This window comes from Perna viridis, chromosome 10, assembly GCF_037379345.1.
Source record: "Perna viridis isolate PV_CMFRI_1.1 ecotype Kerala chromosome 10, ASM3737934v1, whole genome shotgun sequence".
NCBI classification, from domain to species: Eukaryota; Metazoa; Mollusca; class Bivalvia; order Mytilida; family Mytilidae; genus Perna; species Perna viridis.
In genome coordinates, this window is record NC_142454.1 from 27,018,050 (window position 1) to 27,137,209 (window position 119,160).

Genomic DNA, 119,160 nt, shown 5'->3' on the forward strand with positions numbered 1-119,160 from the left:
TAGTCAATACGGATGCTTACCAGAATAAATTGCTTCCAGTTGGACAAAGTTCGATACCAGCCATTGTACCCAATGTCTGAAGTCCTTTTAATACATTTTAGGGTTGTTACACAAGCATGCTGATCTATAAATCTTCACTTTGCTTTAGTCAACTATTTAATTGACTTTGGTTTGTTATTTTTCTAGAGGCTCGACTAACTCTCATATGCTCGAAAGATTGACGATGTCCCGTTCCGCTGTGTATGCAATATGAATATCGTCATCTCCGTATTTTCCCCGGTATATACTAGTTACTGTACATTTTGAAAAATGAGCTAGAAACGGAATAAAAAAGTGGCGCTTATTGTCCAACTACCCAAAATACGTTAAAATATGTCAAAAACTGACCAAATGATACGAATTCAAACCGGGAATTATACGGGTCCAATATGAAAAAAGAGGGCTAATATAGATCAAACCAGGGCCAATACGGCAACATAATTTCCGGTCGTTTGACACCGCCATTTTGAGTTAGAATTGGTTTCGATGAACTTTGATCACCAGAACTAAAAGCTGCAGAAACACAAAAAATATTTATTTTATACAAAAAGGATATTTAAGACTGAATAATGCAAATAAACCTGCAGTACATGTTCTTGGTAAAACACGAAAAACACCTGTTCTACAAATCATCTAATAGTGTTGGTTAATAAAATTGTTTATCAACCAAATACCCCAAAATACGTTGAAATATGTCAAAAACTGACCAATTGATATTAATTCAAGCCGGGCATCTATACGGGCCCAATGAAAAAAGAGGACCAATATGTTTCAAACCAGGGCAAATATGGCATCTTAACTTCCGGTCGTTGGATACCGCCATTTTGAATTGGAATTGGATTTCATGAATTTTGATCACCAGGACTAGTAACTGCAGAAACGCAAAAAAATCTTCCATTTTATACAAAACGGATATCTAAGACTGAATAATGCAAATAAATCTACATGTACTTGGTAAAACACGAAAACAACAATTCTACAAATCATCTGGTTGAGTTGTTAAATAAAATTGTCAATAAAGATGTAATTTCATATTGGCCCTGTTATAGGTTTCCGTCAATCATATTGGCCTCGACAGCCGTATTGGCAGTCGGCGATGCCTCGGGACCAATACGACCGCCTCGACCAATATGACAGACCTCAAACCTATAACAGGGCCAATATGAAATTACATTAATTTCTCTATTTGGTCTTTTTTACCACAAATAGATTCAATACATCTAGAAAACAAATGTAAAGCTATTTAATTTTATCCTGAAACATCTGGTACGTAGATATTTTTTACTGCTTATATAAAGAAAACGTGCGGGAAAATGTTCCCGCCATTTTTTCTATAGTGCATTTCATCTGAATTTGACCTATCAATATTTTAAAATGGAAAATTTTACAAACAATTTGATGGTTAATTCTAGATGGTATAAATACTTGGTTAATTTAATGCAATAAGATATCAGTGTTTATTCCTTCATGTTCCACACCTTATACACATTTTGCCTGATTCTTAGACGGAAAATTCGTTCGAAGTACTTAAAGAGAGACTTGATCCTTTTGACCGCAACATATGCGTGTCAATGAAATAAAAATAAAATAAACAACTAAAATAATGTTCAGTGCTTTGTCTGAATGATCGGGTTGACATTGACACATGCAGAAATTCATTACTTAATTCATACATGTATATCCTCTTGTAAAACATCGTATAAGCGTCCATGTACACTTGGGATTTAAATAAATAGTTGATCAATATTTTTTTTCTTTTTTGTGAAAATAGAATTGAAGTTTCTTAATCGCTGTGCAAATCCTTAACACCCGGAAATTGGTTGAAAATTGATACATTGTATTTGTTTATTTAAACAATGAGCTTCCAAACAAACACGTCGAAATGTCATGCGTAATCACACAACAAAACATTCTAAAGACGTGACGGCTTTTGTAATACTCAGTATTTAAATTTTTGTTTGTTTCTAAATTACGAAATGGTTTGGATTCTATTGTAATTAAAACTTTGATTGTGTTAGAGTTTTTTTTCCATCGCTTTTTTACGTATATTATACTTTGAAAAAAAAAATATATACGCGATAACTACAAAGAACACAATTCAATACAACAATACAATGACAAAAAAAAAGGAAACAAATTAGACAGGCGTTTCAAAGACATGTTCAAAGTTTTTTTGACTGAGTCCTACGTAACGAGGAAACCAGCTTAAACAAATCATATACACAGTACATCTTGAACCTTAGTAACTTGAACTCCTGTTTTAAGCCAATACAATCGCCAGTTACATTGTATAGAGAGATTATTTCAGACAACTTCAATTTAAAGCTACCTAAGGAATAAAATGAAGGCAACATTGAGCGAGCTATACAGGACGTCCTTATTGCATATGAGTGTGTACCACAGTATCAGCTAATATCATACTTGAAAGAAGCCGCAACAAGGTTGACTGATTGAATGAACAGTACTAGTACACGTAATGATGAATATTTATTGTATTCCATCAATATATCATCGTACAAATATTTTTGCCTAATTGTCAAAACATCATGATAATGTATGTAGCATGCAATTACATAATATTAAGTTTCTGGTATATTGTCATCACAAATAAACTTGATGAAACAATCTCAACAAAGAAATAGGTCACTGTCTTCTTAAAGTGAAACCCGTATGTATGATAAAAATCTGCCTTAGTGACAACTTGTATTCAGAAAAAAATCTGCGTTAAAAGTATGAAGATATTCTTGATTAATATATCCATAAGTAGTGCGCAAAAAAAATCTACACAATTGTAGTACATGTATATAAAATACCATATGTCATTTTTTATCAAAATTCTGGTCTCCCTTAAAACGTTAATTTATCACTGATTTGTCTGTAAGACGGTAGGAATACATGTATTTCTCTCTTAAATGCGGTGTTCTTTTATCTCCTTTCGCTTCAAGTCATTGCTATTACCTAGATGATCAAATATTTACCGTTTCGATACATGTACGTGTAGTAGTCAACAGATAATTGTTCGATTTTGTTAATAGGTTATGGAACTTTCGTCACGTGACTCCGTGGTTTCGTAAGAATGGGTCCTAGTCTACCATTCAAATGCATGGAGATTCGTCATGTCATTGAACATAGCATTGAGTTAAATATTAAAAGCAAAGTATCTTTTTGTGTTATAATACCGATACAAAATGACAAATATCTAGTTCTAAGGAATAAAAAGAAAAGCATAAAATAGAAGATTTTGCATTGTTGTGCAGCGTTTGGATTTGAACTAAGGGTGTACTATAGTTACATTAAGGCGCACTGTTTCGCACATCAAGTTACCCCGGTCAAATCTTTGAAACTTAAAAGTTGAATTTTGGTGGATACATTGTTTAAATGTAGTTAAGCATTTATACATAGACAGATGTAATATATCTTATGGTAAACAGGTGTAATTTAAAGGAAGAATGGTATCTGGAACGTTTCAGTCCCATGCCATATTAGGTTCTCTCCTCAGCATCAGATGGTTGATTTTCAAAATACCTTATCTCGTAAGAACTTTTGGAACCAAAATTGTGAGAGAATGAATCGAAAATGGTCTTATTATTTTTACTTTTTTTCCACCTACTCCATGCATGCTTTCATCCTGTGGTAGTGTCTAAGTGCCTAATATTATATAAAACATAGTAATTGGCTGTTAGTTTTGGAAAGGCACCCCTGATTTGTACTTAAAATCAGTAATATTTTTTTCAGTATGTTACCATGGCTACTGGATTTTATAACAATAATCAATAAATTATCTATTATAAATGACTTGAACCTCCACACACCAAAGATATAACAAAAATATGCTATTTTTATGACAACACACTAGAAATTCCTTTGCGGACTGCTCAAAACAGCTTTATTTCAACAAAATAAGACCGACTTAACTGGGAAAACGGTAGTATTTATTTCCCATAGCCGTAAATACTAACCTTTTCAAGTTTTCAGTAATTTCTAATTAAAACTAGGACTCAAAAAACATTTTTTGTTGTAGTACTTTTATTTAGAGATCGAAAAATCACCATGGGAATAGAGGTTGACCATCTTTTTTTTTAACCATCATCAAAAGTTTGAAGGTACCGGAAGTTTTGCATTTTTTGGTTCCGCGCTCATTTGTAATATGCAGTCTTTTTTAAATTTCATAAACTATGCATTTTGAAGGATAAAAAATAAACTCATTGTTTTTTAAACTTTAATCCTTTAAGAATTTGAGAGACTCAGAGAAAAATCATCATTACAAACTTTGTCAGTACACCAATCTGTCCTTTCAAAGTTCTACTTCCTTTCATCTGAATAGGGTACATGGTTGGTCAACCTAATGCAGGGAATTAAATACTACTATTTACCCAACTGTATTGTACTACTTAAACGATAAAATGCAGATCGGTCTTCGGATTTCAAAACGTTCTACATCGGAAATTCCGGACGGGAAACTGAAAGTAGAACGAGACTTACTAACTCTATGTCAATGAAACGACAATTCATTCACAACAATCAAAGGACAATATCACATACACAAATGACGTGTATTATATGTATTTTTAGGTTTTAGATGCTCTGTTGCCTTGCATTAGTTTCTATGTGGAGAGGGCTTACATAAGTTTAGTCCTATCCTATCCAATTAGTGACTGAAATAGGTTTAAACCAGATACAAAATGGTACATTTTCATGACCAACATTTATGGTATTGGTGATCAGTCAAGATGATTATTTTAAGGTAGAACGGTACTATTTATTTTTCATAGGCGACAATTTATTATAGTTTAAAAAAACACACCCCTTTAAAACAATATAGGAGATATAAACAGACTTTTTCCAGTCATATCTTCATTTCCCTAATTAAAATTGTGAACAAAGTCATAGCATAACATCTCGTTTGTTTGGTATTTTTAAAAGATGATGCTTGGGGTCAAAGTTCCCCCTTTTTTTCTGCGAATGGCACATAAATTTAAAAAAATCATAAAATGGTTTATACATAAAAATATGCAATTTTTACAAAGTGTAATAATACTAGAGAGTTTAATCAAACATTTTGGGTATCAGCACAATTTGTCCAATCACAGCGTCCGGCAGTATTTACCTGAGTAGGGTACACATTGGAGGGGGGGGGGGGTGGTGCCAACCTAAAATAATGCGAAATAGTACCGTTCTGAAATGTACCTTAAATGGTCAACCAGACTTGCACCAAATCCGGGGCAGTTCAATTTCCGTACCGTTATATTCCTGTACTGATGACTAGAATTGATAAAAAAAGTTTAGAACCAATGCTTAAAAACAGTGTCTACTTAAACATGTACATGTAATTGTTTTACTTCTGAGAAAGCATGTTGAAAACGCAGCTTGCTCTGTATTTGGACATACCAGTAAAGACATTCATTCATTCAAATATCCAGTTAATATGTTTCTCGTTCTTCAAAGAAAATCTGTTTCTCATGTTCAAGTATAATACTAAATTGGGGTGGGGGGGAATTAACAATATTTAACCTCCCTTGGTTTCCATTGTAAATTTGTGCAGTCATATTTTATTCATTCACAAACTTAGAAAGAGAATCAGTCATGCATGTTTCATCAATGTCAAATACCCATTGCAATTATGTTGGTTAGGTAGAAAAAGGATTAACACTGTCTTAATCGTATTCGTTTGGAAATTCATAACAATACAGTATTGAAACTTTGACAGATTGTGTTATATTAGCTGTCGTCATTTCGAAAGTTAATGAATTAGATCTTGACATTATTGAAAAATATCTGTGAATTCTTTGTTTGGTGATTTACTCATATTCATTGATTTATGGAAAACGTACCTTATATACAGTTACTAAACATTTGATTTGAGATCTCATATACTTCAGTTTCTAAACATTTGATTTTAGATCTCATATACTTCATACGTTGCATTAGTGTAAGTGATTTAAAATTATGCTAGAAAAGAGTGTTTTCAAGATTTACAAGACATTTAGTGTTTAATGTCAAAATAAATATATCAGTTCAGATCTCTCTATTAGCGTAAACCTGTTTTGCTTTCCGTTATGCGTCATTTTACTTGAACCACACAACTATTGGTTCTGACCTAATGGTTGGAGACGGAAGAAGGTATGGAAACAGTTGGTTTGTATCGGTAAATGGAAGATACGGCAGATACTGTAATCAACATATTTTTGCTAATTTCGCGAGCAAGGCAAATACCAAAATAATAGAATACATTTTTGAGACAGTGTTAGACGCCGAATTAAGCAGCCGCCAGATTAGATTAGGATTTTCAATAGCCTCCCCTACTCTCTTTATTTCTACTTCGAACCGCTGTTTCATTCTATGTACATGTATATGGTCATTATACAACTGCAACGAAGTCGTCTTTTTTTAAAAGTTCTTGAAGCGTGTTTTCTTTTGAACATCAGTCATCCTTTTTTGAAGTTTTTGAAGCCTGTTTTCTTTTGAACATATTTAGTTCATCTTTTTAAAGCTGTTTATTTTAGACCAGTCCCAAATACAGGTGCAGTTACAGGGACGGACGTGCACGCACACTCCACCCCCCACCCCACTCCCCCCCAAAAAAAACAAAACAAAACAAAACAAAACAAAACAAAAAACAAAAACGAAAACAAAAAACAAAAACAAAAAAATTGGTAAAATTAACTTTTTTCATGAAATCTTAATTTTTCACAAATGTAAACTCCAATTTTATTTTGGTATTTAATTGTTTAACCCCCTTCCCCTCGCATAATCACTACCTTTTGTTTAAGTGTAGGAAATTTACATTGACAAAATTGTTAATGGCGATTTCAGTTGCAACTGCCGCGAGAATATCTCGATTGATTTATACTGCTTATGCTTTCTTGCTCGGGGCAAAATGTCGCCCAAATACAGTTTTATGTACTATGCGTATCAAATTACTTGTATTTCAACGTAAATTCCCCAAATTCAAAAAGTCCATGCTCCCAGTTTTACGGTTGAGACAGGGTTGATCGACACTTTTCATTTTGTTATATGAAATAAACTTGGATTGTCTCCCTTTCACCACATGCTGACCTACATTTATATTCCTTCACTCTTAAAGCTGATCTGAGCCGAAAGAAAGAATATCGTTTAGCTCAGTTTCCGCTATATATATGTAGATGACGTATTAACTTGAGACAAGCTCTAGTTTCGGGAATTCGGTACATCACTTCTTCCTAAACAAAAAGGAAACCACCCGTAGCGGATCCAGGCCCCCTCCCTTAGAAAACATTTTTTTGAAAAAAATTGTGTTAAATCATGAAAAGCACTCACTTCGACATCCTCACCGGTGATCCTGTCAATAATTGTTTTGCCCCTCCCCCTCCCTTACTTAAAACTCTGAATCCGCCAATGACTACAGACACTGTTAAGTCAGTCTAATACATTTGTATCTTGACCTACACTTATAGAGATCGATGGTAAAGGAAAACTATTGACTCAACATTTAATTACGAAAAACGTGATCACTTATCATTCAGAATTGTCAACTTTCCTTTCATCTGTGCCAAGATACCTTCTGCACCTGCGTATGGTATTTTGCCTTTCACAACTCATACGTAATGCCGTAACTACGCAAACTTTTTGTGTCGCGCTAGACTTCTTGCAATTATACAATCACCTTTGATATGTTTATTTTGTTTGCACTTCCCGTATGAACAAAAATATTTAAATGCAGTTGTTTATTTTTTTAAGCGAACTTTTGATATAAATGTGTTTTCTACTAATAATGTGCCCATTTCAGTGTTACGTGCACTATTTATTTTTCTTTTGGTAGTACGTGTACATGCAAATATGCAGATTGGTAATTGGCATGTATGTACATGTACAATGTAATATGTACAGATCAGTTTAAACTTTTAACCTCTCACGAAACTGTCCTACAAGTATCAGTAAAAAACAGTTCTTTGACAGATTTAGAACTGTTCTCGGACAGTTCCAGAGCCTGCACTTCTGATAGTTCTAGGAGAGCCGGCTCTGATAGTAAGTAGAGCTGTTCCCGTAAAGCTGGCTCTACCAGAACTGTTCTAGAGCCGGTTCTCCTGAGAGTTCCCAAGAGAGGTTAGAAATGATCTCAGCTGTAAAGTCGAATTGAACACGTTCACAAGACGAGTATAGATTCATAGTAATGAGAAAAACATAATTGAATATTTATATGAAAAATATAACAAAACTATTTTCATACTGATGTCTGATTTGCGACAATTATCTTCTGTGTTCCACCATGATACATAGCTCTATTGAAGTCAGGCTTCTGTGCATGCGGAACGGCCATTGATGTTTTGTTTCTACCAATCAAAACATGTCCATCAAAATTTGAAATGCGTGATCTTGGAGTTTGATTTACAGTTATCTCTCTTGTATTAGCATAGTTGTAACTATACGGACTTCTTTCTGGCGGAACTTGAGGCATTCTATCACTCAGAATCATTTGAGCTCTCTCGTTGTAGTATATAACGCCCTGTCGTTGGGGCACCCTTGCATTACCCGAACTCTTACTTGTTCTGTCAAGTTTTATAGACGTATGCTGCTTTTCTGGAATTCGGGAGGAATGTGCTCTTTGATCTTGATATCTATGAGACATGGAACCTCTTTCTGGTTTGTTTATGACCCTTATTTTATTCTCACCAATTGACGGCATCATGGTTGTAGTTTGACGCGGCGTAAATGATTGTACCGCTTGAATTGTTCCTTTCGCCAAAATTGGTCCATTTTTATGCAAAAGCAAAGCAGGCCAGACTACATATTCCGCCACACTTCCGGTTCTGTCGTATAAATTAAATATGCTGCGATCAATCGGTTTTCCTTCGAGATTTTCATACTCAAGAACAAGGGGAGGATCGCTTACGCACATGAACCAACACAGCTCAGCGCATTTCCCTGTGAATTTTATCACCTGGGGTAGGTGGATGCCCTTTTGTGACAACATATACACCAATTTCTGTAATGTAAAGACACTAAAAAATTGAATTTAGTAAACAAATACATACAATAAATTCGTGTTATGTAACAGAAAATATAGACATGTAGTTGGAAAATAATGGAACCATCTCCAGCCATTGTGGAGTGACAATATATATGCGATGTATAAATGTATCAGGATTCATGAACAAAGACCGAGCCTGTAAATGGTCGAGACATTATAGGATATAAAGTCTTAATACAACTTTGCCCCAAAAAAGCCCTCAAGCCTTAGACTTTTATCTGGTTTATGCGTAGTGGTTAATCACTATTTTTTTCTCTATACTTAAAAGAAACAAAACGTTCATGTGACATATAATATGTATGTACATGTATATACAATAATTATACATGCACATTTATTTTCTGTTTGGGTCCCTTTTACGTAATCATAACAGAATAATGTTTACGATCTATATCATAACTCCCCCCTTTTAAACTGTACGCAACGTGCATTGTAAACAAAGATTAATTTGATATGTGTGCGTTATTTTCGTGCCATTTTGAGCAAATCACAGGTTAGTAAATATTTCGTTTCATCTTCATATTGTTTTCATTGATTTCTTGATTTATATGAACGGTTTTCTGTGTGAAGTTGTAATTATATTTCTTTGTTTACCGATGTGCAGTAAATCAAGGCGTATATAAATCCTTGAGTAAATTAATAGGCCTGTATATAAAGCTACATGTACAGTACATGTATTTTTATCAGCGATAAGTGTTTATGCTTTATGTTTATGATTATAATGTTTTATGGTTAATTAAGCATAAAACATGCATTAAGGGATGACCTAGATACTGCTTAAGCTACAGTCAGTATCTAGGACATCCCTTAATGCATAGTTTTAAAAATACATTAAATTTAGCACTTAAACATTGCTAAACGCATCTTTATATGACTGTGTTTAAAACACAAGCACAAATCAAACTTAGGAAAAAAGTTTAATGACTTCCATATAATATTAACAACAAAAATTTAAACAACATATTTTAGAATAAATCAACAGCAGTCAGAAACTAGATTTGAAGTCTGAAATTCATATAGTCATGTTCCTAAATTATTATGCAGTGTGAGCTACAGTCAGTATCTACATGTAGGACATCCCTTAATGCATACATGTAGTTTTAATAATACATTAAATTTAGCACTAAAACATTGCTAAATGCATCTTTATATGACTGTGTTTAAAACACAAGCACAAATCAAACTTAGGAAATGTTAAATGACTTTTATATAATATTAACAACAAAAATTTAAACATATTTTAGAATAAATCAACAGCAGTCAGAAACTAGATTTGTAGTCTGAAATTCATATAGTCATGTTCGTAAATTATTATGCAGTATAAGCTAGCAGTAATTTTCTTGAAAAAAATGTCATTTCTTTAAATTTAGATAAGTTGAGGTATTCTGTGCTATGAAGCAGCTAAATACCAACACCAAGAAGCAGAATACATGTATATTAAAATGTTCATTCAAATATTATCTTGCAATCTGTCACAAATTATTGCTAGCTTGCACTGCATTAGACAAAAATATATTTAGGCTACTGCATAATTGCATTTCCGAACAAAAATCCGTTCATGTAAATCTGTACATTTATTTTATCATTTGATGTTTACACTTCTGTTGTTAGCAAAATATGGCCGTAACAGCATTTTTTTTGTTTGTGTTGTGAGTGAAGTAAACATTCCTGATACTTTGTGAATGTAGAATACAATATGAAGAAGCGGTAATAAATGTCCTAGCTTTTGACCTTAGCTGAACTATTGTTCGAAGAGTTAATCAGACGTGTAAATTACAATAAAACTCTTTTTCAGTTTTTCACTGTTGTATTCAAGTTCCGATTCCACTTCATTTTTGATACATATCGGGTTTATATGATCTTGTATCAATTCCATGGTTACATAAGGAAAATACGGAATTTGGTCTCGTCACAAGGATTTTCTTACATGTGTACTTGATAAAGCATTTTCTACATGTATGAAGGTGTACGCTTATGCATCCTTCCAAGACATGATATTAACTAATGTACTGACGGTTAAATGGTTGAGGGAAATACCAGGGGCGGATTCAGGCGGGGCGTAGCGGGCGTGCCCCCCCCCCCGCCCTAAAGTTTGCAAACATGGGTTGACATTTAGGCGGTTTTAGGTTAAAACTTTAATTTCTCTCTAATTTTACCACAAAAGATATCTACATTGCACTCACTCCTGAAGAATATTTCAAAGACTCAACCTAAAAAAATGTAACTGCGCCCCCTCCCCCCAAAAAAAATAAAACTACAATCCTCGATCTACCCCTGAATACTACTTTATGCAATACATTTACTTTTAATATTCTATGTCAGAAAGAATTTATCAAAGACCTGTAGTGTTACCCTTGTGACGGCCTGTATATCCATTCTGTGTCTTTTCGTACTTACCTTTGTGTCGATCTGTAATTCCAAAATGTGTCGTTTTGTACTCACCTTTGTGACGGTCTGTATATCCAATCTGTGTCGTTTCGTACTTACCTTTGTGACGGTCTGTATATCCAATCTGTGTCGTTTCGAACTCACCTTTGTGACGACCCGTATTCCTAATTTGTGTCGTTTGTACTCACCTTTGTGACGGCCTGTATATCCAAACTGTGTCGTTTCGTACTCATCATTGTGGCGGCCTGTATATACAATCTGTGTCGTTTCGTACTGTCTTACCTTTGTGACGGCCTGTATTCCCAATCTGTGTCGTTCTGTATATGTTTAAATTATGTTTTGATGGTGTCGCGGATGAATTTCACTATTAATTTTTTGTGTCAAGATCAAAATGTTATACTTTTGAGGGAAAAATATATTTCTTTTTACTACCAACGATTTCTCTCTCAATACAAAATAAAAGGTTTGCTCTCCCTTTGTCATACTGAACTTTTAATAATATTTCTCACTTTGTAAATAACGTATGCAAATTGTTTTAATTTTAATATCTGTATGTTTATACATGTATACTTTATCTAGTTAATGAATTTTATTCTTTGTTTATTCATGTGACTGAATTTAATGATTGTATATACATTGTATTATGTGCCATGTTGCACATTTATGTGTCTGATGACATATAAATAAATAATCGTATTCGTATTCGTACCTACCTTTGTGACGGCCTGTATAACCAATCTGTGTCGTTTCACACCTACCTTTGTGACGGCCTGTATAACCAATCTGTGTCGTTCCACACCTACCTTTGTGACGGCCTGTATAACCAATCTGTGTCGTTCCACACCTACCTTTGTGACGGCCTGTATAACCAATCTGTGTCGTTTCACACCTACCTTTGTGACGGCTTGTATAACCAATCTGTGTCGTTTCACACCTACCTTTGTGACGGCCTGTATCCAATCTGTGTCGTTTCACACCTACCTTTGTGACGGCCTGTATCCAATCTGTGTCGTTTCACACCTACCTTTGTGACGGCCTGTATCCAATCTGTGTCGTTTCACACCTACCTTTGTGACGGCTTGTATAACCAATCTGTGTCGTTTCACACCTACCTTTGTGACGGCCTGTATCCAATCTGTGTCGTTTCACACCTACCTTTGTGACGGCCTGTATCCAATCTGTGTCGTTTCACACCTACCTTTGTGACGGCCTGTATCCAATCTGTGTCGTGTTTCCTTCTAATTTTGTAATTATTGATTACTTCGTCTATAAACATTTCGCCTAATCGTGTCGGTCTCGTTGAAGTCGGCGATATCATTGTCTACAAAAGTGTAAACAAGGAAAAAGTAACAACTGTAGCATAATACTAAATAGAATATAAATATGTGCAAGTGCACGTAACTGAAATAATTCTCATACAATAAAAAGCAAAGTAAATACTGTTTATACAATAATTCAATTGAAAGAAAGAGTCAGATATCTATTCCATCGGATTCGTTAATCTGATTAAAACTAGTATTTTTGCATTTTTCTGGACCCCTTCATTTACATTATACATATTAGTGAAAAAGTCTCATGTACTACTAGTAGTACATGTTTTCTTCTATTGGAGGAAATATATAATTATGGTATACTTATTAAAGGGGGAAATAACTTAGTTTGACAGCATTTTGTAATGAATAGATTCAAATCAGGTCAACAAAGCATTACCAATACATTGCCTAGAGCTTACTTACATGTACTTTAAAAATGAAAATACCATTATGTGGCTATTTTTCGAAAGAAATTTGCATGATTCTTACAAAGACAGATACTTGCTTCTAATAGTCTAACCATTAAATATTGTTTGACAAGTGTTAAATGCACTGTCCACATGGATATTGTCTTAAATTTCCCAATTCTCTTGTGTAAAATGCAACATGTCTTCGGTAGCTTTTTACATGTACATGTTTTTTTGTAGCAGTGCACATGTAAGTGCATACATGAGAAATTGGTCCACCATTTTGTACCTTACAAGGTTCATTTTTTGAGTAAGCAACTAAACTTTACCCTATTTCTATCCGGTGAATCGTTAGTTATATAGTGTTCAAATCCATTGAGAGAAAATCTGGCCTTCTGGAGTTGATCTTCAGCAATCTCATGGCATTTCCTGTAGCACAGCTAAAACATAATATGATAATAACAATAATTTTGAAGTTCATGATCTAGACGATCGTAAGAGTTTGATAATTGTTTTATGTACAAAAGACAAGGCAAATCTTCAAATAGCTTTGAAACTATGATGACTGATTTTTTTTATATGTTTTGATAAATTGACTTAGTGCAGGCGGTGTTGCCAAAGATGTCATAGCAAAGAAGGAGTTCAAATCCCGCTGAGGTAGCGACCTAATTTACATCTTGTTCATTTTATCACCCATTTCATGTTCATCGTCTGAATATAGCTGTGATATTGCTGCTCGGACGTTAAACCCCAACAATCAATCAATGATCCTAGCTGTGCATGATATATGTCTATATATTAATGCACTGGCATGTTAGGTGGCAGAGTAATCAGTCATACATTTTGTATTTTGAGGAAAGGTTAAGTACCTACCACGAATGGAGATCAACACGCAGTTGCAAAGTGTACCTGTTTTTTTTTTTTTTTTTTCGCTTATTATATTATCGCAAATATTGTGTCTGACTATTACAGCTACATGTATATTACACTTACATTGACTATGTCTATAAGTTGTTTCTCTATGATCCTAGGTTGGTTTTTATGAGCGTCATTTCTAAGTTCTTCATAGGCATCGGCCCATTCGTCAGTATACAGGGAGGTCCATTTCTCTCCTAACTTTGTTGGTCTGTTCTCGTCACTCAGGTCGGCTATTACTGCATTGCCTCTAGTGAGTTGGTCACCAGCAGCTTTGCTCAACCTTTGAATACATTTTTGTAGTCCATGAGGTACAAATGTACATGCTAAGAGAGAACAGTTGTACTATAAAATAGTTTAAAAAGTTAAAAGTACATGTACGTGTACATGTACTTGTATCTCTGTGATTACAGGGGTTTCATGATTAAGTTATAATTTCTAGTCTTGACAAAAGTGTTCGCGCCAGTATATATTTTATCAGGTGTTGTGCGCGTGTAACGTATATGAATACATGATAATATATGGACCACTGTAGGTGCATGTACGTCTTACTCTCTGCATGTACATGTTTATGAACCTACATGTACCGCTGGACCGGTATGAAATGCATCATTGTATAATTTGATTACATCAGTGCTCATTTGATAATATTTTTTTCAAATCGTTTTAAAGCTGTAGTTTTCTTATTATGATGATGATTGGGGGTTTTTACGGTCTTGACTATACTTACAGATCTCGCACGACCGTCCCTTGCGGGGATTCTGTTAGTAAATGTATGTTAGTAGTTGGAGGTAGCGGAGCCCAGCCTTCGGGATACCCGACCGAAGAACTCAGTCTGAGTATGTCCTACTAGCGGCTGGGCTTCTCTGTTGACGCTCTGGCCTACTCCCAGATCCCCCACTCTAACTGTTTGGGAGTACGTCAACGTGAAGAGTGATGTTCTTATTCTGTTTCTATGCATCCCTTAAATAGGATATGTAAGTCTCGTCATGTGACCCCGTGATTTCACGAGAATGGGTCCTAGTCTACCATTCAAAAGCATTGAGATTTGTCATTTAGAGAGCGTTGAGTTCAGTGTTAAATGCAAAACATTTTTTTGTATAAAAAAATACCGATAAAAGATGACAAATATCTATTTCTGCATGATAAAGGTAGAAAGAAAAAATAGAATATTTTACATTGTAATACAGTGTTTCGAGTACCCGGAAGTAAACAATAAAATGCAGATCAGTTTTTGGTTTTCAGTACAGTCTACGTCGGAAATTCCGGTAAAGAAAATGAAACTAGAACGAGATTTACATACCCTAGTCGGACACAGTTATTAGTGATCAAGGTAGGGACCATTTGGTTTTATAAGGTGAATACTCTGTATATGTCAAACAATTTAGCCAGAAACTGGAATAAAAAATATTCTGGCCGACATTTGGCAATCCTATAGCCTCCTCACAAAATAAAAAGATCTATACCATATAAACATGGATGGATGCATGAATCATCGTTATGGTAAATGTTTGATCATGTAATTCATACATAAGTACATGTAAATGTAAATGATATACAGCATGCGCATGTTACTACAAAGGACGACAGTCGCCATTCTTTTTTATCAATTTTCCTTGACTGTGTATTTTCCCGTGCATACTGCGCATGTATATTTTTGTAATTACACGTGCACATGTATACAAATGTAACTGCATGTACATGTCACTACCGAGAAAAGCTAATATATGATATGTAAGCATCAGATGATACATGTTTATAGTACATAGTAACACTTATATACAATTATATAATGAAGTTACGAACCTTCGTAATAGTTCATCTTTTTCTCTTTTGAGGATTAAATTTTCCTCACATAGGTCCTTATTTTTTCTTTCCAGCCTTGTGTACCATTCTTCTTGTGTTAGCAGCTTCCGCTCTAATTCTTCTAGTCTTGCCTTTAGATTTTCTTTACTCCCGCTCCGTAGTCTCTTCAATAGTTTCGCCATATCTCAATATTTCATTGTGTCTAAAATAGAGTGAAAATCGACTTACCAAACACCGGAAATCCCAAACATTGTCGAAACATTTAGTAAAATACCGATTTATTTACAATATTTACTTTCAGTAATGTTTTATTTCCTTGCAAATACAACGTGTATATTAACATACGCCAGACTTCTTAGCCAATAAAAACGTACAGACCTCATCACCACGGAAACTATTTGGGAATAAAATTTCATCCATAAAAGGGTCATTTTAAGTTGTTAAACTAACAGACTCAGTGCATACACACTCAATCTCAAAATTCTCGCGTACGGAATTATATTCGTTGTACGTTTTGGGTTGCTGTGCTTGGTATTTTGTTTGTCAGTGAGTTTATTTGTTTGCGTTTCTCCAGAAATGCAAAACTTTAGTGGTATATACATGTAAAGAAACAAAAGTAAGTTTTTAACAAATCAACATACACGTACGACATTGTAGCATTTTTTACTTCCCCTTTTACATTACATAATCATATTTCATTAGTGTTTACTTTCGATTTTCAAAGTTCGCTTACCTGTCATGGCATTAAAACATTCATTTCAACAGAAATATATCACGTCAGCTAAATAAGGCTAAAAGCTTGTATCCATATCGTAATGTGTATTGTAAACAAAAATAATTATATCTGGGCCATAAACACAAAAGATTTAAAATAAAAACAATCCTATCTGATTTCACATGTCTTAATCTCTTTAAATATGTATAACTACCATTATTAAAGAATGTGTGTCAATAATTAGCCGTCATGTTATAGACATGTACTTTTTGATAATGGAACAAAAACATACTGTTACAACATAGTTGCAAGGTGTCATAAATTTAAACGAGTGTATCGGTAAACAGTTAGAAGATGGTCATTTACACCCGATAACCGGTAAGGTTTGATGATATTGGCCTAACAAAAAAGGGGGGTCAATGGGACAATACAATGTGCCTTAATTGCCGGTGGCAGTGACAAATAGTAAGAGGGATCTTATTTGAACATTAAATTTTGTTAATTTAATTAGATATTGCATGCTAGCCAGAATTAAGCTACAAAGAAAGATACGTCAAAGATTACCACGAAAAAGAGAGAATTTGGCTCGAGTACAAGAATATAAATAAAAATCCCGGTATGAGAAACTTGGCAAAACTCATATTGAAAAGCTTCTTGGGAAAATTCGGAGAGCGATCGAACATGTGTCAAACAAAATACGTAACAGAACCGGCTGAGTACTTCGACATGTTAACCAGCGATCAGATTGACGTAAGTGGGATCAACTTTGTGACTAATGAAATGGCGGAAATGCGATGGAAGTTTAAAGGAGAGTTTGTTGAAACATCCCATAGGACAAATGTGGTCATTGCTGCATATACCACATCTCAGGCTCGACTGAAATTCAGCTTCTTGGAAGAACTTTGTACTGTGATACCGACTCCATAATATTCAAAAGTAAAGAAGGAGAATGGAAACCGAGACTAGGAGATTAAAATTTCAAGATAAGCAAAAAAGAATATAACCAATGATGGATTATCACAAATTACGAATTTTGAATAGGTTCTATGCAAATGCCATATGTTCTGATTAAGATGCAAATAGACACCCTTAAATGCTATTTAAAATTCGTCTCAATTTTAATATTTCTTTAACCATTCAGTGAATACAAATATTGCCTGACATTAAATCCAAGCCGCCCCCTCCCGGATTTACGGGCATAAATTGTCGCTGTCTTAGTAAAACCAGAAATAATTTTTTAGCAGTTTTATTTTGAACTTAGAACTAACATTTTTTTTCTTACGCTACCTCTACATAGCACATGCCCTCGTTTCTATCAATAACTAGATTTCAATATGAACACATGTACATATATACCCAGAGGAGAATTTTCCTCGGGGTACATGTGGATACTGATAAAAAACAACTATGATTGGCAATTGAAAATATTTATTTCCAATTTCCAAATACTTTTTTTTCATTCACTGCAACAAGTATTATTTTTCGATTATAGCTTTCAGACTTACAAGTAATGATTTTTCCTATGTCTTCAGTGTTATATCTATAACCCTTATAAGTGGGTATACATGTATATAGTGATAGGGATGTCTGTCCGTCCGTCCGTCCTTCCTTCCTTTCACCCGTCCTTCCTCCCTTTCTAAAGGTAAAGATATATGCGAAAACTACTTTCTCACTCCTGTGTTTTATTTTCAGTAACGGCGGTCATGTCTTTCGACGGATAAAAATTACCACATTTGTTTTATGCAGGATACCCTATAAACATACATACCAAGTTTGGTTTAAATTGGTCAAGCAGTGTAAGCCAAGAAGAGTTTAAAAAACTGTTAAAGTGCTTGTGTTTCTTGATTATTAAAGAGGCTTGTTCAAAATCGGAAGATTTTTAACTTATTATTAATTTGCGGCCCAAGATGGCGACGTCCATCAAATTTTACCAGCTCAGATTATTTGAAGAAAAACCATTACTATTGACATAAAAGACACGGACTGATAAAAATAAGTAAATAAAAAGGTACTGATGCCCATAATATTTATTACTATTTTTACCGAATTGTAAACAAACACAAAACCATATGCAACGAGGAAGAAGACCAAGGCCGACCCCAGCAAAGTACGATGATTGCGTAACTGGGAAGACGCTCGAGGACATATTGAATAATAGTGACATTAGTAACAATAAACAATCCTAGAAAAGCCTATCCACACACATAGATTGGTGGAAAAACAAGCAATGTAACTTCTGCAACAAGAAACAAACGCTACAGTAATGGAAAAGAGAAAACTATGCCGATGAAAGAAAGATCAGTGATCAGAATTAACTGTGACATTTCAATAATTACCAAACTAAAACGCGTTGAATGTCGTGCTGCATATTTTAAGGATATTCAAAACATTGCCAACCGCCTACACGAGGTAGAGAATCGGAAAAAAACAGAACGTATTCGACCAAACCGGAGACCCAACTATCATTGAAAACAAAAGAGTATTCAAGGCAACCAAGGTTATAACAGTAATCAAAAGAATGTAATCTAGTGACAAAGACCAGACAAGGAAAACAGACATACACAAAAAAGAACATAGAGTAACTAAAATCATACAAACAAACAAAAGCAAATGAGCAACTCGGACTCCACTAAAAACTGGGAATATATACTAGGTGCACTGGTAGAATAAGCATCCTCTGTTTGTCTAGAAACACCCACCGAGTTGCTCATAAAAAGTCAAGTCCGTGGTAGACAAACGAGGAAAAGTGCAGATGGGTACACCATAACGATCCACGAGTTCATGATGACGACCACAAAACTTCTGTAGTGATGACTTCTATCTTGTAGCAACATAACCCTGTTCCAGAAGCCAATTTGTTCTAGCGCGACACAAAACGTCTGCGTAGTTTCGGCAAGCTCTGGCATAATGTATGAGTTGTGATATGAACACTCCATACGCAGGTGCTGAAAGGATGTTGCCACAGATGAAAGGAAAGTTGGCAATTCTGAATGAAATGTCATCACGTTTGGCGTAAAGTATGATCAATAGTTTTCCTTTTCCATCGACTTCTAAATGTAGGTCAAGATATGAGGCTGACTTTACAGTGTCTATAGTATCCTCTATTTCAAGTTCTTTTTGGGTAGAATCGATGTATCCAGACCCCAAAATTAGGATTTTTAAAAATAATCATCTATATAACGGTAACTGAGACTAAAGGATCTAGCCAAACGATTCTTTCTTTCGAATCAGATCAGCTATAAGTCAGCCTCATAAGAGTGAAGGAATAGGTCAGCAAGTAAAGGAGCACAATTTTTTCCAATTGGAATGCCGACCGTGTGTTGAAAAACACGTCCACCACATTGGACAAATATATTGTCGATTAAAAATTCGAACATTTTGTTAACATTTTCCTCTGTATTTTTGCGAGATGATTTGGAATTATTTCTTACAAAGTATGAGGAATCTCTACCAAGAACTATATATTTGTATTTAGGTGTAACATTTTAAATGGAAAAACAACGTTATATAAAATGTATAAGGTTTGTAAGTCGGGATTTTAACTGAGTATGGGGAATAGAAGTATACAGTGTGGTGAAAATCATAGGTTTAAATGCTATTATATTCAGATAATAGTCTTGAACTGATTGTCTCCAAAAGATCTTTCGGATTTTTCAGGATCCACATCGAGTTAATGGTGAACTGTATTATATGTCCTATGCCACACCAAACGTCATTACAAAATGTTTTTGTTTTTTGAAAATCTGATTTGTGTTTCAAAATCTCAGTGTTTGGTTATTTATAGATATAATACAATTTACATATAAATACATGTACCTGTGCATTTAACATTTATCATTTTTTGTTTCCGTAAGACTAATTAAGTCTTATCTTTTATCTACATTGTATTTCATTATCATGACATTATATATGTACATGTTATATCCATGATTAAGTTTCACTCTCTTTGTTTCCCCTTCAAACATATATTTTATTTAGATGACTCTATTCATGTACAAACTTAGCTAAGATTCATGTTTTTTCGACGCAGTCGGTATAGTTTCGCTTTTACCCTTTGACCTTAAAGACGCTCGTCCATAGAAACGCAAGTCACCTGATCAAAATTCTGTTTCCAAATTGGCCAAATACTGATAACTTAGTGGGGTTCGAAAAAGAAAATTGAAATTGCGTGCCATGCGTTATTTCCAGATGAAAATCGTAAGTAAACAAGAAAAAAACAAAACAAAAACAAAAACAAAACAAAACAAAACAAACAAAACAAACACAAACAAACACAAACACATTTTACTGCATCGGCTATCTTTTTTTTTTAAAGATAGTACTTGTTTTAGTCTTGTTTGAAATACCAACATAAGAGAAGTTTTGTTTTAATATCCGCTGCTTGTAATAAAGGAAGTATGATCCTCACTTTGTACAAAGTATTTCTAAGTTTCATATTGTAAGTTCGGTTGAAATATGGTCAAATAAATGACATTTATATACCAAACGTTCACAAAGCAGCTCGTAGTAGTAGAAACAAAACAAAAATTCTAGTGGCATTTGCATTTTTGTTAAACACCAAATTATATTTAGGGGGGGGTGTACATAAATACCCAATAGTCATCCTGATATCATTCGGATTAAATTAAACGCTTGTATAACTTAAGAAAATATATTTACTTAGCCACGGTGTACATTTCTCCAGAAAATTCTAGATACATATCAGTTTTTGACCACCATTCAAAAGATGTAACAAAATGAAATAAATTTTGACATTTAATGTTTTTAAGGGGACTTTAATGCATGATTTATATTAAAACCGAATTTAATTACAAATAATTACTCCAGTATCATTCCAATTGAAAATAATAACTATATAAAAGATCAAGTTATGACAAAGTAACTACAAAGACTCCAAAACACTTACCAAATGTGATAAATTATTAAGTAGTTTTTGCATAAAGCCAGGTCTACGTATTTTAAATGGACGTAAAATTGGTGACATGCAACTACAATTTACCTGCATGATTCAAATTGAAAGAGCTCCTTTTGGGTTCACTGTAAGGCATCAAATGTTGCATGTGAAGCAGAGCTTGCCAGATTAACATTGAAAATAATTTATGATATATGTATTCAAACACAAAGCGCAAATATTGATGATAACTCCAAACTAGCTTTTTTCCTCGAATATGCAATTTGGACGAAAGACCAACATATGTAGAAAAATCATGTAATATGATAGATTAATGCATGATTTACAAACTCAGAACATGTCCTCCCCACTTTATAATTGAAAGTTGAAGATATTTTCAAATCCCTAGCGCAGAAAGAATATGCCCAATTTGTAATAGCTGTGTCAAAGATGAGTTCCATTTCTAATTTAATTGTTCCTCTTAGAAGGCAAAGCGAGATATTTTTTAACAGAGAATAAGATCCATTTTTTTCAAAATTACAATACCATGAATAATATTTAAAAAATAAACATAATTTTTTTATAACAATCTTTCTTACATTCTGTAGATGTTCCTTAATTTTATATCTCAATGCCCTGAGAAAGAAAAAGCAAAATGTAAAATGTTCCACTTTCAATTTATATAGAAACCCGTAATATTAGATAATTTCATTTGATTGATAAAGTGATATTTTTTCATGTGTATGTATTATGTGTGTTCTCAATTTGAATAAAATAAACATATGATATCCTCCAGAAGTAACATGTCTTAGTACTATGTACCTTATTTTTTAAATTGTATTCTTCACTCTCATAAGTATATAACATGCTTATCCACAAAATTTAGGCTGCTTTCAGGGGCAAATGTGGGGGAGTGGCGTACTACTGTAAAATGTACATGGGGAATTCTGCAAATTGTCTGCGTGTTAAAATACAAAAGTGAAAGTGAAAGCAGAATCACTGGTAAAAATTCAAAAATCAATCTAGTTTCTCTATGAAACCGCGTAGTAGTTGCTAATCATTTGAAATTGTAATATATGAATGCAAACTGTTCTTGCCAATCAATTATCAGTTACTAATTAAAAATATTTTTAGTACAATTGAACTTTTTAATGGCACAAGGCTTCAATTATGTGTTCGGGTTCAGTATTTACAGAAACAGTAATACTGTGTTATATGATGATTTATACGTGTGTAATACATTTTTATAATGGCTTAATCTAATAATAGAATACAAGGGCAAACACGATAATATAACGTGGGCATATCCTCTTTAGCGAGTATTTTTTTCTTGCATATGAGAACGGAACAAGGAGTTGTTTTTTCCCTAGTAAGCAACTTATTAGATATTGATACAGTGAAAACTGTCTAAGCCAAACTCCTTTTGGATTGAGAGATTTGATCGGTAAATGCATTGTCTTTGATTTACAGAATTTTAAAAAAAGATATTGTTCATGTAATTAATGTGAAGGGACTAAGAAAAATGTTTCTTTTACACTGGTTACCCGTTTATCAAGTGTTTGATTTAGACAGGTTTTATTGTCCTTTAAGGGACGCACATGCTTTAAGTTTTAATTCAATCTTAATTATTTCAGACATTCGGCTTCTAAACATTTCTTCAATGTATCGTAACCTTAGTTTCAAGTGCAACTGTGAAAAAGACACGTTGTAAATGGACATGCTTCATCTGATGGCTGTCACTAGGTATTATCTTCATCGTTGCTGCTGACCTTACACAAGACAAGTATTGTACAGACGAAAATGAACAGACTCGAAGAATAGCCTGATTCCTCTTTGTCTCTCTCACTTTACCTTTGGGGAAAAGAAAAGACATTACCAGGAAAACACAGCCATTGGGAACTCCTTATAACTTATAAAATGTGCCTAGAGATATATGTAGCATTTACTATTCTGAAAATTACAAATCTACATACACGTAAGAAGAGATTAGTTGATTTCGATCAAGTCTATACGTTATACATGTACATGTTTTTCCAGTTGAGATTTAATTCAAACACTACCGATACTCAAAATGATAACTTGCTAAATTATAAGAATGCACAATATTATATCACAATTAGAAAATTAAGTAGCTGTCTGTATAAACGTCAGTCAGGTGGTGATACATATACACGCATATAAAAACCCACAAAATCGACTTTTAGTTTTAGTTTAGACCATTATTAACCAATCTTATTTTGCCATCCGGTCGTTGCACCTTTATGATATACCTGTTGAACAGATTGTATATGAAATTTGCACTTCAAATTTATTATGGATTGGTCCAGCATGATATGAAAAATCTCGTCTGTTTTAACTTGATTCTCATGGTGCAAATAGTCAAATTACAGGGACTGACACTTTATACTTTTAAGTTGTAAGCCCATTTTGATATCCCCAAAATATGGCTTTAAATTTCATACATGTATTAAGTTACATATCAAAGTATTGTCACAAATAATTTCGTATTCAAAGCGGTTTTGGGTCTCATGTTTTATGTGTGATCGGAAGAATGTTGTCTAATGCGGTTAGATACGTGCGAATTTAAAACTTCAGTCTTAAATCCGTACGTTGACTTACATGTACATTGTACCATATCTAGTAACATGTTCATAAATGATGCAAAACTGTTCCAACATTTTGTTTTATCACTTTAAGTTGTAAAGTAAGGTTATGCATATAGCCTAAACATTTGACGCCAATGCTCCAGAAAGAAGACCTCCTAAAAAGTAACAATAATAAATGCGCTAAATATAAAAAATCAAACAAAGAAGGGAGTTTTACTCCAAAACTTCCTCCTGGAAACTCCCAACTTTACTGCTACATGTATGTTTCATGTTTCAAATGTAATTTTTTTTATATTTTGCTAGACAAGTTTACAGTTCTATCTGCAAGATGTACAATAAAAGTTTGCACAATGGCATCTTTTTTGTACAAAATATTGTTTTAGAATTGATGTGCGTTTTTCTACTCATTTATATGCTTTTTTTTCTCGTGTTATTTTTCTCGATCTGAATTCATGATCAATGCATATTCATTCATATTTTTACAATGTTTTACTGTAATTATGGAAGATATTTGTACGTATACATGCATTAAGTTACAGTTACTATCGTACGATAACATAGATTTTGCTGACTCTACATTATATCTTATCCTACCAGTGCACATTGGCCAAACGAAATGGTTTTAATTGTACTCGAGGGGCTTGTTTAATGCGAGTTTTATTTTATTTTGTTTTATTTTATTTTATTTTTATTTTATGTTTCATTAACAGTTGTTGTTTGTTTGTTTGTTTTTTTGCTAAATTGTCGTTTCTTAGAATGTATTCCTTTCTTCTCATATTGAAGAAAGAAAGGAATGTATTTATTGCTTTTAAGTCTTGTCTAAATGTTTTCAGAAGGTAAAACTGACACATCTTAATGTTCTCTTCTATGACCAATGAAGTGGACTCTTATTAGAAGCTCTGGCGCATTGAAAACTAAAAATTTGTTTTATATTTCTTGTTTATGTCTTACATATAAGGGCAACAACCGGTGAAAGGGAGATAAAACGGAGGTCATAGTGATTTGTCCCTTTCACCGTTAGAGGCATGTACATTGCACCAGAGTTTCTGTTACTATTTTCTTAATTTAAATTAAGCATACAAATTCTCACTTCTTTCCAAAAAAGGGTCTTAATTCTGGCATGATCGTTGAGGTCTAACATCATAATTTATTTATGATATTTAGACATTGTTCTGCCCTATATACACATATTTTTTACTCGAATGCAGATCGGTGTTTGCTGGCAGACATATTAAGTAACCAAAGCTCTATTAAAATGAAACTTGTCTATACCAAACCCCAAATAAACTTGTCTACACCAAATCCCAAATGAAACTTGTCTATACCAAACCCCAAATAAACTTGTCTATACCAAACCCCGTATAAACTAAAAGCCAGTCTTAACCATAAATTCCATGAAGTCCCTTCGTTTGAGTTAATTTATACACAGTGACGGTATTTCGTTTCCGGATAACGCGAACAAATTCTACATTCCAGAAGGGGTTCTGTTTGACAGGTTTCACCGTATACTAAATTGCAGCCCAAAAACAGTGAGTACCAGACTATCTTGAGACGAAACGTGAACTACTATGGTAACATCTACTACATGTAGCAGCCATTCTGATATTTTGCATGTACATGTACTAATATATTTTACAAACTCTTCACCCTTGTTTTCATATTTATCCATCTTGATATCCATAAATATAATACATGCAGAGTTCCATACATGTATCCTTGTTCTGTTTTGCATAGAGGGCGCAACTGCAATTGACCACCCATCTTCAGTTTGAGGTTCAGGTGCTTAATTTAAATGCCTCCATAATCTAACACTTCGAAGGTGAACAAACTGTCAGTTCGTCTTCAGTAAAGCGTGCCTACATTGTCAAAATTGTGTGTTTTTTAGTGTTTATTAAGATTATTTTTTTAAATAAATTTTGCCTGATTCAATAGATTGGTGATAAGATATAATAATATCCAACCTTAAACTATTACACCAGCTCCCCCTTCAATTTGATAGCAAACTAGGTATGTTGTGAGTATGCGCACTACGCATTTCCGTTCTTATTATGATATGTCCTTTATCAAAGGTATGTTGCGTAGATTGTTTTTTTTCAAGTTATAACAGGTATTTTTTTATTTTGTGTTTGTGTTTCCAGATTATGCTTGAAGGCCTAAAACGGATGACTTGATTATATAAAAAAATGTTTACAAATTTGAATTTTATGATCCCTAGTTTACATGTATGTGTTACACTTCACGTTGACGTACTCCCAAACAGTTAGAATGGGGAAATGCTCTCGGATCCACGTGGGGTCTGGGAGTAGGCCAGAGTGTCAACAGAGCAGCCCAGCCGCTAGTAGGACATACTCTGACTGAGTTCTTCGGTCGGGTACCCTGAAGGCTGGGCTCCGCTACCTCCAACTATTAACAGATATTTACTAACAGAATATCCGTAAGGGGCGGTCGTGCGAGATCCGTTAGGATAGTCAAGACCGTAAAAACCCCCAATCATCATCATCACTGTACCTATTTTCAAATATGTGTTACTAGATTCGGTGTTTAAAACAGGAATAAAGTAACCATATGATATCGCCTTGAGGTAACATGTCCAAGTACAATGGGTTAATTTGAAATGGTACTCCTCACTCTCATGAGTATAATATGCTTATCCACAAAATTTAGGCTGCTTTCAGAGGCAAATTAATGCGGGAAGGGCCTTACTACTGTAAAATGTACATGTTTTGTATATGGAAACTTCTGCTATAATGCCAGTTATGCATACTTTTCTTGCAAAATGATTACAATAGTGAAAGTGAAAGCAGAATTAGTACTTTTCAAAAATCAATTTAGTCTATAAAACCAGCTACTATATACAAAAATTTTCAGTTCAAGTACACGTTTTAATTGCACAAAACTTTGATTAAGTGATCAATGATGAGGTTCAGTGTTTACAAAACCATTAATTACGAGTTTACATGTATAATACATTTTTATAACGACTTAATCAAGGACATACTAGACAGTATTTTGTTATATCAGGGGGGGCCGGGTGAGTGTGTTATGGGCGTACGCCCCCTCCCCCTTTTTCAAAGGAAAAACAAAACAATCGTAATCTACTAAGTATTGTATTGAATATGGCAATTTATTATATTCATTCATTAAACACGTCATATCCTGGTTTCCTTTTTAATACTGATTCTTGCAATTACGTTTCTTTTTCAGAAAACCCAGGACCCGCTCTGAATATAACCACATACAGTGAGTTCATTTGACTTCAAATGAGACCTAAACAAAGAGTTGCTTTTTTCCCTAGCTAGTGTATTTGAACTAAATTAGACCTATCAATATCTTAAAAAGGCAAATTTTACAACAACTTTGATGGTAATTTCTGGAGGTTATCAGGTATAAATACTCGATTAATATAATCATAATGTCTCTGCGTTTTTTCGTTGCAGGGTCACACCTTATGCACATTTTGCCTGGTTATTAGAATATAAGTACTTGATACAGTAAAAACTGTCTAAATCTTGCTTCGTTTGGATTGAGAGATTTGAACGATAAAGATGTGTTCGATTTTTAGAATTAAAAATAAATATTGTACATAATATGTAATTGATGTGAAGTGACTAAGGAAGACGTTCCATTTACACAGTTTACCCCTTTATCAAGGGTTTGGGTTAGACAGGTTTGGCTGCATATCCCATTTTAGTGACGTACGTTATAACTTTTAATTTCGTCGTAACTTTTTCAGATACTCGACGTATAAATATTTTCTTCCATGCCTCGTAACCAGAATTTCAAGTGCAACTGTGGACAGGACACGTGTAAATGGACATGCTTCATCTTATGGCTGTCACTAGGTATTATCTTCATCGTTGCTGCTGACCTTACACAAGACAAGTATTGTACAGACGAAAATGAACAGACTCGAAGAATAGCCTGATTCCTCTTTGTCTCTCTCACTTTACCTTTGGGGAAAAGAAAAGACATTACCAGGAAAACACAGCCATTGGGAACTCCTTATAACTTATAAAATGTGCCTAGAGATATATGTAGCATTTACTATTCTGAAAATTACAAATCTACATACACGTAAGAAGAGATTAGTTGATTTCGATCAAGTCTATACGTTATACATGTACATGTTTTTCCAGTTGAGATTTAATTCAAACACTACCGATACTCAAAATGATAACTTGCTAAATTATAAGAATGCACAATATTATATCACAATTAGAAAATTAAGTAGCTGTCTGTATAAACGTCAGTCAGGTGGTGATACATATACACGCATATAAAAACCCACAAAATCGACTTTTAGTTTTAGTTTAGACCATTATTAACCAATCTTATTTTGCCATCCGGTCGTTGCACCTTTATGATATACCTGTTGAACAGATTGTATATGAAATTTGCACTTCAAATTTATTATGGATTGGTCCAGCATGATATGAAAAATCTCGTCTGTTTTAACTTGATTCTCATGGTGCAAATAGTCAAATTACAGGGACTGACACTTTATACTTTTAAGTTGTAAGCCCATTTTGATATCCCCAAAATATGGCTTTAAATTTCATACATGTATTAAGTTACATATCAAAGTATTGTCACAAATAATTTCGTATTCAAAGCGGTTTTGGGTCTCATGTTTTATGTGTGATCGGAAGAATGTTGTCTAATGCGGTTAGATACGTGCGAATTTAAAACTTCAGTCTTAAATCCGTACGTTGACTTACATGTACATTGTACCATATCTAGTAACATGTTCATAAATGATGCAAAACTGTTCCAACATTTTGTTTTATCACTTTAAGTTGTAAAGTAAGGTTATGCATATAGCCTAAACATTTGACGCCAATGCTCCAGAAAGAAGACCTCCTAAAAAGTAACAATAATAAATGCGCTAAATATAAAAAATCAAACAAAGAAGGGAGTTTTACTCCAAAACTTCCTCCTGGAAACTCCCAACTTTACTGCTACATGTATGTTTCATGTTTCAAATGTAATTTTTTTTATATTTTGCTAGACAAGTTTACAGTTCTATCTGCAAGATGTACAATAAAAGTTTGCACAATGGCATCTTTTTTGTACAAAATATTGTTTTAGAATTGATGTGCGTTTTTCTACTCATTTATATGCTTTTTTTTCTCGTGTTATTTTTCTCGATCTGAATTCATGATCAATGCATATTCATTCATATTTTTACAATGTTTTACTGTAATTATGGAAGATATTTGTACGTATACATGCATTAAGTTACAGTTACTATCGTACGATAACATAGATTTTGCTGACTCTACATTATATCTTATCCTACCAGTGCACATTGGCCAAACGAAATGGTTTTAATTGTACTCGAGGGGCTTGTTTAATGCGAGTTTTATTTTATTTTGTTTTATTTTATTTTATTTTTATTTTATGTTTCATTAACAGTTGTTGTTTGTTTGTTTGTTTTTTTGCTAAATTGTCGTTTCTTAGAATGTATTCCTTTCTTCTCATATTGAAGAAAGAAAGGAATGTATTTATTGCTTTTAAGTCTTGTCTAAATGTTTTCAGAAGGTAAAACTGACACATCTTAATGTTCTCTTCTATGACCAATGAAGTGGACTCTTATTAGAAGCTCTGGCGCATTGAAAACTAAAAATTTGTTTTATATTTCTTGTTTATGTCTTACATATAAGGGCAACAACCGGTGAAAGGGAGATAAAACGGAGGTCATAGTGATTTGTCCCTTTCACCGTTAGAGGCATGTACATTGCACCAGAGTTTCTGTTACTATTTTCTTAATTTAAATTAAGCATACAAATTCTCACTTCTTTCCAAAAAAGGGTCTTAATTCTGGCATGATCGTTGAGGTCTAACATCATAATTTATTTATGATATTTAGACATTGTTCTGCCCTATATACACATATTTTTTACTCGAATGCAGATCGGTGTTTGCTGGCAGACATATTAAGTAACCAAAGCTCTATTAAAATGAAACTTGTCTATACCAAACCCCAAATAAACTTGTCTACACCAAATCCCAAATGAAACTTGTCTATACCAAACCCCAAATAAACTTGTCTATACCAAACCCCAAATAAACTAAAAGCCAGTCTTAACCATAAATTCCATGAAGTCCCTTCGTTTGAGTTAATTTATACACAGTGACGGTATTTCGTTTCCGGATAACGCGAACAAATTCTACATTCCAGAAGGGGTTCTGTTTGACAGGTTTCACCGTATACTAAATTGCAGCCCAAAAACAGTGAGTACCAGACTATCTTGAGACGAAACGTGAACTACTATGGTAACATCTACTACATGTAGCAGCCATTCTGATATTTTGCATGTACATGTACTAATATATTTTACAAACTCTTCACCCTTGTTTTCATATTTATCCATCTTGATATCCATAAATATAATACATGCAGAGTTCCATACATGTATCCTTGTTCTGTTTTGCATAGAGGGCGCAACTGCAATTGACCACCCATCTTCAGTTTGAGGTTCAGGTGCTTAATTTAAATGCCTCCATAATCTAACACTTCGAAGGTGAACAAACTGTCAGTTCGTCTTCAGTAAAGCGTGCCTACATTGTCAAAATTGTGTGTTTTTTAGTGTTTATTAAGATTATTTTTTTAAATAAATTTTGCCTGATTCAATAGATTGGTGATAAGATATAATAATATCCAACCTTAAACTATTACACCAGCTCCCCCTTCAATTTGATAGCAAACTAGGTATGTTGTGAGTATGCGCACTACGCATTTCCGTTCTTATTATGATATGTCCTTTATCAAAGGTATGTTGCGTAGATTGTTTTTTTTCAAGTTATAACAGGTATTTTTTTATTTTGTGTTTGTGTTTCCAGATTATGCTTGAAGGCCTAAAACGGATGACTTGATTATATAAAAAAATGTTTACAAATTTGAATTTTATGATCCCTAGTTTACATGTATGTGTTACACTTCACGTTGACGTACTCCCAAACAGTTAGAATGGGGAAATGCTCTCGGATCCACGTGGGGTCTGGGAGTAGGCCAGAGTGTCAACAGAGCAGCCCAGCCGCTAGTAGGACATACTCTGACTGAGTTCTTCGGTCGGGTACCCTGAAGGCTGGGCTCCGCTACCTCCAACTATTAACAGATATTTACTAACAGAATATCCGTAAGGGGCGGTCGTGCGAGATCCGTTAGGATAGTCAAGACCGTAAAAACCCCCAATCATCATCATCACTGTACCTATTTTCAAATATGTGTTACTAGATTCGGTGTTTAAAACAGGAATAAAGTAACCATATGATATCGCCTTGAGGTAACATGTCCAAGTACAATGGGTTAATTTGAAATGGTACTCCTCACTCTCATGAGTATAATATGCTTATCCACAAAATTTAGGCTGCTTTCAGAGGCAAATTAATGCGGGAAGGGCCTTACTACTGTAAAATGTACATGTTTTGTATATGGAAACTTCTGCTATAATGCCAGTTATGCATACTTTTCTTGCAAAATGATTACAATAGTGAAAGTGAAAGCAGAATTAGTACTTTTCAAAAATCAATTTAGTCTATAAAACCAGCTACTATATACAAAAATTTTCAGTTCAAGTACACGTTTTAATTGCACAAAACTTTGATTAAGTGATCAATGATGAGGTTCAGTGTTTACAAAACCATTAATTACGAGTTTACATGTATAATACATTTTTATAACGACTTAATCAAGGACATACTAGACAGTATTTTGTTATATCAGGGGGGGCCGGGTGAGTGTGTTATGGGCGTACGCCCCCTCCCCCTTTTTCAAAGGAAAAACAAAACAATCGTAATCTACTAAGTATTGTATTGAATATGGCAATTTATTATATTCATTCATTAAACACGTCATATCCTGGTTTCCTTTTTAATACTGATTCTTGCAATTACGTTTCTTTTTCAGAAAACCCAGGACCCGCTCTGAATATAACCACATACAGTGAGTTCATTTGACTTCAAATGAGACCTAAACAAAGAGTTGCTTTTTTCCCTAGCTAGTGTATTTGAACTAAATTAGACCTATCAATATCTTAAAAAGGCAAATTTTACAACAACTTTGATGGTAATTTCTGGAGGTTATCAGGTATAAATACTCGATTAATATAATCATAATGTCTCTGCGTTTTTTCGTTGCAGGGTCACACCTTATGCACATTTTGCCTGGTTATTAGAATATAAGTACTTGATACAGTAAAAACTGTCTAAATCTTGCTTCGTTTGGATTGAGAGATTTGAACGATAAAGATGTGTTCGATTTTTAGAATTAAAAATAAATATTGTACATAATATGTAATTGATGTGAAGTGACTAAGGAAGACGTTCCATTTACACAGTTTACCCCTTTATCAAGGGTTTGGGTTAGACAGGTTTGGCTGCATATCCCATTTTAGTGACGTACGTTATAACTTTTAATTTCGTCGTAACTTTTTCAGATACTCGACGTATAAATATTTTCTTCCATGCCTCGTAACCAGAATTTCAAGTGCAACTGTGGACAGGACACGTGTAAATGGACATGCTTCATCTTATGGCTGTCACTAGGTATTATTTTCATCTTTGCCGCTGAGCTGACACAAAGCAAGTATTGTACAGACGGCAATGAACATACTCGAATTGTAGCTTTTCCAATAGGAGCTGCCTTTGCCTTCCTATTAGTCGGACCATTCTTGTGCACCAATTGTGGAATACCGAGTCTCTGCAAAGCCATTTTCCTACTAATTTTTCTAGCAACAGCAGGCACTTGTACAGTTTTTTCTGTTTTATCCGTTATCAAAAGCTGTCATAAAGAAGAATTGTTATTAGCACTCTTCTCTATTGGATGGGTATGTTCGTTTATTGGAGGCTGTGTATTTGGAAGAAAAGTGGCCAATATGGTTGGATACGTAAGGATGTGAATTAATGCAAATAGCAGTAAAACACTAACTGGATGATATTTAAATGTCTTTTTTACACATATACATGCGCATTTCCCTTGTGTAATATTATTCTTACATGTACATGTAGAAGTGTCATTTTCCGTAACACCTGCAAGCTGTTCGCTGTGAGCGGAGTATTTAGTTATCGTGGCGTTTGTTCGTCCACAACTTCTCCATTACTGATTTGTTTTACATATCACTGCAAAATAATATTTTGACCGATGCTTAGTTCATGTACCAATATAAGTATGCCAAGAATGAGGAATTAATTTCAGATAGAAGCAACATGTTGTTTTTGCACTGACAAGTTGGGGAGAACCTTTTTAGAGCTTTCTTCATTTTATTGTTTTAATTTCCATTGAAATGCAAAGATTCGCGCTTTTAAAAACCCGGTTATTATTATGCTTAATTGGGCAATTTGAGGACTGTTATATAAAAAAACACTTTTCATCTCCAGGGTCGCTCCAATTTAAACATCATACATTATACTTGTATCAATCAATCAAAAAAATTTTTTTTCACCTTGTTACATGACTGCATAATTTAGTAAGGAAGATTTAATTTATGCCATATATTATATGCAAACAACTGGGCATCATACATGAACATTGAATTGCCCGATAACAGACTTGTAAAGGAACTATCCATGCTTGGCTTAGTATTTGGGGAAATAAAGGGTAATTACGTGAATGAAATAACCGAGCTGATAGTCAAACGAGTTCAGGAAATTGTATGACGGAAAAGCAAACAAGGCAAGTTCACATGACAAATGACAATATCAAGGAAAAAGCCGGGCAATTGAAAATAACTATTGTCTTGGTGTCTATAATTGTTTTGTCAAAAACATTAACTTCTCAATCTAGATATTGGAAATACAACTTTTTCATTCAATGTAAATTTCCCTAGGCACAGTGTAAAATTTAAAATATTTTATTTTTCATTCAACTGGAAAATTGCACGTTTTAGTTGCATTGGTGCTGGTTATTTTTCGATTGCAGATTGATTTATTTTATAGTTTGCGCTAGCGACAGCTGATCTTGTTATTAATTAGAAAAAAAAGAAAAATAAATAAATAATTAATGGATAAAGTACTTATATTGTTAGCATAGGTGTTTGTAAGAATCGGGCAAAATGGAAAAAAAATCAGAAACATAATAAAGTCACATCAAAACTCCACCAATTTGACAATGTAATGTCACTCAAGGATACTTTCTGTTTGAAAATACCATTATTTGATCTCTGCATCACTGATTTTGCTCAGATTTTTTTTTCAATAGAATGTTAGTAAATGTAAACGGCACATAATAATCAGTATAATGACGGAGTGTGGAAATTTGAAGATAGATAGATCAAAATGGTGTTTTTAACAGAGTTATCTGCCATTGAAATGTTCATTTTTAATACAATTCTATGAAATTATGAAATAAACTCGATGCACCAATATGATATGGAAAATATTGTCTTCATTTCCTTGATTTTTATGGTGCAAATAGTTAAATTACGACATCAAAATGATGGGTTCTTTTATACCATGTTTTACCAACTGCCTGATTCTTACAGAGACTGACATTTACAATATAGTTCATGACAAAGTTATTCCAAGCAAACACATGTACGCCTTAATTTAAATTGGATGTAATATTTGCGGATTATTTTATAATGTTTGTTTGTTGCGTCTGATATAAAACAGAGCGATGCACTATATATACCATATACATGTATCTGGATGTTGTTGCTTTCTTAATAAAAAAAATGACCAAATTATTATCACTTACTTCAGAACAGCACTAGTTCAAATGGGTGAACAAGTGTTTCAGATTTGATATCTTTAATTGGTCAAAGTACCAAGCTGCATATCATTTATAAAATGCTATGTATGTTGTATTATTAGTGTCACAGTATAAATATTTATATATATTTTGGTATATTTTTGGTTGTTATATTTAGGTTGTTATACATTTATTTAATACCTAAATATACTTTCGTTTATTATCTTATTTACTTTTGAGTTTATTCCTATACATTCCATCTTCATCTCATAATTATAATCATTGTTATTGTAATCATCATGTGACGGTTGACTGGACCGCTCTCCGCTAACAGGTTCCCGCTGCACGGACTTTACTTTTCTTTTATTAAATTGTCATTCTGCACTTCGACTTTCACCAGAGTGGATTGTCTTATCGACATCCTTTATTGCAGGTTAGTCAATTGTAATAATCTTTGTAAAATAATTGATATTTCAATTTAACGGCGGAATATTTCATATATTATTCATTGTTTCCATTCCATTTATAATTCGTGTCCTTTATTGCAGAATTAGATATCATCGTTGACAACTGGCAATTATACTTATTTTCGCCTTGCCCAACATAATCTAATGGTGAGCATAATTTCCGGCGACATTAGGATTAATACCAGAGTTGTGTTAGCGTTCATTTAACAAATACGCAAAATCCGGACTATATGGGAATCGGCTTGAACAAAAAAAAAAATGCGTTTAGATGTAAAACTTGGACAATCAAGATTTGAACAAGACAATGTATCATCCCTTTTTCCTTAGGATAGTTGCTTCCCCAAAAACCAGAGTCGTCTGACAACTTTAATCCTTCAAGACTTTTGTAGGCCTTATAATAAGGATCATTTCAGCAATTAAAAGAATTTGGCTAAATCTAACGGCTTTGGATATATAACTTGCGAAAAACTACCGCCTGACCCCTTTGTGTTATTTTCCGAAACGGCAGCTATGTTTTTTTTCGACCGATCGAAAATCCCCACATATGTTATATACAGGATCTCCCAAGGAACATTCATACCAAGTTTGGTTCCAATTGGTCAAGTTGTGTCAGAGGAGAAGATTTTAAAGAAATAACATTGAAGAAAGCCAAAAAAAAAAAAAAAAAAAAAAAACATCGAAAAAAGCAATAACTCCAATACAGCTTGCCAATAACAAACGAAAAATTAATTAGATCTTATGATGATCACTTTTATTCACGTCAGGATTTGGCTTAAGCTAACTGTGTTGGAGATATAAGCGAAAAACTACTGTCTGACCCCTATGTTCCATTTTTAGTAACTGCAGTTATGCGTTTCGGCCGATCATAAATCCTCACATTTGTAATATACCCCAAGGAACATTCATATTAAATTTGGTATCAATTGGTTCAGTAGTGTCAGTAAAGAAGATATTTGAAAAAAAAAATAGCATTGAAAATATCAAACATACGTCGAAAAAGGCAATTACTAAAATATAGCTTAACAGATTAAAACAAAAATGACCGCAGATTGATCTTTTTACTTATGTCTGAATGTGGTTAAACCTAACTGTTTTGGAGATATATTTTATATTTTTAGTAACGGCTGTCATGTTTTTCGACGGATAAAAATTACCACATTTGTTTTATGCAGGATACCCCAAAAACATTAATACCAAATTTAGTTTAAATTGGGTAAGCAGTGTAAGCCAAGAAGAGTTTGAACAATTTGTAAACGACGATGACGACGACCGACGACGACAACTGACTAAAAAGTGATGGCAATAGCTCACGTGACCTTTGGCCAGACGAGTAGTCATAGACATCACTATAGACCACTTTAATGACCTTTTTCTATTGTAAATGTGCACTCGAGCGGAAAATCTGTGAGGATCAGTTTTCAACATAGAGGACACCTGGTTATGCAATGTGATGACTAATGGTCTAGTATCGATCGTCATACATGAACTAGTTTGACCTTTTGATGACAGTTTGTCTAAGATTACGTGACCGGGAGATGGTGGGGGACCAAAATTGACCAGGGGAACCGGAAGTGGATGGAGGACCAATAAAGGGAACATGGGGCCCTTGACCTAGAAAGGGGACCCTTAAAGGTTGGGAGGAAAACGACTTTCATTGGTATCCTCATTAAGTGTCCTAATTAGTGTCATTATATAGTACGGTGTAAACTGGTAAGTATAAAAAGGGGGAGGGGTATTATGATTTGTCTTTCTTTGTTTATATTGCCTAATTATTTTAATTGTTTTTTTTAATTATTTTTGTTTATTATTTGTAATTTCATTGTCATTGTATAATAATTGAATGGACAGATTTTAAATTTTGATTTGATTTTCTTTGTGTTCAGTGGATTGTGTAATTTGAATAGATGTCTCACGGGTTAGACAGATGTTTAAAACGTCTCATTTTACTAGTGATTTCAATAGCCCGTGTATTGATTTTCGACCTCTTCTTATTGTGCTTCATGCATACATTACAGTTGTAAGGACGTGTTGTGCAATGTTTACCACTAGAACATCAATGTTATCATTTTTTTTCAATTATGTTTTGTTTAATCATGTTTAATATGTTAGTATTCAGTTTAAAATTTTGAATAATCACTAATGATTATCCTGACAATTGTAAGGACAATCACCCCGGACTTGACTTTTTATGTGCAACTCGCGGTTTCTAGAAAAGCAGAGGACACTTACCCTATCGGTGCATCTGGTCCATGCTCCCAGTTTTTAGTGGAGTCCGAGTTGCTCATTTGCTTTTGTTACTTTGTGTGTATGATTTTAGTTACTTTATGGTCTTTGTTGTGTATGTCTGTTTTCCATGTCTGGTCTTTGTCCCTGGACTACATTCTTTTGATTACCGCTATAAGCTTGGTTCCCTTGATTACTCTTTTACAAATGATGTTAACAATTGGAAAGTTAAGAGCTTTTGAATGATATTGTTAGATGGACAACAGGGACTCATTGTGGTGTGGGTCTATAAAGGGATAATCACCTGTCTAAAATTATTGATTGAACTTTCCAATCTATAATAGTAATGGACTTTTTGAATGTTATTGCTGATATGTGTCAATGTACACTCGACCGACTGATGTAATGTAGTTGTGTTATATTCATATTTAAGATAATTATGTAGTTGACTTGATGAACGACTTTGTAAGGGGACAGATGTCGTTTGCTCGTGTACTTCTATGTCTTATTGATTTTCACTGTCGTGTGGTTAAATGTATTTGAAAGGTTAAGATTGTTTTCGTTTGCGGTCATTCACCCGGAGGTTTCGAAGTAGAGTTACTTCCCTTTCAATAACAACGTTTTTTTAACTTTCATATTATTGTATTTCTCCGTCACGAGAACATTATGGGTCGGAGATCCCACAATATTTTTACAAATCAATATCCATACGGATAGCTTTGGTACGAGTCCTTCTTTATACAGCGTTTATCGAAGATGATACGCTGTCGTACTGTCAACAATTGTTTCTTCCTTCTCATTATTCTATCATCTTCTATCGTGGTGCCATCAGCTCCATTTACTGCCATTTCTCTTAATAGCTCATATTTGATTTGAAGTGTGTTTTTATAATTTAACCTAATTCCTCGCACTTACAGCAGGTCGTAGTTCCGTCATCTAGTGGTTTGGTTTATTTAAAGGTATGGTTTTTTCTTTGATCTTGTTTTCAGCTACTTCATTCGTTAAGTCTCCTAAATAATTTCGTAGTTTGGTTTTCCATTTACCTTCTTTACTTTTGAATAGTATGGAGTCGGTATCATAGTACAAAGCACGGGGTCCAAGCTGTTCCAAGACGCTGTACAGGAATCGAGTGGCTGGCCAGAATGGTGTAAGACAAAGAAAACAAAGAAAGATACGTCAAAGATTACCACGAAAAAGAGAGAATTTGGCTCGAGTACAAGAATATAAATAAAAATCCCGGTATGAGAAACTTGGCAAAACTCATATTGAAAAGCTTCTTGGGAAAATTCGGAGAGCGATCGAACATGTGTCAAACAAAATACGTAACAGAACCGGCTGAGTACTTCGACATGTTAACCAGCGATCAGATTGACGTAAGTGGGATCAACTTTGTGACTAATGAAATGGCGGAAATGCGATGGAAGTTTAAAGGAGAGTTTGTTGAAACATCCCATAGGACAAATGTGGTCATTGCTGCATATACCACATCTCAGGCTCGACTGAAATTCAGCTTCTTGGAAGAACTTTGTACTATGATACCGACTCCATAATATTCAAAAGTAAAGAAGGAGAATGGAAACCGAGACTAGGAGATTAAAATTTCAAGATAAGCAAAAAAGAATATAACCAATGATGGATTATCACAAATTACGAATTTTGAATAGGTTCTATGCAAATGCCATATGTTCTGATTAAGATGCAAATAGACACCCTTAAATGCTATTTAAAATTCGTCTCAATTTTAATATTTCTTTAACCATTCAGTGAATACAAATATTGCCTGACATTAAATCCAAGCCGCCCCCTCCCGGATTTACGGGCATAAATTGTCGCTGTCTTAGTAAAACCAGAAATAATTTTTTAGCAGTTTTATTTTGAACTTAGAACTAGCATTTTTTTTCTTACGCTACCTCTACATAGCACATGCCCTCGTTTCTATCAATAACTAGATTTCAATATGAACACATGTACATATATACCCAGAGGAGAATTTTCCTCGGGGTACATGTGGATACTGATAAAAAACAACTATGATTGGCAATTGAAAATATTTATTTCCAATTTCCAAATACTTTTTTTTCATTCACTGCAACAAGTATTATTTTTCGATTATAGCTTTCAGACTTACAAGTAATGATTTTTCCTATGTCTTCAGTGTTATATCTATAACCCTTATAAGTGGGTATACATGTATATAGTGATAGGGATGTCTGTCCGTCCGTCCGTCCTTCCTTCCTTTCACCCGTCCTTCCTCCCTTTCTAAAGGTAAAGATATATGCGAAAACTACTTTCTCACTCCTGTGTTTTATTTTCAGTAACGGCGGTCATGTCTTTCGACGGATAAAAATTACCACATTTGTTTTATGCAGGATACCCCATAAACATACATACCAAGTTTGGTTTAAATTGGTCAAGCAGTGTAAGCCAAGAAGAGTTTAAAAAACTGTTAAAGTGCTTGTGTTTCTTGATTATTAAAGAGGCTTGTTCAAAATCGGAAGATTTTTAACTTATTATTAATTTGCGGCCCAAGATGGCGACGTCCATCAAATTTTACCAGCTCAGATTATTTGAAGAAAAACCATTACTATTGACATAAAAGACACGGACTGATAAAAATAAGTAAATAAAAAGGTACTGATGCCCATAATATTTATTACTATTTTTACCGAATTGTAAACAAACACAAAACCATATGCAACGAGGAAGAAGACCAAGGCCGACCCCAGCAAAGTACGATGATTGCGTAACTGGGAAGACGCTCGAGGACATATTGAATAATAGTGACATTAGTAACAATAAACAATCCTAGAAAAGCCTATCCACACACATAGATTGGTGGAAAAACAAGCAATGTAACTTCTGCAACAAGAAACAAACGCTACAGTAATGGAAAAGAGAAAACTATGCCGATGAAAGAAAGATCAGTGATCAGAATTAACTGTGACATTTCAATAATTACCAAACTAAAACGCGTTGAATGTCGTGCTGCATATTTTAAGGATATTCAAAACATTGCCAACCGCCTACACGAGGTAGAGAATCGGAAAAAAACAGAACGTATTCGACCAAACCGGAGACCCAACTATCATTGAAAACAAAAGAGTATTCAAGGCAACCAAGGTTATAACAGTAATCAAAAGAATGTAATCTAGTGACAAAGACCAGACAAGGAAAACAGACATACACAAAAAAGAACATAGAGTAACTAAAATCATACAAACAAACAAAAGCAAATGAGCAACTCGGACTCCACTAAAAACTGGGAATATATACTAGGTGCACTGGTAGAATAAGCATCCTCTGTTTGTCTAGAAACACCCACCGAGTTGCTCATAAAAAGTCAAGTCCGTGGTAGACAAACGAGGAAAAGTGCAGATGGGTACACCATAACGATCCACGAGTTCATGATGACGACCACAAAACTTCTGTAGTGATGACTTCTATCTTGTAGCAACATAACCCTGTTCCAGAAGCCGATTTGTTCTAGCGCGACACAAAACGTCTGCGTAGTTTCGGCAAGCTCTGGCATAATGTATGAGTTGTGATATGAACACTCCATACGCAGGTGCTGAAAGGATGTTGCCACAGATGAAAGGAAAGTTGGCAATTCTGAATGAAATGTCATCACGTTTGGCGTAAAGTATGGTCAATAGTTTTCCTTTTCCATCGACTTCTAAATGTAGGTCAAGATATGAGGCTTTACAGTGTCTATAGTATCCTCTATTTCAAGTTCTTTTTGGGTAGAATCGATGTATCCAGACCCCAAAATTAGGATTTTTAAAAATAATCATCTATATAACGGTAACTGAGACTAAAGGATCTAGCCAAACGATTCTTTCTTTCGAATCAGATCAGCTATAAGTCAGCCTCATAAGAGTGAAGGAATAGGTCAGCAAGTAAAGGAGCACAATTTTTTCCAATTGGAATGCCGACCGTGTGTTGAAAAACACGTCCACCACATTGGACAAATATGTTGTCGATTAAAAATTCGAACATTTTGTTAACATTTTCCTCTGTATTTTTGCGAGATGATTTGGAATTATTTCTTACAAAGTATGAGGAATCTCTACCAAGAACTATATATTTGTATTTAGGTGTAACATTTTAAATGGAAAAACAACGTTATATAAAATGTATAAGGTTTGTAAGTCGGGATTTTAACTGAGTATGGGGAATAGAAGTATACAGTGTGGTGAAAATCATAGGTTTAAATGCTATTATATTCAGATAATAGTCTTGAACTGATTGTCTCCAAAAGATCTTTCGGATTTTTCAGGATCCACATCGAGTTAATGGTGAACTGTATTATATGTCCTATGCCACACCAAACGTCATTACAAAATGTTTTTGTTTTTTGAAAATCTGATTTGTGTTTCAAAATCTCAGTGTTTGGTTATTTATAGATATAATACAATTTACATATAAATACATGTACCTGTGCATTTAACATTTATCATTTTTTGTTTCCGTAAGACTAATTAAGTCTTATCTTTTATCTACATTGTATTTCATTATCATGACATTATATATGTACATGTTATATCCATGATTAAGTTTCACTCTCTTTGTTTCCCCTTCAAACATATATTTTATTTAGATGACTCTATTCATGTACAAACTTAGCTAAGATTCATGTTTTTTCGACGCAGTCGGTATAGTTTCGCTTTTACCCTTTGACCTTAAAGACGCTCGTCCATAGAAACGCAAGTCACCTGATCAAAATTCTGTTTCCAAATTGGCCAAATACTGATAACTTAGTGGGGTTCGAAAAAGAAAATTGAAATTGCGTGCCATGCGTTATTTCCAGATGAAAATCGTAAGTAAACAAGAAAAAAACAAAACAAAAACAAAAACAAAACAAAACAAAACAAACAAAACAAACACAAACAAACACAAACACATTTTACTGCGTCGGCTATCTTTTTTTTTTAAAGATAGTACTTGTTTTAGTCTTGTTTGAAATACCAACATAAGAGAAGTTTTGTTTTAATATCCGCTGCTTGTAATAAAGGAAGTATGATCCTCACTTTGTACAAAGTATTTCTAAGTTTCATATTGTAAGTTCGGTTGAAATATGGTCAAATAAATGACATTTATATACCAAACGTTCACAAAGCAGCTCGTAGTAGTAGAAACAAAACAAAAATTCTAGTGGCATTTGCATTTTTGTTAAACACCAAATTATATTTAGGGGGGGGGGTGTACATAAATACCCAATAGTCATCCTGATATCATTCGGATTAAATTAAACGCTTGTATAACTTAAGAAAATATATTTACTTAGCCACGGTGTACATTTCTCCAGAAAATTCTAGATACATATCAGTTTTTGACCACCATTCAAAAGATGTAACAAAATGAAATAAATTTTGACATTTAATGTTTTAAGGGGACTTTAATGCATGATTTATATTAAAACCGAATTTAATTACAAATAATTACTCCAGTATCATTCCAATTGAAAATAATAACTATATAAAAGATCAAGTTATGACAAAGTAACTACAAAGACTCCAAAACACTTACCAAATGTGATAAATTATTAAGTAGTTTTTGCATAAAGCCAGGTCTACGTATTTTAAATGGACGTAAAATTGGTGACATGCAACTACAATTTACCTGCATGATTCAAATTGAAAGAGCTCCTTTTGGGTTCACTGTAAGGCATCAAATGTTGCATGTGAAGCAGAGCTTGCCAGATTAACATTGAAAATAATTTATGATATATGTATTCAAACACAAAGCGCAAATATTGATGATAACTCCAAACTAGCTTTTTTCCTCGAATATACAATTTGGACGAAAGACCAACATATGTAGAAAAATCATGTAATATGATAGATTAATGCATGATTTACAAACTCAGAACATGTCCTCCCCACTTTATAATTGAAAGTTGAAGATATTTTCAAATCCCTAGCGCAGAAAGAATATGCCCAATTTGTAATAGCTGTGTCAAAGATGAGTTCCATTTCTAATTTAATTGTTCCTCTTAGAAGGCAAAGCGAGATATTTTTTAACAGAGAATAAGATCCATTTTTTTCAAAATTACAATACCATGAATAATATTTAAAAAATAAACATAATTTTTTTATAACAATCTTTCTTACATTCTGTAGATGTTCCTTAATTTTATATCTCAATGCCCTGAGAAAGAAAAAGCAAAATGTAAAATGTTCCACTTTCAATTTATATAGAAACCCGTAATATTAGATAATTTCATTTGATTGATAAAGTGATATTTTTTCATGTGTATGTATTATGTGTGTTCTTAATTTGAATAAAATAAACATATGATATCCTCCAGAAGTAACATGTCTTAGTACTATGTACCTTATTTTTTTAAATTGTATTCTTCACTCTCATAAGTATATAACATGCTTATCCACAAAATTTAGGCTGCTTTCAGGGGCAAATGTGGGGGAGTGGCGTACTACTGTAAAATGTACATGGGGAATTCTGCAAATTGTCTGCGTGTTAAAATACAAAAGTGAAAGTGAAAGCAGAATCACTGGTAAAAATTCAAAAATCAATCTAGTTTCTCTATGAAACCGCGTAGTAGTTGCTATTCATTTGAAATTGTAATATATGAATGCAAACTGTTCTTGCCAATCAATTATCAGTTACTAATTAAAAATATTTTTAGTACAATTGAACTTTTTAATGGCACAAGGCTTCAATTATGTGTTCGGGTTCAGTATTTACAGAAACAGTAATACTGTGTTATATGATGATTTATACCTGTGTAATACATTTTTATAATGGCTTAATCTAATAATAGAATACAAGGGCAAACACGATAATATAACGTGGGCATATCCTCTTTAGCGAGTATTTTTTTCTTGCATATGAGAACGGAACAAGGAGTTGTTTTTTCCCTAGTAAGCAACTTATTAGATATTGATACAGTGAAAACTGTCTAAGCCAAACTCCTTTTGGATTGAGAGATTTGATCGGTAAATGCATTGTCTTTGATTTACAGAATTTTAAAAAAAGATATTGTTCATGTAATTAATGTGAAGGGACTAAGAAAAATGTTTCTTTTACACTGGTTACCCGTTTATCAAGTGTTTGATTTAGACAGGTTTTATTGTCCTTTAAGGGACGCACATGCTTTAAGTTTTAATTCAATCTTAATTATTTCAGACATTCGGCTTCTAAACATTTCTTCAATGTATCGTAACCTTAGTTTCAAGTGCAACTGTGAAAAAGACACGTTGTAAATGGACATGCTTCATCTGATGGCTGTCACTAGGTATTATCTTCATCGTTGCTGCTGACCTTACACAAGACAAGTATTGTACAGACGAAAATGAACAGACTCGAAGAATAGCCTGATTCCTCTTTGTCTCTCTCACTTTACCTTTGGGGAAAAGAAAAGACATTACCAGGAAAACACAGCCATTGGGAACTCCTTATAACTTATAAAATGTGCCTAGAGATATATGTAGCATTTACTATTCTGAAAATTACAAATCTACATACACGTAAGAAGAGATTAGTTGATTTCGATCAAGTCTATACGTTATACATGTACATGTTTTTCCAGTTGAGATTTAATTCAAACACTACCGATACTCAAAATGATAACTTGCTAAATTATAAGAATGCACAATATTATATCACAATTAGAAAATTAAGTAGCTGTCTGTATAAACGTCAGTCAGGTGGTGATACATATACACGCATATAAAAACCCACAAAATCGACTTTTAGTTTTAGTTTAGACCATTATTAACCAATCTTATTTTGCCATCCGGTCGTTGCACCTTTATGATATACCTGTTGAACAGATTGTATATGAAATTTGCACTTCAAATTTATTATGGATTGGTCCAGCATGATATGAAAAATCTCGTCTGTTTTAACTTGATTCTCATGGTGCAAATAGTCAAATTACTGGGACTGACACTTTATACTTTTAAGTTGTAAGCCCATTTTGATATCCCCAAAATATGGCTTTAAATTTCATACATGTATTAAGTTACATATCAAAGTATTGTCACAAATAATTTCGTATTCAAAGCGGTTTTGGGTCTCATGTTTTATGTGTGATCGGAAGAATGTTGTCTAATGTGGTTAGATACGTGCGAATTTAAAACTTCAGTCTTAAATCCGTACGTTGACTTACATGTACATTGTACCATATCTAGTAACATGTTCATAAATGATGCAAAACTGTTCCAACATTTTGTTTTATCACTTTAAGTTGTAAAGTAAGGTTATGCATATAGCCTAAACATTTGACGCCAATGCTCCAGAAAGAAGACCTCCTAAAAAGTAACAATAATAAATGCGCTAAATATAAAAAATCAAACAAAGAAGGGAGTTTTACTCCAAAACTTCCTCCTGGAAACTCCCAACTTTACTGCTACATGTATGTTTCATGTTTCAAATGTAATTTTTTTTATATTTTGCTAGACAAGTTTACAGTTCTATCTGCAAGATGTACAATAAAAGTTAGCACAATGGCATCTTTTTTGTACAAAATATTGTTTTAGAATTGATGTGCGTTTTTCTACTCATTTATATGCTTTTTTTTCTCGTGTTATTTTTCTCGATCTGAATTCATGATCAATGCATATTCATTCATATTTTTACAATGTTTTACTGTAATTATGGAAGATATTTGTACGTATACATGCATTAAGTTACAGTTACTATCGTACGATAACATAGATTTTGCTAACCATACATTATATCTTATCCTACCAGTGCACATTGGCCAAACGAAATGGTTTTAATTGTACTCGAGGGGCTTGTTTAATGCGAGTTTTATTTTATTTTGTTTTATTTTATTTTATTTTTATTTTATGTTTCATTAACAGTTGTTGTTTGTTTGTTTTTTTTTTTTGCTAAATTGTCGTTTCTTAGAATGTATTCCTTTCTTCTCATATTGAAGAAAGAAAGGAATGTATTTATTGCTTTTAAGTCTTGTCTAAATGTTTTCAGAAGGTAAAACTGACACATCTTAATGTTCTCTTCTATGACCAATGAAGTGGACTCTTATTAGAAGCTCTGGCGAATTGAAAACTAAAAATTTGTTTTATATTTCTTGTTTATGTCTTACATATAAGGGCAACAACCGGTGAAAGGGAGATAATTCAATTTATAAAACGGAGGTCATAGTGATTTTTCCCTTTCACCGTTAGAGGCATGTACATTGCACCAGAGTTTCTGTTACTATTTTCTTAATTTAAATTAAGCATACAAATTCTCACTTCTTTCCAAAAAAGGGTCTTAATTCTGGCATGATCGTTGAGGTCTAACATCATAATTTATTTATGATATTTAGACATTGTTCTGCCCTATATACACATATTTTTTACTCGAATGCAGATCGGTGTTTGCTGGCAGACATATTAAGTAACCAAAGCTCTATTAAAATGAAACTTGTCTATACCAAACCCCAAATAAACTTGTCTACACCAAATCCCAAATGAAACTTGTCTATACCAAACCCCAAATAAACTTGTCTATACCAAACCCCAAATAAACTAAAAGCCAGTCTTAACCATAAATTCCATGAAGTCCCTTCGTTTGAGTTAATTTATACACAGTGACGGTATTTCGTTTCCGGATAACGCGAACAAATTCTACATTCCAGAAGGGGTTCTGTTTGACAGGTTTCACCGTATACTAAATTGCAGCCCAAAAACAGTGAGTACCAGACTATCTTGAGACGAAACGTGAACTACTATGGTAACATCTACTACATGTAGCAGCCATTCTGATATTTTGCATGTACATGTACTAATATATTTTACAAACTCTTCACCCTTGTTTTCATATTTATCCATCTTGATATCCATAAATATAATACATGCAGAGTTCCATACATGTATCCTTGTTCTGTTTTGCATAGAGGGCGCAACTGCAATTGACCACCCATCTTCAGTTTGAGGTTCAGGTGCTTAATTTAAATGCCTCCATAATCTAACACTTCGAAGGTGAACAAACTGTCAGTTCGTCTTCAGTAAAGCGTGCCTACATTGTCAAAATTGTGTGTTTTTTAGTGTTTATTAAGATTATTTTTTTAAATAAATTTTGCCTGATTCAATAGATTGGTGATAAGATATAATAATATCCAACCTTAAACTATTACACCAGCTCCCCCTTCAATTTGATAGCAAACTAGGTATGTTGTGAGTATGCGCACTACGCATTTCCGTTCTTATTATGATATGTCCTTTATCAAAGGTATGTTGCGTAGATTGTTTTTTTTCAAGTTATAACAGGTATTTTTTTATTTTGTGTTTGTGTTTCCAGATTATGCTTGAAGGCCTAAAACGGATGACTTGATTATATAAAAAAATGTTTACAAATTTGAATTTTATGATCCCTAGTTTACATGTATGTGTTACACTTCACGTTGACGTACTCCCAAACAGTTAGAATGGGGAAATGCTCTCGGATCCACGTGGGGTCTGGGAGTAGGCCAGAGTGTCAACAGAGCAGCCCAGCCGCTAGTAGGACATACTCTGACTGAGTTCTTCGGTCGGGTACCCTGAAGGCTGGGCTCCGCTACCTCCAACTATTAACAGATATTTACTAACAGAATATCCGTAAGGGGCGGTCGTGCGAGATCCGTTAGGATAGTCAAGACCGTAAAAACCCCCAATCATCATCATCACTGTACCTATTTTCAAATATGTGTTACTAGATTCGGTGTTTAAAACAGGAATAAAGTAACCATATGATATCGCCTTGAGGTAACATGTCCAAGTACAATGGGTTAATTTGAAATGGTACTCCTCACTCTCATGAGTATAATATGCTTATCCACAAAATTTAGGCTGCTTTCAGAGGCAAATTAATGCGGGAAGGGCCTTACTACTGTAAAATGTACATGTTTTGTATATGGAAACTTCTGCTATAATGCCAGTTATGCATACTTTTCTTGCAAAATGATTACAATAGTGAAAGTGAAAGCAGAATTAGTACTTTTCAAAAATCAATTTAGTCTATAAAACCAGCTACTATATACAAAAATTTTCAGTTCAAGTACACTTTTTAATTGCACAAAACTTTGATTAAGTGATCAATGATGAGGTTCAGTGTTTACAAAACCATTAATTACGAGTTTACATGTATAATACATTTTTATAACGAGTTAATCAAGGACATACTAGACAGTATTTTGTTATATCAGGGCGGGTCCGGGTGAGTGTGTTATGGGCGTACGCCCCCTCCCCCTTTTTCAAAGGAAAAACAAAACAATCGTAATCTACTAAGTATTGTATTGAATATGGCAATTTATTATATTCATTCATTAAACACGTCATATCCTGGTTTCCTTTTTAATACTGATTCTTGCAATTACGTTTCATTTTCAGAAAACCCAGGACCCGCTCTGAATATAACCACATACAGTGAGTTCATTTGACTTCAAATGAGACCTAAACAAAGAGTTGCTTTTTTCCCTAGCTAGTGTATTTGAACTAAATTAGACCTATCAATATCTTAAAAAGGCAAATTTTACAACAACTTTGATGGTAATTTCTGGAGGTTATCAGGTATAAATACTCGATTAATATAATCATAATATCTCTGCGTTTTTTCGTTGCAGGGTCACACCTTATGCACATTTTGCCTGATTATTAGAATATAAGTACTTGATACAGTAAAAAACTGTCTAAATCTTGCTTCGTTTGGATTGAGAGATTTGAACGATAAAGATGTGTTCGATTTTTAGAATTAAAAATAAATATTGTACATAATATGTAATTGATGTGAAGTGACTAAGAAAGACGTTCCCTTTACACAGTTTACCCCTTTATCAAGGGTTTGGGTTAGACAGGTTTGGCTGCATATCCCATTTTAGTGACGTACGTTATAACTTTTAATTTCGTCGTAACTTTTTCAGATACTCGACGTATAAATATTTTCTTCCATGCCTCGTAACCAGAATTTCAAGTGCAACTGTGGACAGGACACGTGTAAATGGACATGCTTCATCTTATGGCTGTCACTAGGTATTATTTTCATCTTTGCCGCTGAGCTGACACAAAGCAAGTATTGTACAGACGGCAATGAACATACTCGAATTGTAGCTTTTCCAATAGGATCTGCCTTTGCCTTCCTATTAGTCGGACCATTCTTGTGCACCATTTGTGGAAAACCGATTCTCTGCAAAGCCATTTTCCTACTAATTTTTCTAGCAACAGCAGGCACTTGTACAGTTTTTTCTGTTTTATCCGTTATCAAAAGCTGTCATAAAGAAGAATTGTTATTAGCACTCTTCTCTATTGGATGGGTATGTTCGTTTATTGGAGGCTGTGTATTTGGAAGAATAGTGGCCAATATGGTTGGATACGTAAGGATGTGAATTAATGCAAATAGCAGTAAAACACTAACTGGATGATATTTAAATGTCTTTTTTACACATATACATGCGCATTTCCCTTGTGTAATATTATTCTTACATGTACATGTAGAAGTGTCATTTTCCGTAACACCTGCAAGCTGTTCGCTGTGAGCGGAGTATTTAGTTATCGTGGCGTTTGTTCGTCCACAACTTCTCCATTACTGATTTGTTTTACATATCACTGCAAAATAATATTTTGACCGATGCTTATTTCATGTACCAATATAAGTATGCCAAGAATGAGGAATTAATTTCAGATAGAAGCAACATGTTGTTTTTGCACTGACAAGTTGGGGAGAACCTTTTTAGAGCTTTCTTCATTTTATTGTTTTAATTTCCATTGAAATGTAAAGATTCGCGCTTTTAAAAACCCGGTTATTATTATGCTTAATTGGGCAATTTGAGGACTGTTATATAAAAAAACACTTTTCATCTCCAGGGTCGCTCCAATTTAAACATCATACATTATACTTGTATCAATCAATCAAAAAATTTTTTTTTCACCTTGTTACATGACTGCATAATTTAGTAAGGAAGATTTAATTTATGCCATATATTATATGCAAACAACTGGGCATCATACATGAACATTGAATTGCCCGATAACAGACTTGTAAAGGAACTATCCATGCTTGGCTTAGTATTTGGGGAAATAAAGGGTAATTACGTGTATGAAATAACCGAGCTGATAGTCAAACGAGTTCAGGAAATTGTATGACGGAAAAGCAAACAAGGCAAGTTCACATGACAAATGACAATATCAAGGAAAAAGCCGGGCAATTGAAAATAACTATTGTCTTGGTGTCTATAATTGTTTTGTCAGAAACATTAACATCTCAATCCAGATATTGGAAATACAACTTTTTCATTCAATGTAAATTTCCCTAGGCACAGTGTAAAATTTAAAATATTTTATTTTTCATTCAACTGGAAAATTGCACGTTTTAGTTGCATTGGTGCTGGTTATTTTTCGATTGCAGATTGATTTATTTTATAGTTTGCGCTAGCGACAGCTGATCTTGTTATTAATTAGAAAAAAAAGAAAAATAAATAAATAATTAATGGATAAAGTACTTATATTGTTAGCATAGGTGTTTGTAAGAATCGGGCAAAATGGAAAAAAAATCAGAAACATAATAAAGTCACATCAAAACCCCACCAATTTGACAATGTAATGTCACTCAAGGATACTTTCTGTTTGAAAATACCATTATTTGATCTCTGCATCACTGATTTTGCTCAGATGTTTTTTTCAATAGAATGTTAGTAAATGTAAACGGCACATAATAATCAGTATAATGACGGAGTGTGGAAATTTGAAGATAGATAGATCAAAATGGTGTTTTTGACAGAGTTATCTGCCATTGAAATGTTCATTTTTAATACAATTCTATGAAATTATGAAATAAACTCGATGCACCAATATGATATGGAAAATATTGTCTTCATTTCCTTGATTTATATGGTGCAAATAGTTAAATTACGACATCAAAATGATGGGTTCTTTTATACCATGTTTTACCAACTGCCTGATTCTTACAGAGACTGACATTTACAATATAGTTCATGACAAAGTTATTCCAAGCAAACACATGTACGCCTTAATTTAAATTGGATGTAATATTTGCGGATTATTTTATAATGTTTGTTTGTTGCGTCTGATATAAAACAGAGCGCTGCACTATATATACCATATACATGTATCTGGATGTTGTTGCTTTCTTAATAAAAAAAATGACCAAATTATTATCACTTACTTCAGAACAGCACTAGTTCAAATGGGTGAACAAGTGTTTCAGATTTGATATCTTTAATTGGTCAAAGTACCAAGCTGCATATCATTTATACAATGCTATGTATGTTGTATTATTAGTGTCACAGTATAAATATTTATATATATTTTGGTATATTTTTGGTTGTTATATTTAGGTTGTTATACATTTATTTAATACCTAAATATACTTTCGTTTATTATCTTATTTACTTTTGAGTTTATTCCTATACATTCCATCTTCATCTCATAATTATAATCATTGTTATTGTAATCATCATGTGACGGTTGACTGGACCGCTCTCCGCTAACAGGTTCCCGCTGCACGGACTTTACTTTTCTTTTATTAAATTGTCATTCTGCACTTCGACTTTCACCAGAGTGGATTGTCTTATCGACATCCTTTATTGCAGGTTAGTCAATTGTAATAATCTTTGTAAAATAATTGATATTTCAATTTAACGGCGGAATATTTCATATATTATTCATTGTTTCCATTCCATTTATAATTCGTGTCCTTTATTGCAGAATTAGATATCATCGTTGACAACTGGCAATTATACTTATTTTCGCCTTGCCCAACATAATCTAATGGTGAGCATAATTTCCGGCGACATTAGGATTAATACCAGAGTTGTGTTAGCGTTCATTTAACAAATACGCAAAATCCGGACTATATGGGAATCGGCTTGAACAAAAAAAAAAAAAAAAAAGCGTTTAGATGTAAAACTTGGACAATCAAGATTTGAACAAGACAATGTATCACCCCTTTTTCCTTAGGATAGTTGCTTCCCCAAAAACCAGAGTTGTCTGACAACTTTAATCCTTCAAGACTTTTGTAGGCCTTATAATAAGGATCATTTCAGCAATTAAAAGAATTTGGCTAAATCTAACGGCTTTGGATATATAACTTGCGAAAAACTACCGCCTGACCCCTTTGTGTTATTTTCCGAAACGGCAGCTATGTTTTTTTTTTCGACCGATCGAAAATCCCCACATATGTTATATACAGGATCTCCCAAGGAACATTCATACCAAGTTTGGTTCCAATTGGTCAAGTTGTGTCAGAGGAGAAGATTTTAAAGAAATAACATTGAAGAAAGCCAAAAAAAAAAAAAAAAAAAAAAAAAAAAAAAACGAAAAAAGCAATAACTCCAATACAGCTTGCCAATAACAAACGAAAAATTAATTAGATCTTATGATGATCACTTTTATTCACGTCAGGATTTGGCTTAAGCTAACTGTGTTGGAGATATAAGCGAAAAACTACTGTCTGACCCCTATGTTCCATTTTTAGTAACTGCAGTTATGCGTTTCGGCCGATCATAAATCCTCACATTTGTAATATACCCCAAGGAACATTCATATTAAATTTGGTATCAATTGGTTCAGTAGTGTCAGTAAAGAAGATATTTGAAAAAAAATAGCATTGAAAATATCAAACATACGTCGAAAAAGGCAATTACTAAAATATAGCTTAACAGATTAAAACAAAAATGACCGCAGATTGATCTTTTTACTTATGTCTGAATGTGGTTAAACCTAACTGTTTTGGAGATATATTTTTTTTTTTTAGTAACGGCTGTCATGTTTTTCGACGGATAAAAATTACCACATTTGTTTTATGCAGGATACCCCAAAAACATTAATACCAAATTTAATTTAAATTGGGTAAGCAGTGTAAGCCAAGAAGAGTTTGAACAATTTGTAAACGACGATGACGACGACCGACGACGACAACTGACTAAAAAGTGATGGCAATAGCTCACGTGACCTTTGGCCAGACGAGTAGTCATAGACATCACTATAGACCACTTTAATGAACTTTTTCTATTGTAAATGTGCACTCGAGCGGAAAATCTGTGAGGATCAGTTTTCAACATAGAGGACACCTGGTTATGCAATGTGATGACTAATGGTCTAGTATCGATCGTCATCCATGAACTTGTTTGACCTTTTGATGACAGTTTGTCTAAGATTACGTGACCGGGAGATGGTAGGGGACCAAAATTGACCAGGGGAACCGGAAGTGGATGGAGGACCAATAAAGGGAACATGGGGCCCTTGACCTAGAAAGGGGACCCTTAAAGGTTGGGAGGAAAACGACTTTCATTGGTATCCTCATTAAGTGTCCTAATTAGTGTCATTATATAGTACGGTGTAAACTGGTAAGTATAAAAAGGGGGAGGGGTATTATGATTTGTCTTTCTTTGTTTATATTGCCTAATTATTTTAATTGTTTTTTTTAAATTATTTTTGTTTATTATTTGTAATTTCATTGTCATTGTATAATAATTGAATGGACAGATTTTAAATTTTGATTTGATTTTCTTTGTGTTCAATGGATTGTGTAATTTGAATAGATGTCTCACGGGTTAGACAGATGTTTAAAACTTCTCATTTTACTGGTGATTTCAATAGCCCGTGTATTGATTTTCGACCTCTTCTTATTGTGCTTCATGCATACATTACAGTTGTAAGGACGTGTTGTGCAATGTTTACCACTAGAACATCAATGTTATCATTTTTTTTCAATTATTTTTTGTTTAATCATGTTTAATATGTTAGTATTCAGTTTAAAATTTTGAATAATCACTAATGATTATCCTGACAATTGTAAGGACAATCACCCCGGACTTGACTTTTTATGTGCAACTCGCGGTTTCTAGAAAAGCAGAGGACACTTACCCTATCGGTACATCTGGTCCATGCTCCCAGTTTTTAGTGGAGTCCGAGTTGCTCATTTGCTTTTGTTACTTTGTGTGTATGATTTTAGTTACTTTATGGTCTTTGTTGTGTATGTCTGTTTTCCATGTCTGGTCTTTGTCCCTGGACTACATTCTTTTGATTACCGCTATAAGCTTGGTTCCCTTGATTACTCTTTTACAAATGATGTTAACAATTGGAAAGTTAAGAGCTTTTGAATGATATTGTTAGATGGACAACAGGGACTCATAGTGGTGTGGGTCTATAAAGGGATAATCACCTGTCTAAAATTATTGATTGAGCTTTCCAATCTATAATAGTAATGGACTTTTTGAATGTTATTGCTGATATGTGTCAATGTACACTCGACCGACTGATGTAATGTAGTTGTCTTATATTCATATTTAAGATAATTATTTAGTTGTCTTGATGAACGACTTTGTAAGGGGACAGATGTCGTTTGCTCGTGTACTTCTATGTCTTATTGATTTTCACTGTCGTGTGGTTAAATGTATTTGAAAGGTTAAGATTGTTTTCGTTTGCGGTCATTCACCCGGAGGTTTCGAAGTAGAGTTACTTCCCTTTCAATAACAACGTTTTTTTAACTTTCATATTATTGTATTTCTCCGTCACGAGAACATTATGGGTCGGAGATCCCACAATATTTTTACAAATCAATATCCATACGGATAGCTTTGGTACGAGTCCTTCTTTATACAGCGTTTATCGAAGATGATACGCTGTCGTACTGTCAACAATTGTTTCTTCCTTCTCATTATTCTATCATCTTCTATCGTGGTGCCATCAGCTCCATTTACTGCCATTTCTCTTAATAGCTCATATTTGATTTGAAGTGTGTTTTTATAATTTAACCTAATTCCTCGCACTTACAGCAGGTCGTAGTTCCGTCATCTAGTGGTTTGGTTTATTTAAAGGTATGGTTTTTTCTTTGATCTTGTTTCCAGCTACTTCATTCGTTAAGTCTCCTAAATAATTTCGTAGTTTGGTTTTCCATTTACCTTCTTTACTTTTGAATAGTATGGAGTCGGTATCATAGTACAAAGCACGGGGTCCAAGCTGTTCCAAGACGCTGTACAGGAATCGAGTGGCTGGCCAGAATGGTGTAAGACAAAGAAAACAAAGAAAGATACGTCAAAGATTACCACGAAAAAGAGAGAATTTGGCTCGAGTACAAGAATATAAATAAAAATCCCGGTATGAGAAACTTGGCAAAACTCATACTGAAAAGCTTCTTGGGAAAATTCGGAGAGCGATCGAACATGTGTCAAGCAAAATACGTAACAGAACCGGCTGAGTACTTCGACATGTTAACCAGCGATCAGATTGACGTAAGTGGGATCAACTTTGTGACTAATGAAATGGCGGAAATGCGATGGAAGTTTAAAGGAGAGTTTGTTGAAACATCCCATAGGACAAATGTGTCATTGCTGCATATACCACATCTCAGGCTCGACTGAAATTCAGCTTCTTGGAAGAACTTTGTACTGTGATACCGACTCCATAATATTCAAAAGTAAAGAAGGAGAATGGAAACCGAGACTAGGAGATTAAAATTTCAAGATAAGCAAAAAAGAATATAACCAATGATGGATTATCACAAATTACGAATTTTGAATAGGTTCTATGCAAATGCCATATGTTCTGATTAAGATGCAAATAGACACCCTTAAATGCTATTTAAAATTCGTCTCAATTTTAATATTTCTTTAACCATTCAGTGAATACAAATATTGCCTGACATTAAATCCAAGCCGCCCCCTCCCGGATTTACGGGCATAAATTGTCGCTGTCTTAGTAAAACCAGAAATAATTTTTTAGCAGTTTTATTTTGAACTTAGAACTAGCTTTTTTTTTCTTACGCTACCTCTACATAGCACATGCCCTCGTTTCTATCAATAACTAGATTTCAATATGAACACATGTACATATATACCCAGAGGAGAATTTTCCTCGGGGTACATGTGGATACTGATAAAAAACAACTATGATTGGCAATTGAAAATATTTATTTCCAATTTCCAAATACTTTTTTTTTCATTCACTGCAACAAGTATTATTTTTCGATTATAGCTTTCAGACTTACAAGTAATGATTTTTCCTATGTCTTCAGTGTTATATCTATAACCCTTATAAGTGGGTATACATGTATATAGTGATAGGGATGTCTGTCCGTCCGTCCGTCCTTCCTTCCTTTCACCCGTCCTTCCTCCCTTTCTAAAGGTAAAGATATATGCGAAAACTACTTTCTCACTCCTGTGTTTTATTTTCAGTAACGGCGGTCATGTCTTTCGACGGATAAAAATTACCACATTTGTTTTATGCAGGATACCCCATAAACATACATACCAAGTTTGGTTTAAATTGGTCAAGCAGTGTAAGCCAAGAAGAGTTTAAAAAACTGTTAAAGTGCTTGTGTTTCTTGATTATTAAAGAGGCTTGTTCAAAATCGGAAGATTTTTAACTTATTATTAATTTGCGGCCCAAGATGGCGACGTCCATCAAATTTTACCAGCTCTGATTATTTGAAGAAAACCCATTACTATTGACATAAAAGACACGGACTGATAAAAATAAGTAAATAAAAAGGTACTGATGCACATAATATTTATTACTATTTTTACCGAATTGTAAACAAACACAAAACCATATGCAACGAGGAAGAAGACCAAAGCCGACCCCAGCAAAGTACGATGATTGCGTAACTGGGAAGACGCTCGAGGACATATTGAATAATAGTGACATTAGTAACAATAAACAATCCTAGAAAAGCCTATCCACACACATAGATTGGTGGAAAAACAAGCAATGTAACTTCTGCAACAAGAAACAAACGCTACAGTAATGGAAAAGAGAAAACTATGCCGATGAAAGAAAGATCAGTGATCAGAATTAACTGTGACATTTCAATAATTACCAAACTAAAACGCGTTGAATGTCGTGCTGCATATTTTAAGGATATTCAAAACATTGCCAACCGCCTACACGAGGTAGAGAATCGGAAAAAAAACAGAACGTATTCGACCAAACCGGAGACCCAACTATCATTGAAAACAAAAGAGTATTCAAGGCAACCAAGGTTATAACAGTAATCAAAAGAATGTAATCTAGTGACAAAGACCAGACAAGGAAAACAGACATACACAAAAAAGAACATAGAGTAACTAAAATCATACAAACAAACAAAAGCAAATGAGCAACTCGGACTCCACTAAAAACTGGGAATATATACTAGGTGCACTCGTAGAATAAGCATCCTCTGTTTGTCTAGAAACACCCACCGAGTTGCTCATAAAAAGTCAAGTCCGTGGTAGACAAACGAGGAAAAGTGCAGATGGGTACACCATAACGATCCACGAGTTCATGATGACGACCACAAAACTTCTGTAGTGATGACTTCTATCTTGTAGCAACATAACCCTGTTCCAGAAGCCGATTTGTTCTAGCGCGACACAAAACGTCTGCGTAGTTTCGGCAAGCTCTGGCATAATGTATGAGTTGTGATATGAACACTCCATACGCAGGTGCTGAAAGGATGTTGCCACAGATGAAAGGAAAGTTGGCAATTCTGAATGAAATGTCATCACGTTTGGCGTAAAGTATGGTCAATAGTTTTCCTTTTCCATCGATTTCTAAATGTAGGTCAAGATATGAGGCTGACTTGACAATGTCTATAGTATCCTTTATTTCAAGTTCTTTTTGGGTAGAATCGATGTATCCAGACCCCAAAATTAGGATTTTTAAAAATAATCATCTATATAACGGTAACTGAGACTAAAGGATCTAGCCAAACGATTCTTTCTTTCGAATCAGATCAGCTATAAGTCAGCCTCATAAGAGTGAAGGAATAGGTCAGCAAGTAAAGGAGCACAATTTTTTCCAATTGGAATGCCGACCGTGTGTTGAAAAACACGTCCACCACATTGGACAAATATGTTGTCGATTAAAAATTCGAACATTTTGTTAACATTTTCCTCTGTATTTTTGCGAGATGATTTGGAATTATTTCTTACAAAGTATGAGGAATCTCTACCAAGAACTATATATTTGTATTTAGGTGTAACATTTTAAATGGAAAAACAACGTTATATAAAATGTATAAGGTTTGTAAGTCGGGATTTTAACTGAGTATGGGGAATAGAAGTATACAGTGTGGTGAAAATCATAGGTTTAAATGCTATTATATTCAGATAATAGTCTTGAACTGATTGTCTCCAAAAGATCTTTCGGATTTTTCAGGATCCACATCGAGTTAATGGTGAACTGTATTATATGTCCTATGCCACACCAAACGTCATTACAAAATGTTTTTGTTTTTTGAAAATCTGATTTGTGTTTCAAAATCTCAGTGTTTGGTTATTTATAGATATAATACAATTTACATATAAATACATGTACCTGTGCATTTAACATTTATCATTTTTTGTTTCCGTAAGACTAATTAAGTCTTATCTTTTATCTACATTGTATTTCATTATCATGACATTATATATGTACATGTTATATCCATGATTAAGTTTCACTCTCTTTGTTTCCCCTTCAAACATATATTTTATTTAGATGACTCTATTCATGTACAAACTTAGCTAAGATTCATGTTTTTTCGACGCAGTCGGTATAGTTTCGCTTTTACCCTTTGACCTTAAAGACGCTCGTCCATAGAAACGCAAGTCACCTGATCAAAATTCTGTTTCCAAATTGGCCAAATACTGATAACTTAGTGGGGTTCGAAAAAGAAAATTGAAATTGCGTGCCATGCGTTATTTCCAGATGAAAATCGTAAGTAAACAAGAAAAAAACAAAACAAAAACAAAAACAAAACAAAACAAAACAAACAAAACAAACACAAACAAACACAAACACATTTTACTGCGTCGGCTATCTTTTTTTTTTTAAAGATAGTACTTGTTTTAGTCTTGTTTGAAATACCAACATAAGAGAAGTTTTGTTTTAATATCCGCTGCTTGTAATAAAGGAAGTATGATCCTCACTTTGTACAAAGTATTTCTAAGTTTCATATTGTAAGTTCGGTTGAAATATGGTCAAATAAATGACATTTATATACCAAACGTTCACAAAGCAGCTCGTAGTAGTAGAAACAAAACAAAAATTCTAGTGGCATTTGCATTTTTGTTAAACACCAAATTATATTTAGGGGGGGGGTGTACATAAATACCCAATAGTCATCCTGATATCATTCGGATTAAATTAAACGCTTGTATAACTTAAGAAAATATATTTACTTAGCCACGGTGTACATTTCTCCAGAAAATTCTAGATACATATCAGTTTTTGACCACCATTCAAAAGATGTAACAAAATGAAATAAATTTTGACATTTAATGTTTTAAGGGGACTTTAATGCATGATTTATATTAAAACCGAATTTAATTACAAATAATTACTCCAGTATCATTCCAATTGAAAATAATAACTATATAAAAGATCAAGTTATGACAAAGTAACTACAAAGACTCCAAAACACTTACCAAATGTGATAAATTATTAAGTAGTTTTTGCATAAAGCCAGGTCTACGTATTTTAAATGGACGTAAAATTGGTGACATGCAACTACAATTTACCTGCATGATTCAAATTGAAAGAGCTCCTTTTGGGTTCACTGTAAGGCATCAAATGTTGCATGTGAAGCAGAGCTTGCCAGATTAACATTGAAAATAATTTATGATATATGTATTCAAACACAAAGCGCAAATATTGATGATAACTCCAAACTAGCTTTTTTCCTCGAATATACAATTTGGACGAAAGACCAACATATGTAGAAAAATCATGTAATATGATAGATTAATGCATGATTTACAAACTCAGAACATGTCCTCCCCACTTTATAATTGAAAGTTGAAGATATTTTCAAATCCCTAGCGCAGAAAGAATATGCCCAATTTGTAATAGCTGTGTCAAAGATGAGTTCCATTTCTAATTTAATTGTTCCTCTTAGAAGGCAAAGCGAGATATTTTTTAACAGAGAATAAGATCCATTTTTTTCAAAATTACAATACCATGAATAATATTTAAAAAATAAACATAATTTTTTTATAACAATCTTTCTTACATTCTGTAGATGTTCCTTAATTTTATATCTCAATGCCCTGAGAAAGAAAAAGCAAAATGTAAAATGTTCCACTTTCAATTTATATAGAAACCCGTAATATTAGATAATTTCATTTGATTGATAAAGTGATATTTTTTCATGTGTATGTATTATGTGTGTTCTTAATTTGAATAAAATAAACATATGATATCCTCCAGAAGTAACATGTCTTAGTACTATGTACCTTATTTTTTTAAATTGTATTCTTCACTCTCATAAGTATATAACATGCTTATCCACAAAATTTAGGCTGCTTTCAGGGGCAAATGTGGGGGAGTGGCGTACTACTGTAAAATGTACATGGGGAATTCTGCAAATTGTCTGCGTGTTAAAATACAAAAGTGAAAGTGAAAGCAGAATCACTGGTAAAAATTCAAAAATCAATCTAGTTTCTCTATGAAACCGCGTAGTAGTTGCTATTCATTTGAAATTGTAATATATGAATGCAAACTGTTCTTGCCAATCAATTATCAGTTACTAATTAAAAATATTTTTAGTACAATTGAACTTTTTAATGGCACAAGGCTTCAATTATGTGTTCGGGTTCAGTATTTACAGAAACAGTAATACTGTGTTATATGATGATTTATACCTGTGTAATACATTTTTATAATGGCTTAATCTAATAATTGAATACAAGGGCAAACACGATAATATAACGTGGGCATATCCTCTTTAGCGAGTATTTTTTTCTTGCATATGAGAACGGAACAAGGAGTTGTTTTTTCCCTAGTAAGCAACTTATTAGATATTGATACAGTGAAAACTGTCTAAGCCAAACTCCTTTTGGATTGAGAGATTTGATCGGTAAATGCATTGTCTTTGATTTACAGAATTTTAAAAAAAGATATTGTTCATGTAATTAATGTGAAGGGACTAAGAAAAATGTTTCTTTTACACTGGTTACCCGTTTATCAAGTGTTTGATTTAGACAGGTTTTATTGTCCTTTAAGGGACGCACATGCTTTAAGTTTTAATTCAATCTTAATTATTTCAGACATTCGGCTTCTAAACATTTCTTCAATGTATCGTAACCTTAGTTTCAAGTGCAACTGTGAAAAAGACACGTTGTAAATGGACATGCTTCATCTGATGGCTGTCACTAGGTATTATCTTCATCGTTGCTGCTGACCTTACACAAGACAAGTATTGTACAGACGAAAATGAACAGACTCGAAGAATAGCCTTTCCAATAGGAGCTACTTTCGCCTTCCTACTAGTTGGGGTCTTCTAGTTCACCATTTGTGGAGAATCGATTATATTCTACAAAGTTCTATTCCTACTAATTTCTTAGTAGCAGCAGCCACTTGTACATTTTGTTTTCTTGTATTCGTTATCAAGAGTTGTCAAAATGAAGAATTGTTATTACCACTCTTCTTCACTGGGTGGGTATGTTCGTTTATTGGAGGTTGCGTGTTTAGACGAAAAGTGGCTGATACGGGTGGATACGTAAGGATGTGAATTAATGCAATTATGAAAAATAGCAACTTGATGATATTCAAATGTCTGTTTACACATATGCATGTACATATCCATTTCCCTTGTATAATAAAATTATTACATGTGGAAATGTACATTTTTATTTTCCAATGTAAAGTAAAGTTTAACGCACTTAAAAATATGTTTCATTATAGAACTTGGGTATAATGATCAATGTTATATTAGCTGTTAGTATAAAAAGCAGCTCTTATCTCCAGGGTCGCTCCAATTTTATCTGCATACGTTGTATCAAATTAAAAAAAAAGACTTTAAGCTCAATTTTTGTGCTAAGAATTTTGTGACAATCTGTTGACCCTTGTTGGAGTTATTGCCCTGTTTGGACGTTTTTGTTTTTTTTTGTTTTGTTTTTTTTTTCTGTTTTTGCTGTTTCCTCAGAAAATACTTTAGAAGATTCAATGAGAGTTGGTATTTATGTTTTTTAGGGTATTCAAACAAAATGACTGTTTGAATTTTTGATCGTTTTAAAAGCATGACAGTGTTACTAAAAATAAAACATAAGAGTCACACAGTAGAGTTTTATACATATGTCCAGTACCGTTAGGTGTAACCAAGTTATGACAAAAATAATTCAGCATAATGCGATCTATTTATGGTCAAATTTTGGTGAAAATCTATTTTATGAACTCCCGGAGTAATTATGTTTTTAATAAAGATCAAATATTAATTTCGACTGCAACTGAATATATTGATTTTAATTTTTGACCCAGGTACACTCGTTGAAGAGTTCACGTTTCAAATGTTAGCATTCGTGCATCGTTGATCGTGCATTTGTTGAGCGTGCAATTAAACGCATGACATAAGCTTTACATTGTACCATTTCTCCCACTAGAATAACGGTATTAATAATAATAATATTTCTCTAGTTGTCAAGAGTTTTCTTGGGCAAGATCAGTGCTATCCACTCTTAAAAGTATATACACATATCAAACGGTGCATTTTTGTACTGTTTGGTAATGAGGATTGTATAAAACCAGAGTGATTAGTTTTTGACACAAACATTTAGATACCATACAATATAAAGAGACAACATGTAATAACGTGGCCTATTATTAGTCTGAAGTTGTTACATAATCCAAAGGTAAACATGGTACATTGTAACGCTTACATGTATGGAAATTGTAATATCTGTATTAAATAATTTTTTGTAAGCAGTTATAAAGAAATTTGAAGTTTTGAAGGTTTCCACATTAGCAGTCTTATGAAAAAAAGACAAGATTGGTTTAGTTTTATTTCCTGTTTCAGGAACTGTTGAAGATCACAAAATCGGTCTTTGCTTTTTTTTTATTTTAGGCTTGCGCTTTTAAGATAAAATTTATATATATTGTACATGAAATTAGAACTTTGTTATCGTTCTTGATTTGGTTGTTTTTAGTGTGAGCTTAAAGTGTAATGTTCTCAAAAGAACATATATATACATATATACACAAAAGACTATTGCCATATTTTCGAATCAAAGACATGTCTAACCATAATAATTCAAAGCACGTATTAAGGCAATTCAAACGTACATCAGGAAGACTCAAGCCGTATTGGCAGGTTAGAATAACAAACAAGGGGCTCCCAGGAGTCTGAATTGCTCACCTGTTTAAACTCAAAAATATTTCAGCAATTTAGAGTTTCTTTCTACCATAGTTTTCGTTTTCAAGATTGGCTGAAAACTGTGAAAATATTAACAACAAGAAACAAAAAAAAACAAACAAACAAACAAACAAACAAACAAACAAACAAACACTCATGTTTCATCCTTCAAGGGCAACACCTCTTACTAGGAGTCGAATGACAACATTGACACCATAGAGACTTTGTTTAGGCCTTATAATAAGGATTATTTCAGCAATTGTTGTCAAGTAGTGTCAGACGATAACATTTGTTAAAGACAAAACAGGACACTGACCTGAATTGAAATACTTTAACCTGAATAAAACAATAACAATAACGGCTACACAGGTAAGCATGTCTTGTTTTCATTTCATTTCATCTATTTCTTGATTAGTTTTCAAATAAATAATGACCATATTTAAGCCACATTATATCACAAAACGTAAATTTTAAAAGGATCATTGCGTTATATTCGAAATTCTTTCTTCTACGGCTTTATTCCGTCAGTCTTCCTTGCCGTTGAATAAACACTTTCGCTTTGCAATCAGATTTGGTATTAAATAAGCGGCCCTTACAGCAAATGCACGGATTAATTTCACCATAAATCACATGCATACTAATTTATCTATGTCATTTTGTTTTGTTTTGCAAGACAATAACTATATAGACACGTACTTCATATATTTAATGCATTTTATTTGTGAATATCAAATGAAACTATACAGGAAAAGTACAATTTAGTAGACATAATTCAATGTTAAAGTACATTTCCACATAAACAAAAATATACGAAAATGACAGGTGATGTAGCTTTAACCTAACTGTTTTGCAGATGCATGCGAAAAACCACTGACTGACCGCTTTGTTCTCTTTTTAATAACAGCGGTCATATGTTTTAACCGATCAAAAATTCCAACGCCTGTTTTATGCAGGATACCCGAACAACCATTCATATCAAGCTTTGAAATATTGTTAACGACGACGACGACGGATGCCAACTGATGGCTATACTTTACATGAAAGTTGGCATGAATAAATATGTTCCTATGGATGCGTTTAAGGTTTCGGCTGCCTCCAATTACTATCCGACTTTCAACCTTTAAACCAGCTCCACCTTCAATGTGAAAGCGTTGGTTGTTGTGAGTGTGCGTACTACCTAGTTTTATTCTTATTTTGGCCTGTCAAAGAAATTTAAAAAAATCAGTTTTCCAAATTACCAGACCACGAATAATATTAAAAACAGAAATATAATTTTTGAAAGTAAGCTTTCTTGCATTCTGAAGATGTCTTCTAATTTTATATCTCAGTGAGATAAAACAAAAAGCAAAATGTACTTTTTTATTTCAATTAATATACACCCTAAATATTAGATAATTTCATTTGATTGGTACTGTTGTTAAATACGTCTTCCTAAATTCGGTGTTCTTAATTTGAATATAGTGACCATACGATATCATCCTGATATGGCAAGCCAAAGTGGACAAAAATGAGTGTTTACTAGTATTGAAAAAAAAATCATCTTTTAATATTACGAATTCATTTTTTTAATATAACAAATTTGATTTATAATATTACAAAACCCTTTTCTAATATTAAAATCATTTTTGATGATAAAAAATTATATTAAAATTTTTAAAAATGATTTTTTTTATATAAGAAATTAATTTTCTAATATTAGAAAATAGATCGTTTGTATTCAATTAACATTTTTTATTTAGAAAATAATCTTGTAATATTTAAAAAAATGTGACAGATTTTGCAATATTGCAAAGTGATTTTTAATATTAGAAATTCATTTTTAATATTACATAAATATTCATTTTAAATTCATTTTCAAATATTACCAAGTCAATTTGTCAATTTGTACCATTATTAAATGTGTGATAATTTGTAATATTACTTAACAAGCAATTTGTAATATTAGAACATGAATTTGAATATTACAAAATGAATTTTTAATACCAAAAAATACTTTCTGACATTAAAGAGTAATCATGGGACCCAAGGGGTACAGAGGTAATCAAAAGAATGTAATCCAGTGACAAAGACCAGACTTGGAAAACAGACATACACAACAAAGAACATAAAGTAACTAAAATCATACATACAAAGTAATTAAAGGCAAACGAGCAACTCGGACTCCACTAAAAACTGGGAGCATGGACCAGGTGCACCAGGGTAAGCATCCTCTGCTTTTCTAGAAACACTCGCCGAGTTGCACATAAAAAGTCAAGTCCGTGGTAGACAAACGAGGAAAGGAAAACTATGACCCGTTGAATAAATCAGTTTTCATGGTACATAAAATAAATTTGTAATATCACAAAAGAATCTGTTTTAATATTACAAAATAAGTGGTTCGTATATTAAAAAGGATTTTTCAATATTACAAATTCAATTTCTAATATTACAAATTTATTTTCTAATATTACAAATTTATTTTCTAATATTACAAATTTATTTTCTAATATTAGTAATTTATTTTCTAATATTAGTAATTTATTTTCTAATATTACAAATTTATTTTCTAATATTACATAACCATTTTGTTTTAATATTAAGAATTAAATTGAATTTCTAATATTAAAAAAAATCTATTTTGAATATAAGAGATTGATTTTCTAATATTAGAAAATAGATTTGTTGTATTCAATTTCTACCTTTAAATATTACCAATTCATTTTCTAATGTTACAAATTCATTTTCTAATATTACTAAATGTGTGATATTTTGTAATATTACAAAATCGGTAATTCATAATATTAGAAAATTAATTTCTAATATTAAAAATGGATTTCACATATCAAAACATTTTTTCTAATATTATAAAATATTTATTTTGTCCACTTTGACTTGCAATATCCTGAAGTAGCATGTCAAAGTACAATGTATTTGTAAAGTAATATTTCTCACGCTCATTACTATAACATGGTTATCCACGACATGAGGGGTGCTTTCAGGGGCGAATGCGGGGTAGGGGCGCACTACTGTAAAATATACATGAAGTCTTAACTGCCACTTATGCACACTTGTCTTCTTAATTGCGTTCGTGTAAAAATACAAAAGTGAAAGTGACAGCAGAATTACTCAAAAAATCAATTTGGTTTATCTATAAAACCGAAAAGTAATTGCTCTTTCTTTGATTTTGTAATGAATGAAAGCAAACAGTTGCTTGCCAATCAATTATTAGTTACTAATAATTTATTGATATTGTCAGTCCAAGTGCACGTTTTAATGGCACATGGCTTTAATTGTGTGTTCAGTGCTTACAGAAACAGGAATACGGTGTTACATGTGTACATGTGTAATACATTTTTATAACGACTTAATTTGATAATATAATATAAGGGCATACTAGGTAGTATACTTGTAATATAACGTCGGCATATCCACTTTAGCGAGCCTTTTCCTTGCATATGAGAACAGAACAAGGAGTTGCTTGTTTCCCTCAAGTAAACAACATTTTAGATATAAATACAGAGAAAACTCCTTTTGGATTGAGAAAATTGATCGGTAAAGGCATGTGTTCCATTTCCAGAATTTTAAATAAATATATATTGTACATGTAATCGGTGTGTAGGGACTAATAAAGACGTTGCATTTATATGGGTTACCAGGTTTTATTGCATATCTGATTTTGGCGACGCAAATATTTTAAGGTTTACTTCATTCTTAATTGTTTCATATTCGACATCTACACATTTCTTCAATGGCTCGTAATTTCAAGTGCAACTGTGGACAAGACACATTGAAATGGACATGTCTCATCTTAAGGCTTTCACTTGGTTTAATTTTTATCTTGGCTGCTAACCTTACACAAGACAAGTATTGCACAGACGGCAATGAACAGAATCGAAGAATAATCTTTCCAATAGGATCTGCCTTCGCCTTCCTACTTGTCGGGGTAATCTTGTGCTCATTTCTGGGGAATCGATAATATACTGCAAAGCTCTTTTCCTACTAATTCTTATAGTAGCAGCATTAACGTTTGCAGTTTGTTTTTTTTTTGTATTCGTTATCAAGAGCTGTCACAATGGAGAGTTGTTATTACCACTCTTCCTCGTTGGATGGGTATGTTCGTTTATTGGAGGTTGTGCGTTTGGAAGAATAGTGGCCGGTACGGGTGGATACGTAAGGATTTGAATTAATGCAATTATGGAACAAATGTAACTTGATGATATTCAAATGTCTTTTTACACATATACATGAACATGCGCTTTTCCCTTGTATAATAATATTCTTATATGTAGAAGTATACCTCTTTATTTTCCACTGTAATTTAAAGTTTAACGCGCTTAAAAACTTGATGTATATTATTATACATGGGGATTTGGATCAATGTCGTATTAACTATCTGTTAGAATAAAAAATGCTTTTCCATCCCCCCAATTTAATCGTCATACATTGTATCAAATTAAAAAAAAAGACATGTTTAGCTCACCTGGCGTTCGTCGTCGTCGCCGTTGTTAACAATTTCTCCAAACACCTTCTCCTCTGACACTAATAAATGGATTTACAATATCTTGCACGAAAGGACCGTTTGGATTTTTGATTGGTTAAAGAACATGGCCACTGCTACTGAAAATAGAACATAGGGGTCAGACTTCAGATTTTTGTATACATCTTATACCCATCACGTTAAACCAGATTCTGACATAAGGTAAAAGTATTCAGTATGGTAAGATCTATCTGTGGTCAAAATTTTGATGAAAATCTGTTGAACCTTGCTGGACCTTTTTGGACTTTTTTTTTTGTTTTTTTTTTTTTTGTTTTGTTTTTTTTTAATGCTTATAGTTTCATAAATCTTCAGTTTTCGTTGTATAGATGACGTACTACCGTTAAACAATCCTAGTTTCGAGGGCTTGAAACATCGCATCTACCCAAGAGTACTTGAGATAAAAAAAATACAACAGACGCTGCGAAGTCAGCCTCATATCCTGACCTACACTAAGAGATCGATGGTAAACGAAAATTATTGATCAAACTTTACGACAAACGCGATGACTTTTCATTCAGCATTGTCTTCTTTACTTTCATCAGTGTCAACATCCCTTCAGCACCCCAGTATGAAGTTTTCATATCACAACTCATACGTTATGCCATAGCTTGTCGTAACTATGCAGACTTTTTGTAACGCGCAAGATTTCTCACAGTTATGCTTCTGAAAAATCAATATGTTGCTACAAGATTGAAGTCATCACTACAGCAGATACATGGCCGCTGCTAGTAAAAAAGAACATAGTGGACAGACAGCAGATTTTTGTCTATATCTAATAAACCGTAACGTAATAGAGGTAGAAATATTAAGTATAATCAGATCTATCTGTGGTCAAATTTTGGTGAAATAGGTTAACTCATATTGGATTTATTGACCTTTTTGAACTTGGCTTCTGTTAATAAAAAAATATAGGGGTCAGACACTAGTTTTTGCATATATCTTCAAAACCGTTATATATAGTATATATCGTTCAATTGCTGAAAAGATCATCATTATAAAGAGTACAAAAGTCTCCAGGGATGAAAGTTGTCAAACGACTCCATTTAAGATTTATTGCCCTTGAAATGTGCGTTTTTAGCAGTTTTCAGTCGATATATTGAAAACTATAATGGAATGAAATTTCGAATTGATGAAATGATGATTAAGTCCTACCAAAGTCTTCATTGAGTCAAAATGGTCGAAAAACTCCTTGATCGAGTTATTGCCATTGAAAGGCGAAGACTTAACCAGGTGAGTAATTAGGACAATTGGGATTTTCTTCTTTTTCATTAGAGGAAAATTGTTACATGACTGCGTAAATTTGTAAGCAGGATTTATTTTTTAGTCATATATAAAGGGCAAATAAAAGGTTATCATACATGAGCACTGAGATGTTCAGTAACAGGATTGTAATTGTCCACGCTTGACTCTAGAGTTTGGGGGAAAAAGATAATTTAATGTATGAAATAACCTAGCTGATCTGCAAATATCACCATGAAATAGTCTTACAGAAAAGCAAACAAAAACGGCAAGTTCACATGACAAATGACAATAGCAAGGAAACATCCGGGCAGTTGAAAATGAATATTGCCTTGGCGTCTATAATCGTTTTGTCAGAGACATTAAGTTCTCAATCTTGATATTGCAAATAAAAATTGCTCATTCAATTGGATGTTCTCACACATTTTCAAATTGTTAATATTTGATTACTCATTAAACTCGACAATTTTACGCTTTTAGTTGCATTTTTTACAGTAGAAGTGTAACCTTTCTAAAATCAATTAAATATATAGGTTGGTGTTTGAGTTAAGCTTCAGCTATGCTGCTTATTTGGCATGTTCAAACTTCATTATCTGTTTTCTTTATATGCATTCTTTATTATCGCCCTGAAATCCCACACATGGCCTTTAAGAATAATGTATAATAGTTCGTGATAAATTCATACAAACACAAATAAAGAAAGAGAAAACAGCAACATAGTCATTGTCGGTTTAATCGTCTTTTTCAAGCACATTTATAGTAAAGTAAACCTTTCTGGATATCAATGTAGGGAAGCGCATCAACAAATTAAGTGTAATAATCTACAACACCTTTAACCTCGATATTTACATAAGGGGGCGCGGAGATTTAGTTACTATTATACTTATGATCACTTTAAATCCATTTTCCAAAATTAAATACAATAAAGACTGGTGAAATGGCAACTTCCATTATATCAGAACTATACAGCGTCAGTTTCGAATAGAAACCAAAAAGAAAAATATTTTGACCTAAAAGGCATAATCAGACATTTCCTTCTTTGAATCCCTGGTATGTATGCTCTGGGGTTCATTATGATAAGAGAGTGTGATAATAATTCGCGTGTAAATGAATAAATTCTTAATAACAGGCGCTTATTCGACAGTACTGTTGTCAGAAAATTAATGTATCATATTCAATTTCACTAAAGCCTATCAAGCTTTCATTTGAAATAGAATGAAATTAATCAAAGTTACCTTGATGCTTACAAGAAAGTGATGTAAAATACCGAATACAAACGTTCCAATGATTTGTAAGAGTTGTGTTCCATACCCTAGGTCTACCTCCTTAAGTTGGTACTGTGATTTCATCAGTCGATTGGTTCGCAGTCAGCGATGCAGGAACTCGGGAAGTGAGTATGTTTTGAATAAGAATACAATATTAATTTCGACCTGATTAATTAATACTGACCCAGGTATACTCTTTGAGAAGTTCACGTATTAAATTTTAGCATTCATGCATTGTTGATCGTGCGTTTGCTGACCTTTCTTTGAATGCCAACATAAGCATTAAAATGTACCATTTTCTCTTCAAATTTATCAAAATGCAAGATCAGTGCTATTCACTCTTGAAGGTATACACATATCAAAAGGTGCATTTTTGTACTGTTTGGTATTGAAGATTGTGAAAACAAGACTGGCTATTTTTGAAAACCATTGTAGGCACTTTAAATATCCAACAATCTGAAGAGACGGACGTGAATTCATATAATAGCTTGATGTATTGTTAGAAAAGTATGAGGTTGTCAAACTATCCAAATGGCGAAAATGTTACATTGTAATGCTTACAGATCAGATCAGTTCTAACCTCTCACACAACTATCCTAAAACTGTCAGAAGAAGAGTTCTATGACAGATTAAGAACAGTTCTCGGACATCTACAATCAGTTCTTCTGACAGTTGTAGCAGAGCTTGCTCTACTAGTAGAACTGTTCTCATTTAGCTGGCTCTACCACTAGAACAGTTCTTGTCGAGACGGCTCTGAAAGAACTGTCAGAAAAACTGTCTATAGTAGCAGAACTGTTTTCGTAGAACCCTTTTTTAATATTTTTTATGTTTATTTAAAATGCGTTTACATTCACTCTTTGTGACGTCTAGATGTCCCGCACGAACGATACCTAAACGCACCCTAAACGCTCTCCAAACGCACGAGCACTTCTATCGTGCGTTTCGATGAATGCTCCTTTCATGTGTTTAAGCACAAGTTGTATAAATGCAAGTTTGGCTTATGATTTTTCAGGAAGAGCCAGAGGAGCACTCCAAATGCCCCTATGCATGACGTCACATCCGGTGGTCATGAACTGGAAGTGACCCTTGGGTGTGAGCGGAAGTGGGCCTTGGGTGTTTACGGAAGTGACCCCTGGCCATTGACAATTCTGGCCAATAACCAATCTCACCCATTTGACCCTTCTGAGATATGACCCTCCTGACCACTGACAATTCTGACCCCTACCATCCCCACGCTATAGTGTTCAAAACGGGATACGCTTTCTCATTAGCCTTGTCCTATGGATTCGAATCGTTTATTACAAAAGCCACTCCTTCATTAGCGTCGTGCTTTAGACTTATATGTGTTAATTGCGGACTTCCAGAGGAGAACCAACCTTTCAAAGGTAATTCCTAAACATTGAAAAGGTAACTGTTCTGATTTTTTTTTTCTTTTCTTTTTTTTTTATCGTAAACGTCTGTCCAATATTTTCAGTGTTAATTTTTCAGAAAGTGAGTTTTTGTTTTGTTTTCGATCTGTCATTCTAAACCGCTTCGTGTTATTTGTTCAGCTATCGATAGTGTCAGACATATTCCCTATATTAGCTTTTCATATTGGCTTAATTTTCTTTGTTCTACACGGAGTTTCAAATGTTTAACTATAAATTTTTGACGGAGTCATTACATGGAAAACACCTGCTCTTGTATTACATCATTATTCCAATTAATCGTTTTTTTCTCCGACTCTCTTACTCTATTTTTCAGACCATCAAAAGATACCTATCATATATACAAAAGGTAAGTTTTAATATGCTGATTATTCTGTAATTGTCGAAGTCATTTCGAGTAACATTCTTTACAAGTCACAAACTATGTGTTACATAAAATCATTTATATATGACTTGTGTATGTCTGCTTTCCATGTCTGGTCTTTGTCCCTGGATTACATTCTTTTGATTACCGCTATAACCTTGGTTCCCTTCATTACTCTTTCGGAACAATTTTTCCATGCAGTAGGATACGTCACAATCTAACAGTTCGTCGACTAAATAACAAAGTGTACAGTGATACAACGATTCAATTATTTCAGAGTGATGTTCATTACATGTACATTTACTTTTGTGACAAAACGGGTACTTTTCTACGAAAATCGACTTTAGATAAGGAATCACAGTCTTCACTTCGACTGAAATCAAAGACAGAGTTTTAATGTAATGATAGCATATGCAAATAAAAAAAATACTGAAACACGAATTTGATTTTCTATATTTTGGAGAAAAAAAACACAAAACAAAACAAAAACAAAACAAAAAACAAAACAAAAAAAAAACAAACAAACAAAAACATCAACAACATGTTCCATGTTATATGAAACTTGTATGATTGTCAAAAAAATGTTCTTAAAGCCATTTGCGTTTTTATAAAAATAAATGTTTTGCGTACTTTTGTTTCAGGAAAGACTGAAGTGGCTCATTGACCTTGTATATTCCAATCTTCAAATTATAGAAAGAATAAGGAATTAAAGTCTGCAAGGAGCGCTTAATATTTCTAAACAGTTATTTGTAGTCTATATTAATGTCATTCACTCATTGAACTGAGGGTCAGTTAAAAGCGAGTAATTTGATTGGATGTTAACCGGTGACCCCACTGACGAAGTACGTTCCCGACGCTCGATTGAAATCTTTTATTGGTCTTTCTTGTGACATGTCTATTCGACCTAAGGTTGCCAAAGTTCATCGTAATTCCAGACCGCGCAGCCAACTCCACAGTATGTTACATGTATACTGAATTGGTGATTTGAGAACACTGATCCTAACTGAATTTGATTTAACTGAATTAATTTGAATATGCTCGTTCTTTTTCTTTATGCGTTTATTTTGACATTCACAGCCCTTCCGTCTGTACACACGTGTTAAATGGTGTTTTTTTTCAGTCCTAAGAGAGTTCTCATTCGGGTTTTAATGCTTTTGTATACTTAACTTCAGTGTTTCATGCTTACTGTGTCAGTGGGTGAAAAAGGGGATGAAATAATCCACCACACATACACTTTTACTAAACTATTTTTGTCGTCATAAAAAAGGAATGACACAAGATTTTCATTAGCACTTTTTAAATGGGTTATAAATCTATTGAAATGCATTTCAAATGAATATTACATAGTTTTGCATGTTTCCGATTTAAAAAAATTCGTTCACAATTCTTTCAAAGACTTGTACATTAGTTTAATAACAACAACATAAAACTGGAGGATTAGTTTGTGACTTTATTGTTCCTATATTTAGAAATGATATTATATGATATGAGTACAAAATGTATCATATTTTTATTTTTTTTCATTTACAATTTCTACTTATATTCCTGATTTTGTTATCCATTGTTGCGTTAGACATTGTTTTTCGACATTCTGTTAAAATTTGGAAAATATTACTACTAAAAGTACTATTTCGAGTATACCAGAAACTTATAAAAAGGGATTTCGAGCAGGGAGGGGTGGTAAGAGTTTCCTATTTTTCAATTCTACCATAGAAAAAAAAAACATTCCCACCAAAGAGGGGTGTCCTGAACCCGCAACTGGTTACCTGGTCTTGAAATATTGTTTTCGCTACAACTAGTAGTTAAAATTTAAATATAGATTTCATAAATGGAATCTTACGTATACCTGCATACTTACTTCCTACATACATTCATCAAACTTCTTATCGTACATTTAAATGGAGATCAATATGCTCCCACTTGATTGATTTATTAGTGTTTGTATGGAATAGAATAATTTAAACTGTGAATTCTCGTCGAGAATGAGGGACAATGGCGACTTTTACATTTTAGCTTGTAGACGAGACTGTCTGAGATGGTCGTGTATGCTTTTTTGGACGTTTACGGGAATAATATTCATTCTCTCCGCAGAGTTGTATCAAAATTATGAATGTGACATAGATGATCTTACAACACGTGTTTTTATAATAATTCTTCCGATAGTTGGGAGCCTAATTACATTTTTGACTGGACTATGTGGAATTGGTTTGTTTTCCAAAGTAAGACTTTCGGAACGGTATTGTTTAAAAGTTGTGTGTCCTTTGACCTGGTGTTTGGCGGGAATTATATGCGCAGGCGTAGGTTGTGTTTTGACTGGATTAAATTGTAATCATTATGTTACTACAGTTGCACTTGTTACTACAGGAGTCGTTTCGTTCTTTATTGGGGGATGCATTGCAGGATATATAGTTCAAGAATGTAGATGCTTTCGTGCAAAGTGAGATGAGTTTGTGCATAGAAACCACGTACTGGAAGTTTCGTACTGGTAAAGCTGGTTACATACACTTCCTATGTTTCTCAAAATATCAACTAATGAGATATCGATTCTTGAAATATTACTGACAGAAGTACAAATTACATGGCTACCCCTGCAGCACTGTCATCTCAGTCATTGATTATGTAGTTGAAATATTGACTTGTAGTACATGTGCGTGTATCTCAACAAAAAGAACGTACCGTACGTTGTCACAAAGACGACGAAAACAAAAAACAAAAACAAAAACAAACATGTGAATGCATGTACATATGCACCAATACCTGATGCAGTCGTAGGATTTATTTGAGAAAGACTTATATTTCAAATACTTCATCATAATTAGTACTCTTAAAAACTGATTTAAAGTGGCAGTAGAATAATACATTAACATTCATGAATGCGACGGAGGTGTGAAAAGATTTAAAATGTAAATTTGCTATCAGATAGGGAACAAATTGTGTCATGGGTTTATATTTTGCATTGTTGATATGAATTTATTACTGTTCTTGACCAATCTGTGAAGTATTTAGAAATACAAAGTTAATTAAATTTAAGAACGTGAAATGGCTTCTTGTTCCAAGGAAGGGGTTGCAGGTACATGTATAAATTGCAATTAGAATACCAATTCTACCGATGTTCACCACAGACGAACGAACGAAGAAGTAACGACAAGTAGCGAAACAAAAATAAATAGATAAATAAATAAATAAAAACAAAAACAAAATGCAATACATGTACCTGTACTAGAAAACGAAATATCACGAAATGAAAGGGAAAACACAAACACACTTACATGTACATGTGTATCTACATATTCACTGTCTTCGTGCTGTGTACAATATATTTGTCTTTCGTTGGTTTAAACATAGAATTACGGAGCGCATGTATCTAATGTAGTTTCGATGTAGATAATAATGTTCGGTACATGTACTCGCACACATCATTGTATAAACCTCGTGAAGCTGTAAAAACCCATGTCTTACAATACTTAATCCTCTTTTGTTGGATAATTTTCTTAATTTCATGCAAAATGTGTACCAAAACAATGAGAAATATAGCCTGAAATTCTTTTCTTTTTTTTTTCTAAAACCTCCTTTTTTTAAATTTATGGTTTATTTTTTGTTAGCTTTTACGAAGTATCTAGATGCTTTGTGAGAATTATCTAAATAGTTGTGCGAAGCATCTAGACAGTTTTGAGAAGCATCTAAATGCCTTTGCAAAGTATCGTGAGACTTTTGATGAGTATCTAGTTAGTTATGAGAAGCATCTAGATGTTTTTGAGAAGTGTCTAGATGCTTGTGAGAAGTATCTAGAAAGTTGCAAGAAGTATCTAGATAGTTGTGAGGAGTATCTAGATAGTTGTAAGAAGTATCTAGATAGTTGTGAGGAGTATCTAGATAGTTGTGAGAATCATCTAGATGCTTTTGTGAAGTATTTAGATAAGTGTGATAAGTATCTTGATAGTTGTGAGAAGTGTCTAGATGCTTTTGCGAAGTTAAGTATCTTGATAGTTTTTGAAAAGCACCCAGATGCTTGTGAGAATTATCTATATAGTTGTGAGAAGTATCTAGATAGTTGTGCGAAGCTAATGATGCATTTGCGAAGTAACTAGATACTTTTGATATGCATCTAGACACATGTAGCTGTGGGAAGCATTTAGATGCTTTTGCGAAGTATCTAGAGTTTTTTTTTTTTTTGAAGCACCTAAATTCTTGTGAGGAGTAACTAAATAGTTGTTAAAAGCATCAAGATGCTTTTGTGAAGTATCTAGATAGTTGTGAGAAGCATCTAGATGCTTTTGCGAAGTATCCAGATAAGTGTGATAAGTATCTTGATAGTTGTGAAGTATCTAGATAGTTTTTGCGAAGTAACTAGATACTTTTGATAAGTATCTAGGTACATATAGTTTTAAGAAGCATCTAGATGCTTTTACGAAGTATATTGATACTTACGAGAAATATCAAGATAAAAGTAAACTCCTGAGAAGTGTTTGTGTATCTAGATACTTATATGAAGCAACTGGATACTTGTATGAAGCATCTAGATACATGTAGTTATGCGCAGTATCTAGATACTTGTAAGTAGTATCTAGATAGTTGTGATAAGTAATACAGATAGTTCTAGATACTTGTTAGAAGTATTTAGATTGAAAATAACATCTGGAAAAAATAACACTATTTTGTCATGGAGGGCACTGATACAAGTGCTTGCGCGGCGATGAATTCTGTCGTTTTGAAGTTGGAGTTCTACAAAGTTTCGTAGTACACAGTACAAACGTGCTTGGAGAATAGACCGAGGTATTATATATTTAACTTTTTGGACAATTTTCTCCTGTTTATTTTAACATGCTTTATCATAAGTGCATACATTTTGTATTTCATAACTTAAATTTTCTTAATATGCAAACTATTCAGCAAGGCATATACAATAACAAAATATAGTTTCCATGGTAATGGTACCTCATGTACACTACTTCACATGGTACAAGATATGGTTACTGGAAGCTCCTCCGCATGTTTTTCAAACAAAGATGTTTTGACATATGGACCCGCTCTACAACTGTATCGGTTATATATAATTACATGTAGTATTCGCTTTAGACTTGTTCCCGATCGCAATATTCAGTATGTTACACATATACAAATATATATATGTAATCCCGGGAACCAGGATATGTTCGCTGTAACCTAACCACTGTATCCGTATTTCCATGGCTACCAAGAATACATAAGAGGATATAAGGTTAAAGGCCGAACGAATCGATATAAGATAACTTTTGGGTGGGGGTAAAATGTTCTAAATAATAAACAATAACAATGCAAATTGATGGATGTGGTGCTGAGGTAATTTCTGCACCGGGAATACTATATCAATACAATTAGTATTTATTTAGATACACTTTCAGAAGTCGGTATTGGTTTGAATAAGATTATTTATTGTGCATTTAATTAAAAATACGCTAATCTCATTGGAAAATCGGCTTGACAATTCGGTGAAATACATTTCTGCCTGTGAAGTTACTGTTTTTTTAATAGCTCAATAGCTCCGCTGGTGGTAAAGTCATACAACTTCAATTATTGCGATTGATACACAGCTTCAATTTTTGCGCAAACAAAAATAAAACGTAACAAAACAAAAAACAAAACAAAAACAACCCCATCCAAAAAAAAAAAAAAAAAAATAATAATAAACACACACAAAAAGGGACGGTTTATGCAAGGTAATATGAATATTCCAGATATATCTGTCTCCTAATTCAAACTTTTTCTTTTTCACCAAGTCAGAATCCTTTAAATACCATATAATAAAGTAATTGTCAAACTTTGTGTAATTTTCACATACATGTATATGTGCATGTGCATTTTTTGGTATGGGATCCACTCCAGGTGGAAAATGCCGACCCTCTTAATTGTCTGAAACATGTACATTGTATTTCAATCTGATTAAAATCAGCTGTTAGGATACGCTACACTGCAACAGCTGATTTTAATCAGATTGATTGTATTTGCACATTGGCAGATACAACAAGTGCTTTGTTGATTCAAATAAAATAAATGTTTATAAAATGAAGACTAATAGTCTGCTACTACATGTGATTATAATATACATGTAGGATTGGGTGTTAAAATGTAATTGGTTAATATTTCAAATTGATTCAAATAGTGTTTACACATACACATAAAGCATCTAAAGGCTCACATAAATAATCAGAAAGCATGTTCTGGATATTGTTTTCATCTTTTCCAAATTATACAAATGTAGGTATTAATTAGAAAGGTGGATTTTTATTCAATTTTAGAAGTCTTGTAACAAAAAATGCCATTTATTCTATAATGCGTTACACATTTGAGTCATTTCTTTCACGAAGCGAATAATCCCCCTAAGTCCATAGTGTGTCATATTTTTTCATTATGGATGTATATGTACTATGCATTTCTCCATGATCAATGACTAAATGATGCCGAAATTCTTTTGGTCTCACTAACCACTTCTAACGTTTCCATTACTTTACATGTTAAAAAAGTAATTTTCAAAGTCTCACTGTGAATTCCCAGGACAAATGACATCTTAAAGTGGCATACCGTGGCAAAGCTAGGAAAATAAGGCTTCCAAAATCATTATGGTAATGGTACGATGATAGTAGAAATTCTTCACAAAATTTAATTGAATAAATAATACTGAAAATCCACATTTTTACCTGTTCTGCTAACTGACAGCATGGAGGCAAATTACTCACACATGTAAACAATATTCATACACTTTTGTAGTTAATTACATATATGATTTTAAAGTACACATTCTCAGCTTTATTTTGACTACTTTTAATCATAATACACACAAATAATTCACTTGCAATGCATATGTCTAGGTTCAGTGTGTTTTTGGTACTACATAAGGGAGGGGGGTGTGGCCATTTGACCCGGAAGTGGTTAGTGAGACCTTTTTCAAAGTTTGAGTTGTTTCTCTTTGCCCATTTCTGTTTGTTAGAGTCATCTTTGAACCTTACATATTAAAGGATTCAAAAATACATGTAGTAATTGTTCAAACTTTTGCAGGTTTCACTTTCATAGACTTAGAAAAGTCTCTTTTAGATTTCATCATAGGAAAATCTGGATGCGAAAGTAGTTTATCTGTTCTTGATTTTCCGGCCGAGAAAAGCTTTTCTGGGTTTGAGATTCTTGAACTTTTGCTTACAGCACCTTCTACTGTAGTACCCTCTGCTAGAGCTGTTTCGCCATTCACGCTTCCTCCGCCGGCTTTCTTTCTCGTCGTAACCTTGTTCGGAGATGGAGTCCTCGTCGATGCTTTCGACGCTACCCGCGGCAATTCCGTGTGAATGTTTGACAGTGAAACTACACTATCCATTTTGTCATTGCTTTTCCGTTTTGTAACAGTTTTGTGATGCGACGATTGTGACGTCACAGGATGCACAACACCTTTCGCAAGCAAACTCAGTCCGTCGCCTTGTTTTAGTAATAAAGCTGGCCATACAATAAAATCCACCACTGTTCCCTTACTGTCATAAAGATTAAACTTGGATTTGTCTATCTCTTGACCTTTGTACGATTCATACTCTAACACCATTGGAGTTTCATGTGTGCACATGAACCAGCATAGTTCTGCACACTTGTAAACATATGATAACACTCTCTTTGAACGTGTTCCATTTCGTTTTACATATTCATTCGCACACTGCTGAAATCAACAAATTATAACATGCAAGTTGAAGAATAAAACCGTGTTATGTGTATTCAATGACAATCATAAATAAATTTTACATGTATGTTTTGGCGAGTTGCAATACGTATAGTATAAACTTATAAATACTGCAAAACATCGGTATGCTCTACATATATTTCAAGGAGTAGTCCCTCATCATCCGTTTGTATTGGAGTTTCGTGTATGTACTTCCACATTATTTTTTTTATAAACAATGTACATGTACACTGTATTAAACCAGACATACATGTACATGTATAACCATAAAAAAATGCGTATGCTAAATTTTAATGTACAATGTAGTTTTAGATCAGTTTTTGTAAGGAAAATTTAATAAACAGTTGATGTTCGTCTATGCAGTGTTTTATTTTGTCGAGTAGCTAAGAATAAAACTGATTTGAATCAAATACTTTGATTTCAATATGAGGAAGAGTTTCATTTGGATCGAAAAAGTGGAGGTCTACACATGTACATGTACATGTAAATTATAATCAGCTCATGTTGTAATAAATTTGTACGATTTGGTAAACGAAATTTACCAACATTGGGGAATTTTCAACCCCCCCATCCCCATCCCTCGGACCACTACCCCTGAATCGATCGCTGACAGGGAAGTGAAATAGTATAAAAAGACTAACCCTCTTCACTGCCTCAATCCATTGAAGATCTCGACATCTCCGTTGTTTATATGTATTTATTATGTTATCTATAAATCGTGGATCTTGTCGTTGGTCAAGTCTCATACTCTGAAAGGTGTAATATAGTACATGTAATAAACCTTAAATACTCATTGCAATAGGAGGGCGAACAAATCCTTAGAAACCATATAACCAAATAAAATCTTACGCCAAATCATTATTCATACGCACCATATAAGGGTCTAATATAAGTATGTTACAGCCAACAAAATATTTCCTTATGGTTATCATAAAATTAAAATAGACTATTTTTAAGAATTAGCTTGAATTTGTTTTAAACAGGAAAAAGCGAGTTTATTGTGAGTTCACACGGTCAAATAATGTAAAAGGTAATTCGCATTCAATGAAAACTCTAATTCAGTTACGCGCTCACAAGTAAAACGAATTTCCACTATACTCGGCGTCACATAAATAACATACTGTTAAAATTTGAATAAAAATATTTTCTGCGACTTTATTGACACCTACCATCGTTTAAATTGTCTTAAATGACTTGCTCATTCGTTTAGCCAAACAGCTTCTCCCTAAACAATTCGCTTATTAGCTTAAATCATGCGTAACAAATCCTTACGGGAAAATCCCATACAATTATCCGCCATGTTGGTTTTTACGGGACGATTTGTTTACAAACGAAGTTCGTAAGTTCCCGTCGAACTCCGGTGACAATCGTCTGCTTCATCAACTTCTCGGTATTGTACGTTGTTCGCGTAAAATAAATCCGAGATATCCGAAATAACGCCGAAATGCATTCTAGGTTCTTCGGTTTTGGACAAACCATTTAAACGTAAACAACATCTCCTAGCAACCCGATCACTGTAAACATGGCCGACTTTTTACAATGTAAATATTGGCACCGAGAATTAAAATCTGACCGGAATTTAACGATTCAATGTTTAGGGAGAAGCTGTTTGGCTAAACGAATGAGCAAGTCATTTAAGACAATTTAAACGACGGTAGGTGTCAATAAAGTCGCAGAAAATATTTTTATTCAAATTTTAACAGTATGTTATTTATGTGACGCCGAGTATAGTGCGAATTAATTCGAATTGAAATAAATTTAATGCGCCTTATTGAAGACGTTTCTTAACAAGTTTTGGTCGATCATGTGAAATTTGCATTCAAATGCCATGTGAACGGTTGATTTCATGCGCTGCTAACGTCACTTTACCAAGCCAATGTGAATTGACCGTTTAAACACGTGTGAACGCAAAGCAAACTCAAATGTGCATTGATACGAATTCAAAAACGTGTGAACGTTGTCGACGTTTTCAATGTGCATCGACTCAATCCGAATGGATAATTCGACTTGAATACGAATGACATGTACGTGTTAACGCAGCATTGGTGTACATGGTATACTTTAAGCCTTTTGTCTAGGTCACTGATACATGCAACATTGTATTTTTTTTAAAAGCAAAATGTTCAAATATACATGCATGTTACCTTTGAAAAACTAATTGACAAATTCAAATTGGCTCCCGTGTTTTGCATATAACTTTCGAGGTCTTCTAACGTATATCTAAGTTTTTGGAGCTGCTCATTTGCAATTTGCTGGCACTGTCCGAAGCATTCCTAATGAAAGAGAATGGTACAATTGATAGTAGATCGGCATCCTCTACATTTAAAATGATAGCTCATAAAGAAAGTTTAATGCAAAACTATAAATACATTACACTCGTTTTATTAATGTTTTATTTTACATTAATAAAATTGTATAGACTGTTACTGTATTTTGTTGAGGTTAACATGCAGTGTTATTTTATTTTAGGAAAACAACCTACCCGATGGTAAAATGTATGAGGGTTTACTTGTCCTTCATGGAAGACATTTGGGTGACCTTGAGCTGACATTTTCATCTTGGTTTTGTTGTTGTTTCTTAGACTTGTTATATTCATCAAGCTTGAGTCTCTGGAGACATGATTAAATAATAATTCATGTACGACTACATAATACTTTGGTCCAGAATATACAATGTATCAGCGTTTGAGTTACAATAACATGTAAGTGTAAGTGTTTGTAAGAATCATGCAAAATGAGAAATCTGAAACACGTATGTGAAATCCCTACCGATCTGACAATATAATAGCACTCAATGGTTTTTTCTCTATTTGAAAAAAAACATCATTTGATTTCTGCATCACTTGAATTGCTAAGAAGTTTTTAATATAGTGTTAGGAAAATGAGGTTTTTGACAGAGTTATTTGCCCTTGGAATGTTCACTTTCAGTGCAATTCATCGAAATAATAACTCAATGCACCAACATGATATGGCAAATATTGTCTTTTTATCTTGATTTTGATGGTGCAAATATTACACTATCAAAATGATGTTCTTTTTTTTTCATACCATGTTTCACACACTGTCTGATTCTTACTAAGACTGACACTTAAGTACCGACTCCAGCACAAAACTGTAATAGCTTCATTTTGAAAATACGTGAAAATAGATATAGCATTCACATTGGTACTCTTACCACAGCTATATCCCTGAGATGTTTTTCAACCTTAAATGAATCGGTAGTTGACGATTTCTTATTTAGTTCATCGTATGCATCTACCCACTCATCAGTGTATATGCTACTCCATTTGTCTGCCAATTTCGTCGGTCTGTTTTGGTCACTGAGATCAGCTATGTGAGGGTTACCATGAGTCATGTGATCTCCCGCTATTCTGCTAAGTCTGTGATGAAGGGAAGACAGTATTATAACACTGGTAGACATTAAAAATAAACTGGTGCTATGAACACTGTTTTGCCATCAAGTTGATGGCATTTTTCATTATCGTACTACATTCAAATAAGTTAACGCAAACATTTTCTTCGTCATTAACAATTTACAGGGTATGTATAGTATGAATACGATAACCCATAAACCTGTCTAATTCTACCCGATTTAGATAGGATGTGTTGTTCTATTTACTGGACCAATTAAGTGTTCTGTTTGTGAGAAACTGAAGTATTGAAATTGATATGAGGTCTGGTTTCCAGTTTATTCAGGGTTTGGTTTAGAATTTTTAACAATTAAGAAATAAATCACGGAAACTCCATTATATTCATTGTTTTACCACGGACTGGTCATTTGCGTGGCATTGTTTTATCCCGAGCGATGGCGAGTGAAAAAATAACCACCAAAAATGGAGTTTTCGTGATTTATTTCGATTTTATTATGACTAGTTTTTTTCATATTTATGAAAAGACGCAGCCCATGTATTAACGAAATGTTGGTCATGTGTTTATCACTTCTTTTCCATGGCTATGGTCTAAAGAGCTTTGAAGCTTGTCATATTAGAATGTATTACCTATTCTGTTACGAGATCAAAATTTTTTCCTAGTCAACGGTATTTTTATATTGATTTGATCTTGTGTAATGCAATATAAGATTGATTCAAAAATTGATATGTTAGAAAAAATAAAACGTATGCATAATATATAAACATAGTCCTAGTTAAACTGAAGGCCTGTTATATCTACAAACTCATACAAGCCCGAAAACCAGATTGTTGGAATTCAATATTTGAGGTGGCGCACCCCCCTTTTTTCCACCGAAAAAAAAACCTCACCCAGAATCCAAGTGTTTATATTTAGAGCTATTGAATTTCTTAAACAAGGTGCAATCTTACATCATTTGGGAACTCGTTTCATCTTCACTGCTCGAAGAATGTATTTTTAGTAGGGTTACTTTAACATTTTTATCGACTATAATTGTATCTCAACCACTTTCACAAACGAACTATATAAGTGGTTTTAACAGTTTGTAACACACTGTTTTGTTTTAAAGAGGTTGGACGCCAACCTAATTGAACACCCTAAACATGTAGTTATGATCCTGTTCATTTTAATACCTGTTTAAGAGTTCATCATTGTCTCTGGATAAAACAGCTATCTCTCTCTTCAGTTCAGTATTCTGCTTCTCGAGTTTGGAGTTGCGGTCTTCCTGGAAAGCAATTCTCTTCTCCAACTGTTTGTTATGCTCCATCAATTCATTGACATTACCTCCTTTTCGTTTTGACATTTCCCCAATTATGTATGTTCAGAGTATTCTAATGGGATTTATCAACTGTAAGAAAAATGAGGAAAAGTATACTGATAAATTGATGAACAATCTGAATGAGGAAAAGTATACTGATAAATTGATGAACAATCTGAAGAAATCACTCCTTTTAGTTTCGTCTTTGATTGATTCCTTCGGGATTTAGAAGCATCAGTAAAAATTTGAAACTCCTAGCAATAACTTGTTAAGCATCTTTTTTGGCCCTACATGTACATCTCGAAATTGTCCTTCCCTGTGCAGCAATATACCATCATCTCCTGCATATGGTGTTTATATTTCGCAATTGATTCAATACACCACAGCAAGTATTAACTACTCTGATTTCCTTGAGCGTCATCACTATAGTGTAGCAGATTGTGAATTAGGGGTATGAGGAAATGCGTCCCAAAAGGTCTCTTAACAAATTATTTTTCAGATAACAGTCCTTGGCTGAAAAATACTTAGCTTTTTCGAAACAATGACAAATGCAGATCCAAACACTATGAAAAGGAGGGGGTGAAAATCGGGGTTCCTCAGATAGGGAGAGGGTGCTAGGACATTATTTACTATTTTTTTTTGTCAATTCAAAAGATAAAAATGACAAATTTTCCAAAAAGGGGGGCGCCACCCCCTATGGATCCACGACTGTAATGATTGCTTTTTGTAAATTATTCTTTGTACTGATATGACCACTGTTATCGATTATGTCACTATAGCATGTACACGCTACATGTATTTATATTATCCACCAATATATTCTCGCCGCAAAGGAAGAGTGAGGTTTTACGCCTACATAGAACATAGATTTAACCAACCATTTCGTTTGAAATGCCTGTACATAGTCAGGACCATCGGGGTACCAGCAACTCCAGTGATGTAACCAATATCTATTTTATCAGATTGATTTTGGACTTGACTTGATTATGGATCAGCTTTGTGTTCGATAATTTTGTTGTTTCCATTATTCATTTAAAATCATTCAGTGTCTAGATTTTTTCAGTATCTAAAACAAGACATACTGTATACAGAACAGTGGGAATGTACTTCTCATATTCTTAATCAGCAGTAGACCACAAAAATCTAAAACAAAATGTATTAAGCCCCCTACACCCTCAAGAAAAAATGGAAAAATACGCGATTCCAGTAACTCTACGCACTTTATTTTATTCAGCTAACATATTGTGCATTTATCTTAATCTTAACTTTTCCCCTGTTTTTGTCATTTTTCAATAAGCACTGTTTGAGCAAGAATGTGTTTACCGCCATAGAATCAATGTAATAAACACATTTTACAATGTATAGTAAATATAATTTTTACTTACCTATCCTATTTTTTCAAAGTTGTAGTCCAGTTTGTACTTGTATATACAAAACACATACATTACTTTTTTTGCCTTATACAAAACTTACATGTATACCCACTCTCTTTTTAAAACGGGCTTATCTTTCGCCAGGGAAACCAGTGACCATTGTGCATACAAATAAAACAATGCACATGCACAATATATCATATAAACAAATCCTTAACCTAAGAAGAGATTGTGGAAATTCAACGTGCATTTATACACACCAATATATACATAAATTAAAAATGCAAGTTATAACTCGATTGAAACCATAAACAACTTTGACAAAATAAAATAAAAAAAAACATAACAAAACGTCAGTACACGGAAGCAGTGACACAAATAGCGCAGCACTAAATTTCAACAGTACACGGAAAAAGCGATATGATACATGTACATACACTTGAAGTTAAAGTATATGTACATAATTTCAAGGAGATCCGTATCTCAAGTGCTGCTGACAAGGATACGACTTTAAACGTTCAAAAATGAAATAAAAAATGCTCACCTCAATAAGTGTTCCTTGGAGCACAAATTATTCAAAATTATGTATTTTGTCTGGGGCTTATGAAGAAAGTTTCAATGGGGGAGCCCGACGCGCCAATCACTGACTCGCATCCAAACTACTTTAACATACGAATGAGGAAGTTTAAAGTATTTCAATAACAAATAAAAGGGACACAAACACAGTGTGTATAAATATTGATATTAAGTTGTCAATAGATGATTCCCTTAGAGGGGGGGTATGCCAGCGACATATAGGTTATTATTTGCTTTTTCCAAAGTTTAACTCAAAATTACCAATTGAAAACTATTCCAACCAAAAATGGGGGGTAGGGGGGGGGGTTCAAACCTCCAGAACCCCCAGGATACGCTACTGCCCTACATCAACAAAAACTCCCACATGTATTACATTGTAACGAGAATATTTTTTTTTTTTTTTTTTTTGGGGGGGGGGGGGGGTCGGGTAGAGAAAGTTCAAACCTCTGAATCTTCCCATCAGGATCCGCATCGACATAAATTTCATATTCGTACTACATTGTAACAAGAATGAATATGGTATGGTGACTATGTCAAAATATTCATAATTGAAAGAAAATGAAATAGACTTAGGAAAATTGGTAAAGCTTTTGATGTACATTGTGTATGTATATATGTTTTTTGCATCATATTCGGTTTTTTTATTTGAATTCTCTCTGCCAATACAATTTTTTTTCACATCAACATACATTATACAAGGTATATGTTTCTGATAACACAGGTTGTACCAGATACATGTATATAATATATTTTATCTTTAACTATAAAAAAACTGGCTCATGTACAACTATGCATGTTACTTTGCAATTATGACATAACAGTTAAGTAGATGTATAAATTGATAAAACACATAATTTGATAAAATGTATACATGTGTAAGATAAAATTGATTGTTGCGTTATGCAGTTTGTCAGAATTGATTTTAGCACCCCATTTTATCTATGTATAATATAAATTGAAGGCCATTACATTTGTAACATGTATGAACCATGTATTTTCCTATGCAGCAATCGTTTTTTTTTCAGACCAGGACGATCAAATCTGAGGCGGAATCGGTATTTCAGGTGGGGGGGGGGGGGTCCACAAATAAAATCAAAAAATGTTCAAAGCGAATAAAAATCAGCAATTTTTAAGGGGTTGGGGTACAACGGGTCCGCCTGGTACTACCGGGCATTACATGAAGATTGTGGTCATTCATACCTTTTTTTATAGAGGGACTGATTGTTAGTCATATGTACCATGAAAGCACTCTTGTATGTCCAGAAATTCAGAGATAACATATCCTACCCATCAGTACAGTGGTTAACTGTTTCAAATGTACATGTATATACATTCAGTTTGTATTTCACATGCATGTAAACTGTAACTATATCTACTGTAAAATAGTTTCCTTCATTTATTTAGAAATGGACTTACCGAAAGTAAATTCCAACTAATATATCTACATATAGTTAATGGTCCACATAAACAATTATCGCTCTGTTATAATACAAGAAAATTAATCAATAGTGATAGATACACAATAAAGGTAGTCAACATTAAAAGGTGCGTTTCTTGGTGAACAACGTCTAAATAGTTTCTCTGTTTATGCTACCTGACTCAGGTTATAAATATTACATGTACATGTGTATATCGTAATAGACAGGTGTTGTATGTGATAATGAGTGGATTATAGAATACAGTAACAAGCCAATATCCTTTTTAATTGATTCTGTTTGTTTGTTTGTTGGTGTTTAACGTCCGAGCAGCAATATTTCAGCTATATTCAGACGATGAATATGAAATTGATGATAAAATGAACATGAAATGATGACGAAATGAAAGAGGGATGGGACACAAGGACAATGGGGTCGACAAATTTTGATTGCCACTGGAAATAGGGAGAGGTGGGTAGGGTCGGGCAATTTAGCCTCCTGTGGCGGAGCCCTATGGTTCCTACTCCGGGAGAATACCACAGCAGGGTTCTTTAACGTGCGAGGAACGTGGCATCTTTCCCAACACGGTGCACCACTTGGTTTGCGGTCAGGTTTTCCGTATTATAGCCTGACAACCCCAGCATGTAACACGCCAGGGGTACCTTATTCCACCACCTGGGGCACACATCTCAGTTGCTCTGTGGACAAAGCGCCTAGCCTAGCCCCCGGCTAGGTTTCTGAGCACTATTTAGTCGCCTTCTACGACAAGCTTAGCGCCGCTGCAGGCCTATTCTTTTAACACCCGGACCTGCACGGGGCCCTATTTAATTGAATCAATTGCGAAATATTTATTCATAGATACTGTAAAAACCGATTGAATTTACATAATATATAAACAACGTACTTAAATGGCACCACTTACATGTTTTGTCAATAGTTCCAAGCCAAACATTTGGATACAATTAAATTACATTATAAACAATAATGATAAAACGGGTTGTATACATGTAACATGAATAAACAATAATAATAAAAACCGGCTTAATTTAAATGTGTGTCTCATCAACTTCATGTACATGTTTAGTCTACAGTTTCCAGCCATATATATATATATATATATATATATATATATATAGTGTTGTTTTTCAGGTATCTATCCCCCTTTTTTCTGGTTAATACATGTACTAATCGAACAATAAAGACAAAACAAAAGGGATCATATTCTCTTTCTATAAAAACTAAAAGTTTACAGAAAATCATGAAACATACATCAGAATAATATTATGTATAGACGGAAGAACGTATTCAATTTGACTTGTTTCATACGGCTGACATTTAATACTTACAAACTAGATTTAAAGACATTTCATGAACATAAGCTTATATAGGTACTTGTTGTGAATTAGGTACGACTAAATACTAAATACTTACACACCACTGATTTGGTTCCTGTTGTAAAGTCCAGAGTTAATGATTCATCATTAAGGCGGGACCGTAAGAGATATCATTATTATAGCGGTTTTGTATAATTTTCGTTTCCACTACTAGTTGCCATAATACATCTTTGTATTCATATACAACCGGAAGTGCATGAAATTTTTTTAAAAAATCACGTGATTTAAATGTTCGAAAGATTAATGAACTATATAAATAAAGATATTTTAATAAGTCATTGACCCTTATTCAGCTTGTACAATTCGTAATCATACTTATATAGTATGCTTATTCAGATTTAAATGACTAAATTGATTTGATCTGTCACACTTGACTTTTTCATCGCTTACTAATATGCTGTGTTTTGTAATATCACAATCAAGAGTCATCTAATTGGCTCTTCGTATGAAATTCTATTCTTATGATCGTCTAGTCTTGTCAACTTATTTCTTTCCTCTTTAAAAGTATGACGATGTTTGTACGTCAACTAGGATTGTGCTATTAAAAATACTTCCAAATAAGTTTTATTATAGTTAAATGAACCTTTTCCTTACATGTACATGTAGAGGATTTATTAGAATAAGTTAAGTACATGTAGATGTATATGAGTGCATGGAGGATCATGTCACAATAGGGATATTTCTATCGGCTTACTTTCAACAAGTATCGGCTTACTTGTCAAAAGTAAACCGATACTTTTTAAGTTTTGCAAATCTGTCAGCCAATCAAATTCCCGTTTTTATATAAAATTTACACCGTTCTAAAGCGTAATGGATAAGAACTTACTAAAATGTGATAATTTGTAATTCTGATTCGAGTCTGGTGCATACTTCGTTGACGACAGTAAATTTTGATTTCATTCCATTCCTATCGAAAGATGCTACTTGACTATGATTTTACGAAAATAAACTTGTTTATCAATATAATTATACATACTAAGTATTATGTAAGCAGATTTGATATAAGCCAGTGGATCACTTTTCACGACACACATGTGGGATTTGTGTACTACAATAGTCCATAGGCTGGGAGGGTTCACCGTGCACCCATCCCCATATATCAACTTCATGGTGATTTTTAAGTACCTTTATATCTCCCAATACCGAATCAATTTGTCGCCAAAGAATATTCTCGGATTCTTTTTCAGTATAACCCTATATTTGTACCCCACTGGGTCAAAAAGCCAAGATTTTTGTGACTCAATTGATTTAGCGTCTTAGCCTTCCTGGCCTAGCATGTAAAAACAAACTTGACAAATTTAGAAATAATCGTATAGCCCAATGTCTCAGCTTTACAATGGTACCAAGAAAAATTGCAGTACTAAATCTTACGGCTATGTGGTAAAAAGGACAAACGTGTATCCCCACCCCGCCGAAAAAACGCTTAAATTGACATATTTTTCAATGTCAAAACCCCTAGGGTACTAATGCTTCAATAAAAATGGCCCTTGTTGCTAGTTTCTGCTTAGTTTTATCAAAATTTATACTTCTGGGGTTCTTTTGATGAATTTTGTCTAGTTTGTAAAAAATATGGCAGGTGATATCGATTCTAGATGGTGAGCATAAAGGTATCTCGTTACAGCACAGTAAGAACTGGTTAAAAGTTGAGTTTTATCATTGCATCAAGACGGGACTACAATACCATCAATTCTAAAACACTTTAAACAAAACGCCAAGTTAACAACATATAAAATTGAAACCAAGGAAGCCGGGATTCGAACGGCGACTAAGAAACATCAATTAGGGACAATAAATAAAATATCCGCTTCCAAAAGTTTTACAGGATTATTTTTTTTTCTTTTCTGATTTCTAAATAAATGTTGATCCGGTTTTCCCATTTCCAAAAAAAAAAAAAAAAACGTGTCACCACACTCCTTTTCATGTGACTTTATCGCATCACAATTGTAAGTGGGAATGTAAGCCTTAGGTTATTTTATGCATAAACGTTAGGGAGATGATGAATTGAGCGACATTTTGCATTTTTTTTAATTTGAGCGACATGATCTTTTCAGCGACAAAACACATATAAATTGAGCGACTTTTTATTTTTTAAATTCAGCGACATTTACCTCAGAAAAATACTTATTACCTCTTCCGTTAGTCAGTGTCCCCTGCTCACCACGGGGAGGTGGAAGTAGGATTGTGCGAACTGGTGGACCGTTTATGTGAATTTTATGTACATCTGTATTTAATCAATTAAAAAATATGTCGCTGAATTTATATGCCGTTTTTATGTTTTGTATTGATTTGATGTCGCTCAAATGATATACGCAATTACTCAAAAAGCGTCGCTCAAAAGATAGTCGCTGAGAAGACAATGTCGCTCAATTTATACGCACCCAAACGTTAACCTTGAGTCTGATACAAAATGCTTTTCCCCCGTACATTCTAACAGTATTCCACGTGTACTGTCATGTTAAACACTGACAGAACATTTATAAACTTTTGTATTACACATGTATTGATAAAAAAAACCACCTAAATTAAGAAGTTTTTTTTCTCAAATTTTAATTCAATTTACTTATTTTATTAATAATAACACTGACTGATTCCATGCTTTAAACCATGTCTAAGAGTAATTTATAATATATAAGATATTATAGGGTACACACTTTTTATTGCACATATAAAGGACATTAGCTTTTTTGTAATTTTAGAAGATAGGAAAAGGTTTTTTAATGAGAATATGCATCGCACCCATCCCCACAGCCGATAAATATTGACAGAAAACTGTTCCTTTTTTTTCTCTAAATCACATTCTCATTTTCCTTCAGTTTTATTTGTGTTTGTGTTTGTGTTTGTTTTTGTTTTTGTTTTTGTTTTTTGTTTTTGTATTTTTTTTTATCTTGTGATTTTTTACCACCCAAACGAAGTACTTACTTATTTCTTATTTATATAAATCGATTGAGTATCAATATTCGAATGAATATTATTACTGTAATTAAAGATCATTTTACTTCTTATCGGAAGTAAGGAATCACGGTATTCACCCTGGATGGAGATCCACCATTTTGAATGGGAAAGCGTGTAGAATTATTTGCAGTGACTGTCGATGAAATGCACACTGAGAGTTAAGGGGGGGTTCCCATAACATAAGTTTTCTCTCGAAGTGGGCAGGGTGCTGTAAATCTCACAAGAATCGTCCACCCTGATAATTTGTATAGGAAATACATCTATTTACTTGCAATCGATTGATACGAAGTTTGAAAAAATCCTCTCACAAAATGAACCGGTATATCTAAAAGGGCTCCATCCCCCTAACAATCTTGAATGTTCCACCTGTCAATTGATATGCATTGTGTCTACTTGCGTGAAAATATCTTCGTATTGCATATATTACATGAATTGCATCCAAGTAAAATTCACATAACGGAAATGTTGATGAAGGGTTGGCTAGAAATATTTCTATGGATCAAGGGCACGTTACCAAGACATATGTCGTTCAGTTATTATATGATTATGTAAATCTTGCAAATTCTAGTTTGTTTTCCATTTTCATCACCCACATGCACCATTAATTAAATCATCCATCAAATATGGTCACTATATGGTTTTATAAGCCTTCAGTCAATTAACACCCAGTAATTAATAGATACACTTAGACAGTAATATATTTTGTAACAAGAGGCAAACATTATACACATTTTCATCAGATGTTTGTTTGTTTGGGTTTAACATCCGAGCAGCAATATTTCAGCTATATTCAGACGATATTTTTATTTTTTTATCAGAATATACAATACTAATTTATATACATGTACATGTAGATGTATCATAACTGATTCACTGAAATAATTTAATTGAAGAATTTACAAAACAAAATGTTTTCTCGAAGTTTTCTAAAAAAAATCTTGAGTCTCGTCGAGGCTAAGCAACTAAGAAAGTCTGCAGACTCAGAACTATACTAATATCGAAACTGGTGGATAACGAGGTATAGAAATAAAACAAAAAACAGCAAAATAAATAGGCAATGAATCGAAAGTTCTTCGGTTCTCTTTCAGGGAAAACCATCTCTAAAATCATTGCAATACATTCAAATTTTTGAATTTCAGATGTCAACCAAAAAGCCATTTGTTCTTTATAACCTTTTTAATTTGATAATATTGAGAACTTTCCTCTTTTATCATATTATGTATCTACTTAATTTTTCGGTTTGATACAGTAAAATAAGGTCAAAGGGATGTTTGCTGGTTGCGGAACCTACTACTGAATTTAAACTTATGCAGAATCACTTTCCTATTAACTTATAACGACCTTTTTTATTGGTCAGTTTGATTATGACTCGAATGAAAAAAAGCATCGGCTTACTTTTCAAAAGTAATGTATATACTGTACTGGAACCCCCTATTTTTACAATTCTTCTTGAACCCCACCTTTACAAAATCTCTGGATGCATCAGTGGACTACGTAATATAACGTCAGAAAAGTGTGATTGTTGTTCTTGGTAATTAACCTTTTTTGTTTTGTTTTGTTTTTGTTTTCGTTGTTTTTTACATAATATTCTCTCTCGTGACATCAACCTGGTAAATTGAGTCTAATTTCCTTTTATTGTCGCATTTTGGCAAACATATTGATGATAGAATAAAGTTCAAGTTATTGAGAAAGGTCAAATGTTGCTTACATTTTTCAGTAATATGAGGTAGGTATAAACTGTAGGGAAACGAAGATGAAGCCATGCTGTTCACACTGTTTTCTTTTAATTCACTTTAATTTAAAATAACCTTATTCACTTAAATTAAAATAACCTTCCGATGCAAAAAAAGTTAAGAGATTGAAACCAACACACATAACGATTATCTCCAAAATCAGAAGTGCTGGTTGTAAAAAGATTTTTTTTATAAATTAAATACAATGTAGCAATATATCATATAAAAATAACAACAACAACAGCAATTACTACAGTAATAGAACAACTTGATAAATAAGAAACAATAAGACCAACGATGAATTTTAAAATGCACTCATATGAAAGCATGCAAAGCGTTTCCGGGATCTAAATACACATGATCAACAGTCTAGAAAAGGAGAATATCAACTGCTATTACACAAGTAAACAAAATAATTTGTCCTATGCATTTCATATAATATAATATATAATATTTGATCTCCACATCACTGGCTTTGGTCTGAAATTTTTCAATAGAATCCCATAAAAATCAGGTTTTTGACACAGTTAACTGCCCTTGAAATGTTCATTTTCAGTTCGTTTCAATGAAGTTGTAACTCAATGGTCCAGCATTATGTGGAAAATCGTATCTGTTTTACCTAATTCTGATGGTGGAAATAGTCACATTACGCTAACAAATAGATGTTTTCTTTCATACCACCTACTGCCTGATTCTTACATGGACTGACACTTGAGTATTGGGTGGAATAATACATTGGTTAAATAATAAATGCTTTTATCTCTTTTTTTTGATTAATTTGTTGAAAGATCTACTTTTCATTATTTCGAGATTTGTGCAAAATATGTACAATACTGTACTCTATATGGGTATTTTACACGGTAAAACAACCTCGACACGTTCGAATACACGAGATAATTATGTATTGTTTTCTCTTTTAACTGGCTTTACATTTACAGCGAATGTAAAAAAAACAAAATCATTGAGTCAATTTTTGTATTTTTTTCCAAGTCTGGTCATTATTTATGATTTTCAACTGGTCTGACTTGTGAGCACCACGGGGATCCATAAAGTTCCCGCTTCTCGAAGAATTGTGCACATTATCCTTATTTATTGCTTCCTTTTTATGTTTGGTTGAGTCGTTTAAAATAGTGCTTTTATTCGAATTTTTTTGCTTGCAATTGCTTTATTATAACCTTTTTGCCGATTACCATTATCATACTGAGAATCTATAGTTTGGTCTCGTATTTTTCCGATTTACTGTTGTGTTCATCCACAGCAGTACTCTTTGGTTGTACGGAGGTTTTTGGTGTCGCTTGTTTACCTGGTTCTAATAAAACCTGAGCTGTACCTTTCGAGAGCACCGGACCGTTTTCGTGGAGTAATAAAGCCGGCCACACTACGTATTCTACAATACTACCATTTCTGTTATACTGGTTGAATTTATTTGAATCTACTGGATAGTTTTCAAAATTTTTATACTCAATTACCATCTGAGGATTGGTAATACACATGTACCAACACAATTCGCAACATTTTTCTACAAATTTTATTTCAATAGTTGAGCAATCTGCAGTTTTCTTTTTATAGTCGTTTCCACATATCTGGAAAAAAAAGAAACTTATCATTGATTGTATCTTCGCTTTCGTTGTAAAATTGCAGAGTCAGCTGGCAGAATCCCTATTGTAATAGAATACTGAATTATTATGTGCATATAAAATATCTTTGTTCACAGGCTTATTGAATAATGTGCAAATTCGTGAAGTAAAAAACAAACAAACAACAGTACATTGAATACATACATTAAGCAATGACCTTTTTATTCCATTGAAATTATCAATGCTTTTTGTAATGAGTGGCTTTGAAAACTTAATCCAATATGGGACCTATTGGTCAAATCCTAGGACGTTTTCTACATTTTCAATAACGATTATGCTTCAGGTACAGGTTCAGCCTATTATTCGGACCAAATGGAATCTTTTGTTTTGTTTCATCCTAGCAGAATTCTGCCTTTATTGTTGAAAATCCGGGGTATGTAAATTGTGATATTTGTATACATATAATTCAATGTAGAAAAATTCTCATCCGAATAAATTTGCACCCGTATGTTGATTTACATACAAATAATTATGTAAATTTGGTCATCAGAACAGAACTTAAAGTAAACCGATTTTTAACTTAAATATGAAATTCTATAAAATTAAGTGTACTACCTTCTTCAGCGATGATAGCAATGTGTCACTGCATTTGTTCAATGATTGTGTGACTACTTCCTGAAATGGTTCCATAGCCGGAACGAGAGTATTGCTTGCCATGCAAAACATTCCGTTAACCCGATTCATATCCTGGTGTAAAAGAAAACCGCAAGTAACCATGGCCATTGTTACAGAAATTTTGTTAAAATGGAGATGCACTTGTAAAAAAGACAACTAAAAGTTTTTGTAACAGCCTGATAATTGCAGGAAAGAGAATCGGATTAGTCGATGTAGGTTTTGAGTATGAATGGTAATTCACACATCAGTTCTTTCTGTTGCAGTTGATAAACTATTTAATATTATGTACATTCATGGAAATCAATTATGCAACACGCTATTCTAATCTTACTAAGGGGACAATTATTTAATTAACATTGGGGGCTAGGATGTAATTTTCCTGATTTCTTCCTACCCCCATAACGATCAAATTTTCTTTCTTTCTTTTTCTTTCAATCGCGTAAACAACATATTTGGTAAATTCGACCAGTGTGAAGGAAAAGGCTAACAGGAAAGGGGGATTTCACAAACTATATTTGTATAATGTTATTATAAAACGTCATGAAATGTGTACAAATTTTTTTAACATCAGTTTGACTTTCTTATTTTTATTCAAAAAATGTATTTAAATTAAGCAACGGCTTCTTTTGTAAGATCTTGACTACATTATTTAATAGTTTACATACAGTAACAGGTGTTGAAGGTTCTGATCCGAGACAGTGAATCGTTCTCACGACATTCCAGAGCTGTTTGCTGATATCCTCCTTCTGTTTACGCCGTGTTTCAATACACTGATTATAGCACCACTGGAACATTTTCAAATGGGTTTTCACTACTATATAATTTAAACTTCAATAATTCACCTAAGAATAGTTTATACCTTAACTTCTGATTACTTAAAAGTTAAAGTCCATTTGATTTCTGTATGATTAAAAAAAAATCTTTAAATATCAGATTTTTTGTCAAACTTCAAACAAAATTTTCAATTTCATACGAATTCATGAAAGATTTGTCCAGAACATTCTTCTAGAAATAAAAAAAAAAATCCCATTACCCCCAAAGCAAAGTTTGCAATTAAAATGTCCATATTTTTGTGGGAGTGACCAGGTAAAAGTAAAATTCATTTGAATGTAAATAAATGATTGATTTATTGATTGTTGCATGGGCATTAACGCAGCAATTTTCAGGCGTTGAACATGAAATGGATGATAAAATGAACATGAATGATGATGAAATGAAAAACGGGATAGGACACAAGGATAACAGGGTCGACAAATTTTGATTGCAAATAGAAAAAGGAGGATGGGTAGGATCGGGCAATTTAGCCTCCTGTGGCGGAGCGCAAAGGTTCATATTCCTATCGAATACCACAGCACGGTTCTTTAACGTGCGAGGAACGTGGCATCTTTCCCAACACGGTGCACCACTATGGTTTGCGGTCAAGTTTTCCGTGTTAGAGCCTGACAACCCCAGCATGTAACATGTAGGCAGAGAGCCTAGCCCCGGTTAGGTGCCTGAGCACTATTTAGTTGACTTTTACGACAAGTTTAGCGCTGTTGCAGGCCTATTCTTTTGACACCCGAACCTGCACGGGGCGAATGTAAATAAAAACAAAAACCATGTGCTTTTGGTTAAATTAAAACATGACATGTGATGACCTTTTATAAATATAAAAAAAAAGCCCTCTATAGATGTAATACACGTCAAGCTTAAATATGCCAAAATGCACATGGTTTCTATTTTGGTTAACATTTACGATAGATTTGGTTAAAATTATGCATAAGTGGTAATGGAAATTTTTTTTCTGTTTTATGATGATTTTCTTTTTAGTAAATAGTTCCAGAGTTCGTATGATATTAGAAATGCGTTTGCCAAAAATTTAATAAATTCTGATATAAATCTGATTGATTTCATTATCCTCTAGAAATAAAATGGTCTATAAAACATATAGGAAGCAGTTCATTTCTTACAAACAAAAGTTTCAAAATTTTTTCAAAACTTGTATTGGTATGTGAAAAAAATCAATTGCTTAAAGTACCAGTCCATATAAAGTTCAGACACCGCACATAGTAAAGTGATTTACGGTGAAGAAAAACCCACCGAACAAGTAGTGCTTTTTCAATCAGCATATGCTATATATTGTACTTAACAATTGTCCTTTCCATAATTAGATCTGTACTTTTGAGAAAAAACGTATATTTATCTACCACTAAAAACAACAAATCAAATAAAAATAAGAACGACAACTCTTGCAAAGTGCTAATTTCATATACAATCTATATGCATTTTTAATTCATAAGCGCAACAACCAAATGAAAAACTATGACTAGTTATGTGATCGATCTATAACTGATTCTGAATAGGAAATAAAAGTGGGTTCGGTAGGTTTTTGCCATGCATGAATCACCTCTAGTCTGACTTTTTATAAAGACTGCTACTTTGTGTGTCTGGAATTGACCACTTTTAGTAGGGTTGAACTAACTCAACTATTTTCTAAAAACCATAAAAATACAATTTGATTGTAAAATATTTAAGATACATGTTCTTAACTTTTGCTATAAGCTTTACAGAATAAGTATTGCCTTTTCAAATTTTACATAGAAATAAAACATTTCCTGAGCTACTTGAATTCGGAATCATTTAAAACCTTCTGCTATGATTTTAATTATCCTCTCTTCACTAATAACAATATTGACCACAAATAAAAATACTAAAGTTTAGATTACCTCAACAATTTTTATTATCTTCTTCTCAATGCTACCATCCAAATCGTTTTCGGATTTAACTTTGCTTGTCATTTCTTCGTATAAATCCGTCCATTCGTCTGTATACAGTGTTGACCATTTCTCACCTAACTTAGCAGGTCGGTTTGGGTTGCTTAAATCAGTAATGGCCGGATTCTCATCAGTTAGTTTTTGTCCAGCTACTTTGCTTAGCCTGTATTGAAACGATTACAAAAGCGATAACAAAAGTGGCCAGTGCGCTATGTGTATTTAGTGCAGTAATGACCATTAATTACATGGACAAGTGTATGTGTTAGAAATTAGTACTGATTTGTACTCAGTAGGAAACATGCCCTGTTATTTGTTTCACATTCTGTAAAGGAAAGCATATAAACTAGCGGATTGTAGTTTATAGGTCTGCGGAAGAGATTTGTTAAGTCTTTTCTCCCCCACCCGCATTATGATATTATGTTGTTTGTTGTTCATATTATTGCCTTCTTCAGTTTCCTAGTATTGCAAGTGATTGTGCTTATTTCTACAAAGTCTAGTATGTAGGAATTCGCGTTAAACACTAATTCTTACTAATGTAAATAGTATTCAAGGGTAATCAAGGGAACCAGTATTCTAGCAGAAATGAACAGATTGTTTTCCATGGACAAATACCGAAATAATACGTATAGAGTAACAAAAGTAACTGATCAACTCGAACTCATTAAAAAACTGGGTGCATGGACTAGTTACACTAATAGGATAAGCGTCCTCTGCTTTTCTAGTAACACACACCGAGTTTCAAACTATACTAGTACTTGATATATATGTACTTATCGTGTCCATTCAGAGTCATGCACAGGTGAGTTGTTGATCGAAAGAAATAATGGAATATGTTTTTTTTTTAAATGATGCCGAATGTTGAATTTCAATAACAATCTCTAGTAGTAGACAAGAAGAATAATATAAAACTCTTTTCTTTGAACAGGAGATAAAATTCAACGTATGTCTAATTCTTTGTCAGGTGTGAACAGCAGTGGATGTAGGGTAAAACAAGCTGTCAACCCAGTTGAAAGTAGGTGAAACGACCTTGCGAATTTAAAAAAAAACCAAAAAACAACAAAAAAACACGTTATCTTTTATGAAGGAAGCAATAACATGTTCATTTACATCTAATTTTGCCTGATTTGTACATGAGTATACATCACAAAACAATAACTTATTTAAAGCTATAGTTTTTTTTACAAAATAAGTCATGCGTGTATGTATTATAACCATATCACCATTCATAAAATAAACATATATGCTTAATCTTAGCTGTCAGAATTTAATTTAAACTGCGTTCACTGTTTTTCAAAATATTTATTAAAAATACCTTGAAAGGGCACCGTCTAGTTCTGTCTTTAGTTTTGAATTATTGTCTACTAGTTTCTTGTTGTGCTCCTTCAGATTCTCATTTTCAGTGATCAATTCTTTATTTTTTTCATCAAATATGTGAATTAAGTCTTTCTTAACTGTAAGTTCCACCTGAAGGTCTGATATATCGCTTGTTGAATCACTCTGCATCGTACATTTTATTAGTTCCTTATGGTACGCAAATGAAAATGCCATGAAAATTGAACTGAAACTGTAATTATGGACATGTTAAGATCAAGACAATTCTGAACGTATATATATAAAAGAATACTAATATTTGAAGTACAGAAACTTCTAAAAATAATTTCATTTTTCTAAAAGTGACGTTTTATACGCATTCACATGAATGACCCGTGTAAGCGTGTTGTTACTTTTACGTGATCATAACCCACTTTTGTAAAAATTTGGCAACTGTGACAAAAATATAACACAATTAATCACATCTTAAAATTATTTCAAAAAGGTCGGAATCTCTTACACTACAACGGAATTTGAAACTGAATATAAATAACACCAACATGCAAACTAAGGACTACTTGCGGTAGACCGATATGCCAGCCTGAGCCCAGTTTAAAAACACAAAAAAGTTATGTCCCACCGTATTTGAAATCAATTCCAATTCTTCCCATGCAGGGTTGAAAATCACATGCCATACATTAAGGACACAACCCATGTCATTCCAAAAACTGCTTTTCAATATACATCTGCAGTATTTTAATCTCTATGTAAAGGTCCAGTGAACGAATCAATGTTAATACAAAAAATGCTATCCTTAACAAAAATAAAAACATAGCTCTGAAAAAATGACAATACTTTTGGTTGGGTCGATTGAAAAAAAAAACTATTTTATAAACGAAGAAAGGTAAAACACCAATACGACAGGAAATACAATACGTCACCTTTAACAGAGAAAGACAATTTAGAATGTAGATAAACACACCGACCTACAATTAAAGAGCAATACTCCCTAACTGGTAATGCGGGTCCGGATGTCAAAAGTATAGGCTTGCAGCAGTACTAAGCCTATCAAAAAATGCGACTGAATGGCGCTCAAAACCCTGACCGGAGCCAGGGCGCACTGCCCATTAAGCAACTGTGTTGGAAGGGGGTACCCCTGGCATGCTACATGCCGGTGTTGTCAGTTCATAAATACGGAAAACCTGACCGAAAACCAGTGTTGCAACTTGTTAGGTAAGTTGTCACGTTCCTTGCACATTAAGGAACTCTGCTGTTTTATTCGATAAGAGTAGGAACATTTGCACTCCGCCGCAGGAGGTTAAATTGCCCGACCCTACCCCCTCTCCCTATTTCAGTGGCAATCAAAATTTGTCAATATTATTATCCTTGTGTCTCATCCGTTTTTTCATTGCATCATCGTTTCATGTCATGTTATAATCCTTTTCATGTTTATTGCCCGGATATAGCTGAAATATTGCTGCTTGAGCGTCAAGGAACGTCAATCAATCACTATCTTGCCAGACGAACGACCAAATACAAACAACCAAAAAAAAAAATGCCAAAGATTTTTGACGAAGGGCTATACTCTCGGGTGATTGGATGAATATTATTTTTTTATGAAGAAGAGCAATGCATCAAGACGGTTAAACCAAAACACAGTATGAAGAGAGAGAACAACAATTCTACCGGGCGATTGGTTTGAGGAACACGACTTGATATTTTAGAAAAAAGAATAAAACTTGAAGAAAGAGAAAAATCACAACTTATTCAAATGAGACAGTGGATAACGAGATGTATCAATGTACCGAAGAAGAACAAAATTCCTGGGGGTCGACGGAACATAAGTGTTTTGAAGGAAAAGAGCAACAATTTGAATGAATACCACTGCATTTAAGAATAAGTGTAATACTGTTTGGAAGACACAAAACTATAAAGGGAGAAGAGATATGCAAGGAGTAAACATGGAAGAAGTGCACAAAATAAAAGGGACACGACATAATTGTTTACATTCAATGCTTGCTCATTGCGTCCGTAATCCTGAACTATTTCTGTATTGATTTGAATGCTTCCATTCGATTAATTGTGTGACTGTTTTATTTTTGTACTTTGGACTTCCTTATGATACACTGAGCTATTGATAGAAATATATGACATTGTGCATTCATTTTACAGTTAGTTGGAATAGTTTGGTTATAAAATTTATCAAAAAATTCACGCAAATTTAGTTGATATGTCATTTTGTTCATTACGATATACACAAAGAATATAAAGAACACAACAAAAACATTTTTTTAACTTGAAACAGTTTTATAATTATTGATAATATATATTCAGAATGTGACGACTCTATTCGCTTCACTGCTCCATTGGATCAAATTGATACCGGGAAGAAGGGAAGATATGTAAACGTATAGAAATTCCTAACAAAGTTAGAACTGTCAAATTTGCGATGCAAATTTTTGGTCGTTTCCTCCGCGATAAGATATGTTTTACTTTTATTCCTTAAGACGAACAAGGACGGGTTCATGTACCGAATGGATTGCTTTTGAGTTAAGATTATTGAAGTTCTTACCTTAAAATGATTTAACACAGTATTCACATCGTGCCTATGACCGCAAAACTATTGTACTTACTTTCGTTTCTGCGTTTTTCCTGAAGACGAACAAATTGACGTTTTCCTATGCCATTTTGTCACTTATATATAGGACTTATGTCACATTTTGAAGTTACAAAAAAGGCAGCTGTATATCCCGCAGACATATTCATTGTTTCGAAGATTAGTGACTGTTGTCGGCTTTTCAATATATTAAACCGGAATTATATTAGTTTTGGTTTATCGGAAATTTGCATGAAGCAGGAAGTTAGTTTATAATTATCACCCAGACAGCATGCCTCCGTTGGGCCAACTCATCTGATGACTCATCTGAATAGGTAAATACCCGACAATAAGCTTCTCACGTCATTCATATCTGTATTTGTACCAAATAAATCTTTATATAAAAGTAGGTGACCGTAGCACATGGTTAAAAACAAAAATCGGTCAACCGTCCTTTAATATAAACAAATAAGCCTGAATTGCTCGTGTTATTGATGATGGAGAGATTGCTAATTTTAAAACCTGGATTAATAATAACCACCTTGAAAGAATACTAAGATCTCACTACTTTAAAAACACACGCGGACACGCTTGTGAGTGAGGGAACAAAAAAAAAAAACAAAACAAAACAAAACAAAAAACAAACAAAAACAAACAAAAAAACAAAACAAAAAACAAAACAAAAAAACAAAACAAAAAAAAACAGTAATCATATATGAGTTCATGTTACAAAAAGAAGAAAAGATTCTACGTGTTATTCGAAGGAACATACACCTAGTTGATAGATGAGACCATGAACTCGAAAACGATTCTTTATACTGTCATTAAGGATAACAACATGTAAACATGAAATTTCCTGCTTTACTAAATATCACTTCAAAACACATATGGTAGCACATTTTACGCAATGCCAATTTTTAAATTGCCTTACGTTATGTGCAACACTTGGGTATTCAAGAGTAATCAAGTGAACCAAGGTTATAGCGGTAATCAAAAGAATGTAATCCAGGGACAAAGACCCGACATGGAAAAGAGACATACACAAACAAAAACATAAAGTAACTAAAATCATACATACAAATTAACCAAAGCAAATGAGCAACTCGAACTCCACTAAAAAACTGGGAGCATGGACCAGGTGCACCGGTAGGGTAAGCGTCCTCTGCTTTTAAAGAAACACCCGCCGAGTAAACGAAATAGTTTTATTGGTTAGGTTTACTGTTGTTTCCATTGCGTTTTAGAACACAACATAATAAGAATTGTATATCTTTTTACAGGAAATACAATAGCCCTTAAAAAGGGAAACTAACCTACAAAGAATTAAGCTGCCTTAGATAAAGTAAATCTCTAAGTTTCTATTTAACGTAAGTGTCATCGTAACAACATTTTGTATTTTTGTTAAATCTCAAAAGACATTTCATTTATTTTGATATGTTGCATGCTTTCCGTTTCTTGACTTTCCACTTCCTACACTATTGCTGGTTGAGCGATGAGTAATTGAATATTGACGATTATCTAGCTCTTAATCAGGGCAGTTAATTGATTAGGAACTGAGCATTTTACAATGGTTATTTTCAATCGGACCTGCTTTTCATAATCACGTCATGCAGGACCTGTGCAGGGGTATTATGGTTTTGAACACAGCCTATCGTGTTTCAATGTCACGACTTAGGATACTTGATGTAAGAATTTGTCCGAAGTTATGGCTAAGTAGTCCTCGTTTCCGGAACACTTTAGTCATACCTTTTTTATACTGTATTAGGATTTATGTTCTATTTGCTGACATAAGATTGTCTTCCTGACAATTTTTGACACAATTTAAGAAAAAGCACAGGTGAACACAACTATATACATGTACATATGATATACTATAATTGCTTAGATAAAATACATTTTAAAATTTATCCCACTGATTTTTTTAAATGTAATATTTATATCATTTATATGTCGAATAATTTTTTTCTCTAAGCGACAATGGATGGCTCGGAAAACGATATTAAAATTCGCATTAGACGACTAAATTTTGAACACACACAAAAAATAGTTATCTCCCTTTTCCAAAGAAATTCAATATTTTCTATGTAATTTTGTCTCTTTAACTTTCAACTTTGAGAAAGAATGCATTTATGATATGAAATTGGTAAAATTCTTTTAAAAAACAAAATTTGTCATGTGCATCCCGTTGCCTGGTTGCCATGGACACCCTCTTACTACTTCATGCTAAAAATAACATTGCATAAAGGAAATTGTGAAAAAACGTAAGTCAACCAACACATATAGTAAAATAAATTTATTTACACATTGGAATTTTTTCAGTTGCATAGTAATTTTTTTCTTAATCGCTTAGATGTGGCTAACATTAAAAATACAATATTTGTTTTTTCCCAAATGAATAAATTCATTCAAATTTTGTATTATTTTAAGCATAGTCATCAATTTAACTTAAAGACGTAAGTGAAAATATTTTTGAAACATGGCGTTACATGCAATATTCTATTATGATCTCATTACCTAAAATGCATTTTGCACTTACGCGTTTAGTTTATTAACATACCGAATGTTTTTAAGTATTTTGCTACAAAGTATTTTCCCGCTCAATTTTCATTTATCTGATACATATTTTTATGATGGACAATGCTTACACACACAGAGTGTTTTCCACTTTTTGCAATAAATTCCATTTCAAGAAGGTATCAAACATGAAGATTGCGCTTTAACAATGAAAAGTACCAGAAATGTTATTGATACAAAACAAGTTAGGTGTCGAGAATATTGTGTGAGTTAAGGTAACACACCACTATTTCAACAAATGACCATTTGGTATGTATGCAAAAAAAAACTATATTTTAAAAAATGAAACTGTTTCTGAAAGGAAATACTATATTTGCATATTTGGTGCTGTAAGGCTTCATCTCTATAATGGTTTCTATATATACCCCCTATGTTCAAAAGATACTGGGACTCACCATGCTAATTATATATATTGCTCATTCCCGGTAATCATTACTTCATTGCAAATATATTAACCCCTTTGTTATTTTGAAGTTTTTCTCTGGCATATGTAAAATCACGCTGATATATGGTCTTATGTTACATGTAAAATCCATGAAAGCTAATGAAAATTGTAAATTTAGCAAATCCCGAAGCTTTTTGGGAAATTAGTTCCCTCCAAACTTTTGACTTCTCAACTCGTTACTACATGATAAATTGAAATCTCGTTTGAAATGTCTTATTCGAAAATATTCTGCCGTTTCTGAAAAATATGTTGTTCTTGGTTACAAGCCAAAATATTTTATTAAACATTACAAAATGGCAAAGTGCTCTACAGGTTTGCAATGTGACGTGGCGCAAACAAACTAAGATAAAATAAAACGGTTTATTCACACATCAAGCCGTAGCACGAAATACAAAGATAGGAGAAGTTGCTAGGATTAAAAGAATCTGCTCTCATACTCTATTGTCTTTCGTATTTATAAACCTTTGTGTTAATTAATAACATTCTGGATCGCATAGTGAATGTCTATATAAGTTCATTAGTCACGTTGTTCTTAGAAGTTCCAGTAACTGATTAGTGACTTAACAAGAAGAGAATAGAGTTAGGATATATATATATATATAAGTCTAAAGGAATGTTCAGCCTTAGCCTTAGAGAACATTTATCTCATTGATTGCATTAAGATAACACCTACATTCTCAGTACCAACAGGAGGACCGAGACAACAATTAATTTTCAAGTGTGTGACATTAGGCATCTTATATGATTGATAATTTGAATTACAAATGTGTCATTTACAGTTATCCTAATGTGAAAAAAATGTCAAATACCTTTGTTTCCGTTATATTCCATAGAACTAAAAAATATGTCTCCATATGAGGAAATATGTTTTAATTACTTTTGTTTCTTTGATTCTTTGTCAGACGAAATAATATGCGTTCTCATATTGTCACTTATATTTCGTGACTTTCGTCACAAATTGACAAAAAGGGAGTTATGTAGGAGTCGTTAGTATATACATTATATGAAAGATAAGTGGCAGAAGTCAAGTAGTGAATTTGTAGGATAGATAGAGATATATGTACAAATATTAGATGATTATTATCAACCCTTTGTGTTCAGTATACCGTTTAACTATTAAAACATCGATAGGATCTAGTTTTCGACTAATTCGAAAAGCCAAATATAAGTTTAGATAGTTTGCAGTAATCACCTAGCCTGTAAATCGTGCCATATCTATGGACGTGAAAAATAAAGACCGTATAAACCTAATATCACTATTCCATGTATTCATAGAGTAAATTTGGCACCGGAGGAAATTATCCTCTTTACGGTATGCACTTAACCGGAACTATATTTATATATATATTTAACTATTAACTATTATAATGTTATAATTGAACAAAAGGTATGTGACGAAGTTAAATACAAACATACCTTAATATATAGTTTTTGATTGAATATACTAAAAAGGAATACATAGACAAACATGTATATACAAGGAAACAGTATAAAAATATGAGAAAATGGACGTAGAGCATGCTTGAAATACTTACTAAGCCACCTTTATATATTTCCTAAGATGACAATGTTATGTTTTTAATAACTATAAGAACATCGCGGTTGCAGTTTTCTATATCGAATGACCTATCCTTTAATGCTTCCCTACCTTTTTTCTGTCATGGAAAGGTACATTTCTAAATATCCGACAAAAATGATCTTACCTGCATTTATACCATATAAAGATTACCGAAGTCCTTGAAAGATCAAGATCGAGGTGTACATTAAACTTTAAAGTTGATTGGTGATGTAACAGTCAAACGTTGCGACATGAGTATCTATATATAACAATTTGTTTACGTGAATCGAACATATTTATTGGGATCTCTGTCAACTTTCTTCAGCCTCACAAAGTGTCGGAGAGCAAAATGCGATTTGTATATGGGCTTCATTTGAATACATATGAAAACATCTAAATTAAATAAAAATGTAAAGCAGCATAGATAATGATGTTTCATGTTGTAAAAAGCATATTTTATTAATCACTATGCATATTACATACGTAGTAAGAGTAATCAAGGGAACCAAGGTTATAGCGGTAATCAAAAGAATGTAATCCAGGGACAAAGACCAGACATGGAAAACAGACATACACAACAAAGAACATAAAGTAACTAAAATCATACATACAAAAATGACGTGTTTTGATTAATCACTGATGTCAAACTTAGCATGCAAAAATGTTATTCATGGAATCTTCAAACGTATCTTACAGCCTAATATATAATATATCAGGTAGTTTGAACGCATGCAAAATGTTGAATTGGGGGTTTCATATTCAGATCAGCAATTAAAACTTATTAAAACACATTTCAGGACAATCGGACGTACAGAAAATATCACAATGGAAACAAATCCCCCGAAACCTTGATTGACTTTTTTCATATTCCCGACTTTGATTTCACTTTTTGTTAAAACTTTGAGCAAATGGAATGAACTCTCCTACCCGACAGATTGGTTTACTGTCCGATTGGAGAAATGGACAACAGAAGATTTCAAATTCAAACATTTCACTTATTTTAGCTGCGGTAAGAAAGTGGATACTTTTGAACATTTTATTTCAAATCATTAGGTATTTGAGTCAGGGCAAATAATTTGAGTTTCGAAGAAAAAATGTTTACTGTTCTTCCTTTCCCCCAAACAATCCGCCAACCAGGTTGTCGTGTGTTAGTGGGTTACGTCTCTTTGAAAAGAAAAAAATGTTTTAATATACATAACAACTGTTACCACCCTTAGAATTCTGATTTCAATATTTAAACCTTTTACAATGATCTTTATAAATTTACTCCATTATTTTGTATATAGAACATAAGTTGAAGAAAAGTTTTACAGTTTATAAACAAGATATAATTACATATTGTTATATAGTGTGAAAGCGATGATGTTGAGGGGTGTAGTAACAATGTTCCATTAATGGATGTAATATGTTAACATTATAACGATATTTGGTGCGGATGTCCATGTAATATGTAAGTAAGTTTTTAACCTTCCTATAAAACAACCAATATTAGGATTTGTTTACAAATTTATCATTAATAGTTGCGTATTTAGTTTGTTTTCTATAATACGAATATGTTATCGCAACATTATGAAACCGAATGCTGTCTGTCACTTAAAGCTTTCTTTTGAGACCTCTTATCAAGATCCACACTATATTGGCGCGGTAGCTGTGACTTTAACAGACATTTGTTTAAAGTTCTTTTCAGAGTATCCCCGGTGTGCTTTGGTGGTTTATCAATTGGGATTTCTCTTTTTATATAATAAGTTGTTCCAGATGTTTTTGCTTTAACTTTAATCGTTGTGTCTACAGGTCTGTCTGTATAAATTTCACTTTCATCGGCTTCTAACGTTTCTGTCGCATTACTAAAACTTTTTTCGTTTGTTTTATGTCTGTTGTGTTGTATATAAGTCGGATCACACCACTGAGGATCGAAATCTTCATTCTCTGTTGATATAAATTCGATATCTCGTAACTCCTTCGAATTGCATGAGGACGAATTATTGCATGTTTCTATTGGTTTTATTCCACTGTGCATTGGATTTTTGTCAGTGATTGCGACAGGAGCATTATTGACTGGCATGGTTTCGGAAGTTATATCGGTTTGGTATTCAGTCGGGTCATATTTCTTCTCGTCTTCTTTTCCATCTTTATTTGAAATACCACCACAAACTGAAGGTGGAGGCCAAGCAGTATCCGTAAGTGAGGAATCAGAAACGCGACAGTCTTTTGTATCACGCTCTTCGTTGGTTTCCACGGAAGGCTTGTGCACAGATTCTTTATATTTGATTTTGTCTAGAGCATTCTGCTTCAATTGTTCTTTCGACGAAGAATCTGAAGGGCATACGGGTGTTTCTGTTGTTCCACCGGTGTCCTGTTGTAAACAACTATCACCCGGATCTACTGATATTTTGCTTTTCTTTTGTTTACTTGGATCGGAATGTACTTGAGCTGTACCTTTCGAAAGGACCGGGCCGTTTTCATGAAGCAATAGAGCAGGCCAAACGACATACTCTACAACACTACCAGTCCTGTTATACTGATTAAATATATTTGTGTCCATCGGTGTGTTTTCAAAATTACGGTATTCTATAACCATGGGAGGTTCAGTAATACACATGTACCAGCAAAGTTCACAACATTTCTCAACAAACAGTATTTCACTCTCTGAACTGTTTGTCTGGCTCTCCATGTAATCGTCGACACATTTCTAGTAAATACAAAACATAAAATTTATATTTCATTCGCAGAAAATAATCGAACATAAGTACGAGACAGTACAAAAATTTTTTTTAAAAACTTATCTACTGGTTTATCATAACTTTATACTGTTCGATTTTAAAATCAAATAATTAATGTATTTTGGTAATTTACTTTTGTTGAAAATGCAAAATATAATTACTGCTCAATAACTTATTCTATTTAAAACAATAAAGAATAGACAAGGTCTTTGATGATAACGTTTTTACAAATAAATTGGTAAAAGTATACTTATGTACATATATGGCCATAATGTCCTTAATGGTAATCAAACAGTAAGTTTTGTTTCGTGTTCATTTCCTGATGACACGTGTCGCTTTTCATCACTCTAAACATCACTTTATACATAGTAAGCTACCTGTTTTAAAGTGGTCATAAGTGTGGAACTACAATGGTTCTGTGACTCATTTACCACTTCTTTAAATGGTTCCATAGCATGAAGAAGGGTATTGCTTGATATGCTCAATCCTCCTTTTATTCGATTATTCTAGAAATGAACATACTCATCATTACGTTTTATAAACAATATAAGTCGATAAACACCTCTGTTCATTGAATTAGTTGGATATAATATTAAGGTTTGTTCTGATATGTTAAAATGAATGCTGACGTATTAAGCAGATAGTATAGATAAGTGTACTTCAGATAAATCTAGTAGTGAAAAGAACATATCAACACAAGCTGAAAACATGTACTTTTCTGGTCAAGGCAATCAATTTGATTCTATGTTTTGTTATTTGGGCAAATAAAGAATTTCATTAAATTGATAATCGATAAAATTCAGTGTAATTTAGGACTTGTAAAAGCTTGTGCATAGGTGAACATTCCATTTAACTTCTTTCCAAACACGTACACGTACACGTGTTTTTTTAATTTTTTTGTTTCTTTGCCTCAGTGCTGTTTACCTTTGATTGCTGAGCGAAATCAATATTCGATGATATAAAAAGCTTAAAAGCTAAAAAGCTTATAAAAATGCCGCGAAATACACTAGAGAAAGACGATTCATTTTTTGTTATCACGATTAAAAATGATAAATTCAAATTTACCTTTTAATTGAGATTTATATTTGATCACTTGGAATTTGACTTACAAAATTGATTTGTATTTGAACAATGGTTATTTTTTGTTTGGAAAATGAATGGAAAAGTTGACGTATGCTTCATAGAGATGTGTCAATATTCACTAGTCATAAAAAATTATCAAGAATGGAAATACATGTAGGATAAATATAATTGTTGGATAAACAACACGTACGTTAACAGGCGTTGAAATATCTAAACCAAGACAGTGAATCATCCTGACCACGTCCCAAAGCATTTTGTTTACTTCTTCGGTTTGGTGTTTTCGAATCGCCATGCATTTTTGATAGCACCACTGTCAAAATATTTTAAAACAGATCTAATCAGCTCGCTGTTAATATCACCAAATACATACTAGCCATAAACAGAAACGATACCTAAGTTTTTTTCACTTATTCTAAAAATATGTTTACACCAATTTTTTCAACGTTTTAATTTTTAAGTAAAATAATGATGTATCCGTTTTTTTACGTAAAAGAACGTCATTTTGACATGTCTTTAATTTGACAGAGATTCGACTTTTTTCATCCTCCGATTTAAGTCTAAATTTAAACTAAGGTCATGAAGTGTGACACTTAACTCAGGCAGATTGAAAGGTGATTGAAGGTGAAACCATAAATAGTCAAATTCTAATGCCACGACAACCATGTCAAAATGAGCATTAAAGAGCTGTTGGAATGGAAAAGGCGGGTGTGCGTTACGAAAACGTTGCTAACCAGTTTGATTGCTCAAAACTTAGTGGTCGCCTTAGGGGAACGAAAGAGCGTCAAGACGGCCATATTTGGTTGATCCATCTTCGGAACCAGTATATTCTTGCCACAATAACAGCCGCACAAACGCTTGGGCGACATCATCCGCGGATTTCTGCACAGACTTTCCGGAACAGGCTGAATGAGGCTAACCTACGGAGAAGCGATTGGCGTAGACGAGTATACAGACGTTCAAACGTTATTCTGACGCATGCATGCATGGGTGATATCGATTCGATGGGGTGGAGTAACAATGTAAGCTGGAATCACACTTTGTGGTGCACATATTCGAAGGCTGCTTTATATTTCTGACAAAAACTAAAGTTACATGTTATAATAATATTCAAAATCGGTTTCGTTTCTCTTTGTGGCTAGTATATTTAAATAGGTAGGACAAAATAATATCTTTCCCATCACAAAACATAATGGTTCTTAGAATTTTTTTACAAACTACTCTGTTAAAATAACTTATTCAAACTATAAACATACATTATTACATATATGTACTAGATAGCAATGATTTACCACAGCGAGCTAGTACAAAAATACCAATCGTATAATTATTGATTTCATATGATACTAAGTGGTATATCAATATTTCCTGCTATACAGTCATTTAAAAGAACCATGCATTATCTACAAATGACGATTATAATAACTAAATAACTAAAAGAACACACACAGTTTATTCTGATATTACTGATAGATACAAATTTCTTTCTCGGAAGCCATCTGTATATTCTGTTCATTATACGTTTTGTTTGGTTCGAAATCATTCATATTCAAAAATAAAAATGGTAAAGGAGTGACATCAGTGGACCCCAAAGTGGTCTGCATATCTTGTTCTACCCGAGGCACCCGTCATAAACTGGTAATAGTCTAGCAACAATAATGTAACTCCACAAAACAAGTCACCAAAGGTCCCGTAAAAATCACTTAACGATTGCAATTTGGCGATATCTTTCAATTAAAAAATGATAAAAAAAAACTTATCATGTGATGTGTGTGTAAACTTATTAATGCAGCAGTCTATATAAAAGGAAAGCAGAATGTAATTCATGTAAGAAAAACAATAAAACTCACCGAACGCACTTGTATTTCTTATTAGGAAACAATTACAGACCACGAAACAAGATTTAGTTTGTCAATCAGTTCATGCCATCGGCTTATGTTTTTTTCTAAAAAAGGCAGAGGACGCTTACCCTACCGGTTAGCCTAGTCTATGCTCCAAAAGTTTAGTTGAGTCTGAGTTGTTCATTTTCTTTTGTTTCATTGTAGGTATTATTTTGTTCTTTGTTTTGTGTGTCTGTTTTAAATGTCTGGTCTTTGTACCTTGATTGCGTTCTTTTGATTTCCGCTAGAATCTTGGTGTTCTTGATCAATATGTCGAGAAAAAAACAATATACCGATAGCATATGAAATTGACATCATTTATCTTTCTTAATTCGGTCTGTCTGCATGAAGTTAGTGACAGATGAATATATAGCTTTCTCAAACATACACATCTCAATACAAAAATGTATATTGCTACGCAAAATTATAGTACATGCAGACCTAAAAGTATCTTTGGTCGGCGTTTTTTTTTTATTCACAATGAATAACCTCTTTCAAACCTTTTCATAGACTGTGTCTGAATTTTGTAAAGACCGATACTTAGTCATATTTATATACACACTTACACTACGGATTAGACCACATACATAATTTAAGTTCAACTGATGACTTAGTACTAAACTATTGTCAACGAAAGTTTTACAATCTAAATTGAAAACGACGACCATAAATACCTCGACAATTTTCATTATCTGTTTCTCAACCTCACCATCGTCCGCTTCATTAATGTCATCTTTGAATGGAATGCTATTAGATATCACTTCGTATAAGTCCGTCCATTCGTCTGTATAAAGTGTAGACCACTTCTCGGCTATCTTACCCGGTCTATTTGGATTACCTAAATCTGTTATAGCCGGGTTACCTTCAGACATCTTTTGACCAGCTATCTTGCTAAGCCTGCATCAAAGACATAACACGTGTTCAACCAAACACGCAATAACCGAAAAATATGTTTACATTACAGTGTTTTGTGATTTTTTTTTCAAAATCTCTCTGTACAATTTAAATATCAATCTCTGTAAGAATTAGGCAGTGGGTGAAACATGCATTGAAAATTATTTTAATAATATAATTTGACTATTTGCTCCATCAAAATTAAGGAAAACAGATAAGATTGTCCATATCATGTTGATAAAAGAGTAATCAAGGGAACCAAGGATATAGCGGTAATCAAAAGAATGTAGTTATAATTTAGTTATGAATATGTTATGAATATGAAATAGAATTTAGTTATAATTGCATTTAATGCACCGAAAATGAATATTTTAAGGACAGATAACTATGTCAAAAACCTTATTTTTTCTAACATCCTTTTGAAAAAAGTTTTAGCAAAGCCAGTGAAGCAGAATACAAATAATGATCTTTTCAAATAAAGAAAGTATCTTTGAGTGATATTACATTGCCAGACTTTGACATGCATGTTTCATATTTTCCCATTTGGCCTGATTCTTGTGAATGCTTACACTAAAATTTGTTTTTTGTCTTCGTAAACCGAAAATCTATCTATATTGAACATGTTTTAAATTCATAACGATATACTGTGATCTATAGTTATACTTATTTTTTTGTTGTTGCAAAAACAAGGACAAGAACAGTCAATTGATTTGATATAAGACCAATATACGGATAAGGCTTATAACCGGGATAAAACGCGAGGCCTTTGTACTTCTAGTCAATGTACTGTTATTCTTTTTATACTGTAACCCTTTTAATTTTTTTATAAATCATGTTTTACTCTTACACGACTTGTTTATAACATTTATTATCCACAAGAAGGTGGTTCCCGATAGTGAAACAAATGTAAACAGGTAGTTCGTGTGAAGGTAGGAAAGTGGACGGAGCCACTGACTGTATATAATCAATCGATATATTGTCATTGTATTTAGGTTGATCAAACAAAGCGATTGCAATATAAGGCCGGTTTATGGTTTACATGAGAAATGTATACCACTTGAAAGCTGTTGAAATACCTAGACAATGCTGTATCTAGTTCCTGTTTCAACTTCAACACGCTGTCTTGTAGATTTTTGTTACGTATCTCAAGATCTTTGTTGGCATCATATAACTGCTGATTCTTTTCCCCTATTTTTTCCAGCAATTCTTCCTTCAATAAAAGCTTATCTCTGAAATCGCATGACGTTTCAGTCGTTGTCAGGCTCAAACTTCTACTTTTCATATCTAGTTTTACTGCCATCTTGCAAATCTACTGAGTAATGTGTTTCAAACCGAGCCTGTAATATAGAACAGACTTACAATAGTTTTTAATAGATTTAAATACATAAAAAAGGTCGACATATGCTTTTAATCAATAACATGTACAGATGTTCACGATTACACCATCTAGGGAAATGATGTAGACAAAAATGTAATGTTGAAACAAGTTTCATTTCGGTTATAAGGTATAAAACAATATTTTGAGTTAGTACATCCCGTACTGAAATTATCAGAAAGGTATTTATCATTGTGCATACTATTCAGAAATGGTGTTTCGTCTCGCAAAAAAAGGTTTTAATAGTGATAGATGAAATATATCTTACCTACTTATTCGTTGTCAATAAATACATGATTAGGGAAGTATCTTGATCAATTCCGTTTTACTAAGTAAATACCACATGATTGAATAAACGTTATCAACATTTACAGTACATGTAAACATTAGTGTGGTATAGTTTCCTCAAAAGAAGATAACTCACTTTTCTGTATCATTCAATTGTTACGTTGAGTTTTTCTGCATCCTCTGACACCTCTAGGACAAATAATCTATAAATTTGTCTTAAAATACAAAAAATCTAGATGCTCACATGATCAAATTGGTGTTTTTTGTGCATTATTCATGTTTTTTTCTATTGTGTCTGCTTCGTATAGATTAAAGCACTTAAAAAGAGGGATATAGAACAAAGTAGATTGGATTAGGTGGGGCGTTATTGAAATATAGACAGACCAGTAATTAAATAAATCAAGCGGTATTATTTCTGTACGTACATTATACTTTTATCGGTTGAATTGCAACTCGAGCATATCAGCGAAACATATTCATTGACAATAAAAATGCCATATCAGGTGTTGAAATTGAGTTTTAGTTTGAACATATTCATACAACTGGATTCAAATCTGATTTGAATACTTAGACAGTACCATCTGTCATCGTCACAAATTCTGTTGAAATAATGTACATTTTATATGTTCTTATGAAGTATTTGTAGAAATTGTGCTCTTTCACAGTCAAAATTTAATATGTTACTTCTACTTACAGTGTAAGTACGCTTTTCAATATTTCGCTGATATGCTCGAGTTGCAATTCAACCGATAAATACAATGCAGGTAAGGACGCTACAGATGTAATCGTGCGTTGTTAATACAATTGACATATAGATTGGATTTTGATGATTTTGTCATCTTTAATGTTTTTTTCTTTCGCCCACAAAACAGAACTTCATATACACTACGGTTAACTTCTTGTATATATACAAAAATGCACAAGTTAAGCACAGATAAGCATATGTTATCGAAGATATATGTACAGCGAATCTGTATGGGACATTAATATATTGATTTTGTTGTTGAACTTTTTGATGTAAATCAATTGTACTAGTTAGCACTCTATACCAATGCTTTTGAAAGCTTATACCGTGAAAGTACTTTAATTCGTGGACACCAATTTTCGTGAATTAGGGAAGAAAAATAACTTCGTAGCTTCTTAAATTCGTGGTTTTGATGTTTTCAATATGCACATTAATGGAAATTGCATTCTCGTTGGGAACTAAATTTTGTGGTTTGGGCCTCACACCAAAACTACGAAATTTGATACCCCACGAACATTAATACATTCATAGTAAATTGTTCCAATGGCGACATTGTCATCTCTAAATGTGAATAATTTCAGAAAAGGTAAAATAAATCTACAATAAGAAAAAGTAAAAAGCAGTTGCTCTCTTAGACCTTTTTATCTTAACCTGTATAACTTATTTATTAGATATGTACATTAACTTACTGTGAAGTTAAAATCTTGATCCCTATTTTCCCTCTTAGGAGGAAGTAGATAAAACTATCACTATCTTACAATTGACATTCATTTAACAGTTTCGTTAGCAAGTTTTACCAGGAAGTTCTGTTTTAAAAATAACCTATATAAATGTAGATAAAGCTCATTAAACGACTTCGTAACGGATGAATGATTTTAGGACACTTTTGTGTATATATGTTCACCTTCTCTTAAATTTTGTATAGTTATCTCCTTTCACATGTTTCTATTCAAAACAGCATTACGGTTATTGTCACTGTCGTGAGTTTACCCCAAAACTAAAATATTGTAGTTTACAATGAATAATCTTCCTGTCTGGTTCTTGTGAAGATATTATTGTCAAGGTCAGACACAAAAATGCACAATAATCTATTTATAGTGTGAATTGGTGTATATTACAGATATTGATACTCTTCTGTGTACCTTTTATTTGTTAACCAAACATTTTAAACTGCAAACGTCTTAAATATTTAAAACATCATTTACCTCCCCTCATACTTACGTGAGAAAGGAGTCACCAAAAGTAAATGACCGATGGAAGGATACACGATCAGAAAGTGCTAAGTTGTTCGATTAATATATAACGAATCGTTTTTGTTCTGAAAATAATGCTTCCCAGTGAGCGATTCATTACAAATGGCTTGATACAATGGCTTTTCTAACAGAGGTATTTTACGAACTTAAGTGCGTATCTACTCTTACATCTGAAACGTCTTGATAAAAATTAAGAGATAAAGAGTACACAATGACAAATTTAGGTACGTGTATAAGATATCAGATATAGCGAAATATAAAAACAAATGTACTGTATCTGAATTCGAAATCAATATGACACAGTACAATATAACAGTATAGTATATTTTGTTTATCTTTATGAAATTCTAGTTATTGCTTCATTTTCAATTTCTTTCTATAGTAGAGACAACATTGGAAGCATTCCAATGGGACCAAGTTGTGCTCGTCTACTTACTGACCTATTTCTTCACTCTTGTGACGCTAATTTGATGATCTGATCCAAAAGAAGAAACATCGTTAAGCTATATCCTTTCATCTCAGTTTTTCGCTCTACAATTGACGTATTATTGTTAAACAATCCTAGTTTCGGTGATTTGATACATCGCATCTACCTCAAAGAACTTGAGAACAATAATACTACAGACACTGTGAAGTCAGCCTAATATTTTGACATACACTTTGAAAACTGTTGACCAAACTGTACGACAAACACAATGATCTTTCATTCCGTATTGTCGACCTCCCTTTCATATGTGGCAATCTCCCTTCGGCATCTGTGTATTTAGTTTTCATATCACAACTCTAATATTATGTCAGAGCTTGCCGTAACTATGCAGACTTTTTGTATCGCGCAAGATTTGTTACAATTAGGCTTCTGGTACAGGGTTCTATTGCTACAACATATAAGTTATCACTAGAGAAGTTTTATGGCAGTCATCATGAACTCATGGATTGTTACGATGTATCCATCTGCACTATGAAAACTGATTTGTTTCACGCGTCATTGTTTTACTTTCCTCTTTTGTCTACCCTGGACTAGATTTTTAAGAGCAACTCGGCGGGTGTTTCTAGACAGAAGAGGACGCCTACCCTAAAGATTCACTTAGTCCAATGTCCCAGTTTTTAGTGGAGTCCGAGTTGTTCTTTTACTTTTGGTACTTTGCGTGTATTTTAGTTTTTTATGTTCTTTGTTGTGTTTTTCTGTTTTCCATGTTTGGTCATTGTTCCTGGATAAAATTATTTTGGTTTCCGCTAGAATCATGGTTCTATTGATTACTCTTTGAAATTCACATACATGAATACAGATTGTTACATTCAGTACCTGAA

At 33.3% G+C, this 119,160-nt stretch overlaps 4 protein-coding genes and 3 long non-coding RNA genes across 27 annotated transcripts; 3 read left to right on the forward strand and 4 right to left on the reverse strand.

Annotated features, from left to right (window-relative positions):
• Positions 1-8,196: 8,196 nt before the first annotated feature.
• Positions 8,197-16,987, reverse strand: LOC148605189 (uncharacterized). Of its 4 annotated transcripts, none has more exons than XM_088547944.1 (6): positions 16,805-16,987; positions 15,876-16,077; positions 14,148-14,352; positions 13,484-13,594; positions 12,633-12,755; positions 8,197-9,001 (listed from the first exon to the last, which is right to left on the reverse strand). In XM_088547944.1, the coding sequence occupies exons 2-6, from the start codon at positions 16,055-16,057 to the stop codon at positions 8,240-8,242; spliced, it is 1,383 nt and encodes a 460-aa protein (XP_088404070.1). In that variant the 5' UTR covers positions 16,058-16,077; positions 16,805-16,987; the 3' UTR covers positions 8,197-8,239. The 4 variants fall into 4 exon arrangements, with proteins under 4 accessions (XP_088404070.1, XP_088404069.1, XP_088404072.1 ...); XM_088547943.1 differs by lacking the exon at positions 16,805-16,987 and adding an exon at positions 16,609-16,766; XM_088547946.1 differs by lacking the exon at positions 16,805-16,987 and adding an exon at positions 16,517-16,537.
• On the forward strand, positions 9,459-35,005 carry LOC148605190 (uncharacterized). 6 transcript variants are annotated; one of them, XR_015915792.1, is made up of 6 exons: positions 9,460-9,539; positions 23,116-23,456; positions 27,292-27,327; positions 27,821-28,161; positions 31,997-32,032; positions 32,526-35,005. It is a non-coding gene; the product is annotated as an uncharacterized LOC148605190 (long non-coding RNA). The 6 variants fall into 6 exon arrangements; XR_015915791.1 differs by lacking the exon at positions 9,460-9,539 and adding an exon at positions 15,267-15,402; XR_015915793.1 differs by lacking the exon at positions 23,116-23,456 and having other exon boundaries at positions 9,459-9,539.
• A 12,601-nt stretch (positions 35,006-47,606) lies between these two features.
• LOC148605191 (uncharacterized) lies at positions 47,607-51,813 on the forward strand. The gene is made up of 3 exons (XR_015915934.1): positions 47,607-47,667; positions 48,804-48,839; positions 49,334-51,813. It is a non-coding gene; the product is annotated as an uncharacterized LOC148605191 (long non-coding RNA).
• Positions 51,814-63,756: 11,943 nt separating this feature from the next.
• Positions 63,757-75,056, forward strand: LOC148605192 (uncharacterized). Its single transcript, XR_015916076.1, has 5 exons — positions 63,757-63,888; positions 68,362-68,498; positions 70,591-70,664; positions 72,283-72,315; positions 72,972-75,056. It is a non-coding gene; the product is annotated as an uncharacterized LOC148605192 (long non-coding RNA).
• A 3,554-nt stretch (positions 75,057-78,610) lies between these two features.
• LOC148605193 (uncharacterized) lies at positions 78,611-89,651 on the reverse strand. Of its 8 annotated transcripts, XM_088549815.1 has the most exons (7): positions 89,484-89,651; positions 88,054-88,116; positions 84,564-84,778; positions 83,198-83,402; positions 82,168-82,296; positions 80,665-80,772; positions 78,611-80,002 (listed from the first exon to the last, which is right to left on the reverse strand). In XM_088549815.1, exons 3-7 carry the CDS (start codon positions 84,731-84,733, stop codon positions 79,349-79,351), a joined length of 1,266 nt encoding a protein of 421 aa, XP_088405941.1. In that variant the 5' UTR covers positions 84,734-84,778; positions 88,054-88,116; positions 89,484-89,651; the 3' UTR covers positions 78,611-79,348. The 8 variants fall into 8 exon arrangements, with proteins under 8 accessions (XP_088405941.1, XP_088405943.1, XP_088405946.1 ...); XM_088549817.1 differs by lacking the exon at positions 88,054-88,116 and having other exon boundaries at positions 89,488-89,651; XM_088549820.1 differs by lacking the exon at positions 88,054-88,116 and having other exon boundaries at positions 78,611-79,999.
• Positions 89,652-93,187: 3,536 nt separating this feature from the next.
• Positions 93,188-107,759, reverse strand: LOC148605194 (uncharacterized). Of its 3 annotated transcripts, none has more exons than XM_088549821.1 (6): positions 107,708-107,759; positions 100,449-100,700; positions 99,089-99,299; positions 97,049-97,168; positions 96,324-96,455; positions 93,188-95,714 (listed from the first exon to the last, which is right to left on the reverse strand). In XM_088549821.1, exons 1-6 carry the CDS (start codon positions 107,731-107,733, stop codon positions 95,340-95,342), a joined length of 1,116 nt encoding a protein of 371 aa, XP_088405947.1. In that variant the 5' UTR covers positions 107,734-107,759; the 3' UTR covers positions 93,188-95,339. The 3 variants fall into 3 exon arrangements, with proteins under 3 accessions (XP_088405947.1, XP_088405948.1, XP_088405949.1); XM_088549822.1 differs by lacking the exon at positions 107,708-107,759 and adding an exon at positions 103,081-103,357; XM_088549823.1 differs by lacking the exon at positions 107,708-107,759 and adding an exon at positions 103,020-103,038.
• Positions 107,760-108,639: 880 nt separating this feature from the next.
• Positions 108,640-117,435, reverse strand: LOC148605195 (uncharacterized). Of its 4 annotated transcripts, none has more exons than XM_088549807.1 (7): positions 117,289-117,435; positions 115,991-116,069; positions 115,268-115,528; positions 113,972-114,194; positions 111,611-111,730; positions 110,715-110,843; positions 108,640-110,306 (listed from the first exon to the last, which is right to left on the reverse strand). In XM_088549807.1, the coding sequence occupies exons 3-7, from the start codon at positions 115,489-115,491 to the stop codon at positions 109,185-109,187; spliced, it is 1,818 nt and encodes a 605-aa protein (XP_088405933.1). In that variant the 5' UTR covers positions 115,492-115,528; positions 115,991-116,069; positions 117,289-117,435; the 3' UTR covers positions 108,640-109,184. The 4 variants fall into 4 exon arrangements, with proteins under 4 accessions (XP_088405933.1, XP_088405934.1, XP_088405935.1 ...); XM_088549808.1 differs by having other exon boundaries at positions 115,991-116,057; positions 117,289-117,407; XM_088549809.1 differs by lacking the exon at positions 115,991-116,069 and having other exon boundaries at positions 117,289-117,418.
• Between the last annotated feature and the right edge of the window lie 1,725 nt (positions 117,436-119,160).

Coding starts and splice junctions, on each gene's coding strand:
- LOC148605189 (XM_088547944.1), bottom strand. CDS start 16,057: ATGGCGAAACTATTGAAGAGACTACGGAGCGGGAGTAAAGAAAATCTA. Junction 13,595..14,147: donor AACTTATAGACATAGTCAAT/GTAAGTGTAATA, acceptor ATTATGTTTTAG/CTGTGCTACAGGAAATGCCA. Junction 12,756..13,483: donor ATTCACCGGATAGAAATAGG/GTAAAGTTTAGT, acceptor ACACTTTTGTAG/ACAATGATATCGCCGACTTC.
- LOC148605193 (XM_088549817.1), bottom strand. CDS start 84,733: ATGTCAAAACGAAAAGGAGGTAATGTCAATGAATTGATGGAGCATAAC. Junction 80,773..82,167: donor TGTCAATTAGTTTTTCAAAG/GTAACATGCATG, acceptor TACACCTTTCAG/AGTATGAGACTTGACCAACG. Junction 80,003..80,664: donor GGATTGAGGCAGTGAAGAGG/GTTAGTCTTTTT, acceptor TGTTGATTTCAG/CAGTGTGCGAATGAATATGT.
- LOC148605194 (XM_088549821.1), bottom strand. CDS start 107,733: ATGTACCTTTCCATGACAGAAAAAAG. Junction 99,300..100,448: donor CTAGACGGTGCCCTTTCAAG/GTATTTTTAATA, acceptor GTTTCAATACAG/GCTAAGCAAAGTAGCTGGAC. Junction 97,169..99,088: donor AGATAATAAAAATTGTTGAG/GTAATCTAAACT, acceptor AAAATGTTCCAG/TGGTGCTATAATCAGTGTAT.
- LOC148605195 (XM_088549807.1), bottom strand. CDS start 115,491: ATGGCAGTAAAACTAGATATGAAAAGTAGAAGTTTGAGCCTGACAACG. Junction 114,195..115,267: donor CTAGATACAGCATTGTCTAG/GTATTTCAACAG, acceptor TCTTTGATGCAG/GCTTAGCAAGATAGCTGGTC. Junction 110,844..111,610: donor ATATTTCAACGCCTGTTAAC/GTACGTGTTGTT, acceptor GTTCATTTCTAG/AATAATCGAATAAAAGGAGG.